This window comes from Miscanthus floridulus, chromosome 17 (assembly GCF_019320115.1).
Source record: "Miscanthus floridulus cultivar M001 chromosome 17, ASM1932011v1, whole genome shotgun sequence".
In the NCBI taxonomy this organism is placed as follows: Eukaryota; Viridiplantae; Streptophyta; class Magnoliopsida; order Poales; family Poaceae; genus Miscanthus; species Miscanthus floridulus.
Window position 1 is genome coordinate 134,900 of NC_089596.1, and position 144,179 is coordinate 279,078.

General features: G+C 42.5%; 4 protein-coding genes, 1 non-coding gene and 1 pseudogene across 6 annotated transcripts; 1 reads left to right on the forward strand and 5 right to left on the reverse strand.

Moving 5' to 3' along the window:
• Positions 1-27,336: 27,336 nt before the first annotated feature.
• Positions 27,337-28,765, reverse strand: LOC136518267 (xylan glycosyltransferase MUCI21-like; annotated as a pseudogene).
• Positions 28,766-38,900: 10,135 nt separating this feature from the next.
• Positions 38,901-49,964, reverse strand: LOC136516544 (ABC transporter G family member 48). 2 transcript variants are annotated; one of them, XM_066509960.1, is made up of 20 exons: positions 49,448-49,964; positions 49,167-49,287; positions 46,928-47,010; positions 45,191-45,275; positions 44,812-45,102; positions 44,654-44,744; positions 43,619-44,519; positions 43,348-43,508; positions 43,133-43,236; positions 42,846-43,011; positions 42,641-42,751; positions 42,324-42,430; positions 41,896-42,228; positions 41,489-41,779; positions 41,298-41,381; positions 40,964-41,097; positions 40,395-40,622; positions 40,110-40,281; positions 39,412-39,666; positions 38,901-39,316 (listed from the first exon to the last, which is right to left on the reverse strand). In XM_066509960.1, the coding sequence occupies exons 1-20, from the start codon at positions 49,837-49,839 to the stop codon at positions 39,041-39,043; spliced, it is 4,386 nt and encodes a 1,461-aa protein (XP_066366057.1). In that variant the 5' UTR covers positions 49,840-49,964; the 3' UTR covers positions 38,901-39,040. The 2 variants fall into 2 exon arrangements, with proteins under 2 accessions (XP_066366057.1, XP_066366058.1); XM_066509961.1 differs by lacking the exons at positions 49,167-49,287; positions 49,448-49,964 and adding an exon at positions 47,495-47,665.
• Positions 49,965-54,811: 4,847 nt separating this feature from the next.
• LOC136518269 (uncharacterized) lies at positions 54,812-61,921 on the forward strand. The gene is made up of 5 exons (XM_066511906.1): positions 54,812-54,871; positions 54,952-55,347; positions 55,438-55,635; positions 55,720-55,820; positions 61,381-61,921. The coding sequence occupies exons 1-5, from the start codon at positions 54,812-54,814 to the stop codon at positions 61,919-61,921; spliced, it is 1,296 nt and encodes a 431-aa protein (XP_066368003.1).
• A 1,452-nt stretch (positions 61,922-63,373) lies between these two features.
• Positions 63,374-63,493, reverse strand: LOC136519316 (U5 spliceosomal RNA). Its single transcript, XR_010774865.1, has one exon. It is a non-coding gene; the product is annotated as a U5 spliceosomal RNA (small nuclear RNA).
• Positions 63,494-72,223: 8,730 nt separating this feature from the next.
• LOC136516486 (ABC transporter G family member 48-like) lies at positions 72,224-89,013 on the reverse strand. Its single transcript, XM_066509892.1, has 14 exons — positions 88,876-89,013; positions 88,600-88,760; positions 88,385-88,488; positions 88,097-88,262; positions 87,880-88,005; positions 75,679-75,785; positions 75,251-75,583; positions 74,844-75,134; positions 74,653-74,736; positions 74,287-74,420; positions 73,718-73,945; positions 73,433-73,604; positions 72,735-72,989; positions 72,224-72,639 (listed from the first exon to the last, which is right to left on the reverse strand). Exons 3-14 carry the CDS (start codon positions 88,442-88,444, stop codon positions 72,364-72,366), a joined length of 2,232 nt encoding a protein of 743 aa, XP_066365989.1. The 5' UTR covers positions 88,445-88,488; positions 88,600-88,760; positions 88,876-89,013; the 3' UTR covers positions 72,224-72,363.
• Positions 89,014-103,316: 14,303 nt separating this feature from the next.
• On the reverse strand, positions 103,317-118,699 carry LOC136518270 (ABC transporter G family member 48-like). Its single transcript, XM_066511907.1, has 5 exons — positions 118,639-118,699; positions 104,436-104,518; positions 103,895-103,979; positions 103,516-103,806; positions 103,317-103,448 (listed from the first exon to the last, which is right to left on the reverse strand). The coding sequence occupies exons 3-5, from the start codon at positions 103,976-103,978 to the stop codon at positions 103,317-103,319; spliced, it is 507 nt and encodes a 168-aa protein (XP_066368004.1). The 5' UTR covers position 103,979; positions 104,436-104,518; positions 118,639-118,699.
• Between the last annotated feature and the right edge of the window lie 25,480 nt (positions 118,700-144,179).

Consider the following 144,179-nt stretch of genomic DNA (forward strand, 5'->3'; position numbering starts at 1 on the left):
GGGAGCTGGCGGTGGTTCAGTCGGAGGCTGGGCCCTCTAACGGGCTACCAGAAGGTGACCTGGAGTGGCCCTACCCTGAGGACCCAGCAAAGGTGCGGTTCGTCCTTCGGGATTCCTAGGAGTGTCAGCTCTGGGACATCCCTGGGGGGAAGGACTCACCACAGTGTCTGAACTCGCCAACCTGTCCATGAAGCTTGGGGACTCCTAGGAGCTAGTTAAGTCTGCCCAGTAGTTAGTCAAAGCCAACCTGCAGCTCACCATGGAGGTGAGTTCCCCATATTTGTCCTTGACCTCTGAATATTTTGTTGGTTGCCTCAGCAAGCTCATTTTTCGTCGGGTCTAAAGGAGATGTCATCCTGCAAGTCCCGCTTCCTCCAGATGGAGCACGCTCGGGTGGCCGAGCTTAAGCATTAGCTAGAGTTCGCTTGCCACGAGTCCTAGGATTGGGTGAATGAGGTGACCGTAGCATGGGTGGAGGGGTAGCGTGCAGTAGAGCGGGCGACCGCCGTCGAGCGGGGGCTTGAGGCGGCGAAGGCCCACCAGGCAGAGACCTAGGTAGGGCTATGGACATCCCTAGTGGACATCGAGGTGGCACTTTAGAAATCCTTGGAGACCCTTAAGTCAGAGCGGAGTGCCTTGGTGTCAGAGCGGAACGCCCTGGAGTTGGCGCGGAAGGCCCTAGAGTCGTAGCGAAAGGCCTGGTCGGATGTAGACCAGGAAGTGCTCATGCTTTGGGGCCAGGTGATGGGGACGGAGGAGGCGAGCGCCTGGCTGCGCGAGCAGGTGGCCCGGCAGGCAGAGGAATTCTCCACCCTTGAGAACTTCTGTGTCCATACGTACCTTTTCTATTTTTTGTCGTGTTGGTTTCTTCCTTCAGCCTATTTTAGAGCGTGTCGCCCTTCTTTCAGAGCTAGGTGGAAAGGTGAAGTCACCCATGAAGAGCGACATGCTCTTGAGGGGGAACTGGACTAGATCCACAACGTTGCCCAGCTTGTCATCTCAGAGGTCTTCAGGTCAGCGCCAAGCACTAGCGCGCCTGCCATCCAGCTGGCGGAGGTCCTAGATGTGGTTTAGGACCTTATCACAAGTGGGTTGTTCTACGAAGTTGTTGATGCAAAAGTGATCTGCAAACACAAAGGGCTAATACCCGAATCGATATCCAAAGCGTGCCAGTCGATTTGACCTGCTAATCGACAAGGATGAAGAAACGAACACTTTGGTCCTGACAACAGCGATACGCCCGGAAGCCACGGCCAAGAGGTGCTCACGCGGAACTCGAGAATCGCCGAAGATCGCACTGAAGCGATGCAGCTCGCTGAATCAATGAGAACTCGTAAAAAGAAAAATATGCAAATTGACGAAGTCACCGAAAAGTAGATGCAAATAGGAGTAAAAGTTGGTTTTGATATTGATTGATGTTGTCTATTACATTGCCCCTTACTCCATATTTATACCCTGATCTAAAGAGACACAACCAAACACAACTAGGACACCAATCCCATATCTAAGGAAACACGTGACTCTTACACGAATCATAACCTAACAAATACAGAAAAGGAAATCAACTCCTATCTATTTCCCTGTCCGCCTCAATCATGATGGAAATCTCACTGTCCTCCTTCCCATCGGCATACCCCCTATTTCATCGGCAGTAGGCTTCAAGTCTTCCTTCATCGGCATACTCCCTGCTTCATCGGCAGTAGTCTTCAAGTCTTCCCATCGGCATACTCCCTGTCTCATCGGCAGTAGTCTTTAAGTCTTCCTTTCATCGGCATCGACAACAACTCCTCCAACCTCATTGGCAACGCCTGAGTCCAAATCAACCTTTCCATCGATCATCACCAACTATCGGCAACCATTTTTACAAACTGGCTTTCATTGGCTATCAAAGTATTCAATAACTTTCCCCTTGCCGATTGGTCCACTCCGATTATTTTGACACGTGCAAAAAACGGTGTCAACACATGCCCCCCAATTTCGGAGTATAAAACCATTAATGCTCCGAAATTTACTCCAGATAACGCTTGCCTTTGCCCAATTACCGTAACTCATTCTCCAAGCCAAAACTTGATTTGTTATCAAATCCAATCAAATCTAATCTTGATCCACGCACTTCAGTAAATATCGCACAATCGCCAACCACTCTTACCTTGATTATGATTGAGATACCAAAACAATAACCTATCGGCAAGATCTTAACATGATAATGCTGCCATTTTCAGAATTAAAATATCATGTATCGATATCCCTTCCAAGTCATGATTACTTGTTATCAACTCATCTGTACAATCCCCTGATTATCGCGTGAATAGTTACCATATCCCTCTGCACCGCCTTGACCTATATGCGCGCGTCATAGAGATAAGTCCAAAATACCCTTATTCTGGGCGGCTTATAAATAGATTTCTCCGGAACCCTCATTTTCTATCTTCAGCCCCCAATCCTTGGCATTCTCTCTCTCCGGCGGCGACTCCGACGAACAACCGCGCGACCTCAACCAACAAGAACCCTTCTCCGGCGCTAACTTCAAGTTCCCGGCTCGTATCTCCACCTTCCTCAAGACAATGGCCATCAACTTCGACGTCCTCGCGGTTCGCTCTACTTCCATTACCTTTTGATCTTTTTGCAAATTTATTCAGTTGGTGATTTTTCCTTTCTTCTGTCTTCTGGATTCCATAACCTTAGGAACTGCGCAACAAATTAATTATCCCAACCGATCAGCCACACGTCCAATGCCTTGGACCAATGGGCAACCCAGATCCAACCGATCTGATCAACGCAGAGGTTAACAGAATCCCCTTTAGAGCCCAAAATTTCTCTCTGAACTTGTGGAAAGACACATTCTGATCTTGGCCCAAAACCACCAAAGGGTGGAAAGATTGGTATTTGAGGGTTAATAGATCGATGCAAGTATACTGGGCAGAACGAAAATTAGACTAATGTATCAGGCTCTCTATTGCCGATATGCAGAAAAATGAATCAATGATAATTGCAGCTGCTTATTTCTGGTCAGATACGACCAATACTTTTATGTTTGGACATGGCCCAGCTACCCCTACCCTTGCCGATGTCCACATGCTTACTGGCTTGGACATCTCAACTGCCGATGAAGGCTCCATCTATGGTAGAAAGCCTGAATATAGAGTGAATACCCGTAACATCGGCGGTTGGATAGGATATATTCAAGAATACCAGAAAACCGGGACACCTAGCCAGAGGGAACATGCCACATTCCTGAATATGTGGTTAGAAAAATTTATCTTCTGTGGTCGATCAGTAGGACCAACCAACGCCTTCCTCCCTGCAGCTGAACTTCTGGCTAATGGCGTAAGGTTTCCTCTTGGCCGATACCTTCTGAGCTCCACTTATCATCTTCTTCACCAAGTGTCTCAGAAACTTCTGCTTGGCGAACCCATCGGCAACCTGGGAGGCCCGTGGTGGTTCATCAACATGTGGCTGAATGCCCATATGCACAAACGTTTGCAATGGGACTTTTTTGCTCAACAATTCCCACGAGAAATTGCTGAAGATTATGTGCTCGGGGATGATGAATCGGCAACACGCTCACCCCTCAATTTTGGTGAAGCCATAATTGTCCTTCCTAGAACAGAAGCCAACGAAGACCAAATCGGCAGATTCTTTCAAAGCTTCTATAATGGTCTTTCTCGTGATCATAGGGCCTGGGTGCCTTATATCGACGAAGAAAACAGATTCCCCCTTCTTTTCAACTTTGCCGATGACACTCTGAATCAAGATAATGAGCTTATGATGGCTATCATCACTCCCAGGGCAATCCTAGTAAACACATTCGGCAGCGGGAAAAACACCAATATTACATATGAATTTTACAACCCATCGGCAGTATCCCGCCAATTGGCTTTTGGGCAACTGCCAATCAAACTCTGCTTTGCCGATGTGATCAAACCCAGGGAAACAATCACCTACGGAACAGACTGGAACAAGGTAGTACAACTTTCTCCTGATGCCGATACCACAGATGTCGATATATCCACCTGGACACCAATATCTTTCATCACCGAGTCATACAAGCAATGGTGGCGAGAGTGGAAAGAGCAACTGTTCGCGACTTCTGTTCACACATATCGGCACATGATCGATTCTGAATATGCCATCCCTGACGACGCGGTAAGTTCCCTTGAACTCCCTTCTGCTTTTCCTTTCATTTATCAGTAACTGATTCCCTTGTAACAGGTTAACAACCCAGCACCATCGGTGAGCAAAAGTGGGAAACCCTTCAACCTCCGGCCTGTTTCCCCAACATCGCTGATCGGCTACAACGCTCCCACCTTAACCGCTTTGACCCACCAGAAGATTCGTACTAAGACCATCACTTCTAAGTCCAAATTGGCTACATCCAGGGCTACCCCATCGGCTGCTGCTACAACCTTGGTCAAAGCCTTTAAGGTAACAACCTTGTTTATTTTCACTTATGCCGATCACAAACTATATTAACCTTAATCATCAGGGGGTAAGAGCTGCTACGGGATCATCATCGGCAATTCCGCCGATATCAAGCACCACTCCTTCAGAGGTAGCTTCTTGACTTTACATTTTATCTATTAAATATCATATCTTACACTTGTTTTGCAGCAACAATTGGGTACATCGGCAAACGTACCAGATGCCCAAGCTTCACAACCAACAAGTGTCGATGCCCCCCAGCCAATCGTTGCCGATGTCCAAGCCAAGCGCAAAGCTTCAACAGATACTGAAGCACAGCCAAAACGACAAAGGTCTATGCCGATCCCTGCATCTGCCCCAATGTCATCGGTCATCATACCTCAAGAGCCCACCACCGATGAAGTCACAGAGGATATCCCATCGGCAAGCTCAGCCGATCCACACGACATACTCCAGGTTGCTTCCTCCAGTCAAGCACAGGAAATCGCCTTGAAACAGGTAGACCGATCAACCTATCTGATTTTACAATACTCATACTTACCCCTAATTGATCTCCTTGTCTTTCTCTCAGGAACAAGATTCCCCGAACAGCCTATTTTCCTTTGCTATTGACATTTCTGACGACGATGGAGAGGAAACAAGTTCTTCCCTTGCACTGGGAACAATATCGGCAGAGACTAAATCTAAGTTGGAAACCCTCCTGAACTTGCTACAGCAAGGTACCGCCCAACTGGTAGATGACTCGGACCCCGCAAAGGCAATTTTCAAAACAATTCGCGGCCAGGTCCCTGCCGATGTTGAAGAAATACTCTTCCCAGCAGCTCACTTAGAAAGCCGTCAACTGCAATATCAACGGGCTGCTCAGCGCATTGCCGATAGAGCAGCTCAAGCTCAACTTAAAGAAGAGATGCTACAACTGAAACAAATCGCTGATGAGAAGCACAAGGGCATCGTCAACTTGCAGACTTCGGGTGCTGCACTTAAGCAGAAAATCTTGGATCTATCGGCAAGGAAGGCAGCTCTATTGGCCGAATTGAAAGAAATCGATGCAGCCTTAACTCATGCTCAACAAGAAGAAAGCCAGCTACCCAATGCCGTCAAAGCCCTTCAGCAAGAAAGAGATATCCAAGCTCGCAAAGCTTTAGCCATGAGGAAGAAACTCAAGCCTGTGGAAGGTGCTGCCGATGACGATATCAAAGAAATGGAAGAAGCTGACCAGATTCGCCTGCGTGCGATATTAGCTATCCAATCCTTGCTGAACGTGTAATCTTATTTATTGTATCGGCACTTTATAAGACATTGATACCCTTGCATAATTCTAGCCGATAGTACTGTTATCGGCACTTATACTTTTATGCATCTGTCCAGATACTAGGGTAATATTTCTTTAAATATTTTCCATTTAACGCTCTGGGAAACACAACCCCTTCGAGGGTTTCTAAAATATATGCATTACCAGGAATAGACTGACTTATCCGATATGGACCTTCCCAATTAGGAGACCACTTTCCAAACTTTGAACTTTTAGTCCCAATCGGTAAAATCAATTTCCAGACCAGATCTCCATCGGCAAACTCTTTTACTTTCACCTTCTTGTCATACCATCTAGCTACTCTTTTCTTATTTTCTTCAATACTAACTAAAGCCTTTAACCGATGACCCGCCACATCTTCCAACTCATCTTTCATAAGAGTATTATACTCATCGGCTGTCAGCTGATTTTGAGAACGTATTCGTCTAGAGCCAACCTTAATTTCCCAAGGCAACACTGCATCGTGTCCATATACTAACTGATAAGGCGTTACTTTGGTTGCACCATGGCATGACATCCGATATGACCACAAGGCTTCATTTAATACTGTATGCCACCTCCTAGGATTTTCTTCAATTTTGCGCTTAATGAGTTTGATGATCCCTTTGTTAGAAGCCTCAGCTTGACCATTAGCTTGAGCATAATATGGAGAAGAATTTAAAATTTTAATTCCCATACCTACAGCAAACTCATCAAATTCTCCTGATGTAAACATAGTACCCTGATCGGTAGTGATAGTCTGAGGAATACCAAATCGGTAAACAATATGCTCTTTCACAAAATCAATCATATTGACCAATGTCACCTTTTTTAGAGGAATTGCCTCAACCCACTTTGTGAAATAATCGGTAGCAACCAGAATAAATTTATGTCCTTTACTCGATGGCGGATAAATCTGACCAATGAGATCAATAGCCCATCCCCGGAACGGCCATGGTTTGATTATAGGATTCATAGCCGATGCAGGCGCTCTTTGAATATTACCAAACTTTTGACACCCCTGGCATCCCTTAAAATATTTAAAACAATCTTCAAGAATAGTCGGCCAATAGTACCCATTCCTTCTGATCATCCATTTCATCTTGAAAGCCGATTGATGTGCCCCACATACTCCTTCATGAATTTCACTCATCAAGTTTCTCGATTCATCATTGCTAACACATCTGAGTAAAACTCCATCTATAGTTCGATAATATAATTCATCATCGAGGAGCACATATTTGGTAGCTTGGAACCTTATACGTCTCTCAACCTTTCTACCTGGATCCTTTAAATAATCGACAATCTCTTTCCTCCAGTCATCGGTATCAACTGCCGATGTTAGCACTTCCTGAATGGTCTGATACCCTGAAGCATGCTGAGCTAGTCGATTAGCTTCCTCATTATGCAATCGAGAGATATGCTCAAGACGAAAATCTCTAAATCCTTTCAATAATTGAAAACACCTTTCATAATACGAAATCAAGGCTTCACTTCGGCATTCATAAATTCCAGCCAATTGATTTATAACTAGCATAGAGTCACCAAAAATTTCAACAACATCGGCACGTATCTCCTTCAGCAATTCTAACCCCTTTATCAAGGCTTGGTATTCAGCTTGATTATTTGTCGCTGTAGCAACAATCGGCAATGAAAACTCATACTTCTTTCCTTGAGGTGAAATTAACACAATGCCGATACCTGCTCCTTCACCACATGTGGACCCATCGAAGAAAAGTGTCCAGGGAGCAATCCCCAGAGAATCCACCGTGTTACAATGCTGAGTGACAAAATCAGCCATCACTTGCCCTTTAACTGCCTTAGTTGATTTGTAGCGTAGTTCAAATTCTGATAATGCTAAAATCCACTTGCCGATTCTACCACTTAATATCGGCATCGATAACATATACTTGACCACATCGTCTTTGCATATGACCGTACATTCGGCAGATAACAAATAATGCCTTAATTTGATACAAGAAAAGTATAAGCACAGACACAATTTCTCGATAGCCGAATACCTCGTCTCAGCATCCACTAATCTTCTGCTCAAATAATAAACAACACGCTCCTTCCCTTCAAATTCTTAAATAAGAGCTGAACCGATAACTGTATCATCAGCTGACAAATACAACCTGAAAGGCTTCCCATGTTGAGGTGGAACTAGCACTGGAGGATTTGATAAATATTTCTTAATTTCATCAAGGGCTAATTGCTGTTCAACTCCCCATACAAATTCCTGATCAGCTTTTAATTTAAGTAGTGGGCTGAAAGCCTTGATCTTACCCGACAGATTAGATATGAATCTTCTAATGAAATTAATCTTACCGATCAAAGATTGCAATTCAGTCTTATTGGCAGGAGCAATCACCTTGTTAATTGCATCAATGGACTTCCTACTGATTTCAATGCCCCGTTGATGCACCATAAAACCCAAGAATTGTCCTGCCGATACACCGAATGCACATTTATTAGGATTCATCTTCAATCCATGCCTCCTTGTGCACTCCAGTATCTTTCGCAGATCGGCTAAATGTGCTGTGATATCTCCAGACTTAATCACTACATCATCAATGTAGATCTCCACTAATGTGCCGATGTACTCATGAAAAATAAAGTTCATAGCCCTTTGATAAGTAGCACCGGCATTTTTCAAACCAAACGTCATGACTATCCACTCGAACAACCCCACATGTCCTGGACATCTGAAAGCAGTCTTGGGAATATCCTCCTCAGCCATGAATATTTGATTGTAACCTGCATTACCATCCATGAAGCTAATAATTTGATGTCCAGCCGCAGCATCAATCAACAAATCAGCAATCGGCATTGGATAACCATCCATCGGTGTGGCTTTGTTGAGATTCCTGAAATCAATACAAACACGAAGTTTCCCATTTTTCTTATAAACAGGAACCACATTAGAGATCCACTCTGCGTATCGACATTGCCGAATAAACTTTGCTTCAATTAATTTAGTTATTTCGGCCTTAATGTCAGGAAGTACATTAGGGTTACATCGGCGCGCTGGCTGCTGATGTGGCCGAAATCCAGATTTGATAGGTAACCGATGTTCAACTATCGATCGGTCTAATCCAGGCATCTCAGTATAATCCCAAGCAAAACAATCTTTATATTCTTTTAACAAATCTGTTATTCGCTGCTTACACTTGGAATTTAACTTAGCACTAATAAAAGTAGGTCTTGACCTATCACCATCACCGATATCTACTTCTACTAAATCATCTGCCGATGTGAACCCTTGACCTAATTTTCCATCATCGGCAAACCTATCCATTAAAACTCTTCTTCAGAACCGACTGCTTGGTTCGGTGGAATTTCATAATCAGCAACTCTAAGGAACTCTTTTTCCCAAGCTTCTCCTGATATGCATTTAGTTCGCTCATAAGTATCTGATTCTGCCGATGCGATGATATAAGAAGAATCACCAGGGACGACCTCAATCTTATCCCCAATCCATTGTACGAGGCATTGATGCATTGTAGAAGGAACACAACAATTAGCATGAATCCAATCCCTCCCTAGAAGCAGATTATATGCACCCTTGCCATTGATAACAAAGAACGTCGTTGGCAAGGTTTTGCTGCCGATGGTCAATTCAACGCACACTGCCCCTTTAGCCGGTGACACATTGCCTTCAAAATCTTTCAACATCATATCGGTTTTGGTCAAGTCTTGCTCTCCCCTACCAAGTTTCCGATACATCACGTAAGGCATAATATTAATCGCAGCCCCTCCATCAATAAGTACCTTAGACACAGGCTGCCCATCAACTCTGCCCTTCACAAATAAAGCTTTAAGATGCTGTCTCTCGTCATCGGTAGGTTTCTCAAAAACAGCCATCATTGGATCTAGTGTTAGCTGAGCCACTTGATCAGAGAGAACAACTTCTTCCTCATTATCAGATAGTGCCAGAAACTCCATCGGCAACATGAATACCATATTAACATCTGCCGATGGACCCTTATTTTTATGTTTTACCTGCCACTGCTGATGACCAGGCCTTTCATTGGAGGAATTTTCCTCCTGGTATAAATCCTCCTGACGCTCACGTTGCATCCTCCTTCTCTGCGTCTTTGTCAGACCCTCTGGGCACCATCGAGGAAACTTGGTTTTCCAAACCGGCTGATAACAAGTCCTAGTTAGTTCTACGCGACGTATATTAGGGTCCCTGTAGAATATCTCCTCATCGGGAACTCTTGCGTTTGCCATCTCCTCAAGCTCCTCTTGATTCCTTGGAAAATATCCAGCGCGTTTACCAAGCCTCTCATGTACACTAAGTCTGCCCCCCAGCCGATCATGCACTGATGCTCTGCCTCTGATCGGCTCGTTGATAGACAAACCCTGATTACCACGTTGAAACCTCCTTTCTGAACGATTGACTCCGTAATAACCATTACACTCAGGGCAATTTTCAACAGTTAGCAATTTAATACCTTCTTCCCAGCAATGGATGAAGAACGGACATCTCCAATGATCTTTATGTTGATTCCACTCTTCCCGACGTCTCATTTCTTGCTGTTGCCGATATCGGTCATTACGTTGACGCCAACCCTCCTGCTGCCTTCGATGAGTAATCACAATGCCAGGTCGAGGAGGTTTTTTGGAACTACTGCTTTCCCCTAGCAAACCCTTACTCTTTGCATCATCGGTAGTTATCCGATGTTGGGGGTCTACTGACGCGTTCTTCTCAGCAACCTCTGACGTCAATACCTTGGTCTTTCCTTTGGCATCCAACATATTTGCTGGAAAAGGGTGTTGATCAATTTTCATCGGCTTCTGGGTCTTGGAAGTACCAAACTTAATTCTCCCAGATTCAATAGCCGACTGTAACTGTTGCCTGAATACCTTGCACTCATTTGTACTGTGTGAAGTTGCATTGTGCCATTTGTAGTACAAAATCTTCTTCAACTCTTCTGCCGATGGGATCACGTGATTAGGTGACAGCTTAATTTGGCCCTCTTGAAGCAGAAGATCAAATATTTTATCGGCCTTGGTGATATCAAAGGTAAACTTTTCTGGCTCTTTTTGACCAAAGGGACATGATATCGGCTTTTTATTCTTAACCCACTCAGCTAAGCCGATAACTGGTTCTTCATCAGAATCAGAATCTCCTACTTCTTCAACAAATGATACCTTTTTACTCCAGTTCTTTTTAGGTTCAAAAACCCTAGTATCTTGATCAGAGATCCTTTGCACAAGATGACTGAGGCTTTCAAACTCCTAAGAAGCATATCTGTCCTTAAGATGTGGCAATAACCCCTGGAAAGCCAAATCGGCAAGCTGCCAATCATCCAACACCAGGCTGTAGCACTTATTTTTTACATCTCGTAGCCTTTGTACAAAGCTCTCTACCGATTCATCATTACGCTGTCTCAATTTTACTAAATCGGTAAGCTTCTTTTCATGGATTCCAGCAAAGAAATACTTGTGGAATTGTTTTTCTAGATCAACCCAAGTAATAATAGAATTTGGTGGCAATGAAATGAACCATGTAAATGCTGATCCAGACAAAGATGATGAAAATAACCGAACTCTTAATTCATCTCTGTTAGCTGCCTCTCCACATTGAATAATGAAGCGATTGACATGTTCCATTGTTGATGTATCATCTTGCCCAGAGAATTTAGTGAAATCCGGTACCTTGTACCGATTTGGGAGAGGAATTAAATCGTATGCAGGAGGGTATGGAGTCCGATAAGAATAAGTATTGACCTTGGGCTTTATCCCAAACTGATCCTTCATAATCTCTGCTATCTTATCGGCCCAAAAAGCATCAGCCTCCTGCTGACGAACTGGTTGAATTTCTATAGGAGGTGCCTGCTGACATCCTTCCACATATCTTTGTGGCCCACGATCTCCAGCAATCGGCATATTTGCCGCTACTTGTGGTCCATTAACCTGTTGGAAAGGATTCATCGGCTGGGCAGCCGATGCTTGATTCTGGAAACCAGCTTGCACATGACCTTGTTGAATCCCTGCAACCTGCTGATTCCGCTGAACTGTATGTTGAACAGGTAACTGTCCTGACCAATCATTATTAGAACTCATCGGCACAAAACTTACCGATGGCTGGTAATTTGCTGATATTGTTGGATAATTATAACTGGTTTGAGGCATGAACTGAACCCCAGTTTGACTCATAGCAGGGGCTTTCTGCTGCATCGGCAGTACGCTCGCCGATGGACTTGAATTGAATGTTTGAATCATAGGCATCTGGAAACCTCCTGGAGTTGGTTGTACAGAAGTAGTTGCGGCATATTGAGGCACTTGAGCCATCGGCAAAACGGCCGATGATATAGGCGCTCTTCCTGCTGCATCAAATACTTGAGGTAATCTAGGATTGAAAGCAGATGACTCTGGAGGCATGCCATATCCCCACCAATTAGTAGGAATCTGGTTATTCTGAGACACAGGGCCTGACATAGCTGATGCCGATAGATCTGTATTAAGCTGAACTCGCCCTCCTGGTAACACCTGATCTGATTGTATCGGTGTAGATTGTATATTAGGTGAACCTGCCAATACTGGAGGGGAAGTAACTTCTGTACCCACAACGGCCGAAGGAGCCGATGGAGTTTTGACAGATGCCGGCTCTGGTTGATGATAGGCAGGCCCAACGTAATGTGGTGCCACTTGTCCTTCTTTGAGAGTTCGAACCACAGCATTATGAACAGTATTGGACAGCACATTGGAATGATTAATCAAAGCATGATTTACTGCAGAATTAACCATCTCTTGAAGTTTACTAGGATTGGAGTCAAAGGTAACCTGCCGAGGTAACGGCAAATCTTGCTTCTGGATGACTTGTCCACTCTTGTTCAAGCTAAACGATCTCAGACAAAGCTGCTTGTATTCTTCTACAGCCTTTTCCATAGCCTGCCTCTGTTCTTCCTTGAGATCTTCTTCTGATACTGCGATAATGTTCCCTGGATCGATCTCGGAGTTGAACATATTGATTGATTTGTCCCACCGGGCGTGCCAAAAGATGTGTTGATGCAAAAGTGATCTGCAAACACAAAGGGCTAATACCCGAATCGATATCCAAAGCGTGCCAGTCGATTTGACCTGCTAATCGACAAGGATGAAGAAACGAACACTTTGGTCCTGACAACAGCGATACGCCCGGAAGCCACGGCCAAGAGGTGCTCACGCGGAACTCGAGAATCGCCGAAGATCGCACTGAAGCGATGCAGCTCGCCGAATCAATGAGAACTCGTAAAAAGAAAAATATGCAAATTGACGAAGTCGCCGAAAAGTAGATGCAAATAGGAGTAAAAGTTGGTTTTGATATTGATTGATGTTGTCTATTACATTGCCCCTTACTCCATATTTATACCCTGATCTAAAGAGACACAACCAAACACAACTAGGACACCAATCCCATATCTAAGGAAACACGTGACTCTTACACGAATCATAACCTAACAAATACAGAAAAGGAAATCAACTCCTATCTATTTCCCTGTCCGCCTCAATCACGATGGAAATCTCACTGTCCTCCTTCCCATCGGCATACCCCCTATTTCATCGGCAGTAGGCTTCAAGTCTTCCTTCATCGGCATACTCCCTGCTTCATCGGCAGTAGTCTTCAAGTCTTCCCATCGGCATACTCCCTGTCTCATCGGCAGTAGTCTTTAAGTCTTCCTTTCATCGGCATCGACAACAACTCCTCCAACCTCATTGGCAACGCCTGAGTCCAAATCAACCTTTCCATCGATCATCACCAACTATCGGCAACCATTTTTACAAACTGGCTTTCATTGGCTATCAAAGTATTCAATAACTTTCCCCTTGCCGATTGGTCCACTCCGATTATTTTGACACGTGCAAAAAACGGTGTCAACAGAAGTGTCGGGGGTGTTGACCTTAGTGGCGACGTACCACCAGAGCCTAGACTTCGCCAATATCTGTAGTGGGTACACTGACGGCTTGAGCACGGAGGATATCCAAATGCTCGGGGAGAGCTTGTTGCCGCACGCAAGGTTGGTGGCAGAGCAAGTCTCTGCTCAGTGAGTGATGGACGTCCACCATGAAGACATGGCTAGAAGCGTGCATTGGGATGACATTGCCTAGCCTATGGATGGCACAAAGCCTAGGTCAGAGGTGGACATTGCCCTAGCTTCGACCGAGCCGAATGTCATCCCACCGGTGAGTGAGCAGCCTGCGCCTTCGCCGGTCGCACTGACAGTAGATGCCGCCGAGCCGACCCAATAGCTTGTAAATATAAGTAGTTCAGTAAACGTAACAAGTTTAAGTTTGTGGGGAAGCCCCTGTGTAAACGTTCTTATGTACTTAATGACTACAATCGGTTTTGTTTTTGTGATGGAGTCACTCCATTCGAGGAAGCTTGTCCCTTTCGTTCCTTTGTTTTTCCTTAGCATAATTTTGTTTTTTATTCTTTCTTTCTTGTACTTGCCTATTTGTCCTATAGGCTGCAACCTTGGGAGCCCAGGGCGTGGCCTACGAGGCTCAGCTGCTCGTAACAGTAGGTGAAGGTGGGGTGCGATCGGTCAGAATGTTTTAAAGCAAAGCTACGTAAGGCAAATTAAAGGAATGAACTACCCTTTTGATCGGGTAGGAAGAAATTTCACCATATGATAGTAAACAAAATAGAGAGTTAGTAGTGCATCCTTGTGGAGCCCCTGAATGACCTGGGCTGTAAATAATGGTAAGACTGAATTTTAGGGGAAGAAAAATGACATAGTTGTTCCAAGTGTTCAGTGAGAATGTTGTCATTGTTGTCCTTCAGTCGGTAGGCGACCGATTGGATCACTTCAACTTTCAGTCGTCCGGATCCTTGCCCGCTACGCCCCCTTTCTCGGTCGCTGTTTCTTCGCCTTTTTCTTTCTTTGGTCTATCGGCCTACCGCAAAAGGCACTTGAGGAGCTGGCAGTCCTTGTAGAGGTGTTTGACAGGGTAGTTGTGGTTGATGCATGGGCTCTCCATGAGCTTGTGGAAGTGTCCTGGAGGGTCCTGTTAGGGCTGCGTGCCTGCATGATCATCCGTGGTGACCAACGTGGAGTTGGCCGATCGACGATGATCTTTTCTATTTTTTTCCCCCTCTGCATGGAGGGGCCCTCATCCTGATCCTAGCACTTGGCCTTGCCTTTGCCTTGGCCTCCGTTGGAGCACGGCGGGAGCGGCGCTTGCTGGAGGTGTTGGACAAAGGTCTGTGGTCCTAGGCCATCAAGGTTGGGACTCCAGTCGTTGCTGCGGGTGTCTTAGTTCAGCCTGAGCCACGCATATATAGGCAGTCGGTGCGGAGCGGTCATCAAGTCAAGATGAGGTGCTAATGCGGCGTCCTATGCCGCGCTCAGCGGTTGTAGCGGTGATCGGGTGGAGCAACCCTGAAAGTGCATCTAGCCCTTTAGTGGGTTTTGGATGATTGAATGACAATGTGATTAAAGGTCTAACCCATTTACTAAGTGTGGACAGGTAATAGGTTATCTCACAGTCACTTAATAAAAGCCAAAATGATGTGTTGTTGTATAAATAATCTAGTTCAAGCATAAAACAACAATGCAAATGGAATTTATGTAAAGGCTTAGTTATTATGGGATTCTCATGTACTATGTGAAAGCAAGCTCATAAGAATTAATTAATGAGACATGAGGGATTGCATATGGAATGGTCTCATATTTAAAGCTTGCTAAATTGAAATGAAAAAGATAACAATACAAATGAATGGATGATTCAACATAAGATGTGACTTGATGGCTTGAGATGGTGAAGATAGCAAGGAAAGGCTTTGAGGTACTAAGCAATGGTGAAGGACAAGCGATGGCTTGGTGGCTAAAGAACCTAGCTAGGGTGAAGAAGGAAGTATTTGCATTTAGTTGAGGTACTAATCAAGCTACGATGGTCATATTGATGTGGAGGATCAAATCTATATTGGACAAAAGTGTTTAAAGTGACTTGATGTATTTGGAGTTATTCATATTTAATGAATGGAATCAAGTCACGTGCTCAAGATGGCTATGCTAAAGTGAAAAAGATCAATATCAACATGTTGGCACCCTCACTTGATGAAGATTGGAATATACAGCCTCGGTTGAAAGAGATTAACTCAAAAGGCTTAATTTCGTTATACTTTTAAAATTGAGTTAATAGGAATGTCATACTATTAAGAGGGATGCATTATGTTGATAGATAATGTTTCATAAGTGCTCAAGACAACCCATGTGAGTTTTGAGTATTTGAGAGACAAAAGACCTAATCTATTTTTGCTGGTCTAGCATTGATACCGGATGTGTTCGGTATGTGCCTAGCCAGGATAAAATTCTTATTGTTCTTGGGTTGGTTCATCGGGAGTTCCGATGTGGGTCGAAAGTTCCGACGGTCAGGAGTTCTGGCATAGGTCGGGAGTTCTAATGTTTTGTGCTTAACTGACTTAGAGGTTCACTATACTGGTCATATCGAACGACCAGAGGCCAACGGCTAGTTTTCAAATGCCTTGAGGGTCGGGAGTTCCGATGTGAGTCAGGAGTTTTGACGGTTGGAGGTTCCGGCATGCGTCGGGAGTTCTGACACCTCGCAAACTTCAACTCAGTTATTTAGTTTTCAAATATGCTGAGGGTCGGGAGTTCTGACGTGAGTTGAGAGTTCCGACGGTTGGGAGTTCTGGCATTCATTGGGAGTTCCAACGCCTCACAACACCACTGTAACTTAGTTACCATTGTGGTAGTGTAAGTCATACCGGACATGTCCGGTATGGCAACGGCTATAAAACGACTAGTTTTTCCAAGGGGGCTATAAATACCCCCAAGCCTCCACCTTTGGAGGTTGTTGATTCTGCTGGTTTCTATACATGTTTTTTAGCCTTGCCAACTCTCCCAAACCCTCTCTTAGTGAGTGTGTGATCCAAATAGCAAAATCCATTTGTGGGTTAAGAGAGAATTTGAAAAAGAGATCAAGCCACCACTTGAGCACTTGTGCATATTGTCTATTTCGTGATTCACATTTGTTACTCTTGGACTCCTCGGTCCTAGATGGTTAGGCTTCATCGGAGAGCACCCAAGAGATTGTGGTGTGCCTCGGAAAGTTTGTAACGGTCGATTCCGCCACCTCGGAATCAATTAGTGGAAGGAGGAAAAGGAGTTGGAAAAGACTCCGGCTAGAGTGACCTTCGTGGTATCCTCTAGGGCTGACCTTCACTGGGTTGCCCACAGCCCCCTCAACAGAGAGTAGGACTCGAATGAGTCCAAACTTTGGTAAAACAAATATCGTGTCTCAATTTGCATTTCATTCAATATTTGTGTTGCTCTTGCTCTTGTACATGTTATCTGTATATATTGTCATATCTAGTAGGTACCTGCAATTTGATTTGAAGTTAGAAATCGAAAAAAGCAAGTTTAGGGTTGTTCCACTGAAACCGTGTATACCGGACACGTCCGATATTGATCACTGTGCTAGGCTGTTCTACTGAACACGTGCATACCGGACACGTTCGGTATACCTACTGGACATGTCTGGTATTTCCTGCCTATGCCAAATATATTCATTCTCTGTTCTAACTTTGTGTTGCAGGGTTGTAGCTTCTATATATATTCTTTATACCTTATATACTCTGTGGCTAACTTGTGAGGGGTGGTACTACTCTTTATTTGGAGTTTCCATTTAGGAAACTCCCTTTACTAATCGTTTCCGCATTTAAAGGTGTTAATTTTCAAAAATGCCTATTCACCCCCCTCTAGGCGGCATTCTAGGTCCTTTCAGACCCATCTATTGCGTCCCCATTCCCCTGGTGGGGAGTGAGGCCATGAGTCAGTGTTGCAACACAGAGCTCTCCGCTTGTTGAATGGCGGCGGTCTCCACTAGTGCCCAGAGGTTCCGATGGATCGCATGTTCATGAGGGTTGTTCAGCTCGGATAGGCCACATAAAAGTATTGCTGTAGCGGTGATGTTTTGATTGGCCTAAGTGAACTGTTATCGTAGTGCCTCGCCGGCGTGTGTTTGCAAGGACTCAGTTTTCACCGGTGGCTGTCTCAGAGCGTCTGCCATAGCGCACTCCCGGGACGATCGGTGGCTAGGCGCCACATCACCGATGCTGGAGCCATCACTCTCAACATTGTCATCCATGAGGTTGAGGAAATAGGTAGGAGCATAGCTCACCATCCCCACGAATTCGAACATAAGAGGGGGCAGCATTGGCATCCTTCGGAGCCCTCGGGCCTACGCGTCCATGGGAGATGCGAGACTGTAGGGGAACAGGAGCTTCGCTAAAGACAAGAGTTCCGGTCGGCTCCGTTCGGAAGGGCTGAGGGTGATAGGAGCTCCGCTATGAACTAAGTGTTCAAGCGTGTGCTTGAGGTCTGAACCTGACGGTTCTGTGGTTGTGAGCTAGTGAACTTGGTCTATCTAATGAATCTAGATTAATCGAGTTTCTTGGGAGAGAGCGCATCCCCTTTTATAGATGAAGGGGATGGCCTTACAAGTGAGAGGGAGAGAGTACGTATGCTTCTAAACCTTGTTGCCCACGCTGGTAGGTATAGGATGATGGCAGGTGCCCACAACACTGTTGGATGTCAGATGCATGTGGGAGGTTGCGTCGTCTTTGTTCGGGTATGGCAGCTGTCGGTACCTACATATACTGTTGATTACCAGAGGCATGTGAGGAGTTTCACCATGTTCACTCAGTATGATAAATGTCGGCGCTCACAACACTGTTGATACCCAGAGGCATGTGGGGGGCCTCACCATATGGGAGTTAATAGAGCCCATAATACTATAGGGAAAATGTCGGCGCCTACAACACTATTTGTGTCTAGGCAGTTGCAGAGTACTGTTCCTACAGGTGTATAGGGTATGGTCCCTGGTATCGTGGTTTGACTTATGTGCCTTGCCTTGCTTTCTCCGCCCGTTCCCTAGCCTGTTCCGAGTGGGCATCCCCGGTCGGTTGGTCCGAGTCGGCTCTGGTTGCGTTAGTCAGAGAAGAGCAGTGAGTAGGGTCTTTGCATACCCCGGTCGAAGACATGGGGTCGGAGTCGGAGGTAGTGCTTTGCCAGGCCTTTCAATTGGAGAGACCATTCGGAGGCGGCTGGAGACCGAAGTGAGCGCTCTGGTCAGAGAGGTGGGCCGGAGTCGGAAAATGGGCACTGCTCCTCCTTGGCAAGACCTTCCGGTCGGTGATTGGATCGTCCTTCTGACCTGCTGTTTAGACTCTTAGGCCCATGCATTGCACGCTGTCTGCTTGGGCCAAGCCTTTACGGGAAAGTCGGTCCACGAGGGACCCCAAGTTTATGAACCCGACACAGCTGCAAGATTTTTTTGGAAGAAGCAACGTTGGAATGAAGATCAAAACATTGTAGTCCACCTAACATAAATAGAATTATAAATTGTTTATTGTCTCTGTGTCCATACACATTAGGTTTTTGTGATTGCTTGTTTGTATGTATTTTTGTGTGTTAGTGAGAGAGCCGCGGATGGAAATATGTGTTGTTAGTTAAGTTAATCTCCACTGCCTTCCATGATTTAGTTATAGATGACTTTCCTCCAAACAATAGAAGCCCTTCTCCTATGCTGTGGACGGGACGCTCCTAGAAGGCTAGAACTGTGTTAAAATAGATCAACATTATGTCATTATTTGATGTTCATCAACTAGATGCTTGTGTAAATTAGTTTACAGTGGGAGAAGGTTCTATCCCATGCTTGCTGACAACTAGTTGTAGTGCTTTGTTCCTATTAATCACTCTTGTTCTTGAAAACCAAACAAATGAAATTGCAAGTTAATTAATTGCAATCAGCAATAATGTAAATTGCAAGTATTGAGCACCGCAATTGTAGTTTTGAGCATATGCAATATGTGGAAATTTAATTTACCTCATGAGTATACTTGATATATACATTGTTCGAAGCAAATTTGTAATAACTTTCAATGTTTATTTTGAACAACCAACCTGCAGATCAAAAGAGAAATGGATTAGCTTAGAACTTAGTAGTTCATATATTTAATGCCTCATGGTTTGTCTAAGGAGGGAGAGTAAGGGCATAAGATAGGTTGAATGGCATAGTCATTGGACCCAAATTTCTTTAAATACCTATTTAGAATCTATGTTAGTTGTTATCTCTAAAACCTAGGTAAACATCATACTGAAAACTCCTCTCACAAAGCATGTGTCATGATCGTGGGGGAAGTGACCGGATAGGATAGGAATGGGAAGTCACTGGCCGTTCGGCCGCTAGTTTCCTACCTATGGTGGCTGTGTGTGGAACAGCAGGGAGATGAGAGAACAAAGAAAGGAGATGAGAATAGGAATTGGGTTGTCATTGTCTGTTTATTCCTTGATCACCACTGCATATAAAGCAGAGTACAACTTTATTCTCTCCTAATTAAACTCTTTCCTCTCCCTAATTTAAGCCTTCCTAATTTGATCCCTTGATCCTTTCCCGCCTAATCAGCCCCTACGACAGCGCCTATAGTTATTACTAACCATAACATCTCTCCCCTCCTCTGGAAAGAGCTCGTCCTCGATCAAGGGTTTAATTTGTGCCTATGATATTTTCTATAATATCATATTGCTTCTAGATTATAATTCTATTAATTGTGATTTGTGCCGGCACACACCACTTTTTGTCCTTGTCCTTTCATAGAAAAAAATTATTTTTTTGATTTGTGGCAACACATCTCAGATATTTGTCTTTGTCCTCCTGTAGAAAAAAATGTTTTTTGTTAATTGTGATTTGTGCTAGAACACACCATAGTTATACATTGTGTTTTGTGACATGATTTTTTGTGTGCCGTTGATTTTTTGAATCTCATGGTTTATCAGATTCAGTTGTCAAAGGGGATGAAACACTCAGATTTAGTCTTTGATTAGAGTATGATGTTTTTAGAGGTTGCAGACATCCAGGTATCAGAAGAAAAACAAACACCTGAATTAGCCGTCACAAAATATTCAAGTGTTTTAGAGCTTGTTTGGATGCACATGTTCATCTTAATCCACATGTGTTGGAGTAAAATGTAGTTCAATTCCACTCCAACACATATAGATTGAAGTGGATACACATGCATCCAAATAAGGCCTTAGTGGGTTTAAACACCCGGATGACAGAATGGACAAAAAATAGTCGGGTGATGGATAGGTAGACTCTACTTAATTTATGAATCATGGTCAATTAGAGGCATAGCCCATGGGTCCAAACCCTATCTTCTGGTTGGCCACATCATAGACGACGGCGAGCGTCGTCTGCTGCATGCTCCCGAGAATGCCAATAGACGTCACGTATGTGGAACGCCGCTGTGGTCGAGGGTCATGGTGGCGCCACCGACGAAAACAAGCGCCATCGATGGTATCTACACTACCGTGTGGCCAGTGAAGTCATAACACGTGTCGAGGAAATTGCAAGCGTCGGTCCTTTACTTTCTTGTGATTTATGCTAGCACACACCATATATTTGTCACTTGTGATTTGTGCTAGCACAAACCATATATTATTGTGATTTTTGTGAACACACATCTGTCTTCTGTGCTGTCACCGTTGTCTTTCTGTAATTTAGTAAGCTACAGGTTTAGTAAACTACCTTTTTGTCCCTCATTTTCTTGTCTGATAAATACCGTTCTTCTTCTCTTCATCTGTTTTGGCAGTTGTTCAGTAAAACAACTTGATCTAGGGGTTGATTGAATTCTGTTTGTATTATTTTGTGAATCAAGCTTTGATTCTTTATAATTTATCCATGTTGTTTCCATTTATTCGATCTGATCCCAAATGAGAATATGGGAATGCTGCTTTAGTTTGTGCTGTTCAACAAGGAGGAAAGATTGCTTATGTGGTTGTTGAGCAGTTTGTCATTCTCTCTATTTACACATTCATGAGCTCCACCATACTGTATATGTATTGATATACATTTAAAGTTTAATTGCATTAAGAACACAAACTATTTGCACTATTTGAAATGTGCAATTTTCATATTTGTGTTTTGTAATTTCATCAATATAATGCATTACACTTAATTTGCATCTAAGATTCTACAAAAAGCTAATACGATCTAAAATAGTTGGGTGCTCTAATTGCAAAAGCTAGAAGCATCTAAAATAGTTGGATTGCTGATACACGCTGCTCTTATCTCATGCTATATGTTGTGTCATGCAATGCAGGAAATTAGCAGGATCTGACCACAATTACAACCCCCCAAGTGTTGGATCCGCTCCTTGTGCAAAATTAGCAACCAGGGCCACACCCTGCTGTTGGAGCAAGCACAAGCAGCAGACCATCTTAGCCATCCTAAATGTATAAGGTCTCATGATTACATATTTCATGGATCTAGGTTTTCCTGTTATTTCTCATCTAATCTGCTAATTTCTTTGTTTTTGCTTCTTCAGAGAAATTCGAATACCAGAAAAGTTGGATTCAAAAAATTGGTCTACTAACCTTGGCTGATGAGGTATGAATCAAACTTCTAGTGCTCGTTCTTTAAATTTCCTATTGTTCTTGTTTGCAATCATATTTCTACCCCTTTCGCCTGCTCCGCGTGAGCAGAGAAAAGCCTTTTCCATGCAAAGTAGATCTGTTTTCTTTGTTTTCTTCTTTCCTAAGTATATCTGATATATTCCTATCGATTTCTACTTTTGGGCTTTCATTATGGGCTTCGTAGTTGTTGGGCTCTACTATTTTACTCTCAACTGCACAGAAAAAAAAAGAAAAAAACAAAGCAGAAATCGATAGCCGCCGCCGCCGCACCCAAGGTCACCTCCCGGGCCACGCTTGTTACACCTGTGACACCAATTACTTTTGGAATTCTCCTTTGAAAAGTATGATAATTAGCACTCAAATGACTAGCTAGATGATATCGTGCTACTACAAAAACATATATCATTGTCGCCGACCGCCATTATCATTGTTGATTGCTTAGCAACTGATTGTATTATTATCAGTTCATGGCTACAACTTTCAATGATAGGTGGATCTTTAGTGTCGATTATCATTTGTAACTGGCAGTTATATCACCATCAGTTCCATGCCCAGGAGGAAACCCACCGGCGTGCGAAAAAATTCATAACTTTTTCACATGATGTCAGATAAAGACAAATTTATACCATCTATGAGATCACCGGTGCAGCAAGGCTTTTTGCTCCCGGTTGGAAAACCCCTTTAGTCCCGGTTTCCCAACCGAGAGCACCAATCCGGGACTAAAGATACCCTCCTTTAGTCCTGGCTTGATGCTTGGGACTAAAGGGGGGCCTTTAGTCCCGGTTGGAAACACCAACCGGGAGTAAAGGTGGCCTCCAGGCCTGGCCAGGGACCGCCACGGGGCAGGACCTTTAGTCCCGGTTGGAAACACCAACCGAGACTAAATGTACCACTTTTTTTTTCCTTTTTCTGGTTTCTATTTTTGGTTTCTTTTTTCATTTAATGATTAGTTTTGATATTAAAATACATTTTCGAATGCGCTGCTAATAGTAATATATATGTGTACTTCGCACACGTAAGTTTTCGTTCGAACTTTGTACATAAATAACAAACGAATATACGCGTACATGCATATATATATGATGATCATATATATACACACGTTATTTTATGTACATATAATATGTGCATACACATACATATATATATATATATATATATATATATATATTACAAAGGTTTGATATATAAATTGTTTATGTCCTTAGCAATTCACTCCTCCAGATTTGGCATCCACGTTTCTTTCGGGTCATTGTAGAACTCGCCGTTGGGGTTGATGACCTGGTCATTTAGAAATCCTGCTATAGTCTCTTGAATTGCTTTAAGTTGGTCAAGTCGTATGACTCTTTCCCTCAACCATTTAGTCTTCAATAAAAGTTAAAGAAAAAAGTATTAATATATATATATATATATATATATATGTATGTGTATTGCTCATGTAATTACTTATACAAATGAGAGCAATAAAGAAATTGTAAATATACGATCGAAATAATATAAAGGAAAAAATATTTATATACGTACTTTGAGTTGCTCTTCAGGAGTTCTCTTTGAGTACGCCATGATGAACTCGCAAACATAGTATCCACAGTAGTTGTTACCCTGCTCTTGCCTTGGAACCTACTTTTACGACAAAAAACAATTAAGGTGAATTGAAATCATCATATGGTGTTAATTGAATATAAATGTGTAGTTATAGTACTTACTTTGTGTGCGATTACACCCAGTGGCGCTTTGCAATGTTTTATTTTTTGTTCCTCAATGAACCTTTTCCAAACCCTGCTCCCAATAAAATAAAATAATAATTTAACCTTTAATAATTGTTGAGAGATCGGCGTCATTATATATATATGTTGTTATAGAGAAACTAAATTAATTACCCTTATATAATATCTATCATGTCTTGATACTCCGTTTGCGGTTTTCTCAACGAGTCTAAGATTTTCAATCTACTATTGGTCATATCGATGACCATCAATATCCAGTGATTGCTGCATATATATATATATATATATATATATATATATATATATATATATATATATATATATATATATATATATATATATATGTGTGTGTGTGTGTGTGTGTGTGTGTGTGAGAGAGAGAGAGAGAGAGAGAGAGGTAACTAGCTAGTAAGGAAATATTGATGTCCCATATATATGATAGACATTAATTACTTATAATAACACTCACTTGAAGTTGTAGGGGAAGAGTATCTCCTTCTTGTCGCGTTGGTTCACTAAGAAATTCATGAGATTTCTCTCAGGTTGAGGCTTATAATCCTTCAGGGGGTTAGGGTGTTTGTATACGACATATGGATCAACGAACCCAACATCATTATCCTTTCTCTTTCTAAGTTCTGTCATCTCATATCTACATACATAAAAATTGTGAATATATAATAAAGAAATTGTGAATATAGTAGAAAATAATCACACTTACAGACAATAGCAGCTAATGAGACTTTTGTCGAGAGAGTCCAGGTGGCATAGTTGGTGTAAATCTAGAAGCTCAACATAGATAATGTCATTGCCACGGAAGTAATGGTGGTTTCTAATTCTGACAAAAAGATAGATTTGTCCCACATCAGACGCCGACATGTACCACCCGTTTAGCAGGTACATTTGTGTACCTAGTTCACCTAATTTCTCTGGGTTGTATAGACTCTGGCCTGGTATAAATTTCTTGTAAGGATCCACTTCCGGAGCAGATGGTCCTTCATCGAGCACTTTAGCAAGGTTCAAACCAGTTTCCTCATAAAACCAAAGCAATGACTCATAGCTACCTACCTCCTCCACTAAGTTTAAGTTTGAATCATATTCGTTAGGAACGACAAGGGGGGGGATTGATTGTTGCGATTGTTGTCCGAGTTGTGCAACACCATTCCCTACTCTCTTCTTTTTTTTTGCGCCGCCTCATATGACTTGGTGAGAGAGCGGTCATAGTCCGATATCGGTTGTTTCACGACGCTCTTAAGAGAATCCTATTTTTTTTGTTCCAACTTCTTTCTTAGCTGATCTAGAGGTAGAAAGAAGTATGATGGCTCCGAGTTCTCCCTCACTCGTCGTGCCTGTTTTGCACCTTCAAAGAAATCTGTCACTTCTTTTTGTACTGCATCCTTTAATTCCTGTTCACTTTTCTTATAAGATAGTTTTTGGAGAATAACTGCATGAGTATTTGCTTTTTGCTTCTTTGCCGGCGGGTAGGGCAACGGCTTCGTTTGTGGGGCGGACCTCTTAGGGGTTGGCTTCCTTGGAGGCGGGGGAGGCGTTGGAGACTGCCTTAGAGGCAGTGCAGACTTTGGAGGCGGCAGAGGCGTTGGAGACCTCAGCGGAGGAGTTGTGGACTTCCTTGGAGGCGGCGGAGGAGTTGGAGATGGTGGGGATGCAGCAGTGCCTTCAAAGGCGTCATCATTGCCCTAAGCACTATGATGGTCGGGAGAAGCAACAACTGGACTTTGGTTGGCGGAGGCCCTACTTTATGAGTACAAAAAATAATGAGATATAAGTAAATGCTTATTATTAGTCATGCCTATAGAAAATTATCAAAAAATTGTTTTGTTAACTTTTGTCTGCACCTAATGTCTGTTGGCGGTGGAGCAGACGCCCTAGGGATAATGATGTAGCGCTTGCGCCATAGTATATATGCCTTCTCTGCTTCTCCTAGAGTCTTCTCTCCATCACCTCTAGGAATGTCAAGAGCTAGATCCTCATAACCTTTGCTCACTTTATCCACTGCGACCCTAGCGTATCCAGGTTGTATTGGTGCCTCATGGATTCTTGGTGTCTTGGTAGGGTCTGGAGGAGTAAAAACACCAACAACGACCTTGATTGTGTCATTCCCCCTTGGAACATGTAGCTCAGTTGATGTCATTGGAGTAGTGACATCATCCACGGGGAAGCGCAGCGCTGCGTCATCTTGCTTTGGTAGCTCAGTGGAAGCGTAGCTGCTTTTCAACTGACCAGGGGAGCTAATATTAACATTCATTCCTGGCTCTGATGCCTGCCTCTAGGCACTCATTGCTATCTGCACTTGCTTTCTGATTTCTTCCTGCATTCTTGCTTCCATTGCTTTTTCTTGCTCCTTTGCTTCAAGCACTATTTCCTCCAACATTGTCACCCGCGCTGCTTGCTCCTCCTTGCTTCTTTGGCGGCTTCGGTAGGTTTCCCTATCATTAGGGAAACCATGAACCCATGGAGTGTTGCGTCCTAAGCCTCTGGTTCGGCCAGTGTGTTCAGTAGTCTCGATGGCATACGTCAGCTCATCCTTCTCTCTATTGGGCTTGAACACACCAATCTCTTTAGCTTCTATAGCAAAAGCCAATCGACGTGCTGCTGTTTCGAGTTTTTGCCCATACACTGCTAGACCGGTCTGTGGGTCGAGTCTTCCCTCACGACCGAAAAACCAATTCTTCGAGCGTGGGGGCAACTTGGCTGATTCTGGTTCGATCCCCTTGGCAATAATGTCCGCTTCCATTTTTTGCCACTTCGGAATGGCAGTATCGTAGCCACCTGATTCCATGTCATGGTGGTATACCTTTTTTTGGCATTCTCTTGGTTCCTTCTCACCCGTTCCTCATCGTCTGCTGATGTCTTGTACTATACGAAATCATTCTAATAGGGCCTCTGTTTCGAGATCGGGCCTATAGCAGTATTGAAATTCGGCATTTCATTCTTCTTGATGTATGTGTTGTATAGGTGTTTCTTTCAAATCTAGAATTGTGTGGCCATCTTCTTCATAGCCCATGATCGAACTAGCTCCTTCAATTCATCATCGTTGATATCATCATAATCATCCGCTTGCAATGTGAAATGAGCAAGGATATCATTCCAGAGTAAATTCTTGTCAACATCAAAGACAAAACTAACATTAGGCTCGTTGATCTTTTTCTTCCATTCACGGATACTGATCGGAATTCTGTCCCTTACAAGGTACCCACAGTGTTCCATGAATTTCCTTTTATGTGGACCAAGTGGTTCGCCTGTCTCGATGTTGAATTCCGATAGAGTAAAATGCATCCATGGTCCTTAAATTATTACCGCCTTCCCGTCTAGGCCCTCAAACTAAAAAAAACAACTATTTGGGTCCCTGAACTATTGTCGTCATACACCAATGGTCCAAGACCTGCCACGTTCGCACACAGCATCCAAAGTGGCGGTGCCACAGTGGCAGCTCGACGACGTGGCCATGCTATCTTCTAAAAAAACCTGCCTCACCGCAGACTTCGCGCAGACAGCGAGCTCTCCTCGGGGCGATCTTGTACCCGACTTCGCGCAGACCCAGCCGCACCGCGGGCTCGCCGTAGTAGGCGCTGGCCGCCCAGTCCGTGCTCAGGGGCACCACCTGGATGAACACCTTCCCCGGCCGCATGAACAGGAAGTGCGTCATGGCGGCGCCGTGCACCCCGACCATAGCGTCACTGGCGTTCAGCTCCCGGTATATCTTGCACAGCTCCGTGGTGCGGTCGGGACAGATCACGCGCACGTCGAACCCGACGTCCGCGGCCAGCGTCGACACGTCCGCCTCGTTCTCGATCACGCGGGACTCGTCCGCGACACTATCACCAGCCTGGGCTGGTCGTCCTCGCGAGGCGCAGCGTGCCCTGGCCCCTGGACCTGGCGGCGCGCGGGGGACCACGGTGTTAGCCGGAACTCTCTCCGACGAGGTTCCTGGCTCCGGCGAACTCACTCACGAACACACGAACGCTCAGGAACACAGGAAACAAACTGCATGCATGTACATCTCGACGCTAAAAATAGAAAGCCAGAAAATGGAAAGGAGCGGACGAGCTAATCTCGCCGTCCTGCCATGCACGCCATGATCTGTTGCACGCGCCATCCCGCACGCTAATCTCGCCACGCAGGCCACGATACAGGGACGCACTCGGAGGATTACTTTCCAAGCCGAGCTCAACGCTATCTCTATCACACACGGCGCCGCGGCATTGGTGGTGCAGGCACAGCCGCTTGCGAGCCGCGCGCCGCTCCAGGAGCCTGCGGAAGTCGTCGATGCCCTTGCCCTCGGGCGTCCTCGCCAGGTCCACGGTCAGCTCGCCGTGGATGCGTAGCCCGGCGATCACCTCGGGGAAGCAGTGCACGCGGCGGTTGGCGGTGTAGTCTGACCAGTCGTGGTACTCCCGCTGGAGGTGGTTCGCTGTCACCAAGATGCGTCGCAGGTCGAGCGCCCTGGGTTGCACTTGCACCGGCTTGCCGTTCTTGACGCCGCGGCCACCGTAGTCCTTGGGCAGCCGCTGCGACACCCTGCATGCCACCTCCTGCTCCGACGCGTGCTCGACGGCCGACGCGTACGTGCTCCAGGAGCGGAAGTGGGAGGAGAGGAAGGAGGCACGCCACTGACGCCGGACCCGAGCCGCGCACCAGTGCGTGTGGAGCCCGCCCGTGGCCACGCATAGCTGACGATGGCATGACGCGCATAGCTGACGATGGCATGATGCGCTGGACGGTGAGGTGCTCGTCGAGACATGGTGATCGACTGTGACGGCGAGGTGGTCATCGCGGAAGAGGTGTTCGACCCTGTCGTCGTGGCCTCCGGCCAGTACGCCCAGCCAAGACTCCCAACCATTAGCGGTATGGACAAGTGGACGAGGAGGCAGCTGCATTCCCACTGTACTGCGTCCCGGACTCCTTTAGCGTCGTCGGCCTCGGAGAGAGTGACAAGGAGATCACGCTATGCCACCGCTGGGCTCGAGCTCGCGATTTGCCATGGCCACGTCGTCGAGCTGCCACTGTGGCACCGCCACTTTGGATGCTGTGTGCGGACGTGGCAGGTCTTGGACCATTGGTGTATGACGACAATAGTTCAGGGACTCAAATAGTCGCTTTTTTAGTTTGAGGACCTAGACGGGAAGGCGGTAATAATTTAAGGACCATGGATGCATTTTACTCATTCCGATATTATGTACCGACCCTCTAGTGGTTTCTTCGGTCCTCGAATATTTTTGCTCTTTGCCGTTGTGGTCGTCAATCTAGAGGGCTAGATATAAAAAAATAATAAATAAATATCTTTTGTACACAGAACTATATACAATATTCACATATAATATATATTTAGTATATATACCTCGCCTGTATTTTCTTGCAAAACATTTTCTTGCCCATTTTCAAGAGCTAGGTATTGACTTCTATCATCAACATCCTGCTCACCAGCATTGGCAATAATATTCATTATTTCTTCCTCCATGTTGTCTTCCGGGGCAGCCATATCTAACAAATTTAACAAAATTTAAGTCACATATATAAACAAGTCATATATATACAATAAGTCATATACAAATTTATCTAAGTCACATATATATAAACAAGTCATATATGTAAACAAGTCATATATGTACAATAAGTCATAAACAAAATAAATCTAAGTCACATATATAAACAAGTCATATAAACAAGTCATATATATAAACAATTCATATATGTAAACAATCATATATGTCAACAAGTCATATATGTAAACAAGTCATATAAACAAGTCATATATATAAACAAGTCATATATGTAAACAAGTCATATAAACGACGAATTCACCCTAGCAAGAACGACGAATTCGCCCTAGCAAGAACGACAATTCGCTCTAGCGAGAACGACAAGGCGAATTCGTCGTTCTCGCTAGAGCGAATTCGTCGTTCTCGCTAGGGCGAATTCGTCGTTCTCGCTAGAGCGAATTCGTCGTTCTCGCTAGGGCGAATTCGTCGTTCTCGCTAGGGCGAATTCGTCGTTCTCACTAGGGCGAATCGTCGTTCTCGCTAGGGTATACAACAACGGGGCGGCGTTGCTCCGCATATACAACAATGGGGCGGCGTTGCTCTGCATATACAACAATGGGGCGACGTTGCTCCGCATACAACACAGCGAGGCGGTGTTGCTCCGCATACAACACAACGAGACGGCGTTGCTCCGCATACAACACAACGAAGCGGTGTTGCTCCGCATACAACACAACGACGGCGTTGCTCCGCATACAACACAACGAGGCGTTCCTCTACATATATCACATACAAACACATATCGATGTACGTAGGGGTCGACGGTGACAATCGACGTACGTAGGGGTCGGCGGTGATGGGCGTCCGGAGGCGGTGATGACGAGGCGGCGAGGGGCGTGGCCGGTGGCCGAGGCTCCTCCTCCTCCCTTCTCCTTCCTCCTCCCTTCTCCTTCTTCCTTCTCCCTTCTCCTTCTCCTCCCTTCTCCTTCTTCCTTCTCCCTTCTCTCCTCCACCTCCCTTCTCTCCTCTACTGCCCTGCTCCTCCTCTCCTCCAATCCGGCGGTTTAGGGGGTAGGGCACCAGTCCCGTGGCGGGGACGGCTGCGGCGGAGCGGGGCCGGGGTGGGGACGGCCGCGGCGGAGCAGGGATGGGCCGGGGTGGTCGGGGGGCGGCGCGTCGACAAGCGCGTGATGTCGGGCGGTGGGGCTCCGGTGCGCGTGCGGGCGCTCGTGAGGTGCGGCGTCGGCGGTGGATCGGACGAGCGGCGGCGGTCTGTTAGGGCTTGGCTCGGCAATGGGGAGGAGGAAGAAGAGGGGCCGGGGCGGGCACACCTTTAGTCCCGGCTGGTGGTGGCGCCCGGGACTAAAGGTACTAGTGGTGGCGCCCGGGACTAAAGGTTTTTGGCGGGCAGCCGAACTGTAGTTTCGCTGCCCGCCAATTCATTAGGATTTTAATATATTTTTTTACACAAATGATAAAAGGATAGTTAATTGCACAGAAAATTAAATAAAAGACATAAAAATATTTTTTAAAAATATAGATTCTATTTTGCTTTATTGCGCACAGGAAAATTATGTGACCTAAAGTTTTAATTTTTTTTAACAAGTTTTAAAACACAATATAGTGTTTAAATTACTATTTCGATAATGCAAAAATATAGTGTTTAATTAAATTCAGAAAAACTCTTGTGTTTCGACTGGAAATTTGTTTTCACATCATTTGAACGTGACATAATCCCACCATCAAACATAAATTTGTTTTCATGTCATTTCAACGTGACATAATCCCAACATCAAATATAAATTTGTTTTCACATCATTTCAACGTGACATAATTCAACATCAAACATAAATTCACAATTATTACATAATATCTCTAATACACACTATTGAACATCAATATATATATCAAGCGGGCATAGCAATGAACTTCTTCTTGACGTATGTCCCTTGGTTATGATCGCGCCATAACCATGGAGTGTCCTCATCGTTTAGCTGGATGCTAGGGTCTTTGTTCACTGTGAAGGGTGAAATTCGGTCATCCTTTTCATAATCTTCTGACATGTCTGACTTGTCTTCGATTTCGATGATGTTTCTTTTTCTTGAAAGAACTATGTGGCGCTTTGGCTCATCATTGATTGGGTGGTTGTCGTTTTTCCCTCTCTTCGGTTTTGTAGACATGTCCTTGACATAAAACACCTGAGTCATATCCTTCGCAAGGACAAACGGTTCGCCTTTGTACCCAATATTGTTGAAGTCCACTGTTGTCATTCCATACTGGTTGTCGACTGCTACGCCGTCTCCAGTCGTCTTTACCCACTGGCACTTGAACAAAGGTACCTTAAAATGAGATGCATAGTCTAGTTCCCATATCTCCTCTATGCGGCCATAGTATGTTTGCTTGTTCCCACTAGGGTCGGTGGCATCTATGCAGACACCACTATTCTGGTTGGTGCTTCTTTTATCTTGTGCTACTGTATAAAATATATTCCCATTTATCTCATACCCTTTGTATGTGAGGATATACCACGATGGCTGCCTAGCCAACAAATATAGCTCGTCATCAATACTCTCATCACCCTGACATTCTTTTCGCAACCAGTCGCTAAAAGTTTCCATGTGCTGACGTGTAATCCATGCTTTAGACTTCCCTAAGAACTCAAATCAGAGAAGGTTCTTGTGTGTCTCGATATACGGATCTACCAAGGAGAAGTTCTGTAGAACTGTGTAGTGTGCTTTATTGAAATAATCATCACCCTTATCAATATATGTTTTCTTCCCTAGTGTCCTCTTTCCACTTAGTCTCCTCTCGTGTCGCGATTCAAGAACACCAATCGGGTTAATATCGGGAATGAAGTCAACACAGAACTCAATGACCTCCTCTGTTCCATAGCCCTTGGCGATGCTTCCTTCTAGCCAAGCATGGTTGTGAACATATTTCTTCAGGATTCCCATAAACCTCTCAAAGGAGAACATGTTGTGTAGGAACATAGGACCGAGAATAGTAATCTCCTTGACCAGATGAACTAGGAGGTGTGTCATGATATCAAAGAAGGAAGGAGGGAACACCAACTCAAAGCTGACAAGACATTGAACCACATCATTCTGTAGTTTCACTAGATCTGTTGGATCGATTGCCTTCTGAGAAATTGCATTGAGGAATGCACATAGCTTCACGGTGGCTAGACATACATTTGGCGATAGAATTCCTCTTAATGCAACTGGAAGCAATTGAGTCATGAGCACGTGGTAGTCATGGGACTTTAAGTATCCAAATTTCTTCTCTAGCACATTTATTGTACCCTTTATATTCGAGGAGAATCCAGACGGTACCTTAATGCTATCTAGGCATTCAAACAAGTTGTCCTTTTCTTCTTTGCTAAGAGTGTAGCTGGCAGGACTTAAGTACTGGCGTCCATCATCTATCTTCTCTAGATGCAGGTTGTCTCGTTCTTTCAAACACCGCAGGTCCTGTCGTTCTTCAATTGTGTCCTTAGGCTTCCCATACACGCCCATGAAGCCTAGCAGGTTCACATAAAGATTCTTCATCAGGTGCATCACGTCGATCGCGATGTGGACCTCTAGGACTTGCCAATAGGGTAGCTCCCAAAATATGGACTTCTTCTTCCATATGGGTGTGTGACCGTTGGTGTCCTTCGAAATAGGTTGGCTGCCAGGTCCCTTTCCAAATATTACTTTCACATCATTGACCATATCGAGGACGTCCTCACCAGTTCGGTTGCGAGGCTTGGTCTGGTGGTCTGCCTTATCTTTAAAATGCTTGCCTTTCTTTCTTACGGGGTGATTTGTAGGAAGAAATCGTCGATGCCCAAGGTACACGACCTTACGACACTTTTTCAAGAATATACCTTTCATGTCACCGAAACAGTGCGTGCATGCATTATATCCCTTGTTTGATTGTCCTGAAAGATTACTTAGAGCTGGCCAATCATTGATTGTTACGAACAACAATGCTCGCAGGTCAAAGTGCTCCTGCTTGTGCTCATACCACACGCGTACACCTGGCTTGTTCCACAAAAGTAGAAGTTCTTCAACTAGTGGCCTCAGGTACACATCAATGTTGTTGCCAGGTTGCTTTGGGCCTTGGATGAGCACCGGCATCGTAATAAACTTACGCTTCATGCATAACCAGGGAGGAAGGTTGTAGATACATAGAGTAACAGGCTAAGTGCTGTGACTACTGCTCTACTCCCCGAAAGGATTCATACCATCCGTACTTAAAGCAAAACTTAAGTTTCTTGCGTCACTTGTAAACTCAGGGAATTCTCTATCGATTGCTCTCCACTGGGACCTATCAATAGGGTGTCTCAACATATTGTCTACCTTATGGTCTTCTTTGTGTCATCGCAACAACTTTGCATGTTCTCTATTTCTAAAAAGACATTTCAAGCGTGGTATTATAGGAGCATACCACATAACCTTGGCAGGGATTTTCTTCTTGGGACGTTCGCCCTCAACATCACCAGGGTCATCTCGCCTGATCTTATACCACGATGCGTGACATACAGGGCCTGCATCCAACTTCTCGTACTCCGTGCCACGGTAGAGGATGCAGTCATTAGGACATGCATGTATCTTCTGGATTTCTAATCCTAAAGGGCAGACTACCTGTTTTGTTTTGTACGTAGTGCTGGACAATTCGTTATCCTTCGGAAGCATCTTCTTTTGGATTTTTAGTAACTCCACGAATCCCTTGTCAGATACACCATTCTTTGCCTTCCATTGCAGCAATTTCAATGTGGTACCTAACTTTTTCTGCCCCGCATCATAAGTTGGGTATAGCAATTTCTTATGATCCTCTAGCATGCGGTCGAACTTGATCTTCTCCTTTTCACTTTCGCATTCTCTTTGTGCGTCACGAATGGCCTGACCAAGATTGTCAACGGGCTCCTCCTCTGCCCCTACCTCTTTTTCAGCGGGCTTCTCCTCTGCCCCCACCTCTTCTTTAGCGGGCTTCTCCTTTGCCCCCACCTCTTCTTCAGCTTCCTCCATTGAAGTATCATTGAAGGCATCATATTCAGCAAAAATATCATCATCGCCCCATTGTTCTTCTTCACCTTCTTCCATTACAACTCCAGTTTCTTCGTGCTTCGTCCAACAAATATAGTTTGGCATGAAACCCGACTTGAACAAGTGTGAATGAAGAGTCTTTGAGTTAGCATATTCCATCGTATTCTTACATACGACACATGGGCAGCACATGAAACCATCGCGTTTGTTTGTCTCGGCTGCACGTAACAAAGAATGCACGCCATCCATGAACTCTTGGGAGCGACGATCAGCATTGTACATCCAATGCCGACTCATCTGCATTACATGATATAAATATCATATTAAAACCTAGAACATAATTAGTTAATTATACAACATGCATACCACCACAAAAACTATAAATTTAAGAAAGCCTTGCTACAATGTAGACAATTCCAACTACCACTAAAAACACTAAAGCTAAAATGCACTTCAGCAGCACAAGGATTTCGCGACCAATCCCAACTAAAACAGGCAGATCCCCCGTTTGTTCAACATCTTTGGGCTTCTTCTGCTAGATCACTGCCTCATTAGCCACCATATCTGCCTATTGTGCAAGATATTTTTGCACGAGTTCAACATACTCTTCCTCCCAGTAGAAGCCTGAACATCCAGTGCCATCCCACTGAAATTAAAACAGAAAATTAGAACTTTAATCACAACCATCATGAAAATAGGTATAAACTAACCATAGTCATTAAATACGATAAAATAACTCACATTGCGATCCGGACACTTGTAGAAAATGCGACCTTTGTTGGGACCCTCCTTCTTCACTCGGTACTCCATCACAATCTTTGTCTCATCACAACACTTGCCGCATGCAATGAGTGAGAGGCCTGGCCTAAGTCGCTTTGGAAACCCATGAGAGACCGAGGACCCGAAAACAGTTGTCATCTACTCTCTATACTCATTTTTTAATACACTATAAATTTCTCATTTTATAAACAAATAAAATTAAAAAACTCTAAAATTCTCTATATCTCTAAACAATGAAGTGTGCTATGCATGCTACAAATAAACGGTGAATACTAGTTTTAAATAGCTACTTTAACCTTCCTTCATGTAAATATGCAAGCTTGAAGTGATTTTAAGCTCAAATTGCTTACAGATGAAAAAAAACCACAATAAAGAACCATATATATATAGTGAACAAAATGAGACAAAACAATGGTGAAACATGAGAGTATGAAGTTGGTAACCTTTAGAACCGAAGAATCGACGGAGGAATCGAAGAAATCGATGGAGGAATCGAAGAATGGATGGAGAAAGAGCAAGAACACTGCTAAAATTTGAACTAAAGCTCTCGGACGGGCTCGGGGAGGAAGAAGACGGCCAGCAGGATTTATAGGGGGGACCTTTAGTCCCGGTTGGTGGATCCAACCGGGACTAAAGGCCACTTTCCAGTCCCGGGCCACGCCACTAACCAGGACAAGAGCTTTACTCCCGGTTGGAGCCACCAACCAGGAGTAAAGGTCGACCTTTAGTCCCGGTTGGTGGCTCCAACCGGGACTAAAGGTCCCCTGCCACAATGGCCTGGCGCAGGAGCCGTTGGGCAGGGACCTTTAGTCTCGGTTGGAGCCACCAACTGGGACTAAAGGTCTCTCTAGTCCGGGGCGCAATATTTCCCGGAACTAGAGCCTGGTTTGACCCTTGGATCAAAGGTCTGTTCTCTACTAGTGGATCTAAAACTTTATAGGTGACTAGTCTTTTATTTGAGACAGTTTAGATATCCAAACAATTAACAAAATGATCTCCGTTGGAGATAATGTCTATATTAAAGGTATAGTACTCGACGAGAACTAACACTTTGTATTTAACAAAAGATCGTTTAGTCTGTCGAACAGACAATATAAGATCCGTAAAAGAATATCAATTATAGCTGACATGGTAAGAATGCTTCAGGAAACATTGAGGTCATGAGCCTATCTATCATTGTCAGTTCAAAACGGACAGAATGGTACTACTATCACTTCTCCATCGCCGATTCAAAAAACCGTTAGTGATGATAGATTACTGTGAGTATTTTTAGTAGTGCCGGTTCCAAAAAAAAACCGTTAGTGATGATAGTACTACTATCACATGATAAGTGTTTTTAGTAGTGTTATGGTACAAAGAGATGACACCAATATTTTCTTTACGTCTAGATCCACCGCTGATGCGAGCCACAATGCTTTCGGTGTCAATGCCGTCATTTGCAACGCAAAGAGTTGAAGCACACAAGCAGAATGGAAGCCCAATTCCATTTTGATGAGCGTTCACTCATTTTTAAACGAGCGATCACTCTGGTATTGTTGTTCCATTACATGCTAGTTGTTCCAAGCTAGAGCAAGAGCTGTGGCCAAGCCGTCACGAAACATATCCATAGTGGCGGCATTGGCTTCCGAAGTAGAACCATCCGATGTAACTGCATATCGGTTATACCTTTCTGGTATTGTTGGGACAAAATGAGGATCATGATCGAAACGAGCAAAGTCCGGATCTTCACTACCATGTTCACGAATAAAATTCTGAAGGACCATACAAGCAACAACAACCATTTTTTGCTTCCACATCGGGTAGTTTGGCATCTTGTATAGAATTTACCACTTCATTTTCAAAACTCCAAAAGACCTCTCAATAACATTTCGAATAGAAGAGTGAATTCGATTGAATTTTTCCTTAGGTGTTTTGGGTTCCATACCTCGATGCCACTCCGGCATATGATATCTTTCACCTTTGTAAGGAGCTAGATATCCGGGCCGATTAGGATATCCGGCATCAACAACATAGTATTTGCCTAAACATGATCAAAACAATATAAATTAATATTTTGTATCATAAAAAAAGAGACTAAACGATTAATCATTTTTATTACCTTGTGGAGGATGTGGGAAGAATTTTTCATCCACCGAGATTGCATTGTATAGCACACTAGTGTCATGCATAGATCCCGGTTGACCGGTGGATACATATGTGAATCATATGTCAAAATCACAAACTGCTAAGACATTTTGAGTGGCTATCCCTGTTTTCCCAATATACCTCACTTGTTCATCAGGTGCAAGAGAAACTCGAATATGTGTTCCATCTAGAGCACCAATACAATCCTTAAAATGTGGGAACGCTCATCTATCATCTCTTATCCTCCTATGAACTGTAGGAAAATTGGGGTCCTTAGGTCTAATGAAATCCTTTGCCATGGCCATAAGAGAGTTAAGGACCTCATCAAATTTCCTAGACCATGTCTCACCTGAATGCTTGAACTGATTTTGAACTTTTTGACTAGACTCATTTCCGGCACATGTAAATAAAAACATGGCAAGCATCTCATAGGTACTCATATGATAGGATGGTTTCAGCCCATACCTCTCCACTAATAAACCATGGATGTCCTCGAATATTTCATCTCATAGGTACTCATATGATAGGTACTTCCCTCTTTCTCTATTTATTTTTTCCTTTTATTTTTTATTTCTACTTTTTCCTTTGTCTTTTTTATTTTTATACATTAACCTATCTATTTTACATGGTCGTTTATGTTTCATATACTAGTTGTATACATATAATATAATGTTGTGCACCATATTTTTTTTTCACTATTTTTCACTTTTCTCTTCTTCCGATCCAATTGAATCTTATGACCACAAATATGTAAAAGCTAAGTTGTGGGGATAAGCTTTCCGATCTACAATGTTACATATTTGTAAGTTATACTACATAGTTATGATCATATTAATTTGCACATCTAAGTCTTGAATATATTATACGTCCAGCTTTACATCTAAATCATTCATCAAGTTATATATCTAAGTTATACAAACAAGTTGTTATAATATAAGTTATTATTATTGACTTTGTACATATAAGTTTGTTTATCTAACTTATAAATCTACAGCCTGTTCAGCTAGCTGGGCTGGATCGTGGATTATTTACTGCTGGCTAGTTTGGCTGGTTTGGTGTGAGAGAAAAATACTGTTCCAGCTTATAATCCACGATCGTATACGATCCGCCGAGGAGGCTGCTAGCTTCTACATGCATGCCATCTATCTTATAAAAGTATATTTTATTTGACTACCATCACCCAATTGCACTGTCTGATTTCACCAAAAGAGACAAAGCAGCAGCGCGCGCTCTAGACCGCACGAAAACTGAAAGAGGGACGCGCACACCAGACCAGCCAATAAAGGAAACATGCAGGAATGAGGGGCGCGAACACTAGACCAGCCAATAAAGGATACATGCAGAAATGTTTTTTTTTTAAAAAAGGAAAGTCATGGGAGATATTGGATCGTTAGCTAGATTTGAATCCGTTCGATCGCGAGTTAGTGGGAGCAGAAGCTGACGGTGAAACGAAAACGAACCCCGACACACTACGGCTGCTCTGAGCCTCACATATGACTCATTAGTGACGGCTCACAGGACATGTCACTTTTGTTCATCATTTTTTTAATATTTTCCACGTAGTACCATTGAGGAAACAAGAGGAATATATTATATATTGCTACTTGCATATAGGCTTCCGAAAGCAGTGGTAACTCCTAAAAATCCTCGTAATGACACATTTCGACTGCACTTGTTTTGACTAGAACTAGAACTTACGGCAACTGATTACAGATTCCTACGGCCCGTAGAGGTGGAGCTAACGTTTCTGGAAGTTGAAGAACTTGATGGAATAACCGAATACGAAGAAGAATGCAATGATGTAGGCGAAATGGACGAGCACAACATAGCCGAGGAAGTCATGCTGGATGCCGAGATTATCCTTCAAGAATTGCTTCACCACCACGGGTTTCCCACCGCCACCGGGAACTGAAAGCTCACCTTCGTTCTCGCCAAACTGAGACGCAACAACACCATAGATGGTCCACGAGACAGGGTTCGCCCAATAGTACCAACTCCACCAAATTGGTATTGCCTGCAGCAGTGGCATATATAGCTCATAAGATCAGAGTCTCACTCAAATTGGAACCCAAACGCACACAGCTTAGCCTAGACGAGTAGTTTACTCACCGGTCTAACGATGAGGAATCCAGCAAAGAGGTTCCAAAGAGGTAGTGCAAACGTGATAAAAATGTTTGCGAGCAATGCGGAGGGAGTGCATGCTACCAACATCATGCCGAACAATGTGAAGTAGTTGAAGCTTGCAGTAATGAAAAACAGGAAATAGAAGAATTTATCTGCTTTCCAGTCGTATCCGATCATCGCATATATGATGACTGTGTACAGTATCCCCTGTAAGACGTTGTAGATGACCTCCACACATGTCTGCCAAAACCAAATGTCAAATAAACTCGTAAAGGGATGGATTTATTAGTGATAGCTCACAGATAAGATGCCCATATCCACATTGTTATGCGACCTATGTTATGTCATAATGAGGTAAAAGGGGCTAAAGGAAATTCCATTCCTTTTACTCTGTCAAAGTCACTAAAATTGTTCTTCATTTAGCAAGTATACCCTGCTGTTCATTACTGAACTTTATAGTCCCACTTTTTCCTTTAATCATTGTTGGCCACATTTGAATATTATGTATTAGTATAATAGTATAAAAAACTGATAGGGCTAGTATTATACTGGTTTAGTAATTAGCATTACTGTTTCCATTTGATCTAGCAGCTGCCAAATTCATCCTCTACCCAGAAGCATGGGCTCCTACACTTATTTGAAACAAGTTCAATGCATCCAAAATGATTATATTTAAAGGTTACCTGAGCAAATGCATAAGATAATGGAGAGTACATCCCTGCTGCTTTTTCACGGTAGAAAACTGCTCGCTCAATCGATACAACAGGCTGAACCGTGATGCAATTTGAAGCCCCAAGAAAGAAGGTAGCAGCGTAAGTGGCTCCAAGTAGATTATATAAATCTTGTTGTGAATCTCTGTGTATCATAAATAGAAAACCTAAATGTATTATTGCCACCATAAATGCCAACATAGAATCATTCAAACAATTTTAGTTTCAAATAAAGCGTCAAAGTAGCTAGGCCCGTACATGGTCTTTCCTTTTTGCCAAAATACTGTACCAAATACAAGGCCAAAGAGAAATGTCATCAGATAGCGCATAGCATTGTAGGGCGGATTCTTCCAATAGGAACGGTATTGCTTCCAAAAGTTTGCGATGCATTGGCCGTAAAAATTCTGTGAATATTTTGTAGGAAATGACAGGTCCTGGTAGTCTGGTGGGGGAATACTCAACTCCTTGATAAGCTCTTGATTTTTCCTGATCATAGTTATGAAGGGAGAATATTTGTCAATAATATAAAACCATATCCCCTGCATTTCACAATTTTTGTCCAATTCTATTCCTAGCACAAACCAAGGAATCATCTAATCTAGGAAGTTAGATGCCATAGGAACCAAGTTTTTTATTCCACAATGGACAAGCAATATGAAACCATGCTCCCTAAGAAAACAAACAATAATATAAATGTGGGAAGTAAAATATGACACCAGAGGCCATTTTCACTCTCTTTCAGTTATTTTTTTCCTTCTGAAAAACAAGGATTGGTAGAACAAATCAGTGATAAAGAATGGCCTTGTTAAAAAATTGAGGGTGGTTACCTATAAAGCACAGAGTTAGCATAAATTTCAGCAAAATTCATGTTCAGTCGAGCCTCAGATAGAGGAGAGCTAACTTCCAGCACCCATGTTGCAGGATTATATCCTTCTGTGATCTTTGGAACACCTGGAATCGCCTGCAGGAAAATGAGATCAACAAAAGTTAAAATGCCCACTTTTGGTACACCCTGCATGACTGCATAAAGTTCATGACTTGTTTGGTCTTTGCTGAACTGGTCATATATATATATATATATACAAGTTATGCATTCCCCTTGAGAAACATCTAAAGACTTCTCGATCCCCAAACTCAAACACGTAAGAAAAGTGATCTGACCTCAAAATATTCAACTAGTTTGTGAGAGTGGCGACCAAGTTCACCAGCATAAATAACCTGACCTCCACGTTTCAAAAGCAGAAGCTGGAAAACAAACCAGATGTGAGGATATCACATTGGTAAAAACTAAAACATTAAATGGTTTCTAGATGTGCACACACAAAGTTTTGAGGGAGGGAGAGAGAGAGGACCTCATCAAAAGACTCAAATATGTCGATGCTGGGCTGATGGATGGTGCAGACCACAGTACGCCCAGTGTTAACTGTATTTCTTACTGTACGCATGACAATTGCTGCAGCTCGAGCATCAAGACCAGAAGTTGGCTCATCCATGAAGATGATTGAAGGGTTCGCTACCAGCTCCACAGCAATTGTCAGCCTTTTTCTTTGCTCAGTTGATAATCCACTAACTCCAGGAAGACCCACAAGAGCGTCGCGCAACACATCAAGCTCTACAAGGGCCATCACTTCCTCCACAAACATCTAAGTGGTTGAAGTTTAAATAAATTGGTCAGAAACAACTGCTGCTTGGAATTTCAAATATATTTAGAACGAGGTATATTTAATTCAGTGAGAAGCTCGCTGGTCGCTTTAAGTACCTTTTTCGTACCATCATCAATGTCTGAGGAAAGACGCAGCCAGGCAGAGTAGGTGATGGATTCAAATACAGTAACATTTGGAGAATGGATATCAGTTTGTTCACAATAACCACTAACCCGGGCAAAAGTTTCTTGTTTTTTGGGGAAACCAGACAGGGTAATATCTCCTTCAATAGCTCCACTAGTTTTCCTTCCTGCCAGGACATCCATTAAAGTGGTCTTTCCAGCTCCACTCACACCAACTAATGCTGTCAGAACCCCTGGCCTAAAAGCACCACTGATATCAGAGAGCAGTTGTAAACGGCTTTCTATGAATCCTTGTTCCTTCATTTCCTGAAAAATAAGATCTGAATATCAGATATTATGATTTTAGATAGAATCTTTTTTCTAATTCATGTCTGCCTTTAAGTTTTTATATATTTACTTACTGCAGGCATGTCGACATAATAGTTTACATGGTTAAAGCAAAGTGAAAGAGGCTGGAAAGGAAAAGTGACTCGTGACTCAGCTAGTGTGTTTGTTGCTCCATTAGTGCCTGCAGAAACAGGATACAAAGATATGCACAAAACATTAATGCTTACAATATCCATGCATGGGAAACAGAAGGCATCAATACCTTGTAAGTTCAGGAAAAGTTCAACCAACAGACTAGACAAAAGAATGTTTAAGAGGATGTAGTAGTCTAATATTCATGTACAAGATACCCTAAAATAAATTGAAACATGACATCTACATGCGTTTGCACCTGGATCACTGTATACAGCTTGGGATATTTCATCTTCGCTTCTTCCTTTCAATACCATTTCATTTACATCGTCTTCACCTTCTGAAACTAAGGTATTGGAGCCACTACTAGCTGGAAGGAATGAAACATAAAAAAAAAAATATGTCCCGGCTTAAGAAAAAGTGTCCACCACAAATACAAGAAGAAAAAAAATGATAGTGCTTACGACTTAAATATGTAAGGGCCCAAAGGTAGAGCATGTTGAACAAAATAATGAATCCTATAAGGGCTCCGATGGAAAGCCAAAATCCCCATTCTCCAGTAAACAAGCCTTTGGATTTAAGAATTGCTTTGCCTACTGTTGGTGCATCAATAGTCGTGTCATTGTTTGGCTGCAGTAAAAAGGCTATCATTAATCCAAAATTAAAATCACCTTTCCAAGATTAGTATATTGAGTCCTTGTTATCTGAGCCTCAAGAAGAAAACGAGTAGGTTCATAGAAAAAAAACTTACAATAGCCCACCTACTAGCAAGGAATTCGTTGATAGATATTGCATTTTGACTATACATCATAGGTGATGCCCAGTAACCCCAGATCCACCATGGTTTGATGTCATCTGTTAACATCGTAATCAGTGGTCAAAAGGTTACTTCCATCCATATAAATGGCAGGATTTTGCTGATTTCTCGTGCCTAGAGAAATAAAAAATGAATGACAGCATACTTACTTCTACGGATGACAAATCCTCCAAAGATGAAAATAATGAGCAGCACAAACATCCCAAAAGTATTGGCCACAACCATTGTTTTCAAAATAGCACCAAGAAACCGGAATAAAGCCATTGCCATTTGGTGTGTGGCAAAGAAAGCTATAAACTGACGAAAGAACCTATTACCAAAAGAGAGATGACTCATGAAGCTACTGTAATGTCCCACAATATCAAAATGACAAAATCCGACTATGTAAATGATGAAAGTTGGTAGAAGGATTATGGATACCTTCCTGCAGCAGGTGCAAAGCCCATCACGTAGTACGTGAGAACAACCCATACTGATGATTCCACGAGCGAGACAGGAACTTTTAATATTATGTTTGCCACTCCTAAGGTCCATGCGGGGAAGAATAAGAAATCCCTATGTTTGTAGAAAACTGGAAGCTTCTTTATGGTCAATTGTAGCTCAGCAAACCCATTGAACATGATCGTTATTAAACCAAAAGTCAGAGCCCCAAAGAATTTGGTGCCATCAGCAATCTGCCCATGGGGCATCTTTGTTCTGAGGAACAAAGTCATGGACATGAGTGCAAGGATGATCAGCTGGGTGACCTTGAAAATATAGATGAAGGAGTTGCGCTTCATCAATAGCTGCTCTCTCGACATCACTGCCTTGAGTGATTCCCAGCTGGAAAGCCCATATTTTCTGGTGGTCAACGCAGCAGGATGGATTTTGGACTTTTCAAAAGGAATTTGCAACTCCTTCTGCATCTGCTGGCATGCATGGAATGACTTGAAACGTTCTGCAAAGTCTGGTACAGATACATAATGATACTGCTCCTGATCAAGGTACCAGTATTGCTGTTGGTCTTTCCTGGAAGTAACCTCTTGAAGAAAGTCTGCAACACCTTTCCTGTCAGGGCATCGGAAACCGGCAGACTCAAAGAATTCCAAGATATTCTCACGTGGCCCATGGTAGACTATGTATCCTTCTGATAGCAGGATTATGTCATCAAAAAGATTGTAGGTCTCTGGCGGTGGCTGGAGCAGAGAGATCATGACAGTTTCATTCATTACATGGACCAATTGCCTCATAAACTTTACAATCTGAAATGTGCTCGAGCTATCCAGACCAGTGGATATTTCGTCCATAAATAAAGCCCTTGCTGGTCCCGATAACATCTCCCCTGCACAAAAGGAAAAAAGAATAGACAGATCCGGCCTGAGATAATTTGCAATGAATTGGGGTTCCAACTATAAATTGATGACTCGATCACAGGTCTATGTAAGGGCGCATGGTTTGCAGGCTTTGCATGCATACCAGTTGTCACACGTTTCTTTTGCCCACCAGAAATTCCTCTGACCATCTCATCGCCAATAATAACATCAGCACAAATGTCCAGCCCAAGCACCTGAGAGAGGTTTCAATAAACTCAATAAGCACGTTTTTTCAGCCTATCAGTAAAATCAGAATCATACCTTGAGAGTGAGATCTGTTATAATATTAGTCTCCTGTCCTTGTACTGCAGTAGCTTTCATGAAAGCATCAATCTCAGGATCTGGCTTAATACCTGCATCCCGCTCCCTTCTAGCAAGTTCTGCGATCATCTCATATCTGGCACCAATGCCTAGGCATCGCCTGGAGAAATCCAGCGTCTCTCTTACAGTCATCTCGGCATTGTGGAGATCATATTGACCAACATACGCGCTAGTCCTCTCAGGATAGAACTCTGAGATTGGATGGCCACAATACGTGATGCTGCCAGAGACCTGTTTTGTGGTAGAAGGATTTAGCATGTGACATCAACGCATAAGCCAAACTGACAGAATGGCACAGGATGGCGGATTGAAGTTAAACCTTGAGATTTTTGTCAAGCTTGCCAGCGAGTGCTCGCATGAGCGTGCTCTTTCCTGAGGATGGAGGCCCAAGAAGAAGCGTCATCCTAAAAGGGAAAAAAAAATAGCTCAGTACTTGCTCTAGAGTGCAAGAAAGTGATGTATGTATAGTTATCAGATTACATGGATGCAAAGCAACAAAACTCATGGATGGGATTTTCTTCTAGGATGATTGATTGGCATGATACCCCTGACTGACACCGGGTACAAAAAAAAGCATATCTATATACCCGGAAAGTCAACCATGGAAGCTATTTTCTTAATAAGGCAAGTTATGGAGCGGTATAGGGAGAAGAAGAAGGACCTACAAATGGTTTTTATTCACTTGGAGAAGACTTATGATAAAATACCAAGGAATGTTATGTGGTGGGCTTTGGACAAACATAAAGTCCCAACGAAGTACGTCGGGCTCATTAAGGACATGTACAACAATGTTGTGACTAGAGTTCGAACAAGTGATGGAGACACGGATGACTTCCCGATTAGGATAGGACTACATCAAGGGTCAGCTTTGAGCCCTTATTTGTTTGCCTTAGTGATGGATGAGGTCACAAGGGACATACAAGGGGACATCCCTTGGTGTATGCTTTTCGCGGACGATGTAGTGCTAGTTGATGAAAGCCGAACAGGAGTGAATCAGAAACTGGAGTTATGGCGGGAGACTTTGAAGTCCAAAGGTTTTAGACTCAGTAGAACTAAAACTGAGTATATGAGATGTGACTTCGGCACTACTATTCGGGAGGAGGAAGATATTAGTTTGGAAGGTCAAGTAGTGCCTAGGAAGGATACCTTTTGATATTTAGGATCAATGCTACAAAGAGACGGGGATATTGATGAAGATGTTAGCCATAGAATCAAAGCAGGGTGGATGAAGTGGCGGCAAGCATCTAGTGTCCTATGTGACAAAAGGGTACCACAGAAGCTAAAAAACAAGTTTTATAGGACGACAATTAGACCTGCTATGTTGTATGGTGCAGAATGTTGGCCTACAAAAAGACGACATGTTCAACAGATAAGTGTCGCGGAAATGCGTATGTTGCGTTGGATTTGCGGTCATACAAGAAGGGATCGAGTTCGGAACGATGATATACGTGATAGATTAGGGGTATCATCAATTGAAGAAAAGCTTGTCCAACACCGGTTGAGATGGTTTGGACATGTCCAACGGAGACCTCCAGAGGCACCGGTGCGTAGTGGAATCCTAAGCCAGGATAGTAACGTGAAGAGAGGCAGAGGAAGACCGAAGTTGACTTGGGTAGAGGCAGTAAAAGGAGACTTGAAAGGATGGAATATACCCAAAGACTTAGTCTTAGATAGGAGTGTTTGGAAGACAGCTATTCACATGCCTGAACCTTGATTGCTTCTGCTGGGTTTCAACTCTAGTCTACCCCAACTTGTTTGGGACTTAAAGGCTTTGTTATTGTTGTTGTTGTAAAGAAGAAGAATGAGAAGATGAGAAAGATACATGACATTTCAGTCTGTATCAAATTCTTCTTTACGCCTTTTTCATAAATAAAATAACAGGATAAGAAGTGTATTAAGAAATAAAATGGTACTGCTAGCTAGACCAATCACTTTTGGTTAGCTGACGAAAGCAGATTAGTTAGGTTAGATGATCCAGGCATCCAGGGAGCAGTTGGATTGGATGGTGACGTAGCACAGCACCAACAAAAGTAATGAATGGTATGTACGGGGGTACCTGGATGGCTTGAGGATACCATTGACATTCTTAAGTATGGTGATGTTCCTCTTGTTTGAAGAACCAAACCGTCCAATGAGACCCTGCAACGCATCACATCAGCAAGTTATTACTCCCTCCGTTTCAAATTAAAAGTCGTTTTGTCTTTTTTTTTTATTCATCTATTTTGCTATGCATCTAGATATAATAATATGTCTACGTACATAGCCAAATGGATGAATAAAAAAAAAAGTCATAGTGACTTATAATTTGGAATAGAGCGAGTACATTATTACATGGGAAACTACTCTGTTAGCATATCAGTCCATCACATCAACTCATGATGTGTCGATCATAGTCATACACATCAGAAAATCATATTGATAACTGACATTGATTGGAGAACATGCTAAACTAACTGGGGTCAACATTCATTCATATCTTATATACTGGATGGAAATAAATAAAGAGGGGAAACAAAAGGAAACGGAAAGCATTTGCTGATAAGGACAGGCACCAACCGACTAAAGCCGAAACCGAAAGATGGACGGGATCTGGGAGCGGAATGGAGGATGAAATTCAAGCTACCTCGCATCCATAATCTGATTCCCCATTCGATCTACTCGCACCTCTTCATTTCTTAGCTCCTTTTTGTGAGGGATCGGGAATTTTCGGAAATAATGAGGCTGAGCCCCCGATTCCATCGGCCCCCAGCTACTGCTGTTTCTCCGCCTCTTCCTCTGGGCTCCGGCGGGCGGCGGGCGGCGGGCGGCGGCGGATGATTTTCATTTTGGATTCTACCGTTTGCCGGTTAGACAGCTACGTTTTGCGCTATCGGCCCCAGCGAATAGAAAATTGATTTTTTTTACAAGGGAACCCTTGTAATCTAAGCCCACCGTTCCAAATTATATGGCCCTGATCGTTTCGCTGAAAAGTCAGCCTAAAAAATACTGTTCGCTGATTTGTTGTGCAAGAAAAATAATTTACCATGACTGATAAGCCAGGCTTATAAGTCGTTTTGAATTTTTTGTTCATCCATTTTGCTATGAATCTAGACATATTATTATATATACACGCATAGCAAAATGATATACCAAAAAAAATCAAAGCGACTTATAATTTAGAATGGATAGAGCAACGAATAGAAATTTGGCACCCGATTTAGATTTGTATGGTATGGGTGTCCTTTCATAATTGGGTAATAAGCTAGGGGTCTGTTTGGATTGCAGGGAAAAATTTCTGTTCCTATGTTTTTCCTGTGAAATTAAACTGATTCCTCTAAAATTTTTGCGAGATTTATGTAAAATTCCTACGTTCCAAACAGGCCCTAGAATGGAAATGCTGGTTCCAAATTAAGTCATTTCACATTGTCTATCTCTCTCTCTCTCTTTTCTTTTTTGTGCTCCTACGATTTTCACATTTAGTAGTTCTTCAGTGTGTTTTTAATCTCTAGCTAGCGAGCAATATGTCGTGACAGATCGATCTAAGATACTTTTTTAGCGTCTCTTTTTTTTATATATAATTAAAAAAAGTCTTAGCCATATATTGTCGTGCGCGCGCACAAATTGCGGATCGGATCGAGAAAAGAAATGGCGCAGCAGATCGATATATAGCTACATCATCTCGTCATCTGTCTTTGACTGCTGCAGCGGAATGATACGAATAAACGAACGATTCATCAATAATCAAGCTCGTAGTCGTACGTACGTAATTAATTAATTAGCTAGGAGTACTCCGTTGAACTTGAACTATGGGCTTGTTTAGTTGGTAATTTTTTTGGCGAAATGGTACTGTAGCACTTTTGATGTTATTTGACAATTAGTGTTCAATCATAGTCTAATTAGACTTAAAAGATTCGTCTCATGAATTTCGTCTAAACTATGTAATTAGTTTTATTTTTTATTTATATTTAATGCTTCATGCATGCGTCCAAAGATTCGATGTGACGAGAAATCTTAAAATTTTTAGGAACTAAACACTACCTATATATACCGTACCGGTATGTACCTATACTATAGCTAGCATAGTAGCATAGGATGATCATCATGTACTCCGTTGAAGAACTTGAACAAGCTAGTTAAAGCATGCAAAATGCTGCACATACACATATATTAATGTAATCATGTATGAATATAATATGGATGATATTATATATTTATCATATTATTAATTCGTGTATGATGCATGGAGAGAGTAGTGAGGAAATTAAAAAGTTATAAGCATGCAGCTAGCTAGCTGGTAATAAATAATAATTACTAACCTGAAGAAAATTGGTGGCAGCGTTCCAGAGCGTGGGGAGGGCGCGACCGGCGGCGATGACGTCAGCCTCCACCGTCAGCTGCTCGTACCGAACCTCGATGGTCGGGAGCTCGATGCCAACCCTGCAATGCATGCGCGCGTATGAATATGAATATGAATATGAATACGAATACGAATATGAATACGAATACGAATACGAATATGGATATGAATGATCTAGCTTGTCAGCTTGATGGATGCAGCAGCTGAGCAGCAGCCAAGCACACGACGACGTGGACGTACATGTCGATTCGGTCCCTGAGCCGGCGCAGGAATCGCTCGCTGCCGTCCTGGAAGAGGCGCTCCAAGAGTTCACGGCCCCCGTCGCCGCCGGCCAGCTTCTGGATGTCCACGACCTCGACGCCGCCGCTCTGTTGTTGGTCCTCGAGCGCCCGCCGGAGGATGCCCTGGCGCATGCGGTCGTAGGTGGGCAGCTTCTCCATCGCGGCCCAACGCAGGTTCTCCTCGTCGTCGCGGTGCTCATGCTCCGACTGCGCTCGCCCGAAGGGGTCCTCCGTGTCCATCTGCCGGAAGGACTGCGAGATGGAGGAGCCCAAGCTCAGGCTCCGACGGCTAGACGAAGCCAGCGCCGCCGCCGCCGCCGGGTGCGGATGCTGATGATGCGACTCCGCCATCGATCGTCGTCTATGTATATATCCACCGCCACCGCGCCGGCAAGCACGACTGACGATGTCGTCGATGAACTAGCTCCTGCTAGCTAGCTAGCTAGTACTCCAATAATCCGATCCTCTATATGTGTGTGTGTGTGCGCGCGCGCGCGCAGCAGACGAATTAAGCAGCAGCTTTGCCTTTACGCTTGCTTAATGAGCTGATAGATGATGACCAACCTAATTGTTTAGCCTTCAGCTGCTACCGTACCCATGTGCTAGCTGTGTATATATAGATAGATACATAGATAGATCCATCGTCCAAATTCGTTCGGTCCTCTTTGGGTTGTTTGCCTCCATATCTATCTACAAGTACGACCGGCCGGTACCGTTGATAGTGTGTGCTACTCCTCCCTTTTATCTTTAAAAAAATATAATTCTTGTTTTCTACGGAGTCTAACGATTTTAAATTTAACTAATGTACAGAACAAACGTGGATACTAACATTTAGGACGCTGAATATATATATCATTAGATTAACCATTAAATATATTCTTGATCGTAAATATAATTGATGTGGACACTACTTTTTTACAAACTTAGTTGAGAAAAGCTGACTTTGTCCAAGTGAGGGGAGAGAGTGGTCCTCAACAATATATAATGTATTGTTGAAAATATTGTTTGCTCAAGAAAACACGCGCGCACTGACGCATGCACTAGGCAACACACACATATATATATATATATGTGTGTGTGTGAGACTGGGCGGCGGCAGCCGGCGGCTTAGCCAACTAATAGGTAATAGCAAACTGCAGATATGACAATGCAAGCAAACAAATGACAATACATACAGTGCACTACGGGAGAGCCTGGCTTTGCCGAGTGTCAGGCACTCGGCGAAGACCGACACTCGGCAAAGCTCTCTTTGCCGAGTGCCCGGCACTCGGCGAAGACCGGCGCTCGGCAAAGAGCCTCTTTGCCAAGTGCCGGGCACTCGGCAAAGGATGGCTCTCGGCAAAGAGCTGACGGGGTACTTGCCGTCAGCTTTCGCCGAGTACCCCCCGTTAGGCACTCGGCAAAGAGTCTTTGCCGAGTGCTAGAGTTGGGCACTCGGCAAAGTTTTTTTTTTGTTTTTTGCCTCCAAACTTTTTCTTCAACCCTTACACATTAAGTTGAAGTACATCCTCAAATTTGGCACATTTCTCGATCTTTTTTCTATATATCCTTAATTTATTTCATTTAATTGCATTTTTCTGAGAAATGTAAGTTTGAACTGCAGGTGCATCGAATCATGGAATTCGACGAGTGGAAAATGATATTCACGTTACTTATTATATTTTGAGGCCGTTTCCAGGAGCACGCCCGAAGTTTCAAACATCTCACACATGAAACATGGCGACAAAATTACGAGTGAAGTATTTTTTAATTGTATAAAATGCAAACGAAGTTCGAAAATCATGAAACTTGGTGACGCGTCTTTACATCACATGTGGAGGCTATGGTAAAAATTTGAGAACATTTCGCGCATGTTGTCACGTAGGATGGTTAGAAACCTAGACATCTCACGTGTGCACCACAGATGATGACTGGTGCCGAGGTTCATGCTCAGATAGATGCTCTCGTGGAGAATCAAGAAGGTGATGGCTTCGTGGGATACAACGAGGAACACATGTAGACTCATAAGTCGGGCTTGACGAGGCTCCCCTATTTTGATGACCTTCTTATGCCACATTACATTGATGTCATGCACACAGAAAAGAATGTCACCGAGGCACTCTGGGGAACAATCATAGAAACTGAAAAGTCAAAGGACAACCCTAAGGCTAGAGTGGACCTGGCAGAGTTGTGTGATAAACCACATCAAGAGATGCGTGCTCCTGGAGGCGGCAAGACATGGAAAAGGCCTAAGGCAGATTTCGTCTTGACCCCCAAACAAAGGAGGGAAGTACTCCAATGGATCTAGACGTTAATGTTCCCTGATGGGTATGCAGCGAATCTGAGGAGGGAAGTGAACTTAACTACTCTCCGAGTGAACGGGATGAAGAGTCACGACTACCACATATGGATTGAGCGGCTTCTTCCGACGATGGTTCGAGGCTTTGTCCCTGAGCACATATGGACAGTGCTGGCAGAGTTGAGCTACTTCTTCCGCCAGCTCTGTGCCAAGGAGTTCTCTCGGACCATGATTGCTGACTTGGAAAAAAGTGGCACCTGTCTTGCTTTGCAAGTTGGAGAAGATCTTTCCACCCGGCTTCTTCAATCCGATGCAGCATCTGATATTGCACCTCCCGTATGAGGCACGAATGGGGGGGCCCATGTAGGCCCGTTGGTGCTATCCAATCGAGAGATGCCTAAAGACACTTCGGAAAAAGTGTAAAAACAAAGGCAAAATTGAGGCTTCCATTGCAAGTGCATTCACTATGGAGGAGGTGTCAAACTTCACAACATTGTATTATTCTGACAACCTTCCAAGTGTGCATAATCCACCTCCTCGTTACAATGCTGACGAAAATGCCTCGAGCCTCAGCCTTTTCCGAGGACAACTTGGAAGAGCAGGTGCATCGACCAATAAGCCCCTGACAAATGTGGAGTGGCACAAAATCATGTTATATGTGCTGACCAACCTTGAAGAGGTGGACCCATATATTGCGTAAGTTCTCAACAGACTTGTTTCAATAATCCCGCACTATTCTACATCCAACCCCCTTGTTTGTCGTTACAGGGAATTCATTCATGAATACTAGCCCCATTCAAGGGAACCAACCCCGCCGGAATGTGATACCCTTCTTTCCAAGGGTGCGGGACAAGGGAGCCCCGATTTTATTTCCTGGTTCAAAACTAAGGTACCGTCCAATTTAGCCCTGATTTGTTGTTGTTCGTACGTCCGATTAATATAACGATGTATCCTGCTTGAGCTTGTAGGCCCAAACCGATGCGTCTATCAGTGCCGAGTTGAGACAGGTTGCCAATGGCTGTGACCAAAGGGTCAAGTCATCAGACGCCTACGACATGAATGGATATCGATTTCACACAGGAAGCTACGAGCGGAGGCGGCCCAATCGAAGAACCACAAATAGCGGCGGTTTTACGCCCGGCACTGATGGCGTAGACTATTATGGAAGAATTGAAGAAATATACGAACTTTCATTCCGTGGTAGCACAAATCTTTATCCTATCGTATTCAGATGCCATTGGTTTGATCCGGGAGTAACGAGGAAGACCCCTCATCTTGGTCTAGTCGAAATTCGACAGGATTCCGTCTATCCAAGAGACGATGTGTACATTGTGGCGCAATAGGCCACACAGGTTTATTATACGTCATATGCTTCCAAGACTAGACTGGATCTTAGTGGTTGGTTTGTTGTGCACAAGGTCTCGCCACACGACCGACTACCTGTCCCAAACGATGAAGATTACAACTTCAACCCAAGCACGTATGACGGAGAGTTCTATCAAGAAGATGGACTACAAGGGAGGTTTGAGATAGACTTAACCGGCGAGATAGGAATGGATGTAGACAATGTAATGGTTGATGATGATGATGATGGAGATGAAGTGCGAAATGCAAAGGACTTACAAATGCTTGAGCGATTACATGTAGGCAATGACAATGAAGACAACATTCCTCCATCGGATAGTGTTGATTATTTTGACATGGTTGATAGTGATGATGAGACTTACGATCCAGCTAATCCCGATCATGAAGATTATTTGTAATATACATGTAATACTTTGTAATTTTGTTTTGTTTTGTTTATTTTGCATCTATTTCTAATTACTTCTTTCTTCTTTTTAATTGTAGGTGACTGAACAAAAATGCTGGGCGACCAGCAGAGGAACCTGAGCTCATTCTACCATGGAGCCTTCAGTGTAGGAGCCTCCAGCGGAGGGGGCGAGGAGGAGCAGGGGATGTCTTCGACGAGGTGGAGGAGCACGAGGACCACGACCAGGAGGAACAGGAGGACCACGCCCTCGGTCCAGCAGCAGCAGCAGCAGCAGCAGCAGCAGGAGGAGGAGGAGCAGGTGCAGCAGGAGGCGGGCGAGGAGGAGGAGACGCCGGTCCAGGAGGAGGCGGACGAGGACGAGGACGAGGACGGAGGTAGGACAGGAGCTACCGCTTTCTCTAGTTCGTTAGGTGTCTACTTGCGAGGACCCTCCACCCTCCCTGACCGACCGCATACTCGTCTACGCCTAGTGATTCGCCTAGAGGGGCAAAGGTAAGTGTCTTTGCATGTTATCACTTTTACTTCATATGCTATGTTCGATATCGAAATAGAGACTAATATGTTTTCTTAATCACTTCTGCAGGGGGTGGGAGATTGTGTCGGGGAACACTGCCTCCCGCCATGTCAATGGCATCCTAGGTCTCCTGTGCAGGACCCACTTCCCTGGCATGGTCATGCATGCCGGGAACCTCGAGCCCGCCTTCACGTTTGCCCACTACGAGTCCGCCCCCACGTGGAAGCAGGCACCGTGGCTGCGCTCGTCATTCGAGAGTTCTGGGTAAGTCTTCCTCGCACTACATGGCTCAATACAACGCATTCATTGGACTCTACTTGAAATAACTAATGCATACATCGTGTCTGTATATGTAGGAGTACTTCAAACTTGACGACGGATTCGAGGGCACGGCGGAGGCAGTGGCTAAGCGAGCTTGTAGGAAACACGTCGTCGACGTCCATCATGAGGCACGACTCCAGGCCATCATAGATTACTATGGGACGAAGCTCGGACAGAAGGTCACCAAGAAGGACATCCGAGAACAAGACTTGACGCTGACCAAACCCCGGTTCCTTGAGGTAGCTAAAGAACATTAAAATTGGTTCCTTTTGAGATTAAGTACGAATCACTTGTTTTTCTAATATGTCAACTACTTGATGACGTGTAGGTGATTCCTTGGTGATGCAACGGGTGCCCCATGGCTTGGGCGATGGTGGACAGGTGGTTAAGTGCAGAGTGGGCTGCTCAGCATGCGGCTGCACAGCAGCGACGTTTGTTCATGCCAGGTGTATCACACCATCAAGGCAACCGCAACCTCTCCGGATACGCCCGAGCATGGGTACATGGTCATGTTTCTATTCTTCTTGCTTTCATTGAACTCGGCAAAGAATTCTAATCATCTTGTTTTCGTTCTTGCAGTCGGCGGCACATCAAGGCCAAGAGTGCTCCAACTTCGCCGCATTTGCCATGGCACACAAGGGCAAGGCGTCGTTCGATGTCTCCTTCAACCCGGACGACCCGGCCGAGGTGTACACAAACTCGAGCGCCTATGAGAAAATCATGGAGTACACGGCGGCGGCAAGGTCAATCCATGGTCCGGAGTACGATCCACGGACCGACAACATTGATGCAAACATTGTCATGAGGATTGGACAAGGCAAGAAGCATGGCCACTACTGGATTGGCGACAGCGTGATCGACACGGTCTCTACTCCCACTCTCTCCCAGATCCGAGCACAGAGCACGATCGCCTCCTCACTCCCGGCGATACGCTCACGGCCGGGCACTGCACAACACCGGGTCGACACACTCCAGGTTATTCATGTTTTACTCGTCGTACATTGATCTTTACACAACTCTATTTCCTTTGCATTATTGTAACATTAGCTTTGCAACAATTTGTAGGCCCAGGTGGAAGAAGCAAACAGGAGGGCCCAGGAGCTGGAGCTGGGGTTGGCGACCGAGCGGGCCGCGCGGGAGGCCGACAAACTCGCCCAGGAGAAAAGGTTGGCAGACATTATTGCCTGGATGCAAACTACGACGGGTGCTGCTATGCCTCCTGGGTTAATGGGTCCACCTCAGCCTCCTCACTCCGCTACTCCAGTGAGTAATGTCAGACATGCAAGGAATTGCTACAATCGCTATTCAACTAATCTTGTCTCATGCAATCTCTTCTCCTGTGTGCAGCCTCAGTCGGCGGGTTCGAACAACCCAGCTCAGGGCACTCTGAACGAGCAGATGTTTCCTTCCCCGTCATCAGCAGGATGGCCACATCAAGGGCCGCTTCAGTGAGTAGCGCTTGTAGTTTCATGTCTTGTTCTCTTCGCAATGGATTTCTGTCTGAGACAATGTTATTGTCATGCATGTGTGTATTGTGACATGTGGTGATGGATTTGAACTACTTATTGAATGATGTGGAATCCTGTCGAATAATAGATGGAATTACTGTGACATATGGTGAACGGATGTGATTCATGCGGTATGTGTGATGGATTGTGACATATAAGGTGCTGGATGTGGTATATATGTGATGGATGTGATATATATGTCATATGTTGTGTTTGCAGTGATCGAAAGCAAAAAATAAAAAAAACAAAAATTTTTGATCACTTTACCGAGTGTAACACTCGGCAAAGAGCCTTTGCCGAGTGCCTTTTGCCTTGGCACTCGGCAAAGCTGCCAAAAAAATGCACTACCAGGTCTCTTTGCCGAGTGCCAGTACCCTGGCACTCGGCAAAGCTGTGTACACTACCATGTGTTTTACAGCTTTGCCGAGTGCCAGGGCTCTGGCACTCGGCAAAGAATTTTCCAAAAAAAATATTTTTTTTCTTTGCTGAGTGCCGTCTCAGCTAGGCACTCGGCAAAGATTTTTTTTAAAAAAACATTTTTTTTTGCCGAGTACCGGGTCAGGAAGGCACTCGGCAAAGGATTTTTCAAAAAAAAAATATTTTTTTCTTTGCCGAGTGCCGGGTCAGGAAGGCACTCGGCAAAGGATTTTTTTTAAAAAAAAAGAAAAAGCTTTGCCGAGTGCCTTCCTGACCCGGCACTCGGCAAAGACGCCGTCAACGGTTGACGGCCAATTTTCTTTGTCGAGTGCCATCCTGGCACTCGGCAAAACCTTTGCCGAGTGCCCGACAAACGGCACTCGGCAAAAAACCCTTCGCCAGATGCGGCTTTGCCGTTTGCTCTTTGCCGAATGTGGCACTCGGCAAATCCTTTGTCGAGTGCCCCAGGCACTCAGCAAAGAGCACGTCTCCAGTGGTGTCTTAATAATAATGTGGCGGATCGATCAATCAAATACATATATATTGCTGGGTCTGGGTCGTCGTCGTCTTTCATTGCAGCTGAAGCTGAATTGACTTGTCTTAATTAACTAGCTGCTTGTTGCTTTTGGAATTCTCCTTTGAAAAGTATGATAATTAGCACTCAAATGACTAGCTAATGATATCGCACTACTACAAAAACATATATCATTGTCGCCGACCGCCATTATCATTGTTGATTGCTTAGCAACTGATTGTATTATTATCAGTTCATAGCTACAACTTTCAATGATAGGTGGATCTTTAGTGTCGATTATCATTTGTAACCGGCAGTTATATCACCATCGGTTCCATGCCCAGGAGGAAACCCACCGGCGTGCGAAAAAATTCATAACTTTTTCACATGATGGCAGATAAAAACAAATTTATATCATCTATGAGATCTAAAACTTTATAGGTGACTAGTCTTTTATTTGAGACAGTTTAGATATCCAAACAATTAACAAAATGATCTCCGTTGGAGATAATGTCTATATTAAAGGTATAGTACTCGACAAGAACTAACACTTTGTATTTAACAAAAGATTGTTTAGTCTGTCGAACAGACAATATAAGATCCGTAAAAGAATATCAATTATAGCTGACATGGTAAGAATGCTTCAGGAAACCTTGAGGTCATGAGCCTATTTATCATTGTCAGTTCAAAACGGACAGAATGGTACTACTATCACTTGTCCATCGCCGATTAAAAAAACCGTTAGTGATGATAGATTACTGTGAGTGTTTTTAGTAGTGCCGGTTCCAAAAAAAAAAAACCGTTAGTGATGATAGTACTACTATCACTTGATAAGTGTTTTTAGTAGTGTTATGGTATAAAGAGACGATGACACCAATATTTTCTTTCCGTCTAGATCCACCGCTGATGCGAGCCACAATGCTTTCGGTGTCAATGCCGTCATTTGCAACGCAAAGAGTTGAAGCACACAAGCAGAATGGAAGCCCCAATTCCATTTTGATGAGCGTTCACTCATTTTTAAACGAGCGATCACTCTGCCACGGGCGCTCTCCGTCCCAACATGTGCGGAGTTCGACCCACGCCGTCCGTTTTCGACATGTGCTCTCCAGGTACTTCCCTCTTTCTCTATTTATTTTTTCCTTTTATTTTTTATTTCTACTTTTTCCTTTGTCTTTTTTATTTTTATACATTAACCTATCTATTTTACATGGTCGTTTATGTTTCATATACTAGTTGTATACATATAATATAATGTTGTGCACCATATTTTTTTTTTCACTATTTTTCACTTTTCTCTTCTTCAGATCTAATTGAATCTTATGACCACAAATCTATAAAAGCTAAGTTGTGGGGATAAGCTTTCCGATCTACAATGTTACATATTTGTAAGTTATACTACATAGTTATGATCATATTAATTTGCACATCTAAGTCTTGAATATATTATACATCCAGCTTTACATCTAAATCATTCATCAAGTTATATATCTAAGTTATACAAACAAGTTGTTATAATATAAGTTATTATTATTGACTTTGTACATATAAGTTTGTTTATCTAACTTATAAATCTACAGCCTGTTCAGCTAGCTGGGCTGGATCGTGGATTATTTACTGCTGACTAGTTTGGCTGGTTTGGTGTGAGAGAAAAATACTATTCCAGCTTATAATCCACGATCGTATACGACCCGCCCAAGAGGCTGCTAGCTTCTACATGCATGCCATCTATCTTATAAAAGTATATTTTATTTGACTACCATCACCCAATTGCACTGTCTGATTTCACCAAAAGAGACAAAGCAGCAGCGCGCGCTCTAGACCGCACGAAAACTGAAAGAGGGACGCGCACACCAGACCAGCCAATAAAGGAAACATGCAGGAATGAGGGGCGCGAACACTAGACCAGCCAATAAAGGATACATGCAGAAATGATTTTTTTTTAAAAAAGGAAAGTCATGGGAGATATTGGATCGTTAGCTAGATTTGAATCCGTTCGATCGCGAGTCAAGGCCTGTTTGGCAGAGATTCACCACTGTAAAATGTGAATCTGAATCTGGGATTCACCGTGGATCAGCTCCACCGTAAATCTGAGATCCACCGTGTATGTACCAGGGAACTGTTTGGCAAAACAACAGATCCAAATTCACGAAAATGAGGTTTTGGTGGGAATAGCCTGTTTTGCCCTTAGGTTGTAACATGAGACATGTGGCTCACGTCTTATGACTATATTCATTCAAAAAAGGTATATTTTTAAAACACAAATGCAATATGACACACCAAATAGATAATTAATTAACTAATGTCAACAATATTTCGATTGTCCATACATAAAAATAACTAAAGATTAACTAAATATTACGATTGTTCATGACAACTTCTGAACATTAGATAGTCTTCCATTACATGCTAGTTGTTCCAAGCTAGAGCAAGAGCCGTGGCCAAGCCGTCACGAAACATATCCATAGTGGCGGCATTGGCTTCCGAAGTAGAACCATCCGATGTAACTGCATATCGGTTATACCTTTCTGGTATTGTTGGGACAAAATGAGGATCATGATCGAAACGAGCAAAGTCCGGATCTTCACTACCATGTTCACGAATAAAATTCTGAAGGACCATACAAGCAACAACAACCATTTTTTGCTTCCACATTGGGTAGTTTGGCATCTTGTATAGAATTTACCACTTCATTTTCAAAACTCCAAAAGACCTCTCAATAACATTTCGAATAGAAGAGTGAATTCGATTGAATTTTTCCTTAGGTGTTTTGGGTTCCATACCTCGATGCCACTCCGGCATATGATATCTTTCACCTTTGTAAGGAGCTAGATATCCGGGCCGATTAGGATATCCGGCATCAACAACATAGTATTTGCCTAAACATGATCAAAACAATATAAATTAATATTTTGTATCATAAAAAAAGAGACTAAACGATTAATCATTTTTATTACCTTGTGGAGGATGTGGGAAGAATTTTTCATTCACCGAGATTGCATTGTATAGCACACTAGTGTCATGCATAGATCCCGGTTGACCGGTGGATACATATGTGAATCATATGTCAAAATCACAAACTGCTAAGACATTTTGAGTGGCTATCCCTGTTTTCCCAATATACCTCACTTGTTCATCAGGTGCAAGAGAAACTCGAATATGTGTTCCATCTAGAGCACCAATACAATCCTTAAAATGTGGGAACGCTCGTCTATCATCTCTTATCCTCCTATGAACTGTGGGAAAATTGGGGTCCTTAGGTCTAATGAAATCCTTTGCCATGGCCATAAGAGAGTTAAGGACCTCATCAAATTTCCTAGACCATGTCTCACCTGAATGCTTGAACTGATTTTGAACTTTTTGACTAGACTCATTTCCGGCACATGTAAATAAAAACATGGCAAGCATCTCATAGGTACTCATAGGATAGGATGGTTTCAGCCCATACCTCTCCACTAATAAACCATGGATGTCCTCGAATATTTCATCTCATACACTACCGGAGACTGTGTAGTTACCGAGTGCCCAGAAAATTACCGAGTGTCAAAAGTCGGGACACTCGGAAAACATTTATTACCGAGTGCCAACACTCGGAAAACATAAACACCCGGTAGTAGACCTCTTTACCGAGTCCGAACACTCGGTAACCTCAAACACTCGGTAGAACTACAATTTTACCGAAGGGGCGCACTCGGTAAAAAGAGACACTCGGTATTGAGCTGCCACGTCTCCTAGTATACCAACCGTGCGCCAAACGGCGTCACGGCATGACATGTTTGCCGAGTGTAGAAGTATTTGCACTCGGTAATAATAAAGTTTTACCGAGTGTAAGTTCACAACACTCGGTAAACACTATCTTTTACCGAGTGTACTGGCGCAACACTCGGTAAAATTCAACCAAATTTCTTGTTTTTCCCTTCATTCTTTTTCCTCTATCCACATATGATATTTAGTACTCCATTCCAAAATATGGTGTTTATTTCGATTTATTTACTATATTTCACAAAATTTTCATTCTTTATGATAATTAGATACATATCGTGTAAATTTAATTGTAATAATGAAAATCGAACTCGATAAATCACGAGATTGGAAGAATTAACATTGAAGCATACATCTATATTATAGAAAAATTTTCATAACGTTTCGGAAGTATTTTTACATTCGTCGCTGCCGAACCGGTACATCTCCCAAAGAGACACTAAACATTCACAATGACGAATAGGATTTCTATTAAGAGTGAAATTCAACATTATGATTTGAACTTGGAATTTTTTAGATAGTAAATAGATGACATGAAATAGTTCGTGTGAAAGTTTGGTGAATTTTAGGATTAAATTGGCATTTTTTCTTTTTTGTTTTGCATGAAATAATGGATACAGTTACCGAGTGTGACCTGAAACACTCGGTAAAGGTTCCACGGCCCACTTCTACCGGCTGCCATGCTTCTGTTTACCGAGTGCCGTAGATCTGGGCACTCGGTAAACATGTACCAGGCCCACATGTCACTGGGCTGCGGTGCTTCTGTTTACCGAGTGCCGTAGATCTGGGCACTCGGTAAACATGTACCAGGCCGCCAGACTCTGACTCGCCTCGCCCTCCACCCGAGACTCCGACTCGCCCTCCACCCGTGACTCGCCCTCCACCCGAGACTCCGACTCGCCTCACGCGCCGCCGCCGTCCACCCGCGACTCGCCTTGCCATCTCCCACCTGGCCCTCCACCCGCGACTCGCCTCACGCGCCGCCGCCGTCCACCCGCAACTCGCCTCACGCGCCGCCGCCGTCAACCCGCGACTCGCCTTGCCATCTCCCACCTGGCCCTCCACCCGCGACTCGCCTCACGCGCCGCCGCCGTCCACCCGCAACTCGCCTCACGCGCCGTCCCGTGACTCGCCTCACGCCTCGCCTCCAGCTTCATCCACGGACGTCGCCCGCCCACCCGCCCGCCGTCAGCCGGACGCCTGGCCGCCCCCGCGTCATCCGCAGGCCGGGAAGAAGGCCGTCCGCCCCAGCGATCATCAGGTCAGTTCAGTTCCAAGACTCCATCTTCTACCTCCTGTCATTGCCAGCAGCCCACGAGGCCGCAGCCGCGCCGGGCAGCATCCACGCTAGCGGCAGGCTGGGGCTGGGGCACGCAAGCCTGCGATGGACAGAGGAGATGAGAGCGCGAGGTAGAGCCCGTTACGGATAGTTCCACTCGCTAATTGATCTTCAAACGATTTACAGTTCATGATCTGCCCTTTATTTTCTATGATGATTCCATTCTCGGTTGTCTCCGTGTTAATGTCTATATTTGAATTAACTTTAACCAAGTGTTACATATACAAATGGAAAAAAAGAGGGGCAGAAATTCATTTCATGCTTGCATTTTGTTAGCAGGGAAAAGAAGGGCAGATCAGCGGGGTGCTGCAAGAAGCTTACACACCGTTGACGGGGCAGCAGTAGGTGCTCGGTGACGACGGTGCCACCGCGAACGAGCGGGCCAGCTAGGAGCGGTGGGTGCCGCAGATGCTTTAGGCGGCAGACATTGCTCCTCCTGTCTGGTGAGCTTCACTGGGAAGAGAGTGGTGTTCCTCATCAAGCAGCTCAAGTCCGGCATACTCGTGTCTGGTGAGCATTGCTCCTCCTCGTGGGGCGTTTTAATTTATGTCCTATATACACTTCCATGGTTTGTATCTTTTTAATGAAATAGAGCTGAGAGTGCCAAATATGTCACGGTATGGCTAACAGATATGATTTCATATATGGATCGTGTAACTTCTGAGAGATTGGGCTTGTTTCAGCTGACCTTGCACTCAGTTTGTGATCAAATATGATTTCAGTTTCAGCAGAAATCTGCACTTTCAATACCATACATACATTAGGGCTTTAATAGTATGAGTGACAATTTTGCATATCAACAAAAATTTCGCAATGCCATAATGTTTTGGACTTCTCACTGTCTGTTCGGTTCGTTCTGTGTGAACTGTGAGAGGTATGATTATGAAGAACTTAGGATGGCTGTAAACAGTTTCATCTGTAGGACTGTAACCCAAAAATTTATATTGTGTTAGAATTCAATTTATGTTACCATTGTTGTGTAGTTGGGGTTTGGCAGGTTTGATCTAGGGGCAGCGTAAGTGCATAGAGTGTGAAATGATGTGGTCAATTCTGAAATAACTGCATGAAGTGGGGGAGTCTGTTGAGAGGACTTTTGAGGCGTTGAGCTTTAGGAAAGGGAGGAGACCACAAAACTAGTTTTATAAACCAGAAAAACAACTGAAATATGGTTTGGTTCACATGATCACTTCCTTCTTGCCAAATGCACATTGTTCAGCGTAGGGTATAATCATATATTAAAATCAAGAAAAAATAACTCACAAAAACTTCCATGAATTGCACAATAGGAGATATACTCTTATTTTTTCTTTCAGAAATATGTAAATTTTGTTTGAGCTTCAGATCATAAATGTTGTATTAATGAATTAGCTACAATCTAAAAATAGATTAGATGTACCCCACAAAACTAGTATTGAATTGTTGGGCTCCTCAAGAACAACCCAACTTTGCATTGAATTGTTGGGCTCCTCCTCACAGAGAGGAAGAACCCTCCAAAAATAGGCGTATGCTGCTTGGTGCAGCGGGCACACGCTATTCTTTAGTAAAAGGCGAAAGAATAGTTCGCTCTGTGCCCACTGGGCACGGCCAGCTTTGCTGATCTAAATTTCATGAGTGAAGGCAAGGAGGGCACGGCCAGCTTGTCATCGGTGATTTGTTTGTGGTAGTGTCATGCCATGTGACCTATAGTGCTGCGATAGAACCTAGCGCCCCTTTGTGTGCTAGCCACATGGTTGTGCTGCTAGGCGCGCGCTGGTGCTCGGGTATATGGTTGAGACACGCTACAAAACCTGCTGATGCTCTACCTCAATCTTCGATAAATCTTGCTAGTGATGGTTGTGGCTACAAAAAAATTGGTTCCATGTATTCCTCCATCTACAAGTGACATAGCGGCCTTTCAACCTTAGGTAAAATCTCATCATCCAATCTAGCAAACATCTTCTATGTGAATCGACCAAGAACATGAATGTCTCTTTATCATCTCATATGGTTTTTCTCTAGCACTACTACTCTATTGCTCTAAACTGCAATATCGTCTATATGTTAGGATGGATGACCGTCAGTGGATGTACACGGGCTATCAGAAGAGGGGTCAATACACAAATGAATGGATTGAGAAGGCCAATGATTTCATGACGAAGGCATTTGCAAACGGACGGCGACATGCCTGGTGTCCCTGTAGGAAGTGTAAGAACAAGGCAATGAAAACATATGAGGAGATGAGTAAAGATCTTGTCAACAATGGATTTGTAGAGAACTATACCCGGTGGACCATGCATGGTGAACACCATCGTGCGAGAGAAGAGGTCGTGAGACAACGGATCGAGGAGTTTGATTCTGAAGCCGGGGTGGCAGAAATGTTAAATGACCATGACATGGCTTTCGATGAAGGAAGTGCAGAGCAGGAGCCAGAGCAAACTGCAAAGGCGTTTTACGCCATGTTGGATGCGGCACAACAACCCCTTCACGGGCGCACCAATGTTTCTAAACTGGATGCCATTGCACGTCTAATGGCTGTGAAGTCCCAGTTTAGCTGGAGTAGAGAATCCTTCGATCAACTGTTGACAGTAGTTGGCACCCTACTTCCGGATGATCACGTTCTGCCAAAGAACACATATGAGTCAAATAAAATCCTTCGTGCACTCAAGATGTCGTACGAGCAGATACATGCTTGTCCGAACGGATGCATCTTATTCAGGGGAGAACATGCTGACGATAAGTACTGTCCGAAGTGTAAGGCATCTAGGTACATTGAGTTAGAATCTGGTGATGGTCGGAAGACGCAAACAAAAGTCGGCGCAAAGATCCTGAGGTACCTTCCTTTCATACCGAGGATCCAACGGCTTTTCATGAGCGAGGAATCCGCAAAACAGATGACGTGGCACAAAACTGGACGCCGATACACTGACAAGATGATACATCCGTCCGATGGTGAATCATGGAAAAGCTTCGATCGGAAGCATACCGACAAAGCTGATGAGGCTCGTAATGTACGCATTGCACTGGCAACTGATGGGTTCAATCCTTATGGAATGGGTTCTTCACCATACACATGTTGGCCCGTATTCGTCATCCCTCTCAACCTCCCACCTGGCGTCGCCTTTCAACGGCAAAATATTTTCTTGTCACTTATAATTCCAGGACACCCGGGGGCTAATATGAGTGTGTACATGGAGCCTTTGATAGACGATTTGGTCCGTGCATGGGACGAAGGGGTAGTGACATACGACCGATTCACAAAGACAAACTTCAGAATGCATATTTGGTACCATTATTCCATGCATGACTTCCTAGCTTATGGGTTATTTTGTGGCTGGTGTGTTCACACGAAGATGCCATGCCCGATATGCAAGTCAGCTGTGGAGTTCTTTCGGTTGGAGAAGGGGGGCAAGTTTTCTTCGTTTGACAAACATCGACAATTCCTCCCTCTTGACCACCCATTCAGGAGAGACAAGAAGAACTTTCGAAAAGGTGTCACAGTGGAAGACTCTGCACCGGAAATGATGACAGGTGCCCAGGTTCTTGAGGTGTTAGATGGTCTTGTGGTCGACAATGAAAAGGGGGGCTTCGTGGGATATGGAAAAGAGCATGCCTGGACACACAAGTCGTGCTTGTGGAAGCTTCCTTACTTTAAGGACCTCCTTCTTCCACATAACATTGATGTAATGCACACTGAAAAGAATTTCGCCGAGGTGGTCCTTCACACAATCATGGACTGGGAAAAGTCAAAGGACAATGTCAAGGCTAGATTGGATCAAGCAACGCTGTGCGATAGACCAAAGCTAAACATGTTGCCTCCCTTACGCGGGAAGTCATGGAAGAAGCCTAAGGCCGACTTCGTCCTAACGAGGGCCCAAAAGAAAGAAGTTCTTCAATGGTTCCAATCGTTGATGTTCCCTGACGGGTATGCAGCGAATTGGAGGAGGGGTGTGAACTTAAGTACCATGCGAATCACAGGGCTGAAGAGTCATGATTACCACATATGGATTGAGCGCCTTCTTCCGGTGATGGTTTGTGGCTATTTCCCTAATCACATCTGGCGAGTGATGGCAGAGTTGAGCATGTTCTTCCGCAAGCTATGTGCTAAGGAGATATCTCGGACCGAGATTGAAGAAATGGAAAGAATGGCCCCGGTGTTGCTCTGCAAGTTGGAGAAGATCTTTCCCCCCGGCTTCTTCAATCCGATGCAACATTTGCTCTTGCACCTACCATATGAGGCAAAAATGGGGGGCCCTGTGCATGCCCGTTGGTGCTATCCAATTGAGCGATGCCTAAAGGTTCTTAGAACAAAATGCAAAAATAAATGCAAAATTGAAGCTTCCTGTGCAGAGGCATCCATTGTGGAGGAGGTGTCATACTTCACAACAAGATACTATGCCGACAACCTTCCTAACGTGCATAATCCACCCCCTCGTTACAATGCTGCCGACAATCAGTCGACCCTCAGCCTTTTCCGAGGGCAACTCGGAAGTGCAAGTGAACCTACCTTGAAGATGTTGAGCCTAGAAGAGTGGCGCTCTATCCAGCTGTATGTGTTGCGGAACCTTGAAGAGGTTGGCCCGTACATTGCGTAAGTTTTACACAAACTTGTTTCTTTTCTTGTCAGTATTTCGCATGCACCCATCCAACCCTCTTGTTAACGGCCGTTACAGCAAATTTGTTCTCCTCTACCATCGTCCATCACGGAGGGAACCCACCGAAGCGGAAGTTGAAACCCTTCTAAGACATGGCGCGGGAGAACGAAATCCCACTTTTATTTGTTGGTTCAAGGAGGAGGTAGTGTTCAATTTCATTTGTTGTTTGTACTTAACTCTCAACTTGACAAATATATAACGAATCATCCTACTTGAACTAGCAGGCCAAAACTGACGTGTCTATGAGTGCCAAGTTGAGGCAAGTTGCCAATGGATTTGAATTTAGGGTCAAGTCATTCTCTGTGTACGATGTCAATGGATATCGCTTTCACACAACTCGGCATGAGCAGCGTCGGCCGAATCGAAGAACCACAAATACCGGTGTTTTCACGCCAGGCACAGATGGGTTGGACTACTATGGAATAATTGAAGAAATATACAAACTCAAGTTTCCTGGTTGTGTACCTCTTCATCCTATCATATTCAAATGCCATTGGTTTGATCCCAAAGAAGTGATAAAGACCCCTGAGCTTGGGTTAGTCGAAGTTCTAAAGTCATCCGTCTTGTTAGGAGACGACGTGTACATTGTGGCCCAACAGGCCACGCAAGTTTATTATCTCTCATACCCGTGCCAAACCAAAGACCGTCTTAAGGCGTATGATGTTGTGTACAAGGTATCGCCGCATGGTAAAGTACCCGTCCCAAACGATGATGATTATAACATCGATGCAAACACATATGACGGAGAGTTCTTTCAAGAAGAAGGATTAGAAGGGAGTTTTGAGATTGTCTTAGATGTAGATCTCGCAATGGAAGTAGACAATGATACGATCATTGTTGACGGGGATGATGGAGAGGAGGTTCACAACGCGAAGGACTTGTTATTACTTGAGCAACACCATTCAGGCAGTGTCGCTAGTGATGAGACTTTGAGAGACGATCATAATTACGTCGACAATAGCGATGATGAGATTTTTGGCCCACCTATCGATGATCTTGATGATTATTTCTAGTACATGTAAGATCTGTAGTACTTATGGCAATTTTATACATGTATGATACATTTACTTATTTTGCATCTCTTTTATACATGTATGATATATTTACTTATTTTGCATCTCTTTTATACATGTATGATACATTTACTTATTTTGCATCTCTTTTATACATGTATGATACATTTACTTTTGTATATGCGTACTGATAGTTTATTCCTTTTGTTGCAGGTGATTGATGGTGGGCGGTGGAATCAGGAAGCTTAGGTCGGTTATGACCTTACTGGCTGGTGGCGAGGGGTCCAGCCAGGGTGGAGGAGGAGGGCATGCACAGACTGAGGGTGGAGGGCGTGCCCAGGGAGGAGGAGGAGGACGACGACGAGGGCGTGCCTAGGGAGGTGGAGCCCAGGATGGAGGAGGAGGACGGCGACGATGAGGGCGTCGAGAGCCGACACCTCCTCCACAGGACGACGACCACGAGTTCGTAGCGGCCACGGAGGAGGATGAGGAGGAGGAGGAGACTAGGGAGGAGATAGCGGAGGCGGTGGAGGAGGCACGGAGGGAGGATGCTTCCGAGCGGGTTGAGCGCGAGGAGGATGCCGACTTGGTGGCAGAGGAAAATGGGGTGCCTATGATTTGGATGCGAGGGTCGTCGCGCCTCCCAGACTTACCCATACAGAGACGGCCAGTGATTCGACCATCCGGAACTAAGTAAGTAATTTTTGCATGTTAACACTAATTCACAGGTTTTTAAGTTATAACAGAAACTAATATTCAATCTCAATAACTTTGTGCAGGGATTGGGAAATGGTGATCCCAGGGAGTCACTCTCGTCGAGTAAACGGGATCCTGGGTCTTCTGTGCAGGGCAAACTACCCCGGGATGGTGAGGATCGATGGTGTTGTGCAGCCCGCCATGAAGTGGTCCCACTGGCACGCCGCCAGCGATCAGACTGATCGAGCTGGCAGGTGTTATAACAGCAAGGCCGACCAGGTGATGAAAGAGCTGTGGGTACGTGTTCATCGCACTATGCTGATAATAACATCACATTAATTGTATATTACTGACTGTATTTGCTTGTAGGATTACTACACCTTGGCGGAGGGAGTACGTAGGGAGGACACGGATGACGTGGTGAACAGAGTCTGTGTTCACCGAGTGCAGGACCTCTTCTACGAGACAAAGCTCCTGTGCAGAAGAATTTACCATGCCCGCAGAGGAAACAGAGTCACCAGAGCGCAGGCAGTGCACCTGCCCCTAACTAAGGAGCAATACTTGACGGTAAACATGAGATTACATCGTCTGTGATTAATTGCACTGAAATTGATTTATGATTTGTCATGTGCTCGTGTACGTGCAGGTGCCTCCTGCTTGGTGTGCGGGGATGGACAACTGCTGGGAGGCCATTGTGGACACGTGGTTGAGTGAGGAGTACGAGCAATATCACGCCGTACGCTCACGTTGCCGTGCGATGATGCAGGGTTCCTCGCACAAACAAGGGCCCACTACCCTTAAGGAATATGCAGCCAGATATGTACGCGGATTTCATTTCGTTGTTGCTACGCTAACTTATGAATGCATAATATCTTATTGTTGTGCTTCTTCCTGCAGACGCGGTTCCACCCCGGCCAGGAGTGCGCCTCGTTCAAGGCATATGCCTTGGCACACAAGGGCAAGGCAAAGGACCCCGACCTCGTCTACAACCTGGAGGACCCGCCCGAGGCATACAGTAACCTGAGCGTGCACAGTCGCCTCAGCGAGTACACGGCAATGGCGAGAGAGATCCATGGGCCAGAATTTGATCCGAGCACCGCTGACCTCGAGGGTGACATCGTCATGAGGTTGGGACCAGGTAAGCCACACGGGAGGTACTATATGGGCAACAGCACCATAGACACGGCCAACACTCAGACACTCGCCCAGATTAGAGCCCGGAGCACGAGTTCGAGCCCGGCCATACGCCCACGCTCACAGCCCCAGGTGGTAGCACTCCAGGTTAGTTCTGTTGCATTCGTTGTCCATTCATTTTCTACCCGTTCTTTATTTGCATTCTAACTATGTGATAAATAATTGTAGGCCCAGATTGAAGCCCTGCAGGAGTCACAGCAGGCCTCACAGAGCCAGTTTCAGGCCCTCCAGCTATCGCACCAGGCCGAGTTGGCACAGGAGAGGGCGCGAGTGCAGGCCCAGCTTGAGGCCTTCCAGCAGTCGCAGAAGGCCTGGTACGAGTACATGGCCAGCTTTTCTCAGAGCATGGGCCAGCCTCCACCGCCTCCGCCGCCGCCGATGATACCGTTGGTGCCTCCACCTCCACGCGACGGCACTCCTGTGAGTCACTCTTCATCTTGAAAGGCTTTTTCAGTTCAGATTGTGCTACAGTCAACACTATCATGTTAGAACCTAGAAGAGAGTAGGATACATACATGTATAAGTTAGATTATTAGTAATATTGTTCAGACCTTGAAAGGCATCATGTTAGGTTCTACATGAGTACATAGGTGTTTGCCCAATTCATGTTCAGTCTACTCGACCATGTGTGACGATATCTTGCACATAGAGGAGACCTAAACAGCAACTAACTTGATATGTGTTATCTATTATATGCCTATATATTGATGTCACTGTTAACTGGTCTTTCGAAGGAATATTTGAATTTGGCATACTACCTTATGATTAATTGACAAATATGTTTATTTTCTTTTGCTCCCTCATTCCAGGGACCTTCTACAGCTGGATCGAACAACGATCAAGACTTGGACTTGTCTCCATTTCTCGGTAGGGCTCCGACCATGTGACAGGACCATGTTTCACTTGTTTGTATGTTGAACTTAGAAGTGGGTTGAACTTTGTGGACTTTGGACATGTTGATGGTGTTTGTGGACTTTGCATTGTGCTTGTGACATTTGTTGTAGCTATATGTTGGTTATAATGAGTGGATGTGACATTTGTGGACATATATGTGATATATATTGTCTATCTGTTGGTAACTGTGATATTCTGTTATAATTGTTGTTAATTGTGGCTGGATATGCACTGAAACAAACAAAAAAAATACTGTGGACAAGTTTTACCGAGTGTTACACTCGGTAATGGTCATGTTTACCGAGTGTTACACTCGGTAAAATAGAGAACAGAACCAAATTGGTTCTGATTCTGTTAATTTTGCCGAGTGGTGCCATTTTTTACCGAGTGCCACGACCCCACTCGGATATATGTGCCATTTTTTACCGAGTGGAACACTCGGTTAACGAGTTACATGTTTACCGAGTGTTACTGGTACACTCGGTAAACTATATTAGGGAAAAATATTTGCGGAATTGTTTTAATCATGAAAATGGTTATCTGTTTACCGAGTGCTATGTCTAACACTCGGTAAACGACGCCGTTAACGGCGAGCTTGGGGACTGACGACCGTCACGTCGTAGTTGTTTACCGAGTGCCGGCGTAGCACTCGGTAAGATTTATTCTCCGAGTGCCCCGTTAGTTGACACTCGGTAAACTAACTTTACCGAGTCGTTGTTACCGAGTCATGTTTACCGAGTGTTTCTCCATATTTGCCGAGTGTTTATCACACTCGGTAATTAATCAGTATCCCGTAGTGATAGGTACTCATATGATAGGTACTTCCCTCTTTCTCTATTTATTTTTTCCTTTTATTTTTTATTTCTACTTTTTCCTTTGTCTTTTTTATTTTTATACATTAACCTATCTATTTTACATGGTCGTTTATGTTTCATATACTAGTTGTATACATATAATATAATGTTGTGCACCATATTTTTTTTACTATTTTTCACTTTTCTCTTCTTCTGATCTAATTGAATCTTATGACCACAAATCTGTAAAAGCTAAGTTGTGGGGATAAGCTTTCCGATCTACAATGTTACATATTTGTAAGTTATACTACGTAGTTATGATCATATTAATTTGCACATCTAAGTCTTGAATATATTATACGTCCAGCTTTACATCTAAATCACTCATCAAGTTATATATCTAAGTTATACAAACAAGTTGTTATAATATAAGTTATTATTATTGACTTTGTACATATAAGTTTGTTTATCTAACTTATAAATCTACAGCCTGTTCAGCTAGCTGGGCTGGATCGTGGATTATTTACTGCTGGCTAGTTTGGCTGGTTTGGTGTGAGAGAAAAATATTATTCCAGCTTATAATCCACGATCGTATACGACCCGTCGAAGAGGCTGCTAGCTTCTACATGCATGCCATCTATCTTATAAAAGTATATTTTATTTGACTACCATCACCCAATTGCACTGTTTGATTTCACCAAAAGAGACAAAGCAGCAGCGCGCGCTCTAGACCGCACGAAAACTGAAAGAGGGACGCGCACACCAGACCAGCCAATAAAGGAAACATGCAGGAATGAGGGGCGCGAACACTAGACCAGCCAATAAAGGATACATGCAGAAATGTTTTTTTTAAAAAAAGGAAAGTCATGGGAGATATTGGATCGTTAGCTAGATTTGAATCCGTTCGATCGCGAGTTAGTGGGAGCAGAAGCTGACGGTGAAACGAAAACGAACCCCGACACACTACGGCTGCTCTGAGCCTCACATATGACTCATTAGTGACGGCTCACAGGACATGTCACTTTTGTTCATCATTTTTTTAATATTTTCCACGTAGTACCATTGAGGAAACAAGAGGAATATATTATATATTGCTACTTGCATATAGGCTTCCGAAAGCAGTGGTAACTCCTAAAAATCCTCGTAATGACACATTTCGACTGCACTTGTTTTGACTAGAACTAGAACTTACGGCAACTGATTACAGATTCCTACGGCCCGTAGAGGTGGAGCTAACGTTTCTGGAAGTTGAAGAACTTGATGGAATAACCGAATACGAAGAAGAATGCAATGATGTAGGCGAAATGGACGAGCACAACATAGCCGAGGAAGTCATGCTGGATGCCGAGATTATCCTTCAAGAACTGCTTCACCACCACGGGTTTCCCACCGCCACCGGGAACTGAAAGCTCACCTTCGTTCTCGCCAAACTGAGACGCAACAACACCATAGATGGTCCACGAGACAGGGTTCGCCCAGTAGTACCAACTCCACCAAATTGGTATTGCCTGCAGCAGTGGCATATATAGCTCATAAGATCAGAGTCTCACTCAAATTGGAACCCAAACGCACACAGCTTAGCCTAGACGAGTAGTTTGCTCACCGGTCTAACGATGAGGAATCCAGCAAAGAGGTTCCAAAGAGGTAGTGCAAACGTGATAAAAATGTTTGCGAGCAATGCGGAGGGAGTGCATGCTACCAACATCATGCCGAACAATGTGAAGTAGTTGAAGCTTGCAGTAATGAAAAACAGGAAATAGAAGAATTTATCTGCTTTCCAGTCGTATCCGATCATCGCATATATGATGACTGTGTACAGTATCCCCTGTAAGACGTTGTAGATGACCTCCACACATGTCTGCCAAAACCAAATGTCAAATAAACTCGTAAAGGGATGGATTTATTAGTGATAGCTCACAGATAAGATGCCCATATCCACATTGTTATGCGACCTATGTTATGTCATAATGAGGTAAAAGGGGCTAAAGGAAATTCCATTCCTTTTACTCTGTCAAAGTCACTAAAATTGTTCTTCATTTAGCAAGTATACCCTGCTGTTCATTACTGAACTTTATAGTCCCACTTTTTCCTTTAATCATTGTTGGCCACATTTGAATATTATGTATTAGTATAATAGTATAAAAAACTGATAGGGCTAGTATTATACTGGTTTAGTAATTAGCATTACTGTTTCCATTTGATCTAGCAGCTGCCAAATTCATCCTCTACCCAGAAGCATGGGCTCCTACACTTATTTGAAACAAGTTCAATGCATCCAAAATGATTATATTTAAAGGTTACCTGAGCAAATGCATAAGATAATGGAGAGTACATCCCTGCTGCTTTTTCACGGTAGAAAACTGCTCGCTCAATCGATACAACAGGCTGAACCGTGATGCAATTTGAAGCCCCAAGAAAGAAGGTAGCAGCGTAAGTGGCTCCAAGTAGATTATATAAATCTTGTTGTGAATCTCTGTGTATCATAAATAGAAAACCTAAATGTATTATTGCCACCATAAATGCCAACATAGAATCATTCAAACAATTTTAGTTTCAAATAAAGCGTCAAAGTAGCTAGGCCCGTACATGGTCTTTCCTTTTTGCCAAAATACTGTACCAAATACAAGGCCAAAGAGAAATGTCATCAGATAGCGCATAGCATTGTAGGGCGGATTCTTCCAATAGGAACGGTATTGCTTCCAAAAGTTTGCGATGCATTGGCCGTAAAAATTCTGTGAATATTTTGTAGGAAATGACAGGTCCTGGTAGTCTGGTGGGGGAATACTCAACTCCTTGATAAGCTCTTGATTTTTCCTGATCATAGTTATGAAGGGAGAATATTTGTCAATAATATAAAACCATATCCCCTGCATTTCACAATTTTTGTCCAATTCTATTCCTAGCACAAACCAAGGAATCATCTAATCTAGGAAGTTAGATGCCATAGGAACCAAGTTTTTTATTCCACAATGGACAAGCAATATGAAACCATGCTCCCTAAGAAAACAAACAATAATATAAACGTGGGAAGTAAAATATGACACCAGAGGCCATTTTCACTCTCTTTCAGTTATTTTTTTCCTTCTGAAAAACAAGGATTGGTAGAACAAATCAGTGATAAAGAATGGCCTTGTTAAAAAATTGAGGGTGGTTACCTATAAAGCACAGAGTTAGCATAAATTTCAGCAAAATTCATGTTCAGTCGAGCCTCAGATAGAGGAGAGCTAACTTCCAGCACCCATGTTGCAGGATTATATCCTTCTGTGATCTTTGGAACACCTGGAATCGCCTGCAGGAAAATGAGATCAACAAAAGTTAAAATGCCCACTTTTGGTACACCCTGCATGACTGCATAAAGTTCATGACTTGTTTGGTCTTTGCTGAATATATATATATATATATATATATATTCAGCAAAGATATATATATATATATCTGTGAGCAAGTTATGCATTCCCCTTGAGAAACATCTAAAGACTTCTCGATCCCCAAACTCAAACACGTAAGAAAAGTGATCTGACCTCAAAATATTCAACTAGTTTGTGAGAGTGGCGACCAAGTTCACCAGCATAAATAACCTGACCTCCACGTTTCAAAAGCAGAAGCTGGAAAACAAACCAGTTGTGAGGATATCACATTGGTAAAAACTAAAACATTAAATGGTTTCTAGATGTGCACACACAAAGTTTTGAGGGAGGGAGAGAGAGAGGACCTCATCAAAAGACTCAAATATGTCGATGCTGGGCTGATGGATGGTGCAGACCACAGTACGCCCAGTGTTAACTGTATTTCTTACTGTACGCATGACAATTGCTGCAGCTCGAGCATCAAGACCAGAAGTTGGCTCATCCATGAAGATGATTGAAGGGTTCGCTACCAGCTCCACAGCAATTGTCAGCCTTTTTCTTTGCTCAGTTGATAATCCACTAACTCCAGGAAGACCCACAAGAGCGTCGCGCAACACATCAAGCTCTACAAGGGCCATCACTTCCTCCACAAACATCTAAGTGATTGAAGTTTAAATAAATCGGTCAGAAACAACTGCTGCTTGGAATTTCAAATATATTTAGAACGAGGTATATTTAATTCAGTGAGAAGCTCGCTGGTCGCTTTAAGTACCTTTTTCGTACCATCATCAATGTCTGAGGAAAGACGCAGCCAGGCAGAGTAGGTGATGGATTCAAATATAGTAACATTTGGAGAATGGATATCAGTTTGTTCACAATAACCACTAACCCGGGCAAAAGTTTCTTGTTTTTTGGGGAAACCAGACAGGGTAATATCTCCTTCAATAGCTCCGCTAGTTTTCCTTCCTGCCAGGACATCCATTAAAGTGGTCTTTCCAGCTCCACTCACACCAACTAATGCTGTCAGAACCCCTGGCCTAAAAGCACCACTGATATCAGAGAGCAGTTGTAAACGGCTTTCTGTGAATCCTTGTTCCTTCATTTCCTGAAAAATAAGATCTGAATATCAGATATTATGATTTTAGATAGAATCTTTTTTCTAATTCATGTCTGCCTTTAAGTTTTTATATATTTACTTACTGCAGGCATGTCGACATAATAGTTTACATGGTTAAAGCAAAGTGAAAGAGGCTGGAAAGGAAAAGTGACTCGTGACTCAGCTAGTGTGTTTGTTGCTCCATTAGTGCCTGCAGAAACAGGATACAAAGATATGCACAAAACATTAATGCTTACAATATCCATGCATGGGAAACAGAAGGCATCAATACTTGTAAGTTCAGGAAAAGTTCAACCAACAGACTAGACAAAAGAATGTTTAAGACACTAGTAGAGAAACGGCTTTTGATCCACTTCAAAATTTGGCTTTAGTCCCGGTATTTTTCGCGCCCGGGACTAGAGAGACCTTTAGTCCTGGTTTGTAGCTCCAACCAGAACTAAAGGTCTCTGCCCAACGGCTACTGCGGTAGGCTTTTGCTGCAGGGGACCTTTAGTCCCGGTTGGAACTACCAACCGGGACTAAAGGTTAACTTTTACTCCCGGTTGGTCCCTGCAACCGGGAGTAAAAGTCTACTCCCGGCTGGAGGCTCCATCCGAAACTAGAATGGATCATTTAGTCTCGGTTGGTGTCTCTAATCGGGACTAAAGGTCTCCTCTTATATACCCCTTCTTCCTCCCCGAGCCCGAGCCACTTCGAGCTCAGTGTTCTTGCTTCATCGCCGGCCTCTCTTCTTCCTCATCGCCGGTAATCACAAGATTTCTTTGATTCCTCCATCGATTCTTCGGTTCTAAAGGTTACCAACTTTATACTCTCATGTTTCATTAGTAGCATATCTCATTTTGTGGACTAGATATATGTGGTTTTTATGGTGGATTTTTTTTATTTGTAAGCCATTTAAGCTCAAAATCACTTTAAAGTTTGCATATTTGGATGAAGGTTAAAGTAGTTATTCCAAACTAGTATTCAGCTTTCATTTCTAGCTTGCATAGCACACTTCATGGTTTAGAGATATAGAGAATTTTAGAGTTTTTTTTAATTTTATTTATTTATAAAATGAGAAAATTATATTATATTAAAAATGAGTATAGAGAGTAGATGGCAACTGCTTCTGGATCCTCGGCCTCTCATCGGGTTCCAAAGCGACTAAGGCCGGACCTCCCTCTCATTGCATACGACAAGTGTGAGGAGAAGATTGTGATGGAGTACCGGGTGTGGAAAGAGTGTCCCAACAAGGGCCGTATCTTCTACAAGTGTCCGGATCGTAATGTGAGTTATTTTTGTCGCATTTGATGATTATGGTTAATTTATACTTATTTTCATGATGATTGTGATTAAAGTTCTAATTTTTTGTTTTAATTTTAGTGGGATGGCACTGGATGTTTAGGCTAGTACTGGGAGAAAGAGTATGTTGAACACGTGCAAAACTCTCTTGCACAGGTGGCTACGGCGGCTGATGAGGCAGTGATCCTACGGAAGAAGCCCATAGATGTTGAACAAACGCATGGTCTGTCTGTTTTAGTTGGGATTGGTCACGAAATCCTTATGCTGCTGATGTGTATTTTAGCTTTAGTCTTTTTAGTGGTAGTTGGGATTGTCTACATTATAGCGAGACTTTCATAAATTAATACCTTGTGTGGTGGCATGCATGTCGTATAATTAACTAATTATGTTCTAGGTTTTAATATGGTATGTATGTCATGTAATGCAGATGAGCCGACATTGGATGTATAATGCTGATCGCCGCTCCCAAGAGTTCATTAAGAGCATGCATTCTTTCTTACGTGTGGCCGAGGCAAACAAACACGATGGTTTCATGTGCTGCCCATGTGCCATATGTAAGAATTTAAAGGAATATGCTAGCTCAAGGAGTCTTTATTCATACTTGTTGAAGTCGGGTTTTATGCTAAACTATATTTGTTAGACGAAGCACGGAAAAACCGGGGTTGTAATGGAAGAAGGTGAAGAAGAACAATGGGACGATAATAACATTATTGTTGAATATGGTGCCTTCAATGATACTGAAATGAGGGAAGCTGAAGAAGAGGTAGGGGCAGAAGATGAGCCCGTTGATGATCTTGGTCAGGCCATTCGTGACGCACAAAGAGAATGCAAAAGTAAAAAGGAGAAGATAAAGTTCGAGCGCATGCTAGAGGATCATAAGAAATTGCTATACCCAACTTGTGATGCGGGGCAGAAAAAATTGGGTACCACACTGGAATTGCTGCAATGGAAGGCAAAGAATGGAGTATCTGACAAGGGATTTGGGGAGTTACTGAAAATCCAAAAGAAGATGCTTCCGAAGGATAACGAATTGCCCGCCACTATGTACGAAGCAAAACAGGTAGTCGCCCTTTGGGATTAGAAATCCAAAAGATACATGCATGTCCTAATGGCTATATCCTCTACCGTGGTGAGGAGTACGAGAAGTTAGATAAATACCCGGTATGTCATGCATCGCGGTATAAGATCAGGCGAGATGACCCTGGTGATGTTGAGGGCGAACGTCCCACGAAGAAAATCCCTATCAAGATTATGTGGTATGCTCCTATAATACCACGCTTGAAACATTTGTTCAGAAACAAAGACCATGCAAAGTTGTTGCGATGGCACAAAGAAGACCGTAAGGTAGACAATATGTTGAGACACCCTGCTGATGGGTCCCAGTGGAGAGCAATCGATAGAGAATTCTTAGAGTTTGCAAATGACGCAAAAAACTTAAGGTTTGCTTTAAGTACGGATGGTATGAATCCTTTCAGGGAGCAGAGCAGTAGTCATAGCACTTAGCCTGTTACTCTATGTATCTACAACCTTCCTCCTTGGTTATGCATGAAGCCTAAGTTTATTATGATGCCAGTGCTCATCTAGGGCCCAAGGCAACCTGGCAACAACATCGATGTGTACCTGAGGCCACTAGTTGAAGAACTTCTACTTTTGTGGAACAGACTAGGTGTATGTGTGTGGGATGAGCATAAACAGGAGCACTTTGACCTACGAGCATTGTTGTTCGTAACAATCAATCATTGGCCTGCTCTAAGTAATCTTTTAGGACAATCAAACAAGGGATATAATACATGCACGCACTGTTTTGATGACATTAAAGGTATATTCTTGAAAAAATGTCAAAAGATCGTGTACCTTGGCCATCGTCGATTTCTTCCTATGAATCACCCCCTAAAAAAGAAAGGCAAGCATTTTAAAGGTAAGGCAGACCCCTAGACCAAGCCGGGCAACCAAACTAGTGAGGATATACTCAATATGGTCAAGGATGTGAAAGTAGTATTTGGAAAGGCACATGGCAGCGAACCTGTTCCGAACGACGTCGACGGTCATGCACCCATGTGGAAGAAGAAGTCCATATTTTGGGAGCTACCCTATTGGCAAGTCTTAGAGGTCCGTAGCGCGATCGACGTGATGCACTTGACGAAGAATCTTTGTGTGAACCTGCTAGGCTTCATGGGTGTGTATGGGAAGCCTATGGGCACACTTGAAGCATGACAGGACCTATGGTGTTTGAAAGAACGAGACAACCTGCATCTAGAGAAGACAGATGATGGATGCTATTACTTAAGTCCTGCCAGCTACACTCTTAGCAAAGAAGAGAAGGAAAGCATGTTTGAATGCCTAGCAAGCATCAAGGTACCATCTGGATTCTCCTTGAATATAAAGGGTATAATAAATGTGTCAGAGAAGAAATTTCTAAACTTAAAGTCCCATGACTGCCATATGCTCATGACGTAATTGCTTCTAGTTGCATTAAGAGGAATTCTACCTCCAAATGTACGTCTAGCCACCGTGAAGCTATGTGCATTCCTCAATGCAATTTCTCAAAAGACAATTGATCTAATGGATCTAGCTAAACTATAGAATGATATGGTTCAATGTCTTGTCAGCTTTGAGTTGGTGTTCCCTCCTTCCTTCTTTAATATCATGACACACCTCCTAGTTCACCTGGTCAAGGAGGTTAGCATTCTCGGTCCTATGTTCCTGCACAATATGTTCCCCTTGAGAGGTTCATGGGAGTCCTAAAGAAATATGCTCACAACTATGCTCGGCTAGAAGGAAGCATCGCCAAGGGCTATGGAACAGAGGAGGTCATTGAGTTTTGTGTTGACTTTATTCCCGACCTTGACCCGATTGGTGTTCCTAAATCGCAATACGAGGGGAGACTAAGTGGAAAAGGGACACTAGAGAAGGAAACATATATTGGTACGTAGGACAATCATTTTAATAAAGCACACTACACAGTTCTGCAAAACTCTTCCTTGGTGGATCCGTATATCGAGACACATAAAGAGTTGCTTCGATTCGAGTTTTTAGGGAAGTCTGAAGCTTGGATTATGTGTCAGCATATGAAAACTTTTAGCGACTGGTTGCGAAAAGAATGTTAGGGTGATGAGAGTATTGATGAGCAATTGTATTTGTTGGCTAGGCAGCCATCGTGGCATATCCTCACATACAAAGGGTACAAGATAAATGGGAATATATTTTACACAGTAGCCCAAGATAAAAGGAGCACCAACCAAAACAGTGATGTCCGCATTGATGCCACCGACCTTAATGGAAATAAGCAAACATATTATGGCTGCATAGAGGAGATATGGGAACTAAACTGTGCACCTACTTTTAAAGTACCTTTGTTCAAGTGCCAATGGATAAAGGCGACTAGAGGCGGGGTAGCAGTCGACAACCAGTATGGAATGACAACCGTGGACCTCAATAATATTAGGTACAAAGACAAACCATTCGTCCTTGCCAAGGATGTGAATTAGGTGTTCTATGTCAAGGACATGTCTACAAAACCGAAGAGAGGGAAAAACAACAACGACCCAATCAATGAGCCAAAGCACCACATAGTTCTTTTAGGGAAAAGAATCATCATTGGAATTGAAGACAAGTCAGACATATCAGAAGATTATGAAAAGGATGACCGAATTCCACCCTTCACAGTGAACAAAGACCCAAGCATCCAGCTAAATGATGAGGACACTCCATAGTTACGGCGTGATCATAACCAAGGGATATACGTTAAGAAGAAGTTCACTACTGTGCTCGCTTGATATATATAGTGATGTTTAATAGTGTGTATTAGAGGTATTATGTAATAATTGTGAATTCAGAGATGTTTATTAGGTGTTTCCCTTTTTTTCTATGTTCAGATTAAATTTGTGTTTGATGGTGGGATTTCCATGTCGCACAAAGCAAAAAAGCAAAAGCAATGCATCTAATGTGAAAAAATTAGTAAAAAAATTGTTTTAGTCCTAGCTTGATATGGTGATGTATTAGACCTATTATGTAATAATTGTGACTTCATATTTTTTTGTCGTGTTTTCATATTTTCTACGGTTTAAATGAATTTTCAACGTTAATAAGATGTGAAAACTAATTTCCTGTCGAAAAGCAATAGTTTTAATGATTTTAATTAAGTTGTACATTTTTGCATGGTGAAAATTATGATTATTATTTACACTATATTAAATATTTATACGGTAAAACAAAAGAGTTTAGGTTACAGATTTTTTATGTACAATAATGCAAAACCAGGTCTAGGAATTCTTTTTGTAATTTTTTTGCTAATATTTTATTTACTAGGCAATTATCAACTCTCTGCATATTTATATAAAAGAAATATATAAAAAAGGAAAAACTTCTACAAACCGACGGGAAGCCAAACTGCTAGTCACCTTTACTCCTGGGTTGATCAACCACCCGGGACTAAAGATGGGATGTGTTTTCACGGCCTGCCAAAATTCCCTTTACTCCCGTGCTATGGCTGCACCCGGGACTAAAGGTCAGACTTTTAGTCCCGGTTCTAACCATCACCCGGAACTAAAGAACCGTTAGTCCTGGGCTGTGGCTTAACCTAACCATCACCCAGAACTAAAGGACCTTTAGTCCTGGGCTGTGGCTTCACTTGGGACTAAAGGTCCCCCTATATAGCGCCTCCTCTCTTTCCCCCTCCATCATCTCTTGTTCTTTGCTGAGAGCCACCACGCTGCCACTGCTCCTTATCGCCTCCAGCACCACCTCCACACACGCGCACCTCTCTCGCCATCTCCGTCGGTGGCCCGACTCACGCCTCTCCTGTCCGAGCACGACGTGCAGATCCAAATCCGCCATCGTCGTCCTCACCCTCACCTAGATCTAATCTGGAACTGCCTCCGTCGTCGTCGTCGTCGTCCACGCGCGCGCCTACCTCCGGCACTGCCTCGTCACGCGCACGCTTCGTCCCCAGCCCGCACGAGCATGCCTCCTCTCTCTGGCTAGCCTCTCATCCCTCGTCCTCATCGCCGTGCACTCATCCTCGTCGTTGAGAGATCACCTCCGGCCAGCACCGCGCCTCGAGCTCGTCCTTCGTCCCCGACGGCTGGCTCTATGCGCACGCGCGCCTCATCCTGGCCGACTCCACACGCTCATCATGCTCCACGCTCATCGTCCTCGATCTCCTCACCGTGCTTGTGCTCGTGGTCGTCTTGCCATCGTGCTTGCAATTAGTAGAGTCTGAAACTGCTAGTCCTACTTGCTTGTTGCTTGTTGCCTTGTAGGAATGATTTAGTATCAAAAAGAAAAAAAATCATCTCCTTTATTTACAGGTTATTATCCATTTACCGTGTTTGTGTGCAGATATATCTAGGGTGGAGAGTATTTTCAAGATGTTTGTATTAACTCAATGTATTTTTCTTCAAATATCAACCAAAAGTCCATTCATTTCTTTAAAAAACAGCTAGTTTTAATAATGGTTCAGATGAACGCAAATTTATTCAAACCACTCATCTTGGTTGCAAATATATAAAAAAATCTAGACTTGCTAACTTAAGCATGGTACATAATTGTGCTCGTCGTGCTAACTTAAGTACATATATATCAACACTTGAGTTAATTTATTAGGATACTAAAAGTAACTATATATTGTAGTAACTTGAGCATGGTACATAATTGTGCTCACCGTGCTATATGTGAGCAACAGTGTGTATAGAAAATGTAGTAGTTTACTTAAATAATATATATATATAGAAAAAATGTTGAGTGGATGAATTGTAGAAAAAATGTAGTAGTGTACTACAATATATAGTTGCAGAAATATATTAGAATCTTCGTCACAATTGAAAAGATTGTTTTTATTAGTGCTATGAATTTTTTGGTATATATATCTGAATTTTGATATATTAACATTAATGTTGATATATATCCTAATATCCTAAGCTCCGCTCCAAACCCTAACCTAGCCGAGCTCCGCTCTAAACCTTAACAAAGGCGTAAATAATAACCTTAAATTCTATAGTTATATATATTTGATTCTTCATAATTAGGGTGACATGAATTTTGATATATTTATATAAACCAATTTAGATCAGGATATATATAACCTAATATTCTGAACTCGCTCCTAATCCTAACCCGGCCGAGCTCCACTCCGAACTCTTATATATACCTAATCAAGTTCCGCGCATGCAAACCCTAACCAGAGCTCGGCTTAAATAATAACCCTAAATTCTATAATTATTTAAGTTTAATCCCCTAGCTCTATCCATTAAATAGCATATGCATGACTAGTGTATGGATTTCTAGAAAATAAGAAATCAAAGTTAAGCTTTGGAGACTTGAATTTTGAGTGTAGTTATTTAATTAAATTTAAGCACATGACTTGATTCATTTTATAGTTATATGGTTTTTATTTTTTATAGATATATCTAGTGGTGTAAAACCTAAATGGCTGCCCCGAGAGACAACATGGATGAAGAAATGATAGATATTATCAGCACCGGTACTCAATTTGCCGATGATGAACAGCAGGATGTAGATGACGGAGTCAATACTTGGCTCTTGAAAATAATCAAAAAAATATTGTGCAAGAAAATACTAGCGAGTTATATATATTTATATATATATTTGAATATTATATATATATATTTGAATATCTATCATCTATTATGTGTACACATGATATTTATTTATTCTTTTTTTATACATAGCCCCCTAGATCAACGACCACAACGGCGAAAAGCAAAAATATTCGAGCCCCAAAAAAGCCATTGGAGGGGTGCTACATAATATCAAAATTCAATATCGAGACAGGCGAACCACTTGGTCCACATGCAAGGAAATTCATGCAACATTGTGGATGCCTTGTAAGGGACAGACTTCCGATTAGTGCCCGTGAATGGAAGCAAAAGATCAACGAGCCTCATGTTAGTTTTGTCTCTGATCTTGATAAGAATTTAATTTGAGATGATATCCTTCAATATTTCACGTTGCAAGCGGATGATTATGATGATATCAACGATGATGAATTGAAGGAGCTAGTTCGAAAGTGGGCTATGAAGAAGATGGACACACAATTCCAGATTTGGAAGAAATCCCTATGTATGAAATTCGTCAAGAAGAACCTAACACCCAATTTCAATACTAGTGGCCCGCTCGTGAAGTTGAGGCCCTACTAGAATAATTTTGTACAATACAAGATATCAGAAGAGAGCAAGGAGCGGGTGAGAAGGAACCAACAGAATGCCCGACAGAAGGTATACCACCATGGCATGGGATTAGGTGGCTACGCGACTGCCATTCTCAAGTGGGAAAAAATAGAAGCGGACATTCTTGCTAAGGGTATCACACTAGAATCACTCAATTGGCCCAAACGCACGAAGAATTGGTTTTTCGCTCATGGGGGAAGACTAGATCTAGAGACCGGGAAGCTGGTTCATGGCCCAAAACTCGAAAGAGCACATAAAGATTTTCTTATGCTTTATAAGCTAAAGCTATTGGTGCGTTCAGGCCTAATAGAGAGAAGGATGAACTGTCATATGTCATCGGGACTACTGAACACAGTGGCCGAACAAGAGGTTTAGGACGAAACATTTCTTGGGAGCATGGTTTCCCTAACGATAGAGATACCTACAGAAGCCGGCAGAGAAGGAAGGATTAGAAAGCAGCGTGGATCAGCAGGTTGGAGGAATATGTTCGTGAGTCACGGGAGGCGTTGCTTCAAGCACAGGAGCGCGAAAAAAACATGCAAGCTAGAATGCAGGATGAAATCATAAAGCAAGTGCAAATAGCAATGAGTGCCTAAAGGCAGGCATCAGATCCAGGAATCAACATTAATATTAGCCCCCCTGATCAGTGGAAAATAGCTGCGCTTCCATGGAGTTGCCAAATTAAGATGACACAATGCTATGTTTCCCCGTGGATGACATCACTGCACCATTTATATCATGTGAGCTATATATTCCAAAAAGGAATGCCACAATCATGGTGGCTCTTGGTGTTTTTTCTCCTCTAGATCCTACCAAGACACTAAGAATCTATGGGGCAATAATACCACCTGGATATGTTAGTGTCTCAGTGGATAAAGTTAACAAAGGTTTTAGTGATCTGGCTCTTGACATTCCAGAAGGTGATGGCGAGAAGACTTTAGGAGAAGCAGAGAAGACATTCATACTATGGCGCAAGCGCTACATCATTATTCCTAGGGTCTCTAGTCCACCGCCGCTTCCTCAACTGCCAGACAATAGGTGCGGACAAAAGTGAATGAAACAATTTTTTCACTAATTTTCTATTGACATGCATGATTAATAATAGCAATTTCTTATACCTAATTATTTTTTTTGTACTCACACAGCAGGGCCTCTGCCAACCTAAGTCCAATTATTTAATCTCTAGATTATCATAGTGCTCCAGGTAATTAGGTGGCAACGCCGCCACCGCCGCCACCTCCAAGGAGGTCTCCAACGCCTCCAAGGAGGTCTTCAACGGCTGCCTCGCCTCCCTTGATGACCAAGAAGCAGCCAACTCCTAAGAGGTCCGCCCCGCAAATGAAGTCATTAGCCCACCAGGCGGTAAAGAAGAAAGCCTCCTCTAATCTAGTTATTCCTCAAAAATAGTCTTACAAAAAAAGTGAAAAGGAATTAAATGCTGCAGTACAAAAAGATGTGAACAGTTTCTTCAAAAAAGTAAGAAAGAAACGAGAAGCGAGGGAGAACCCGGAGAAACCATACTTCTACCTACCTTCAGATCTTCTAAGAAAGAAGGTGGACCAGAAAAAGCGGGAATCTCAAAAGACCCTACCAAAATCGGACTATGATCGCTCTCTCACCAAGTCATTTGAGGTGGCGCAGAAAAAGACTAGAGTAGGGAAAGGTGTTGCACAACTCGAACAACAATCACAACAATCAGTCTCCCCTCTTGTCATTCATAATGAATATGGTTCAAACTTAGACTTACTAGACATTGATTTTGAGGACCTGGCTCGGTTTTACGAGGATACCGGTTTAGACCTTGCCTAAGTGCTCGCTGAAGGACCATCTGCTCCGAAAGTGGATCTTTAAAAGAAATTTGAACATGGAAAGAGTCTATACAACCCTAAGGCCTTAGGTGAACTGAATGTACCTGCTAAACAAGTGGTACATGGCGGCATGTGAATGGGGAGAGAACTTTATTTCTGTCAGAGTTAGAAACCAATATTACTTCCGTGGCGATGACGTTATATATGTCGAGTTTTTAGAATTACACCAACTATGCCACCTGGACTCTCTCGACAAAAGTCTCATTAGCTGCTATTGTCTGTAAGTGTGATTATTTTCTACTATTAAAGTATATATATAAAGCTACATGTATATATAAATTATATATCCTCACACTATATTTTTATATATGCAGATATGAGATGACAGAACTTAGAAAGAGAAAGGATAATGATGTTGGTTTTGTTGATCCAAATATCGTATTCAAACACCCTAATCCCCTGCCTCAATGAAAAGCTGAACTCAAGAAAAATCTCATGAGGTTCTTAGTGAACCAACAAAATAAGGACATACTCTTCCCCTATAACTTTAAGTGAGTGTTAAATATTTAATATCGATCATATGAACATTTGTTTAATTATTTGCTTACTAGCTAAGCTATCTCCCATATATATGTTGACCCTAGTTAATGTCGATCATATTTATGTATAAAAACATATGCAGCAATCACTGGATATTGATGGTCATCGATATGACCAATAGTCGGTTGAGCATCTTAGACTCGTTAAGAAAAGAGCAAACAGAGTACCAAGACATGATAGATATTATCTAAGGGTAATTTGGTCTCTCTAGCAACTATATATACCCCGATCTCTTAACTACAACAATTATTAAAGGCCAAATTAATTTTTTATTTTATTGGGCGCAGTGTTTGAAAAAGTTTCATTGAGGAACACCACATGAAACATTGCAAAGCGCCACTAGATGTAATCGCACACAAAGTAAGTACTAGCTACATTTATATATATATATATATATATATATATATATATAATTCAATTAATTAACACCATACATGCTTTCAATTCACCAGATCTTTTTCTCGTAAAAGTGGGTTCTGAGGCAAGAACAGGGGAACAACTACTGTGGATACTATATTTGCGAGTTCATCATAGCATATGCAAAAAGAACTCCTGAAGAGATCCTCAACGTACGTTATATAAATATATTCATATATTCACAATTTCTTTTATTGCTCATATATATAAGTAATCACGTGACTAGTATATATATATATATATATTAATACTTTTTCTTTAACTTTTATTGAAGACTCTATGGTTGAAGGAAAAAGTCATACGACGTGACCAACTGAAAGCAATTCAAGAGACCATAGTAGGATTTCTTAATGACCAGATCTTAAATCCCGTCGGCGAGTTCTACAATGACGTGAACGAAACATGGAAGCCAAACCAGATGGAGTGAATTTATTATCCCAAGGATATGATAGAATATACAATGCAAGCTTTATTTGTAATATATATACACATATTATATGTACATAAAATAACGTACAATATATGTATATGCATGTAATATATACGTTAGTTTCATACTTTAGTTTGTACCAAATGTTCGAACATTATAAGTGTGTAGAATACGTATATTATTAGCAGCGTAGAATGCGTATTCGAAAACCAAAACGAATCATCAATTGAAAATAGAAACAAAAAAAGAAAAAAAAACATTTAGTTCCGGTTGGTAATACCAACCGGGACTAAAGGGCCGGCCCACGTGGCCAGGCCGAGAGTCCTCTTTAGTCCCGGTTGATATTACCAACCGACCTTTAGTCCCGGGCGAGAAACCGGGACTAAAGGAGGGGCCCTTTAGCCCCACATTCGTGCTCTCGGTTGAAAAATCGGGACTGAAGGGGTTTCCCAACCGGGAGTACAATTCGTTTCTATACTAGTGAGAGGATGTAGTAGTCTAATATGCATGTACAAGATACCCTAAAATAAATTGAAACATGACATCTACATGCGTTTGCACCTGGATCACTGTATACAGCTTGGGATATTTCATCTTCGCTTCTTGCATCTTTGCTTCTTCCTTTCAATACCATTTCATTTACATCGTCTTCACCATCTGAAACTAAGGTATTGGAGCCACTACTAGCTGGAAGGAATGAAACATATAAAAAATAAGTCCCGGCTTAAGAAAAAGTGTCCACCACAAATACAAGAAGAAAAAAAATGATAGTGCTTACAACTTAAATATGTAAGGGCCCAAAGGTAGAGCATGTTGAACAAAATAATGAATCCTATAAGGGCTCCGATGGAAAACCAAAAACCCCATTCTCCAGTAAACAAGCCTTTGGATTTAAGAATTGCTTTGCCTACTGTTGGTGCATCAATAGTCGTGTCATTGTTTGGCTTCAGTAAAAAGGCTATCATTAATCCAAAATTAAAATCACCTTTCCAAGATTAGTATATTGAGTCCTTGTTATCTGAGCCTCAAGAAGAAAACGAGTAGGTTCATAGAAAAAAAAACTTACAATAGCCCACCTACTAGCAAGGAATTCGTTGATAGATATTGCATTTTGACTATACATCATAGGTGATGCTCAGTAACCCCAGATCCACCATGGTTTGATGTCATCTGTTAACATCATAATCAGTGGTCAAAAGGTTACTTCCATCCATATAAATGACAGGATTTTGCTGATTTCTCGTGCCTAGAGAAATAAAAAATGAATGACAGCATACTTACTTCTACGGATGACAAATCCTCCAAAGATGAAAATAATGAGCAGCACAAACATCCCAAAAGTATTGGCCACAACCATTGTTTTCAAAATAGCACCAAGAAACCGGAATAAAGCCATTGCCATTTGGTGTGTGGCAAAGAAAGCTATAAACTGACGAAAGAACCTATTACCAAAAGAGAGATGAGCTGACTCATGAAGCTACTGTAATGTCCCACAATATCAAAATGACAAAATCCGACTATGTAAATGATGAAAGTTGGTAGAAGGATTATGCATACCTTCCTGCAGCAGGTGCAAAGCCCATCACGTAGTACGTGAGAACAACCCATACTGATGATTCCACGAGCGAGACAGGAACTTTTAATATTATGTTTGCCACTCCTAAGGTCCATGCGGGGAAGAATAAGAAATCCCTATGTTTGTAGAAAACTGGAAGATTCTTTATGGTCAATTGTAGCTCAGCAAACCCATTGAACATGATCGTTATTAAACCAAAAGTCAGAGCCCCAAAGAATTTGGTGCCATCAGCAATCTGCCCATGGGGCATCTTTGTTCCGAGGAACACAGTCATGGACATGCACTACTGGATTCAGGTTCTTTGCCAAGTGCCTGAGGCACTCGGCAAAGACCAAATTGCACTCGGCAAAGCCTTTGCCGAGTACGGCACTCGATAAAGAACACACGGCAAAAAATTGATCGGCAAAATCCTCTTTGCCGAGTGTTTTTTATCGGGCACTCGGCAAAGGCTTTGCCGAGAGCCCCGGGGGCACTCGGCAAAGAAAAGCGACCGTCACGACGTCGGCCCCGTTGACGGTCGCTTTGCCGAGTGCTAACCCTGCAGGCACTCGGCAAAGATTTTTTTATTTTTTTTAAAAAAAAATTCTTTGCCGAGTGCCCTCTATCCGGCCCTTGGTAAAAATATTTTATTTTTTTTCTAAAAATTATTTGCTGAGTGTCCCCTGGCCGACGCTCGGCAAAGTTTGAATTTTTTTTTAAAAAAATTCTTTGCCGAGTGCACTCTGGTCGGCACTCGGCAACGTTTGATTTTTTTTAAAAAAAAAATTTCTTTGCCGAGTACAATGGTCATGGCACTCGTCAAAGCTGGAAAAATGGTTTTTCGAGCACCCATTTTCCAGCTTTGCCGAGTGATGTGACAATGGCACTCGGCAACGGGGTCCTTTGCCGAGTGCAACACTCGGCAAAGTAACCAAAAACGGTAATTTTTAATTTTTTTTTACATTCCATCATGACAAATAAATTCATACAAACATATATCACATATATATCTCATCCATCACATATATATATCTCATCCATCCTCACATCCATTCGCACGTATCACATTCATCACAATATATATCACATATATAATAATAAGTGCTCAAATTCATCCAAATAAATCCACAAGTCCATCACTGTTTACACCTGAATTTGGAAGAAGGGTCTCAGAAGCTCGGGAGCTCCTAAGATCATGACAGCAGGGGATCAGTTGCGTGCAAATCGAAACCAGCTGATTCGGATGCAACGCTAGAATCGGCTTTCTTCAGATTGCGCCAGCAGATAATGACGGAGACTGATTGGCGCTGAGATGAGACATGCTGGACTCTACAAAAAGAAAAAGATTAGAGTCCAAGTTATCTTAAATTAGAAATATTTTCATTATGCCAAAGATTGTATTGAGTCATACTCGAGTAGGATTCGTTTTTAGACTCTGGATATAAATATCAAACCCTGGCTATTGTAAAGGACATCAACCAATCAAATACAAGTCAATTACTTTTTTCGACTCCGGCCACCCCTTAGAAGTAGGAGTAGAGTAGATCTCAGCAAGTTCTTCAGTAAGTATGGCTGTATCGATCTGGTCGACCTCCACTGCTTGTCTGTAAGTACCATCATGGTTTATACCTCTGTTCGTATGACTGCATCGATCTGGTCGACCCCCACTGCGATTCTGGTATAGGCTAGTTATCGACTCTTATCTAATTCAAGTATAGCCTGTGTGATTCTACCTCACACCCCACTGCTTGAATTAGATCAAGGTCAAGTTATCGGCTCTACCTTAGTATGGTAGTATTTGGTAGATTCATTAAGTTACCGATATTGCTTATTGCTTTTATTGTTTATCTAATTACAGCAATACCACTCTGCCCGATTGAGATTGATCTAGATCGGCCTTATATCTTGTTTAACTCATCATTTGCTAATCTAAAAATGATCTAATCTACAACTTAAACAATGAGTTATATTTTTATCGACTGTTTTGCGTCAATCTTAATCGTGCATAGCGTGCGGTTAAGGCATGTTCGATCTTGAGTAGATCTATTAGTTGATGAAAACCATTCCATGGCCCGTCATCACGGCCTGTGGAATTTTGACTCTCACCCCACTATTGGCACCATGGAGTGGGGATCGTTGGTTGGTAGACCCGTTCCTGAGGAGGCGTGACCTTAACTGTACGCTATGCCTGAATCAGCTGTTTAGCCGATATCGAATGCTTTCACGAACTGTTCACATTACGAGATCATTGAAGTAGAGATAAGTTGAAAGATATGTTAGTTCCATGATCTTGTTATTGTATTACGGCCTGCATGATTCTGCCTCATGCCCCACTGATATTAGTAATGAGTTAGGGTCATCGAGTCTATTGTTATTTCTATGGCCTGCATGATTCTGCCTCATGCCCCACTGGTTATGGCGATAGATTGAGATCTAACATGTTCATTAGATTTATCGTTATTAAATGGTTAAGTGGTGTTGAATTATTTCTTTATTTAAAAGGAGTTCGGTTACTTGTAATCATTGGCTCAGTACAAACCGATCATCATTGATATCTTATTGCTATTGAATAATATTTGCTTAAATAATATTTATCCTGAGTGATAACCGATTCTTCTTATACAACCCAATAAGCTTTAATCGATTCATTCTTGTGAATATGCTGGGATCGACTATTTAGTCGATCTCCTCTCATATCGGCTCTCAGAGCCGCACATTCGGACTATCTGGCAACACCAGCACGTTCCACCCTTAATTACTGATGAGCTTTCTCTCCTTGTCAATTGTAGGGTCAAATTGACTGGCACGTCTTAGGAGGATTGCGAAGATTGACCACCCTTGCGCTGAAGCTAGGCAGATCTGCTCCATCGAGCGGACCCTTCTGGCTTGCTGCGTGTGTCCTTGGCACAGAGACAAAAATTCTATGTCAACACATGTTTCTGGCATGCCCGGTGGGACACCACAATCGTCATGGTGGTTCACAACAATGACAGCATCCTTATGGTACATTATGAAGACCTGCCTGATGAAGATAAGGATACCAACAACAAAGCTATAGATGAATTTCAGAAGAAGTGTTTATTATCCTACACCAAAACACGTAATAGCACAATTATTTAGAAATTTCTACTACCAAGAGTTCTACTACATGGGCAGACAGATATGATCGAAGCTAAAGACAGGCGTTTCTTTACGGAAGCTATAGACAAGTCTGTTCGTGATGCCATATCAAGCCACAATAAAGCTTTCATTGACGTATTTCACAACGCCATGAAAGAGGCGATTCATGGAATTCCAGTTGGTCAGGTTGGATTGACTTATTATAATATTCTAGATCCGTCGACTCAAGGGACTAATCAAGTTGGTACCAGCCATCAAGAAGCGCACCAGCTGGTAATGGTGACATTCAAACACTTCAAGGTTCATCTGAACAAACTTTGGGTACTGCTACAAATCAGATACAGTACAATTCTGGACCGTCAGTACAACATGTGCAGCAGTCGGTGGGGCAAAGTTAAAACTAGATGATCAATTTTGGCACATCAGGACACATACCATCATCGGCTCAGAAGATAGCACCATCAATTCAAAGGATCCATAGAGATATAGATCCTTATGTCTATAATCAGATACTTCAAGCAGCAAGCCAGCAAAGGACCCAATAGATTGAGATACCACAAGGCTATCACTATGACACAGATTATAACACCCTCCACATGATATCAAATCCAAGATATCAAGGCACGCGGGATTTCAATCCACAAATGGGTCAGCAAGTACTGAGAAATCCAAATCCACAGGCTGACGAGTTGCTGCTCAAGGTGACCGAGATGATGAAGAATCAGTTCAGTCTGAAGCTAAAGGGGCTGACCTTTTTATACAAACGTCCATATCCATAATAGTATGATTTGGTCACTCTTCCTACAAATTATAGGCTCCCAGAATTCGCCAAATTCACTAGTCAAGACGGTACAAGCATCATAGAACATGTCAGTCGGTATCTCACACAATTGGGCGAAGCATCAGTTAAGGATGCCCATCGAGTTTGTTTCTTCTTCTTGTCCCTGTTAGGGCCAGCCTTCACTTGGTTTTCGTTACTACCAGTCAACTCCATTGCCAATTGGGCTAACCTAGAGAAGAAGTTTCATACATATTTTTACACTGGGACTGAAAAAAGAAGATAACAGATTTAACAACCATGAGGTAGAGGACTAATAAATCGGGCACTGAGTTTCTTCAGAGATTTCGAGAGACTACGAATTTGTGCTTCTCATTAAGCTTGGTCGATGATCAGCTAGTATCTTTAGCTGTCTAAGGAATGCTGCCAATGTGGAAATAAAAGCTGCTAGGACAAGAATTTGACAACTTGAGTCAATTGGCTCAACAAGTAGCAGCGCTCAATAGCCAACTCTAGAGTATACGCAGAGATACCCAATTCCAGAAGAGTACCATAGTAGCCAAAGCTTATGATCCATACTCAATTGATGATGGCTATGAAGATAAAGAAGAAGAGGTTGCCGCAGCTGAATGGAATTGGGGCAAGAAGACAGTAATGGTACCAAATCCTTGGGGAAGAGGAATCGAGGAGAGCTATGACTTTGATGTCACAAAATTGAACAGGCTCTTTGATTTCTTACTTGAGAAGGGCTAGATCAAATTGTTGGACAATCATATTATGTTACCCCCTGAACAGTTGAAGAATAAGAAGTTCTGCAAGTTTCATAATGCTACTTCTCATTCCACCAATGAATGCAGAATTTTTCGGCAGCATATACAGAGAACTATTTAGCAAGGGAGGCTCAAGTTTGATACGCCTCAGAAAATGAAAGTTGATGATAATCCTTTCCTAGGAGATCAAAATATGATTGATGTTGGGCTATTCAAAGGAAAAACTAAGGTTCTAACATCGGCTAAATCAAGAGAAGCTAGAACAGTTGATCCCAAGATGCAAATATCGGCTGATGAATGCAGAGAGATTAGATGATGTCGTGATGAGTAGAAGAGCCAATATGAGCAAGGGGAAACATCGAAGAGTGGAGCGACAAAGCCGTAAGTTACATCTTGGATCCTGTTGAATAAGTGGCAGCGGTAGAAGGAAAAGGATTATCAGCGATGGTTAGAGGATCAAGAATACCAACGTCAACTAGAAGAAGAAAGGTATGAAAGGAGGCAAGCCGAATTGCACTGGAATTATCCTTTCTTCAGATACTGCTGGAACGAAGATTTGAAATTGCCTACCAGACATGATTGTCCAGAATGCAGCAATTAGTATTGGGGATTTAGGCAATCTCAAATCAACTGTCAGTCTATCCATGTCTAGGATTCACATCATCATAATAACATGGATCGGTGCTCAAAAATAAAAGTATTCATGATCGGCTAGGAAAAAGAGTTGTTGACCAAGACTGGGCTGATCATGAAGAAGGAAGCAACAAGAAAGAATACATTTGGCAGGAAGGCCAATGGTGCCCTGAAGGACTAACAAGAAGCCAAAAGAGAAGGGTGCAGCGCCTAAGGAATAAAGAAATGGAACAGGCTCAGGCATCCAGTAAAACTCAAGTATGGCGTGCCAAACAAATAGCCGATAGAAAGCAACCATCGGCTAATATTCAAATGGCCTTTTTGTTGCCATTAGAATTCAAAATCAATGGCGAAAGCCAATAGCCGATCCAAGCAGCTGGCTTTGAAAATTTGTTTAATGGATAATCCAATAGATGGTACAGATGGTAAACTGGGACGTGGCTTCACGTCGGCCAACAAATTGGAGCAAGTGGACATTGGTTCTGGAGACAGGCCTAGGCCGACGTACGTAAGTGCTAAATTGGATCCAGAGTATAAGCAAGAATTAATTGATTTACTAAAAGAATTTAAAGACTGCTTTGCTTGGGAATACTACAAGATGCCTGGTTTAGATCAGTCAATTGTTGAACATCGGTTGCCAATCAAACCTGGATATTGACCCTTTAAGCAAGCTCTAAGGAGATTCAATCCAAACGTGCTTGATGATATTAAAAAGGAGACTGAAAGGCTACTAGAGGCAAAGTTTATCCGACCATGCCAATATGCAGAATGGATATCGAATGTTGTCCCTGTATACAAGAAGAATGGAAAACTAAGGGTTTGCACTGACTTCAGGGATCTAAATAAAGCCACACCCATGGATGGTTATCCGATGCTGATAGCCGATATGTTAGTAGATGCAGTAGCTTGGCACAAGGTTATTAGCTTCATGGACGGCAACACAGGGTATAACAAAATTTTCATGGCTAAGGAGGACATAGCGAAGACTGCTTTCAGGTGCCCTGGCGTAATCGGCTTGTTTGAGTGGGTTGTGATGACCTTCGGTCTAAAGAATGCTGGTGCCACCTATCAAAGGGCAATGAATTATATCTTTCATAAGTTGATCGGTAGGATTGTTGAGATCTACATTGATGATGTGATGGTAAAATCAGAAGGATATGAAGAGCATCTGGCTGATTTGTGGGAGACTCTGGAATGCACGAGAAAACCTGGTCTGAAGATAAATCCTAATAAGTGTGCTTTTGGAGTATCAGCTAGACAGTTCCTGGGTTTTATGGTCCATGAGAGAGGAATTGAAGTTGGTCAGAAGAGCATAAAAGCAATTGATGATGTAGTACCCCTGACTACTAAGATAGAGTTGCAATCTTTGCTTGGCAAAATTAATTTCATCAAAAGGTTTATTTTGAATTTGTCAAAAAGGGTTCTGCCATTTTCTCCCTTGTTGAAATTAAAAAATGATCAAGAATTTAGATGGGGTGACATGCAACAAATGGTGTTTGAGGAGATAAAAGAATATATGAAGCGTCCACCCATGCTGGTCTCTCCTCAGCAAGGTAAGCCTTTTAGGTTGTACATATCGGCCGATGACAAAACAATTGGATCGGCCCTGATACAAGAATTTGAAGGAAAAGAGCAAGTGGTTTTCTATCTAAGTAGGAGGCTTTTAGATCCAAAAACAAGATATTCTCCCATCGAAAAGTTATGCTTATGCTTACACTTCTCTTGCACCAAATTACGGCAATACTTATTATCGGCCGAGTGCACGGTTGTTTCCAAGGCTGATGTGATCAAGCACATGTTGTCGATGCCGATACTAAATGGGAGAGTAGGAAAATGGATTCTCGTGTTATCAGAGTTTGACTTAAGGTATGAATCGGCTAAAGTGGTTAAAGGGCAGGTAATAGCTGATTTCGTCACCTAATATCATAAGCCAAGCATGAATCATGTAGACCCGGTGCCCTAGACGTTATTCTTCGATGGGTCATCATGTAAACAAGGTGGTGACATTGGTATTGTTATTATTTTGCCTTGGGGGGCAAATTTTGAGTTTGCTTTTCCAACCGAACCAGTGGTTACCAACAATCAAGCAAAATATGAGGCTATTCTCAAAGGGATTCAACTTCTTCATGAGGTAAAGACCGAAGCAATTGAAATATTTGGAGACTCATAGTTAATTATTAATCAGTTGATTGGCCTATATGAGTGCAAAGAGGATACTCTAAGGAGATATTATGACGAGTGCCAAAGGTTGCTCAGGGAATTTCCTCATGTCTCATTTCAACACATTCCAAGGGCGCAGAATTAGGAAGCTAACCATTTGGCTCAAAGTGCCTCAGGGTATCGAGTGATTCAAGAAATCCTGAGTAATGAAGCCTCGGATAATGATTGGAGAATTGAGATAGTCGACTACCTTAGAAATCTATCATAGAAAGTTACCAGAAAGCTAAGGTATAAATTGACTAAGTATGTTTTACTGAATGATCAGCTGTATTACAAAACAATCGACGGGGCATTACTCAAATGCCTGAATGAAGAAGAAGCCAAGGTTTTGATGGGCGAAGTGCATGAAGGGATATGTGGGGCTCATCAATCGGCTTATAAGATGAAATGGATTATTCACAGAACTGGATATTTCTGGCCAACAATACTAGAAGACTGTTTTGAATACTACAAAGGATGCCAAGACTGTCAACGTTTTGGTAATATCCAGAAATTACCTGCGTCGGCCATGAACCCAATAATCAAGCCATGGCCGTTTCGAGGCTGGGGAATTGATTTGATTGGCCAGATCTTTTCACCCTCAAGCAAGGGGCATAAGTTCATATTGGTGGCAATAGACTACTTCACTAAATAGGTTGAGGCAGTTCCCCTGAAAGCGGTAACTTCAAAAAATATGGTTGATTTTGTCAAGGAGCATATCGTGTATCATTTTGGGATTCCTCAAACCATCACTACCGATCAAGGGACCATGTTCACATCAGAGGAATTTAGAGATTTTGCTGCCAGTATGGGGATCAAGCTGCTAAATTCATCTCCTTACTATGCTTAGGCTAATGGCCAGCAGAGGCGTCCAATCAAATTATGATTAAGCTGATCAAGAACAAAATTGAGGAACAACCAAGGAAGTGGCATTCGACGCTTAATGAGGCATTATGGGCATACAGGATGGCCTGTCATGGATCAGTTAAAACATCACCTTACGAACTTGTGTATGGCCATAACATAGTTCTTCCTTGGGAAATTTAGACTGGATCAAGGCGTGTTATGTTACAGAACGATTTGACAGCCGAAGTCTACAAAAATCTTATGATGGATGGCTTAGAAGACTTAAGTTGCCTTCGGCTGTGCGCTCTCAAAAATATTAAAGCCAATAAACTGAGAGTCACAAAATATTATAATAAAAAGGTCAAGAATAAGCAATTTTTTGAAGGAGATTTGGTCTGGAAAGTAAAATTGCCGATTGTGTCAAAGGACAGCAAGTTCGGTAAATGGTCATCCAATTGGGAAGGGCCTTATCAGATCAAACGTTGTGCTCCTGGTAATGCGTATATTCTAGAGACACTAGGAGGAGAAGAAGAGTTCGGCCAAGCAATCAATGGGAAATATCTGAAGAAATATTATCCCAGCGTTTGGATTAATAGTTAAAAAGCCGATTTGTTCGGTTGACAGCTCTAATAGCCGATGTCAGAAAGGTATCGTCTTTATTGTAAAAATGAACCCAAAAGAACAAAAGTCGGTACAATGCGTATCGCCTATAGAGGGAAAGGCCACCCGCTTAACAGACACCTAACTAGTTTCTCGGTGACTAGGAATTGCGAGAAAGAAGCCTGTGGCTCTCCCAGTGGGTGTTTGATGAAGCAAATAAGGGGAAAGTGTCCACACATTTTAGTCCTTGCAAACACTAGAACAGCTTTGCGAGCATGGAGAGAAGACTCAGGTGATATCACAAGACTTCTTCTAGCCACAATAGCTAATTCTCTTGCTCGACAAGGTGCTAGAATGAGCGACACAATCACCCTATACACAAGAATTCTTCTAACCACTCAAGATCTTCATAGCAAAGAGATGAACCATGGAGGGTCCGGTGAAGTCAAAGCTCGAGAGGGCAAGAAGAAGAGAAGCAAAGTTGAATAGTTGAGTTGCTCTCACCGGGGTCGGATGGGCATTTTATAGCTAGCCTGGGAAGATGAATCCAAGTGCCCGTGAAACAGTGATGCTCTTGTAAGAAGTTTTGAGGCATAGGCTCATGAATGGATGCAAGCGGTGACAAATAGTGGGCCCCAGATCAAGGTTCTTTACCCGTGGCTGTGGACCAATCAGGGATGCAGACATAATAATTTTGGAATAAAATTACTTTTATCCTAAAATTGGGGGGCATGTGTTTACACCAAAATTTGGAAGAAAGATCTCAGAAGCTCAGGAGCTCCCAAGATCATGACAGCAGGGGATCAGTTGCGTGTAGATCGAAACTAGATGATTCAGATGCAACGCTAGAATCGACTTTCTTTAGATAGCGCCAGCAGATAACGACGGAGGCTATGATCGACGCTGAGACGAGACATGCTGGACTCTACAAAAAGGGAAAGATTAGAGTCCAAGTTATCTTAAATTAGGAATATTTTTATTATGCCAAAGATTGTATTGAGTCGTACTCGAGTAGGGTTTGTTTTTAGACTCCGGGTATAAATACCAAACCCCGGCTATTATAAAGGACATCAACCAATCAAATACAAGTTAATTACTTTTTTCGGCTCCGGCCACCCCTTAGGAGTAGGAGTAGAGTAGATCTCGACGAGTTCTTCAGCAAGTATGGCTGCATCAATTCGATCGACCTCCACTGCTTGTCTGTAAGTATCGTCATGATTTATACCTCTGTTCGTATGGCTGCATCGATCCGGTCAACCCCCACTGCGACTCTGGTATAGGCTAGTTATCGACTCTTGTCTAATTCAAGTATGGCATGTGTGATTCTGCCTCACACCCCACTGCTTGAATTAGATCAAGGTCAAGTTATCGGCTCTACCTTAGTATGGCAGTATTTGGTAGATTCATCAAGTTATTGATATTGCTTATTGCTTTCATTATTTATCTAATTACAGCAATATCACTCTGCCCGATCGAGATTGATCTGGATCGGCCTTATATCTTGTTTAACTCATCATTTGCTAATCTAAAAATGATCTAATCTACATCTTAAACAATGAGTTATGTTTTTATCGGCTGTTTTGCGTCAATCTTAATCGTGCATAGCGTGCGGTTAAGGCATGTTCGATCTTGAGTAGATCTATTAGTTGATGAAAACCGTTCCATGGCCCATCATCATGGCCTGTGGGATTCTGCCTCTCACCCCACTGTTGGCACCGTGGAGTGGGGATTGTTGGTTGGTAGACCCGTTCCTAAGGAGGCATGACTTTAACTGTGCGCTATGCCTGAATCGGCTGTTTAGCCGATATCGAATGCTTTCACGAACTATTCACATAACGAGATCATTGAAGTAGAGATAAGTTAAAAGATATGTTAGTCCCATGATCTTGTTATTGTATTATGGCCTTCATGATTCTACCTCATGCCCCACTAATATTAGTAATGAGTTAGGGTCGTCGAGTCTATTGTTGTTTCTATGGCCTGCATAATTCTGCCTCATGCCCCACTGGTCATGGTGATAGATTGAGATCTAACATGTTCATTAGATTTATCTTTATTAAATGGTTAAGTGGTGTTGAATTGTTTCTTTATTTAAAAGAAGTTCGGTTACTTGTAATCATTGGCTCAGTACAAACCGATCATCATTGATATCTTATTGCCATTGATTAATATTTGCTTAAATAACATTTATCCTGAATGATAACTGATTCTTCTTATACAACCCAATGAGCTTTAATTGATTCATTCTTATGAATATGTTGGGATCGACTATTTAGTCGATCTCCTCTCATATCGGCTCTCAGAGCCGCACATTCAGGACTGTCTGGCAACATCAGCACGTTCCACCCTTAATTACTGATAAGCTTTCTCTCCTTGTCAATTGCAGGGTCAAATTGACTGGCACGTCTTGGGAGGATTGCGTAGGATCGACCACCCTTGCGCTGAAGCTAGGCAGATCTGCTCCATCGAGCGGACCCTTTAGGCTTGCTGCGTGTGTCCTCGGCACAAAGACGAAAATTCTGTGTCGATAATCACAAGTCCATCAAAGTCCACAAGTGTATCACAAGTATATCACAAGTCCATCATCAAGTGAACAACATAGTATTACATGTATTAGAAATAATCTTCATGATTGAGATTAGCTAGATCATAGGTCTCGTCATCACTATCAACATTGTCCAACTCATCAACACTATCCGAAGGAGGAATGTTGTCTTCATTGTCATTGCCTAAACGTAATCGCTCAAGCATTTGAATGTCCTTCAGATTTCGCACCTTGTCTCCAGCGTCCTCGTCATCATCCCTTTCATTGTCTACTTCCATTCCTATCTCTTGGGTTAAGTCTATGTCAAACCTTCCTTGTAGCCCCTCTTCTTGATAGAACTCTCCATCATATGTGTTTGGGTTGAAGTTGTAATCTTCATCATTTGGGATAGGTAGTTTACTGTGTGGCGATACCTTGTGCACAATAGACCAACCCTTAAGATGCTCGGCGTCTTTGCACGTGTATGACGTATAATAAACATGGACGACCTGTTGAGCCACAATGTAGACATCTTTTCCTGGATAGATGGAATCCTATCGAATCTCGACTAGCCCAAGCTTAGGGGTCTGTCTCGTTACTCCAGGATGAAACCAGTGGCATTTGAATATGACAGGAGTAAGAGGTTTGGAACCATAGAATGATAGTTCGTAGATTTCTTCAATTCTTTCATAATAGTCGAGTCCATCAGTGCCAGGCGTAACAACTCCGCTATTTGTGGTTTTTCGATTGGGCCGACTCTGCTTGTAGCTTGCTGTGTGAAAACGATATCCATTCACATCATAACCGATAAATGACTTGACCCTAATGGCACAGCCATTTGCAACCTATCTCAGCTCATCACTTATAGGCGTATCAGTTTGGGCTTTCTGTTTGAACCAACAAATGAAATCGGGGCTCTCTGGTCCCACACCCTGTGAAAGAAGGGTATCATTTTCTTGTGGGGTAGGTTGGCTTGATCCATGCCAGGATTGACGAAGAAATTCCCAGTACCAATGACAAACAAGGGGGTTAGACGAAGAAACAAGGACATACGGCGAAATGAAACAAGTTCGTTCAGAACTTACCCAATGAACGGTTGCACCTCGACAAGGTTGGTCAACACATATAGCATGATACTACGCCACTCTTCATTTTTCAATTGCTTAGTGGTCGATGCACTTGCGCTTCCGAGTTGCTCTTGGAAAAGGCTGAGGTTCGATTCATTTTCGCCAGCATTATAACGAGGGGGTGGATTATAAACGCTAGGAAGGTTCTCAGTGTAGTATTTCTCTGTGAAGTTCGACACCTTCTCTAGAATGTATGCCTCTGCAATGGAAGCCTCAATTTTTCTATATTTTTTGCGAAGAGTCTTTAGACATCTCTCGATTGGATAGCACCAATGGTCCTGCACGGGCCCCCCCATCCGTGCCTCATATGGGAGGTGCACAATCAAATGTTGCATCGGCAAGAAGCAGTCGGGTCGAAAGATCTTCTCCAACTTACAGAGCAACATGTGTGCCGCTTTTTCCAAGTCATCAATGATGGTCCGAGAGAGCTCCTTGGCACAAAGCTGGCGGAATAAGTAGCTCAACTCTGCAAGCACTTGCCAGACATGCTCTAGGACATAGCCTCGAACCATCACCGAAAGAAGCCGCTCAATCTATATATGGTAGTCATGACTCTTCATCCCGTTGACTCGCAGAGTGCCTAAGTTCACTCCCCTCTTTAGATTCGCTGCATACCCATCAGGGAACATTAGCGTCTGGATCCATTCAAGTACTTCCCTCCTTTGGTCCTTTTTTAAAACGAAATCGGCCTTAGGCCTTCTCCAGGTCTTGCCACGACTAGGAGGTTGCATCTCTTGATTTGGTCTATCGCACAACGTTGCCAGGTCCACTCTAGCCTTAGGGTTATCCTTAGACTTTTCAGTGTCCATGAGTGTTGCCCAAAGTGCCTTGGCGACATTTTTTCAGTGTGCATTACATCAATGTTATGTGGCAGAAGAAGGTCATCGAAATAGGGGAGCCTCGTCATGCCCGAGATATGAGTCCACATATGTTGCTCACCATATCCCACAAAACCACCTTCTTCATTAGCCACGAGAGCATCTATCTGAGCATGAACCTCGACACCAGTCATCATCCGCAGTGCAGGGTTTGTCACTTTGACACCTTTTGTAAAGTTCTTGATGTCTTGTCTGAATGGATGGTCAAGAGGTAGGAATTGACGATGTCCGTCGAACGACGAATACTTGCCACCCTTCTGCAACCAAATGAACCTCACACCTTCCTTGTATATTGGGCATGAAAACTTCTCGTGAACACAACAGGCGCAGAATATCCCATACACCAGGAAGTCATGCATGGAGTAGTGGTACCAAACGTGCATTTTGAGGTTGTCTTTGTAGCTCGATCGTATATCCATACCCCTTCATCCTAAGCACGGACCAATTCATCAAACACGGGCTCCATGAACACACCCATATTACTCCTTGGGTGTCCAGGAATTATCAACGACAAGAATACGTTATATCATTGAAAGGAGACACCGGGGGAGAAATTAAGGGGGATAACAAAGACGGGCCAACATACGATATGTGGAGGCTATGTTGAGATGTTCTGGTTTGTAAGTATCGTACATGACAACGTGCACGAAATCTTCTGAAATTTTTATCATAGCCTCCACATACGATATCACGACATCTCAACAAGTTTTATGATTTTTGGACTTCGTTTGCTTTTTATAGAATTTAAAAACACTTCGCACGCAAGTTCGCGGTCATGTTTCGTGAACAAGATGTGCGAAATTTCGGGTCCATTCCTGGATACGGCCTCACACTACACTCAGTAACATAACTATCATTTTTTGAATCATTAAATTCCATTATTCGTACCACGTGCAGTTCAAATTTGCAATGAGATAATTTGCAATGAATTGGGGTTCCAACTATAAATTGATGACTCCATCACAGGTCTATGTAAGGGCGCATGGTTTGCAGGCTTTGCATTGCATACCAGTTGTCACACGTTTCTTTTGCCCACCAGAAATTCCTCTGATCATCTCATCGCCAATAATAACATCAGCACAAATGTCCAGCCCAAGCACCTGAGAGAGGTTTCAATAAACTCAATAAGCACGTTTTTTCAGCCTATCAGTAAAATCAGAATCATACCTTGAGAGTGAGATCTGTTATAATATTAGTCTCCTGTCCTTGTACTACAGTAGCTTTCATGAAAGCATCAATCTCAGGATCTGGCTTAATGCCTGCATCCCGCTCCCTTCTAGCAAGTTCTGCGATCATCTCATATCTGGCACCAATGCCTAGGCATCGCCTGGAGAAATCCAGCGTCTCTCTTACAGTCATCTCGGCATTGTGGAGATCATATTGACCAACATACGCGCTAGTCCTCTCAGGATAGAACTCTGAGATTGGATGGCCACAATACGTGATGCTGCCAGAGACCTGTTTTGCGGTAGAAGGATTTAGCATGTGACATCAACGCATAAGCCAAACTGACAGAAGGGCACAGGATGGCGGATTGAAGTTAAACCTTGAGATTTTTGTCAAGCTTGCCAGCGAGTGCTCGCATGAGCGTGCTCTTTCCTGAGGATGGAGGCCCAAGAAGAAGCGTCATCCTAAAAGGAAAAAAAAAATAGCTCAGTACTTGCTCTAGAGTGCAAGAAAGTGATGTATGTAGTTATCAGATTACATGGATGCAAACCAACAAAACTCATGGATGGGATTTTCTTCTAGGATGATTGATTGGCATGATACCCCTGACTGACACCGGGTACACAAAAAAGCATATCTATATATTCCTTTAATAAAGAAGAAGAATGAGAAGATGAGAAAGATACATGACATTTCAGTCTGTATCAAATTCTTCTTTACGCCTTTTTCATAAATAAAATAACAGGATAAGAAGTGTATTAAGAAATAAAATGGTACTGCTAGCTAGACCAATCACTTTTGGTTAGCTGACGAAAGCAGATTAGTTTGGTTAGAAGATCCAGGCATCGAGGGAGCAGTTGGATTGGATGGTGACGTAGCACAGCACCAACAAAAGTAATGAATGGTATGTACGGGGGTACCTGGATGGCTTGAGGATACCATTGACATTCTTAAGTATGGTGATGTTCCTCTTGTTTGAAGAACCAAACCGTCCAATGAGACCCTGCAACGCATCACATCAGCAAGTTATTACTCCCTCCGTTTCAAATTAAAAGTCGTTTTGCCTTTTTTTTTATTCATCTATTTTGCTATGCATCTAGATATAATAATATGTCTACGTACATAGCCAAATGGATGAATAAAAAAAAAGTCATAGTGACTTATAATTTGGAATAGAGCGAGTACATTATTACATGGGAAACTACTCTGTTAGCATATCAGTCCACATCAACTCATGATGTGTCGATCATAGTCATACACATCAGAAAATCATATTGATAACTGACATTGATTGGAGAACATGCTAAACTAACTGGGGTCAACATTCATTCATATCTTATATACTGGATGGAAATAAATAAAGAGGGGAAACAAAAGGAAACGGAAAGCATTTGCTGATAAGGACAGGCACCAACCGACTAAAGCCGAAACCGAAAGATGGACGGGATCTGGGAGCGGAATGGAGGATGAAATTCAAGCTACCTCGCATCCATAATCTGATTCCCCATTCGATCTACTCGCATCTCTTCATTTCTTAGCTCCTTTTTGTGAGGGATCGGGAATTTTCGGAAATAATGAGGCTGAGCCCCCGATTCCATCGGCCCCCAGCTACTGCTGTTTCTCCGCCTCTTCCTCTGGGCTCCGGCGGGCGGCGGGCGGCGGCGGATGATTTTCATTTTGGATTCTACCGTTTGCCGGTTAGACAGCTACGTTTTGCGCTATCGGTCCCAGCGAATAGAAAATTGATTTTTTTTTTTACAAGGGAACCCTTGTAATCTAAGCCCACCGTTCCAAATTATATGGCCCTGATCGTTTCGTTGAAAAGTCAGGCTAAAAAATACTGTTCGCTGATTTGTTGTGCAAGAAAAATAATTTACCAGGACTGATAAGCCAGGCTTATAAGTCGTTTTGAATTTTTTGTTCATCCATTTTGCTATGAATCTAGACATATTATTATATATACATGCATAGCAAAATGATATATCAAAAAAATCAAAGCGACTTATAATTTAGAATGGATGGAGTAACGAATAGAAATCTGGCACCCGATTTAGATTTGTATGGTATGGGTGTCCTTTCATAATTGGGTAATAAGCTAGGGGTCTGTTTGGATTGTGGGGAAAAATTTCTGTTCCTACGTTTTTTCTGTGAAATTAAACTGATTCCTCTAAAATTCTTGCGAGATTCATATAAAATTCATGCGTTCCAAACAAGCCCTACAATGAAAATGCTGGTTTCAAATTAAGCCATTTCACATTGTCTATCTCTCTCTCTTTTCTTTTTGGTGCTCCTACGATTTTCACATTTAGTAGTTCTTCAGTGTGTTTTTAATCTCTAGCTAGCGAGCAATATGTCGTGACAGATCGATCTAAGATACTTTTTTAGCGTCTCTTTTTTTATATATAATTAAAAAAAGAGTCTTAGCCATATATTGTCGTGCGCGCAAGCGTCTCTTTTTTATATATAATTAAAAAAAGTCTTAGCCATATATTGTGTGCGCGCACAAATTGCGGATCGGATCGAGAAAAGAAATGGCGCAGCAGATCGATATATAGCTAATCATCTCGTCATCTGTCTTTGAGTGCTACAGCGGAATGATACGAATAAACGAACGATTCTTCAATAATCGAGCCACTCGTACAGAAACAGGCTTTATTTTCGGTTGGGAAACCCCTTCAATACCGGTTTTCCAACCGGGAGCACGAATCTGAGATTAAAGAGCTCCTCCTTTAGTCCCGGTTTCTCGCCCGGGACTAAAGGTATTTCCGCTTGGTAAGACCAATCGGGACTAAAGAGGCCTCCCGATCTGGCCACGTAGGACGGTCCTTTAATCCCGGTTGGTATTACCAATCGGGACAAAAGGTTTTTTTTTTCTTTTTTTGTTTCTATTTTTAATTGATGATTCGTTTTGGTTTTCGAATACGCATTCTGCTAGTAATATACATATTCTACACGTTTATAATGTTCGAACATTTTGTACAAACTAAAGTATAAAACTAACGTATATATTACATGCATATACATATATTGTACGTTATTTTATGTACATATAATATGTATATATATATATATATATATATTACAAATAAAGCTTGCGTTGTATATTCTATTATATTCTTGGGATAACAAATTCACTCCATTTGGTTTGGCTTTCATATTTCGTTGACATCATTGTAGAACTCGCCGGCGGGGTTGAGGACCTGGTCATTAAGAAATCCTGCTATGGTCTCTTGAATTGCTTTCAGTTGGTCACATCGTATGACTTTTTTCTTCAACTATAGAGTATTCAATAAAAGTTAAAGAAAAAATATTAATATATATACGTGTTGGTCTTGATTACTTATATATATGAGCAACAAAAGAAATTGTGAATATATAAATATATTTATATAACGTATTTTGAGAATCTTTTCAGGAGTTCTTTTTACGTATGCTATGATGAACTCGCAAATATAGTATCACTGTAGTTGTTCCCCTGTTCTTGCCTCAGAACCCACTTTTACGAGAAAAAAGATCCGGTGAATTGAAAGCATGCATGGTGTATATATATATATATATATAGCTAGTACTTACTTTGTGTGCGATTACATTCAGTGGCGCTTTGCAATGTTTCATGTGGTGTTTCTCAATGAAACTTTTCCAAACACTGCATCCAATAAAATAAAAAATTAATTTGGCTTTTAATAATTGTTGCAGTTAAGAGATTGGGGTATATATAGTTGCTAGAGAGACCAAATTACCCTTGGATAATATCTATCATGTCTTGGTACTCTGTTTGTTCTTTTCTTAACGAGTCAAAGATGCTCAACCGACTATTGGCCATATCGATGACCATCAATATCCAGTGATTGCTGCATATATTTTTATACATAAATATGATCGACATTAACTAGAGTCAACATATATATATATATATATATATATATATATATATATATATATATATATATATATATATGGGAGATAGCTTAGCTAGTAAGCAAATAATTGAACAAATGTTCATATGATCGATATTAATTATTTAACACTCACTTGAAGTTGTAGGAGAAGAGTATGTCTTTGTTTTGTTGGTTCACTAAGAACCTTATGAGATTTTTCTCGAGTTCAGCTTTCCATTGAGACGGGAGGTTAGGGTGTTTGAATACGACATTTGGATCAACGAAACCAACATTATTATCATTTCTCTTTCTGAGTTCTGTCATCTCATATCTGCATATATAAAAATATAGTATGAGGATATATAATTTATATATATACATGTAGCTTTATATATATACACTTTAATAGTAGAAAACAATCACACTTACAGATAATAGCAGCTAATGAGACTTTTATCGAGAGAGTCCAGGTAGCATAGTTGGTGTAATTCTACAAACTCTACATATATAACGTCATCGCCATGAAAGTAATGTTGGTTTCTAACTCTGACAGGAACAAAGGCCTCTCCCCGTTCACATGCTGCCATGTACCACTTATTTAGCAGGTACATTTGCGTATCCAGTTCATCTAAGGCCCTAGGGTTGTATAGACTCTTTCCATATTCAAATTTCTTCCAAGGATCCACTTTCGGAGCAGATGGTCCTTCAGCGAGCACTTGGGTAAGGTCCAAATCAGTTTCCTCGTAAAACCGAGCCAGCTCCTCAAAATCGACGTCTAAATCTAAGTTCGAACCATATTCATTACGAATGACAAGAGGGGGAACTGATTGTTGCGATTGTTGTCCGAGTTGTGCAACACCTTTCTCTGGTCTAGTCTTTTTCTGCGCCGTCTCAAATGACTTGGTGAGAGAACGGTCGTAGTCCGATTTTAGCAGGGTCTTTTGAGATTCCCGCCTTTTCTGGTCCACCTTCTTTTTTAGAAGATCTGGAGGTAGGTAGAAGTACAATTTCTCTGGGTTCTCCCTTGCTTCTCGTTGCTTTTTCACTTTTTTAAAGAAACTGTCCACATATTTTTGTACTGCAGTATTTAATTCCTTTTCACTTTTCTCGTAAGACAATTTTTTGGGAATAACTGGATTAGATGAGGCTTTCTTCTTTGCCGGCTAGTGGGCTAACGACTTCGTTTGCATGGTGGACCTCTTAGGAGCTGGCTTCTTCTTAGTCATCAAGGGAGGCGGGGAAGTCATTGGAGACCTCCTTGGAGGCGTTGGAGACCTCTTTGGAGGTGGCGGCGGTGGCGGCGTTGCCATCTAATTGTCCAGAGCACTATGATGATCTGAAGATTGAATAATTGAACTTAGGTTGATAGAGACCCTACTGTGTGAGTACAAAAAAGAATAATTAGGTATAACAAATTGTTATTTTTAATCATGCATGTCAATAGAAAATTAGTGAAAAAAATTTCGTTCACTTTTGTCCGCACCTATTGTCTGGCAATTGAGGAAGCGGTGGTGGACTAGAGACCCCGAGAATAATGATGTAGCGCTTGCGCCATAGTATGAATGTCTTCTCTGCTTCTCCTAGGGAAACCATGCTCCCAAGAAATGTTCTTTCCTAAACCTCTCTTTCGGCCACTATGTTAGCAGTCCTGATGGCATACGTCAGTTCATCCTTCTCTCTATTGGGCCTGAACGCGCCAATAGCTTTAGCTTATAGAGCATAAGAAAATCTTTGTGTTGCTCTTTCGAGTTTTGGGCCACGAACTAGCTTCCCGGTCTCTAGGTCCAGTCTTCACCCATGAGCAAAAAACCAATTCTTCGTGCGTTTGGATCAATTAAGTGATTCTGGTGTGATACCCTTGGCAAGAATGTCCGCTTCTATTTTTCTCACTTGGGAATGGCAGTCGCATAGCCACTAGATCCCATGCCATGGTGGTATACCTTCTGTCGGGCATTCTCTTAGTTCCTTCTCACCCGTTCCTCACCCTCTTCCGATGTCTTGTACTGTATAAAATTATTTCAGTAGGGCCTCAACTTCATGAGCGGGCCCCTAGTATTGAAATTGGGCGTTAAATTCTTCTTGACGTATTTCGTTTACAGGGATTTCTTCCAAGTCTAGAATTATGTGGCCATCTTCTTCATAGCCCACTTTCGAACTAGCTCCTTTAATTCATCATCGTTGATATCATCATAATCATCCGCTTGCAACGTGAAATGTTGAAGGATATCATCCTAAATTAAATTCTTATCAAGATCAGAGACAAAACTAACATGAGGCTCGTTGATCTTTTGCTTCCATTCATGGGCACTGATCGGAAGTCTGTCCCTTATAAAGTACTCACAGTGTTGCATGAATTTCCTTGCATATGGACCAAGTGGTTCGCCTGTCTTGATATTGAATTCCGATATTATGTAGCGCCCCTCCAATGGCTTTTTTGGGCCTCGAATAATTTTGCTTTTCGCCATTGTGGTCTTCGATATAGAGGGCTACGTATAAAAAAAGAATAAATAAATATCATGTGTATACATAATAGATGATAGATATTCAAATATATATATATACTATATTCATATATATATAAAAATATATATACCTCGCTAGTATTTTCTTGCATAAGATTTTCTTGGTTATCTTCAAGAGCCAGGTATTGACTCCCGTCATCTACATCCTGCTGGTCACCATCGGCAAATTGAGTGTCGGTGTTGATAGTATTCATCATTTCTTCATCCATGTTGTCTCTCGGGGCAGCCATCTAGCTTTTACTCTACTAGATATATCTATAAAAAATAAAACATGTTTCAATAAATAACCATCCGTACTAGTTGACCTTGCTTACGTGATCATCTCGGCGAGCATTTCTCCACCGAACGGCACCGTACTTGGCCAAGGAAGAGCTTTAATTCTATGAGGAAGGGAACACGGTCTTCCACGACCGTTGCCGCTCTCCCTCGTAGAATCAAAGCTCCTCCTTGACGTCCGTTACCGCTTGGCAGAGAACATGCTAGCCGAGATGAACACGGTCCGCAAGTTCAACTAGTACGGATTTTCTATAATTTTCTAACTATTATCTAAGTTTTTTATTTTATGGAAAAATTAATTCTAAAAAATAAAAGGCATGATTTTTAAGTATTTCATTTCATGGAAAAAATAATTCTAAGTGACCTGATCGATATCGGCGAGCTCGTAGGCGTTTAGATTGCCGAGGATAGTAACATTTGTAGATGACATTTGTAGGTCTGAAGTTATCAAATATCCATCAAATTATAGCTCAAAAACATGTTTCAATAAATAACCATCCATACTAGTTGACCTTACTTACGTGATAATCTCGGCGAGCATTTCTCCACCGGACGGCACTATACTTGGTCAAGGAAGAGCTCCGATTCTACGAGGAAGGGAACACGGTCTTCCACGACTGTTGCCGCTCTCCCTCGTAGAATCAAAGCTCCTCCTTGACCAAGTACAGTGCCGTCTGGTGGAGTAATGCTCGCCGAGATTATCACGTAAGTAAGGTCAACTAGTATGGATGGTTATTTATTGAAACATGTTTTTGAGCTATAATTTGATGGATATTTGATAACTTCAGACCTACAAATGTCATCTACAAATGTTACTATCCTCGGCAATCTAAACGCCCACGAGCTCGCCGATATCGATCAGGTCACTTAGAATTATTTTTTCCATGAAATGAAATACTTAGAAATCATGCCTTTTATTTTTTAGAATTAATTTTTCCATAAAATAAAAAACTTAGATAAAGAGAACATGCTAGCCGAGATGAACACGGCCCGCAAGTTCAACTAGTATGGATTTTCTACAATTTTCTAACTGCTTTCTAAGTTTTTCATTTTATGGAAAAATTAATTCTAAAAAATAAAAGGCGTGATTTCTAAGTATTTCATTTCATGGAAAAATAATTCTAAGCGACCTGCTCGATATCGGCGAGCTCGCGGGCGTTTAGGTTACCGAGGATAGTAACATTTGTAGATGACATTTGTAGGTCTAAAGTTATCAAATATCCATCAAATTATAGCTCAAAAACATGTTTCAATAAATAACCATCCGTACTAGTTGACCTTGCTTACATGATCATCTCGGTGAGCATTTATCCACCGGACGGCACCGTACTTGGCCAAGGAAGAGCTCCGATTCTACAAGGAAGGGAAGACGGTCTTCCACGACCGTTGTCGCTCTCCCTTGTAGAATCAAAGCTCCTCCTTGACGTCCGTTACCGCTCGGCAGAGAACATGCTCGCCGAGATGAACACGGTCCGCAAGTTCAACTAGTATGGATTTTCTAAAATTTTCTAACGATTTTCTAAGTTTTTTATTTCATGGAAAACTAATTATAAGATCACGTAAGCCGCCGCTTTGTCGATCCAATCCGACGGGGTTTCACAAGCACTGAGCATCGTTTAGGTTGCCTTGTTTGACGGTTCATTCATGATCGATTCACGCTACTGATAGGCACATACAAGAGATCAAAAAATAGCATAATCATGTCCATTATTTTGGTTGACGTAACATGACATAAATGTAACATGACACAAATGCTACTGACAGGCACATACAAGAGAAAATAGCATAATCTTTCCTTGGTTTCCAAAACATGTCAGCAGCCAAAACTTATGAACAAACAACATCTTTCCTTAGTTTCCATTTGTACCTAGCTGTAGTGAGGCAGCGCGGGGAAGGCTCGGGCGCGCTCCGGTTGTCCAGCAAAGAAAAAAAGATTGACACTTAGTAAACAGACAGAATTACATGGGCTTAATTTCTTGTCACTTCCTAAGGTATGTAAAATCTCAACATGAACTCTATATCCTTTATGTTTTGAGGGGATGTATGCTGATTTTTTTCAAAACCTTACTGTCAGGACATTGTATCACGGATTATAGCAGTCATAACACTGAAGAAAGCTGTCTAAATGAGTTCAGTATGTAGCACATCGAGAAAAGCCTGGATTTACCATCCTAATCTTGACTTTGATATTTTCTCCATATCTGGGACAACATGGAAATAATAACTATAGCTTCCCACGTCATCTTTTTAACAACCAGAATTCATCTCACCGGTGAGGCAGCGTGCGCGGGGAAGGCTCGGGCGAGCTCCAGTTCAGCAGCGTGGGGAAGGCTCGGCCGCACTCCGGTGAGGCAGCGCGAGGAAGGCTTGGCGCGCTCCGGTGAGCACGAGCGAGGTGGGGGCCGGGGACGAGGATGGCGCGTGCTCCAGCGAGGACGAGCCAGGCGCACTGGCCGGCCAGAGAAGAAGCACGCGTGTGCATGGGGCCAGTGACAGCGTGTGCGCGTGATGAGGCAAGGCTAGGGTGGTCGCCTAGGAGCGGCAGTGCTACTGGATCGATCTGGTGGAGAAGATGAGGCGACGGCATGGCGGAGACAGAGAGAAAGAGAACTAGGGCGTGGTTTATAAAGGGAGACCTTTAGTCCCGGTTGGAGCTACCAACCGGGACTAAAGATTCTTTAGTCTTGGGCTATGGTTAGAACCGGGATTAAATGTCTGAGCTTTAGTCCTGGGTGTAGCCACGACCCGAGAGTAAAGGGCATTTGGGTAGGCCGCGAAAACTGCAGCTCCACCTTTAGTCCCAGGTGGTTGATCCACCCGAGAGTAAAGGGGGAGCTGCAGTTTTCGCGCCCTACCAAAATGCCCTTTACTCTTGGGTTGTGGCTACACCCAGGACTAAAGCTCCACCTTTAGTCCTGGGTGGTTGATCCACTCAGGAGTAAAGGGGGAGTTGCAGTTGGCTTTCTCTAATTTCTATAAGTTTTTCTTTTTTTTATATATTTCTTTTATATAAGTATGTAGAGAGTTATTAATTGCCTAATAAATAAAATATTATCCAAAAAATTATAAAAAAATTCTTAGACTTGATTTTGCATTATTATACACAACAAAAATTTGTAAACTAAACCATTTTGTTTTACTGTATAAATATTTGACATAGTGTAAATAATAATTACAATTTGCACCATGCAAAAATATACTACTTAATTAAAATCATTAAAACTATTGCTTTTCGATAGGAAATTAGTTTTCACATCTTATTAACGTTCATCATTTGGTTTTTCATCACACATTCTTCATGGAAAATCCACCGTCTAGCAGAAAATTCATTTAAACTGTAGAAAATATAAAAACATGATAAAAAAATCTGAAGTCATAATTATTACATAATAGGTCTAATACATCACTATATATATCAAGCGGGCACAGTAGTAAACTTCTTCTTAACATATATCCCTTGGTTATGATCGCGTCGTAACCATGGAGTGTCCTTATCATTTAGCTGGATGCTTGGGTCTTTGTTCACTATGAAGGGTGGAATTCTGTCATCCTTTTCATAATCTTCTGATATGTCTGACTTGTCTTCAATTCCGACAATGTTTCTTTTCCATGAAAGAACTATGTGGCGCTTTGGCTCATTGATTGGGTCGTTGTTGTTTTTCCCTCTCTTCGGTTTTGTAAACATGTCCTTGACATAGAACACCTGATTTACATCATTGGCAAGGACGAACAGTTCATCTTTGTACCCAATATTGTTGAGGTCCATGGTTGTCATTCCATACTGGTTGTCGACTACTACCCCGCCTCCAGTCGCCTTTACCCATTGGCACTTGAACAAAGGTACCTTAAAAGTAGGTGCATAGTTTAGTTCCCATATCTCCTCTATGCGGCCATAATATATTTGCTTATTTCCATTAGGGTCGGTGGCATCTATGCGGACACCACTGTTTTGGTTGGTGCTCCTTTTATCTTGGGCTAGCGTGTAAAATGTATTCCCATTTATCTCGTACCCTTTGTATGTGAGGATATGCCACGATGGCTGCCTATCCAACAAATAAAGTTGCTCATCAATACTCTCATCACCCTAACATTCTTTTCGCAACTAGTCGCTGAAAGTTTCCATGTGCTGACGCGTAATCCAAGCTTCAGACTTTCCTGGAAACTCGGATCGGAGCAACTCTTTATGTGTCTTGATATACGGATCCACCAAAGAGGAGTTTTGCAGAAATGTGTAGTATGCTTTATTAAAATAATTGTCCTACATACCAATATATGGTTTCTTCCCTAGTGTCCCCTTTCCACTTAGTCTCCCCTCGTGTCGCGATTCAGAAACACCAATCGAGTCAAGGTCAGGAATAAAGTCAACACAAAACTCAATGACCTCCTTTGTTCCATAGCCCTTGGCGATGCTTCCTTCTGGTCGAGCATGGTTGTGAACATATTTCTTTAGGACTCCCATGAACCTCTCAAAGGGGAACATGTTGTGCAGGAACATAGGATCGAGAATGCTAATCTCCTTGACCAGGTAAACTAGAAGGTGTGTCATGATATTAAAGAAGGAAGGAGGGAACACCAACTCAAAGCTGACAAGACATTGAACCACATCATTCTGTAGTTTAGCTAGATCCATTGGATCAATTGCCTTCTGAGAAATTGCGTTGAAGAATGCACATAGCTTCACAATGGCTAGACGTATATTTGGTGGTAGAATTCCTCTTAATGAAACGGGAAACAATTGTGTCATGAGCATGTGGTAGTCATAGGACTTTAAGTTTAGGAATTTCTTCTCTAGCACATTTATTATACCCTTTATATTCGAGGAGAATCCAGATGATACCTTGATGCTTGCTAGGCATTCAAATATGCTTTCCTTCTCTTCTTTCCTAAGAGTGTAGCTGGCAGGACTTAAGTAATGGTGTCCATTATCTGTCTTCTCTAGATGCAGGTTGTCTTATTCTTTCAAACACTGCAGGTCCTGTCGTGCTTCAAGTGTGTCCTTAGGCTTCCCATACACACCCATGAAGTCTAGCAGGTTCACATAAAGATTCTTCGTCAGGTGCATCACGTTGATCGTGCTATGGACCTCTAGGACTTGCCAATAGGGTAGCTCCTAAAATATGGACTTCTTCTTCCACATAGGTGCATGACCGTCGGCGTCATTCGGAACAAGTTCACTGCCATATGCCTTTCCAAATACTACTTTCACATCCTTGACCATATTAAGTACATCCTCACTAGTTTGGTTGCCCGGCTTGGTCTGGTGGTCTATCTTATCTTTAAAATGCCTGCCTTTCTTTCTTAGGGGGTGATTCGCAAGAAGAAATCGACAATGGCCAAGGTACATGACCTTTTGACATTTTTTCAAGAATATACCTTTAATGTCATCGAAACAGTGCATGCATGCATTATATCCCTTGTTTGATTGTCCTGAAAGATTACTTAGAGTAGGCCAATAATTGATTGTTACAAACAACAATGCTCATAGGTCAAAGTGCTCCTGTTTGTGCTCATCCCACACACATACACCTGGTCTATTCCACAAAAGTTGAAGTTCTTCAACTAGTGGCCTCAGGTACACATCGATGTCGTTGCCAGGTTGCCTTGGGCCTTGGATGAGCACTAGCATCATAATAAACTTACGCTTCATGCATAACCCGGGAGGAAGGTTGTAGATACATAGAGTAACAGGCCAAGTGCTATGACTACTGCTCTGCTCCCCGAAAAGATTCATACCATTCATACTTAAAGCAAGCCTTAAGTTTCTTGCGTCATTTGCAAACTCCGGGAATTCTCTATCGATTGCTCTCCACTGGGACCCATCAGCAGGGTGTCTCAACATATTATCTACCTTATGGTCTTTTTTGTGCCATCGCAACAACTTTGCATGGTCATTATTTTTGAACAGACGTTTCAAGCGTGGTATTATAGGAGCATACCACATAATCTTGGCAGGGATTTTCTTTGTGGGACGTTCGCCCTCAACATCACCAGGGTCATCTCGCCTGATCTTATACCGCGATGCATGACATACCGGGCTTGCATCTAACTTCTCGTACTCCTCGCCACGGTAAAGGATACAGTCATTAGGACATGCATGTATCTTCTAGATTTCTAATCCCAAAGGGCAGACTACCTATTTTGCTTCATACGGAGTGGCGGGCAATTTGTTATCCTTCGTAAGCATCTTTTTTTGGATTTTCAGTAACTCCCCAAATCCCTTGTTAGATATACCATTCTTTACCTTCTATTGCAGCAATTCCAATGTGGTACCCAACTTTTTCTGCCCCGCATCACAAGTTGGGTATAGCAATTTCTTGTGATCCTCTAGCATGCGCTCGAACTTGATCTTCTCCTTTTCACTTTCGCATTTTCTTTGTGTGTCACGAATGGACTGACCAAGATCATCAGTGGGCTCATCTTCTGCTCCTACCTCTTCTTCAGCTTCTCTCATTGCAGTATCATTGAAGGCCCCATATACAGCAATAATGTCATCATCGTCCCATTGTTCTTCTTCACCTTCTTCCATTACAACCCTGGTTTCTCCGTGCTTCGTCCAACAAATATAGTTTGGCATGAAACCCGACTTCAACAAGTGTGAATGAAGACTCCTTGAGCTAGCATATTCCTTCAAATTCTTACATATGGCACATGGGCAACACATGAAACCATCGTGTTTGTTTGCCTCGGCCACACGTAAGAAAGAATGCACGTCCTCAATGAACTCTTGGGAGCGACGATCAGCATTATACATCCAATGCCGGCTGATCTGCATTACATGACATATATACCATATTAAAACCTAGAACATAATTAGTTAATTATACGACATGCATGCCACCACACCTACCATTAAAAAAACTAAAGCTAAAATACACATCAGCAGCATAAGGATTTCGCGACCAATCCCAACTAAAACAGACAGATCATGCGTTTGTTCAACATCTATGGGCTTCTTCCATAGGATCACTGCCTCATCAGCCGTCGTAGCCACCTGTGCAAGAGAGTTTTGCACGTGTTCAACATACTCTTCCTCCCAGTACTAGCCTGAACATCCAGTGCCATCCCACTGAAATTAAAATAAAAAATTAGAACTTTAATCACAATCATCATGAAAATAAGTATAAATTAACCATAATCATCAAATGCGACAAAATAACTCACATTGCGATCCGAACACTTGTAGAAGATACGGCCCTTGTTGGGACACTCCTTCCTCACCTGGTACTCCATCACAATCTTCTCCTCACACTTGCCGCATGCAATGAGAGGGAGATCCGGTCTTAGTCGCTTTGTAACCTGATGAGAGGCTGAGGACCCAAAAGTAGTTGACATCTACTCTCTATATTCATTTTTAATATAATATAAATTTCTCATTTTATAAAGAAATAAAATAAAAAAACTCTAAAATTCTCTATATCTCTAAAGCATGAAGTGTGTTATGCATGCTAGAAATGAAAGCTCAATACTAGTTTTGAATAACTACTTTAACCTTTCTTCATCCAAATATGCAAACTTTAAAGTGATTTTGAGCTTAAATGGCTTACAAATAAAAAAAATCTACCATAAAAGAACCACATATATCTAGTCCATAAAATGAAATAAGCTACTGATGAAACATGAGAGTATAAAGTTGGTAACCTTTAGAACCGAAGAATCGATGGAGGAATGAAAGAAATCTTATGATCACCGATGATGAGGAAGAAGAGAGGCCGGCGATGAAGCAAGAACACTGAGCTCGAAGTGGCTCGGGCTCAGGGAGGAACAAGGGCTATATAGGAGGGGACCTTTAGTCCCGGTTGTAGATAGAAACCGGGATTAAAGGTCCCTTTCTAGTCCCGGACGGATCCTCCAGCCGGGAGTAGACTTTTACTCCCGGTTGAAGAGACAAACCAGGAGTAAAAGTGAATCTTTAGTCCCGGTTGGTAGCTCCAACCGAGATTAAAGGTCCCCTCCAGCAAAAGCCTGATGCAGTAGTCGTTGGGCTGGGACCTTTAGTCCCGGTTAAAGCTACCAACTAGGACTAAAGGTTTCTCTTGTCTCGGGCACAAAAAAAATACCAGAACTACAGCCAAATTTCGAAGTGAATCAAAGATCGTTTCTCTACTAGTGAGCTCGTAGTCGTACGTACGTAATTAATTAATTAGCTAGGAGTACTCCGTTGAACTTGAACTATATATACCGTACCGGTTTGTACCTATACTATAGCTAGCATAGTAGAATAGGATGATCATCATGTACTCCGTTGAAGAACTTGAACAAGCTAGTTAAAGCATGCAAAATGCTGCACATACACATATATTCATGTAATCATGTATGAATATAATATGGATGATATTATATATTTATCATATTATTAATTCGTGTATGATGCATGGAGAGAGTAGTGAGCAAATTAAAAAGTTATAAGCATGCAGCTAGCTAGCTGGTAATAAATAATAATTACTAACCTGGAGAAAATTGGTGGCAGCGTTCCAGAGCGTGGGAGGGCGCGACCGGCGGCGATGACGTCAGCCTCCACCGTCAGCTGCTCGTACCGAACCTCGATGGTCAGGAGCTCGATGCCAACCCTGCAATGCATGCGCGCGTATGAATACGAATACGAATACGAATGATCTAGCTTGTCAGCTTGATGGATGCAGCAGCCAAGCACACGACGACGTGGACGTACATGTCGATTCGGTCCCTGACCCGGCGCAGGAATCGCTTGCTGCCGTCCTGGAAGAGGCGCTCCAAGAGTTCACGGCCCCCGTCGCCGCCGGCCAGCTTCTGGATGTCCACGACCTCGACGCCGCCGCTCTGTTGTTGGTCCTCGAGCGCCCGCCGGAGGATGCCCTGGCGCATGCGGTCGTAGGTGGGCAGCTTCTCCATCGCGGCCCAACGCAGGTTCTCCTCGTCGTCGCGGTGCTCATGCTCCGACTGCGCTCGCCCGAAGGGGTCCTCCGTGTCCATCTGCCGGAAGGACTGCGAGATGGAGGAGCCCAAGCTCAGGCTCCGACGGCTAGACGAAGCCAGCGCCGCCGCCGCTGCCGGGTGCGGATGCTGATGATGCGACTCCGCCATCGATCGTCGTCTATGTATATATCCACCGCCACCGCGCCGGCAAGCACGACCGACGATGTCGTCGATGAACTAGCTCCTGGTAGCTAGCTAGCTAGTACTCCAATAATCCGATCCTCTATATGTGTGTGTGTGCGCGCGCGCGCGCGCGCAGCAGACGAATTAAGCAGCAGCTTTGCCTTTACGCTTGCTTAATGAGCAGATAGATGATGACCAACCTACAAGTACGACCGGCCGGTACCGTTGATAGTGTGTGCTACTCCTCCCTTTTATCTTTAAAAAAATATAATTCTTGTTTTCTACGGAGTCTATCGATTTTAAATTTAACTAATGTACAGAACAAACGTGGATACTAACATTTAGGATGCTGAATGTACACTACCGCACTAAGTGGCTTTGACGAGTGCCAGAGCACTCGGCAAAACCTAATTTACACTCGGTAAAGGCTTTGTCGAGTGCTGTATTCGGCGAAGGCCACTCGGCAAAAAAATAGGCCGGCAAAGGCGTCTTTGTCGAGTGTCTTTTGTCGAGCACTCGGCAAAGCCGGCAAAGTTGGAACTGAAAAAAAAACCCGAAAAAAATGAGAATTTTTTTTAATCGGTGAAGGCCCCCACCGGCCAGCGCCCGCCCATCTCCGGTATTTTTACGCGTAAAATTCACGGCTACAAGGCCTCGCGCGTCCCCTCCTCTAACCACTGCATCACATTGCCACCTATGTCTAGATTCCATTTTGGTTTCCCACGTATTATACTAAACCGAGTGTAAATTGCTTGTTTGAGGCCCTAAACGAATTCAAATAAAAAAGTTGTAAACTACAAAGTTTCATAACTTTTCGAGATCTACACTTTTAGTTTAGGAAGTTTTACCATCCGATGTCGTTTACAAAATTTTGAAATTCAAACGCAGTTTTGCATGACAAGATGATTTCAAATCAAAAAGTTGCCAACTACAATGTTTCATAACTTTTCGAGATCTATAGAGTTTATTTTTGTTGTTTTTTCATTCGAGGTCGTTTGAAAAGTTCGAATTTTAAAATTTTGAAATTTAAACACAGTTTTGCATAACAAGATGATTTCAAATCAAAAAGTTGCCAATTACAAAGTTTCATAATTTTTTGAGATCTACAAAGTTTATTTTGGTTGTTTGGTCATTTGTTCATCTGACATGGTCGTTCTAACATTGTTCACAAATCTTATATATCTCTCTTGTAGTTTCCTAAACTACAAGAGAGATATGTTAGATTTGTGAATAAATTTACTTTCACTTTGTCATATGAAGAAAAGACCAAAACAAACATTGTACATCTTGATGAGTTATACAACTTTGTAGTTGAAAACTTTTTCATTTGAATTAATTTACTACTTTAAAATGTGCTCTGAAATTTTCTTTGCCTAGTGTCAAAAAAAACACTCGGCAAAGAGCTTCTTTGCCGAGTGTCAAAAAAAACACTCGGCAAAGAGCTTCTTTGTCGAGTGTTTTTTTTTCCGCACTCGGCAAAGAAGCTCTTTATCGAGTGCCCGAAAAAAAGCACTCTGTAATCCACTTGGCATTCGGCGAAGAGCCGATCTCCGGTAGTTATATATATCATTAGATTAACCATTAAATATATTCTTGATCGTAAATATAATTGATGTGGACACTACTTTTTTACAAACTTAGTTGAGAAAAGCTGACTTTGTTCAAGTGAGGGGAGAGAGTGGTCCTCAACAATATATAATGTATTGTTGAAAATATTGTTTGCTCAAGAAAACACGCGCGCACTGACGCATGCACTAGGCAACACATACACACACACACACACACACATATATATATATATATATATATATATATATATATATATATATATATATATATATATATATATATATATATATATATAACTACTACTCTGTAGCTGGCTATAAAATAACTTATTCTGTAGCCACTTTTAGTTACGATAATTACTATATTAATTTACGAGATTATAGTAACTCCTTACTAAATGGTTTACTATAACGTTATGGTAAATATTCCCATGTGTTATAGTAACCCAACTATCGTAAATATGTATTGACATTATCATAAATTAGTATATAAAATTATCGTAAATAGAGGTGGCTACAGAATAACTTATTTTGTAGCTGGCTACTGAATATACTCTCCATATATATATATATATATATATATATATATATATATATATATATGGTGATATTTACCATAATGTTATAGTAAACCACTTAGTAAAGAGTTACTATAATATCGTAAATTGATATAGTAATTATTGTAATTCAAAATTGTTATAGAATAAGTTATTCTATAGCCAGCTGCAGAGTATGAGTTTTATATATATATATATATATATATATATATATATATAATCCTTGGGAATGAAGCAGTAGAGTTGTTAGAGATGATACTCAGCTCCTATATGTGTCAACAACTATATAGGAAATTATATATATATATATATATATATATATATATATATATATATATATATATATATATATATATATATAATCGGATTGCTGTGCGGGAGCGCGTGCGATGCATATGCATATATATATATATATATATATATATATATATATATATATATATATATATATATATATATATATATATATAATAAATAAATAATATAACATAGCCGGATGATAGCTGGCAGGCCATAGGGCGGAGGAGGACTCAGCTGAAATATTGACCGTGGAAGACATGAGCCAATATGAATCAAACAACCAAGAATGAAAACAGTAACACACAACTAGGGATGAAAACGGATCGGATACGAACGGATATCACTTATATTATATTTGTTTTCATATTTCTGTTCGGATTCGGATTCGGACACGGATAGCGTTCGGATACATATACGAATACGGATTGACTCGGTTACGGATACGAATAATGAGTATCGAATACGGTATGAATCGGATTCGGAGAAGGTCGGATACAAATATCTATTCGGATATTGAGTAAAAGCAGCATATATATATATATATATCATACGTGCGCAAACCATTACACCACTCTATGAGTCCATAATCCATCTAGATTAAGTCGAAAGACTAAAGAGTAAAGCAACAAGTAAGATAAAGATACTCATACATCAAACATCATACAAGCACCAATCTTCGCGGCATGAGTAGAAATAGCCAAACTCATGGCTTCATGGGTCTCATGGAGTCATGGTCATGGATTCAAGATCTACAATCCTTATATAGGCCATTTTTTCATTTGAGAAAGTTTAAACAAAATGTAGTTCAAATTTCACAAGTGTATGACAGTTTTAGAAAGTCTGTACGAGATTCAAGAATTTGTGACTAGTGTTTGATAAAACTTTCTCAAATGGGAAAATGAGCTATGTAACAATTGTAGATCTTGCTGAGATGATCAAACTTGGTATTCAGAGTTTTTTCATCTGAAGTCATTTAGTGTCTCATTTGAGCAAGTTTGACCAAGTCAAATTTGGTCAAATGAAAAAACAACACTTTGACTCTAGTATTATGAACTCTAAATGACTTCAAATTGAAAAGTTTTGAATACCAAGTTTGTTCAACTCATCAAGATCTACAATTCTTGTTTTGGTCAACTTTCCATTGGAGATAGTTTGGATGGTTCAAATTTGTGATTTTTAAATTTTGATGCTTACAAACTAGTTTTCGGAACCCTAGATTGTCTCAAATTTAAAAGTTTTGAATACCAAGTTTGTTCAGCTCATCAAGATCTACAATCCTTATATAGGCTATTTTTTCATTTGAGAAAGTTTGAACAAAATATAGTTCAAAATTTACTAGTGTGTGACATAGTTTCAGAAAGTCTATATGAGATTCAAGAATTTGTGACTAGTGTTTGATAAAACTTTCTCAAATGGGAAAATGAGCTATGTAACAATTGTATATCTTACTGAGATGATCAAACTTGGTATTTAGAGTTTTTTCATCTGAGATCATTTAGTGTCTCATTTGAGCAAGTTTGACCAAGTCAAATTTGGTCAAATGAAAAAATAACACTTTGACTCTAGTATTATGAACTCTAAATGACTTCAAATTGGAAAGTTTTGAACACCAAGTTTGTTCAACTCATCAAGATATACAATTGTTGTTTTGGTCAACTTTCCATTTGAGATAGTTTGGATGGTTCAAATTTATGATTTTTAAATTTCGACGCCTATAAATTAGTTTTCCATTTGAGAAAGTTTGGACGGTTTAAATTTTGAAGCACTAAATGATTTCAAACGAAAAAGTTATAAACAACAAAGTTTCATAACTTTTTGAGATCTACAATTTTTATTTTGATCATTTCTCCATCCAAGGTCGTTTGAATAATATCCGGATAATATCCGTTTTTAAATATCCGGATATATCCGATACTTAACCGGATTATCCGATATCCGCCGGATATCGATGATATTACATCCGAATTTGATATCCGCCTAAGATATCCGTATCCGAAAAAATTACGGATATCCGAGTAACTATCTAGATAAGTGTTCATATTTGTTCGGTCGAACGTACGGTCGAATAAATATCCGTACCGTTTTCATCCATACACACAACACACCGATATATATATATATATATATATATATATATATATATAGGGAGAGGCTATTCAGTAGCCGGCTACAAAATAAGTTATTCTGTAGCCACCTCTATTTACCATAATTTTATATACTAATTTACCATAATGTCAATACATATTTACAATAGTTGGGTTACTATAACACATGGGAATATTTACCATAACGTTATAGTAAACCACTTAGTAAGGAGTTACTGTAAATCTCGTAAATTAACATAGTAATTATCGTAACTCAAAGTGGCTACAGAATAAGTTATTCTATGGCCAACTACAGAATAGTAGTTATATATATATATATATATATATATATATCGGTGTGTGTGTGTGTCAGACTGGGCGGCGGCAGCCGGCGGCTTAGCCAACTAATAGGTAATAGCAAACTGCAGATATGACAATGCAAGCAAACAAATGACAATACATACAGTGTCTTAATAATAATGTGGCGGATCGATCAATCAAATACATATATATTGCTGGGTCTGGGTCGTCGTCGTCTTTCATTGCAGCTGAAGCTGAATTGACTTGTCTTAATTAACTAGCTGCTTGTTGCTTCGATCAGTACACAATGCAAGCAACAAGAAGTATATATGTGACTATGTCGTCGTTCATGGATCTAGATGCATATATGCCTACGTACTCCATGATGATTTCCTCGATCCATGCGTATTCATTCATGTGAGAAAATTCAATCGTTCATGGATCAAGATGCATATATGCCTACGTACTCCATGATGATTTCCTTCTCTGCTGTTGATGAAGACTAGTCTTCGTCCTAGCCGCGAATCCGTGGCCAACCCGTTCTTTTGCATGCATGGTCAGCGAGTTAATTACGGTCCACGGGGGAAAAAAATATTGTATATATGCATGTGTCATGTGTGACGGCACCGAATTGAAGGACTGCTGCACGGGGCTGACGTGCATCACGGATCAAACTATTGATTGATGCCATAGCTAGTAGAGAGATCAACTACTATTCCTCTTATTATTACATGATCTTTTTTTTTCTTGAAATGCTTGAACTTATAACCAGAAGAGCTGCATTTTTTTCACATGGAGAGAGGACCTAGTTTATAGGTAAATTTTGCTCTAGAACACTAAATAAGGGTCGAATAATTTGACAGTTCACACTACGTATGAACTATTATAAACTCCTTACCGCTGTAAATCATCGCAACATTTATCTTATTAATTATAACTTCTCCGATTAGGGGAGAGAACGTGGAGGGAATGTCGTTCTTGCCCTCATCTTCTTCCTCTCGATCGCCGACCGCATGAAGCATCAAGCATCTCTCTCTCTCTCTCTCGGTGTTGCCTTGGTCATCCCTGCTGCAGTGAATTTTTTTTAATTTTAACACTTTTTGGAAACTAATTTTAAATCTAACACGGTTGGGTTTTTTTTTAAACTAACACTTTTGGTCACGCCTATTGCCCTAGCGCGGCCAAATGCCTGTGCCGCGCCATGCATGGTGGTGCGGCAGAGGGCTGACATGGCGGCGACCGGAATCGCTGACCAATGACGTGGCAGGGTCTGCCAAGCCATCGACCTTGGCGCGGCAGTGCCGCGCCTTGATCCGTGGCGCGGCAGAGCCGAATAAAGCCAGTGCCCTAGACAAAAAAGACAGGGGTTCACAGAGTGACCGGACGCTGATGGCACAGTGACCGGACGCTGGGGTCCTGAGTCCGGTCAGTAGCAGCAGTGAGCACGCGTCTCGGTCTTGTGACCGGACGTTGGCGCGAAGAGTGACCGGACGCTGGCAGGGTGCGTCCGGTCAGTGCTGACGTACGCTGACGTGAGGCGCATAGAGAAAACATTGAGTGACCGGACGCCGGGTGAGTCCGGTCGAGCATGACCGGACGCGTCTGGTCGTGAAATTTCACGTTTGGAACCTTACTGGAAATGACCGGACGCTATGGTCCTACGTCCGGTCACTTTCTAACTGATGCGTCCGGTCATCACTTGACCATTGAGATCGGACGAGTATAGCATTCAAGGCTAGCTCATCATCATCCAAGAACAAGGGCAAGTTCAAGAAAGAATCAAGTGATGATGATTGTAACACCCTGGTGTTATGCCAGCATTTAGGCACTGCAAATCATGCATATCATGCATCATCAAGCATCCTAATCATACATGCATAATCATGTAAATAACAACTGAAACACTGCTTCGAAACATACGAAACATGTTCATGAAACGTAAATGTTGCATACACTTGTTTAGAGTGGTTTTGCCCTGATTATGCTTGCTAGGTTAGTAGAACTTGTTTGGTTATGATTGTGAATCATCTAGAATTGTTTAGCACAATTTTTGGAGCAAGGTTTGTATTTAAATTATTGCCAAATTTTGCTTTTAAAAATAATTCTCCAAAATTAGGGTTTTGAGTTAAAATTGACTTTAATTTTATAATTCAAAATCTATCAAGAATTTGGCTTTGGTCATAAAATCAAAGTTGTAGATATTGAAAAATGGAACAAATTTCAGTTTTACACCAATTTGTGAAAATGCATTTAAATGGCTCAAAAATGGGAATTTAATTCTGTATATTTGAGAAATAAAAAGAAAAATTCTTCATTTTCGCTTAACAGGCCGCCGCTCCGCTTCCCAGCCCACGGTCGAAGCTGGCCCAGCAAGCCTCCCACCACGCCGCGTGCCTCGCCTTGGCCCAGCCCAGCCCAGTGCCGCGCCTGGCCTGCCTCCGCGCTCGCCCGCTCGCTGACACGCCGCGCCGCGTCCCAACCACGGTAGAGCACGCCCGCTGCGTGGCGGCCATGCGCCATCAACGCCGCCGCGCGTCACAGCCGGCCTACGTCTGCTCCCACACGCCCGCCTACACCTGCCGACCGCGCTGCGCCCCTCTCCACTCCATCCTGCCCGCTCTCTCGCTCTCCCGTGCTCGCTTCTCCTCCCGCGCGCAGCGAGCTTGCCACCGAGCGCCACCGCACCTGCCGGGCAAATTCGCCGCCCCTCCTCCACCACGGCCAGCAATCGAGCGCTAGTAGCTCCGCCTCGCTCTCCGGCACTTGGTGCTCGTGATTGTGCCGTCTTTTAAGCCTAGGTAGCGTGTTCTCGCTACTCGCCGACGCTGGCCATGGCGCCGCCGTGCTCGGCCACCGTAGAACTCCCCCTTCCTCCCCTTCTCCACCCCGCCTAGCTACCTACCCGCATTCACCAGCTCCTCGCGAACCGTATGCGCTCGCTCATTTGCCCTGGCACAGCCGGTAATGGCCGCCGGCCCTGTTGGCCGAGCCGCGCCGCCGCGACGTCTCGGCGCCGACATGGCTTTCGCCTCGGCCGAGCTAGGCCAAGAGGCCATGGGCCGAAGCCCCTGCCAGTCCGCCGCTCTTTCCCTTCGCTCGGGTCGCGCAGGCCAAGTGTGGCCGTGGGCCGGCTGATTCCCACGGGCCGGCCCAGTAGCAATAGGATGTTTATTTTTAGTTTTTCTTTATTATTTGAAAAGAGAAATGATTTGGAAAATATTTGGATACTCAAATTTGCTCCAAATCTGTTGAAATAAATTTTGCTAGGTTACTTATCACCAGATCTACTTGGGAAAATTATTGCATGTCATTTTTGAGATACTTTTTCGTAGAACTTTATTTAATCATGGATATTGCTGATAACTTGAAAAATATGTAGAAAAAAACCTATAGGCTTCAGAAAAATATGATTCCAAGTTTGTTGATCTTCTTATGTAATGTACTTCCTAGGAAAAATATGTGTCATACATGTGCTGAAGAAAAATTTTGAGGTGTAGTTCAAGTGCCTTTAATGGCTAATTTTTGTTATTTTAGCTAGAGAGCAAACTTTGTATAAAACATGCATGTGATAATTTTTGTACAGTGATTGTATGCTATGAAGGTCATAGGAAAAATGCTAACTCTATTGTTTGATACTTTTCACAGTACAAAGTATTTTCATGTTCATAATCATGCCATAGCTTGTTATTTTTGTGTAGGCTAATCCCCCCATTCAAATACCATGAAAATCTGATGGTAGACTACTTAGGATAGTACTGTGCTATGGTAATTTTCTAAGATTTTTCTAAGCAATAAAAATAGATGTTACTATTCAAACCTATTATTAATTAGGGTTTAATCAAGTGTTGCTGAATGTGTGATTAAGAAATTAGTAAAACTTTGGTGTATCTTTGAAGCATTGAATAAGATGTGTTGATTTAGCATATTAGTAGTAGAAGAGAATGCAGTAGATGACATGTGCTTGTAGTATATGTTCTTGGATGATGTTGACTACCTTGCATTCAAACATATCCATTGTATTCATCTCATTCGATGCACCAATTGCATAGGCGCTTACGCACATTGCATCATATAGGATCGCAAACCGAGAACCCAGTCGTCATACCCAAGGAGCCCGAGGAGCAGCTCGAGGTGCAGCCACAGGAAGTACTTGAAGCCGACGAGGAGGACGTTGAGGAACTTCCAGAGTGCCCCGATCACCGCCCAAGCTCCTTCGAGAGAGGCAAGCCCCAGAGCATTTTCTCCCGGTTTGCAATTTTTAATTAAATACTTTACTTTAATTGATGCATTACGTTCAGGAGTTGTTTGCAACCGTTGCTACATTATACCTTGTCTACCTTTATTATACTATATCCTTGTTACCCTGGTATCCGCAGTCGAGTCAATGCTTAGCTAGCTTAGACCGGTAGAAGTCGGGTGATTTCCTGTCACCTGCGAGCTATAGGTGGTTACCTGGATCTGCTTAGATGACTATGAAGTCATGGTATAACTAAGTGTTAAATGAAGTTGAGACCGGACGGATACTTATAGAGTTTTGGACTGTAGTGCTTTTCATCTGTGTCGATTAAGGACCGACCGTTGTTGGGCCTCGAGTCATGTTGAACGCATGCCTTACATTTAGCTGGCTAGATAAAGTACCTTCCGACCGTGAAGCTGGGAGATTATTCGAGCTGAGTAGATTGCCCGTAGCGCACTGTGCCGGAGTAGGTGTGGTAGGACACGGGGGCGAGATGATAAGACCAAAGTGCAGTCGGTCGGCCCCCGGGTACATGTGGTTCCTAGCAAACTTGAGATTCTTGGATAGTTGACTCGGTGATCAATATCTCACTTTAGCAGGTGAGTGAGGTTTGTATAAGAAATAAATCATCAGCTGGTTAGGAATGGATTCGAATTGCCACTTGTTATTGTATGAGTGCCACTTGTTTGAGTGGTAATGTATGGATCAATTGCTTCTATGCCTTGGTAAGTGTGAGTTGTGAGAGCATGATCGGATACACCGCCGATCTAGGGTGAATGCTTATATGATGCTGGAGTAATTACATGTTCTACGCATGTTTTACAAAGGTATCTCATGTGTGGGTATTCTGTCTATTGAGGCGATGCCGTCAATAGGACGATGGTTCGGGTAGTTACTACCGTTGTACACGTATCTAGGGATTCGTGTAGAGCGTGTAGATAAAAATTTACTACTTCTATGCATTCATTGGGAATTGGGCTGAAATGAATCTTCTGCAGGTACATAACAACGCTATCGTGTAGAACGTATTAGCTACGTATTTGAGAGATCGTTTGTATGCCACCGAATTCGTCGTTAGAAATTATTCATTTCATAAGTTTGTGAGAACGTACGGCATGTACATACATCATATTACTTGTGCATTTCATTCATGTCATGCATTCCTCCCCTTATAAATTGATTATCTCATTTTGATAAAAGTTGTATCACCTAAAATATGTTTCCCCGGGGTAATAAAAGAACTTTTGCTATAGATGGCCCGCACGAAGCAGACCGCCTGTAAGTCCACTGGAGGAAGAGCACCTTGACATCCGTTGGCCCTAAGGGAGCACCACACCATGGACACCTTCTTGAGCAAGTTTGGCATGCCGACCTTGCTTTGGAGAGTGCTTCATGATGTGGGGTACCTAGAGGGTCAAGAACCGGTGTACTCTTGGAATGAGAGCCAGTTAGCAGAGGATGGACTTGCAGTGGTAGAGATCATGGTCCCTGCTCTCGGTGATGCTCTAGATTGGGATGGTTGGCACTTGGAGTTTGAGGGTCGCACTCCCACTGAGGGTGCAGAGGGAGCAGCCTTTCGTGTCATCAGGGATATTATGAGCAGATTTCCCAGTGAGCTTGCAGTAGCTCTAGCTGGCACTTTTCCTAGGGATGATCCTCGTGATGCCATTTGGGTTCAGCCTTAGGGAAGCGCCTTGGTCAGAGGTCCAGCTAAGGGACAGGCTAGCGACAACCATTCTATGAGTGCTATGTTTGCCGCCATCAGAGCGTATGAGGGTCTTGAGAGTACCTACTAGACTTTGACTGGCTTGCATGGTCAGGATAAGCTCAAGGGGAGAAAGCAGAAGAAGAGACAGGCACATGCTATAGCTAGTTTGCAGGAGCAGTTGGCTGATATGAACTTACAGCGAGACCAGGCAGTTGAGAGAGGTGATAGAGCTATGCAGCGGGTGCATACATTGACTCAAGCCAACAACAATGTAGACCGCATGATTGGACAGTTGGTTCAGGAAAGGAATGAAGCCTGGGACGAGAGGGACCTTCTGCTGCAGAGGGTCGATGAGCTAGAGGAATACAACGACAACCTGCACGAGGAGTTTCACGTGCTCTACAATGGGGTTGGCCCATATGCTCCACCAGACACGGCTGGCATGGACATCAACGACGATAATGAGGACGAGCCTGTAGTTTCATCTAGGGGCGATGGTGACATCTCCAATCCCGATGATGGCCCCAAGGAGTAGGCTAGTTGCCTTGCGCTAGTATCTAGGTCCTGTCACGATGACCTTTCTTTTGTTGGCATGTAACCTAATGTGTTATGCTTCGAACTTATGAGACTTGGCATGTGGTTGGAACTTGATTAGGAATGCGATATCTGAACACATAAAAGTCCAGTGTATGTATGCTGGCAATTTGGTTGTATGGACGCGATGTTTACTGTTGAAGTAATTTGATTAAGTGATGTTTTAATTGGGATGCGATTGTTGTGCCTCTATTTTATTGTATGAATTTATCCTCTCCAGTAAATTCAGTATGGCATAATTTTTCCTTCACTCGCAATTATTATAGCTTCACTTAATCATTACTTGTTGCTAAAATATGCAGATGACAAACACTCGCCGAACCACATATGAGGCCGCTGAGACCGGTGCTAACGGTGCGGGGACCGGTGGTGGTGGTGGAAACCATGGCAACAACAATGAACCTCCCCATGAACCGCATTTGCCACCTCCTCCCCCGTTTACCCCTGAGATGTTCCTCGCACAGTTGCTCGGGAGTCAGCGCAACGCGAAACAATCCCAGAAGAACATGGAGGATTTTCTGCGTACCATTGCCAACAATGTTCAACGTGGTAATAATCAGGGTGGTGGCCTTGGGGTGAACCAATATAGCAGCTTCAAAGATTTTATGGACACCAGGCCACCAGTATTCAAGGAAGTAACAGAGCCACTCGATGATGAGGAATGGATCAAAACTATGGAAGATAAATTCTGTGTGTTGAGGATGACTGAGGTGTTGAAAACAGAGTATGCTGTACTTCAGTTGCAAGGACCAACGGGAATGTGGTGGAAGCACCATCGCACCACCTTCCCTCCAAATGCTCAGATTTCATGGAGAGAGTTTGCTGAGGCCTTCCGTGGAGTTTATATTCCACCCGGGCTGACCAAGATGAAGTTGGGAGAGTTCTTGGCGTTAAATCAGGGCACCAAGACCGTGACGCAATATCTGCATGCCTTCAACAACTTGTGTCGTTATGCTCTCAACATGGTTAACATAGATGCTAAGAGAATAGCCAGTTTCAAGAGGGGACTCAATCCAAAAATGATGAAGCATGTTGGTACCAACAACCGCGTCAGATTTAATGACTTCATCAGCGACTGTCTAAAGCAGGAGAAGAATAACAACGCCAGCACCACAGCTAAGACACACAAGAGAGCCCTCGAAGGTGGTCTGTCCCAAGCTAGAGCACCTACGGGAGGTCATCCTCCATATCACCCATCGGCACCTGGCGCGAGGTTCAGGCCACCTCAGTAGAGAAGTCAGAATTTCTGTGGACCCCAGAAGCCTTACAAGATGGCAGTACAACCCAACAAGGCAGCCACAACTGGGGTACAAGGCAGTTCCAAGGGAGCTGTGGGATCTGCTGGGATAGTGAGGGGACCCTACTATAACTGTGATCAACCCAGCCACTTCTCGAGATTTTGTCCGTATCCACCCAAGAAGAAGCAGCAGACTTATAATGCTAGGGTGCATAGTACGACTGTGGATGAATTCCTAAGGGAGAGCCCGTCACTGCTGGTAAGTTTCCTATCAACGAAAACCCTATAGTTGTTCTATTTGATTCTGGATCATCACATTCTTTTATGAGTCAAGCATTTACACAGAAACATGAACAACTATGCACAGAATTGGGTTATGGTTACCGTATAAGTTCAGCAGGGGCTGATGTTTTGACCAACCGGATGGTTCGAGGGGCAACCCTTGAATTAGGTAGCAGGAAGTTCCGAGTGAACTTGATAGTTATGCCTGGACTAGTTTTGGATGTCATTATAGGGATGAATTGGATGAAGGATTGGGGAGCAGTCATAGATACTGGAAGTCGAGTACTTGCCCTTAAGGATCCCTTTGGTGAGGGTACTTTCCAAGTACCATTGCCTCGAAGAACAGACCTTATAAGTGTTACATGTGCTATGGTAGTCATTCCTATTCATCAGATTCTGGTAGTGTGTGAGTTTCTAGATGTATTCCCGGATGAGCTACCTGGTCTTCCGTCGGATAGGGAGATTGAGTTTGGAATTGAGTTAATCCCTAAAACAGCTCTAATTTCAAGGAGACCCTATCGGATGCCTCCAGATGAACTAGCTGAGCTGAAGAAGCAATTAGAAGATTTATCAAAAAAGGGGTTTATTCGGCCAAACAAATCTGAATGGGGATGTCCCGCCTTGTTTGTGAAGAAGAAGAAAGAGGGCACGTTGAGAATGTGCGTAGATTACAGGCCACTCAATGCTGTAACCATCAAGAATAAATATCCCTTGCCACATATTGATGTTCTGTTTGACCGGTTAGCCAAGGCCAAGGTGTTCTCAAAAATAGATTTGAGATCCGGTTATCATTAGATCAAGATTAGGCCACAAGATATACCGAAAACTGTATTTTCCACCAGATATGGGTTGTATGAGTATCTTGTCATGTCCTTTGGCTTGATAAATGCTCCTACATACTTTATGTTTTTGATGAATACAGTTTTCATGCCAGAATTGGATAAGTTTGTGGTGGTGTTCATCGATGACATTCTGGTGTACTCCGAGAACGAGAAGGATCATGAAGAGCATCTGAGAATTGTCTTGACCAGACTTAGGGATCATCAACTGTATGCTAAGTTTAGCAAATGCGAATTCTGGTTGAAGAAAGTTCCTTTCCTTGGTCACATTCTATCAGAAAATGGAGTTTCAGTCGATCCAAGTAAGGTGCAAGAGGTTATGAATTGGAAAGCACCGACCACAGTTCCTGAGATTAGAAGTTTCTTAGGACTAGCCGGTTATTACCGTCGCTTTATACCAGACTTCTCAAAGATTGCCAAACTGATGACAAGTTTGCTACAGAAGGATCACAAGTTTGTGTGGACAGAGGAGTGTGAAGCAGCTTTCCACACTTTGCGGAAACTATTGACCACTGCTCCTGTTCTAGCACAACCAGATATCGAGAAACCATTTGATGTGTTTTGCAACGCATCGAAGACTGGATTGGGCTGTGTTCTTATGCAAGAAAGGAGAGTCATTGCCTATGCCTCACGTCAATTGAGGAAGCATGAGGTCAACTATCCAACACATGGTCTTGAACTTGCTGCAGTTGTGCATGCCCTAAAAATTTGGAGACATTATCTACTTGGTAATGTGTGCAACATTTTCACAGATCACAAGAGTCTTAAGTACATCTTTACCCAACTAGAGCTGAACATGAGATAGCGCAGATGGTTGGAATTGATCAAGGATTACAACTTGAATGTGCAATATCATCCTGGAAAAGCCAATGTAGTGGTAGATGCTTTGAGCAGAAAGTCACATTACTTGAATGTGTAGCCATTACTTGAAGATGGGTTCGATCTGATGCATCCTGCTGTGTTACATAATATTCAGATTAGTTGCTCTTTGAAGAGTAAGATAATAGAAGACCAGAAAACCGACAAGGGAATATTCCACATCAAAGAGAAAATAAAAGAAAAGTCATCTTAGCACTTTAAAGTAGATGAATAGGGCGTGATGTGGTTTGACGACCATCTTGTGGTTCCCAAGGATTGAGAGCTTAGGAATAAACTCATGGATGAAGCTCACCTTTCTAAGCTATCTATCCATCCCGGAAGTAGTAAGATGTATTAAGTACTAAGGTCTCGTTATTGGTGGACCAAAATGAAGAAGGAAATTACAGCATATGTTGCCAGATGTGACACATGTTGTAGAGTGAAAGCTATTCATATGAAACCTGCTGGCATGTTGCAACCCTTGTCAGTCCCTAGTTGGAAGTGGGACGATATCAGTATGGATTTTATCTCGAGTTTGCCCACTACTCAAAAAGGACATGATTCGATTTGGGTGATTGTGGATCGTCTTACTAAGACTGCTCATTTCCTACCTATCAAGACAACTTATCGACCACCTCAATATGCCGAGAAGTATATCGCAGAAATTGTGAGGTTGCATGGTATACCAAAGACCATAGTATCTGATAGAGGGCCCTAGTTCACGGCTCACTTTTGGGAACATTTACACAAAGGCTTAGGAACTAGTTTGATTCGTAGTACCGCTTATCATCCTCAGACAGATGGTCAGACTGAATGAGTGAATGTTGTTTTGGAGGATATGTTAAGAGCCTACGTATTGTCTTCTAAGGGATCATGGGAGTCATGGTTACCATTAGCTGAGTTTTCTTATAATAATAGTTATCAAGAAAGCATCAAGATGGCTCCCTTCGAAGCTTTATATGGTAGAAAATGTAGAACACCATTGAATTGGGTCGAGCCTAGAGATAGAAGGTATTATGGCATTGACTTTGTAGAAGAAGCCGAGAAGAAAGTTCATATTATTCAGCAGAATATGAAGGCGGCCCAATCACGACAAAAAAGTTATGCAGACAGAAGAAGGAGACCCCTTGTGTTTGAAGTTGGTGACTATGTTTATCTAAAGGTCACGCCAATGAAGAAGAAAAGGTTCGAAGTCCGAAGAAAGCTTGCCGCGAGATTCGTAGGACCATACAAGATCCTGGAATGAAGAGGTCCGGTAGCCTACAAGTTAGAGCTAGAGCAAGTTTGTATTTTGCTATTTGTCATACTAATCAAATTGCTCTAGTTGATTTGTAGGTTTTTAAATAGGCTATTCACCCCCTCTAGCCATATTAGGACCTTTCAAGTGGTATCAGAGCCGTGGTCACTGTTTGATTGAAGGCTTAACAACCTCGGTGTCAAATTATGGCTCAAGTTGTGTTCAACCATGTGGGGGGCAAACCACCATTCTTTGATGGTGCATGCTATGATTATTGGAAGAGAAAGACGAGGATGTATCTTGGTTCAATCAATGATCAAGTATGGGAGGTGACCGAGAATGACTATGCTATCATTGATCTAGATGACCCCACCAACCAAGATAAGACCAACAAGCAATGCAATACAATGGCTCTCAACACCATATACAATGCCATTGATTCCAAGGTGTTTGAGCAAATCAAGGATTGTGAAAGAGTAAATGAGGTGTGGAGGAGATTGGAGAAAACATATGAGGGCACACCAACGGTGAAGAGTGCTAAGTTGTACATTCTCAAGGATAAGTTGACAAGCTTCAAGATGAAGAAAGATGAGAGCATTCCGGAAATGTTCCATCGGTTGCAAGTGATTGTAAATGACTTGAAGGCCTTGGGAGAGAAGATCAAGGATGATGATGTCTCTCATCGGTTTTTATTGTGCTTACCTCCTAGATTTGAGATGTTGAGATTGCTTATCATAAGAGGAGGATTAAAGGAGATTACCCCTAACCAAGTACTAGGTGATGTCATGACCCAAAAGACATACCATGTGGAAAGGGAGGGGGATGACAAGGATGCCAAAAAGGAAGAAGAAGAAGAAGAAGAAGAAAAGAAGAAGAAGAGAATAGCATTCAAGGCTAGCTCATCATCATCCAAGAACAAGGGCAAGTTCAAGAAAGAATCAAGTGATGATGATTGTAACACCCCGGTGTTATGCCAGCATTTTGGCACTGCAAATCATGCATATCATGCATCATCAAGCATCCTAATCATACATGCATAATCATATAAATAACAACTGAAACACTGCTTCGAAACATACGAAACATGTTCGTGAAACATAAATGTTGCATACACTTGTTTAGAGTGGTTTTGCCCTGATTATGCTTGCTAGGTTAGTAGAACTTGTTTGGTTATGATTGTGAATCATCTAGATTTGTTTAGCACAATTTTTGGAGCAAGGTTTGTATTTAAATTATTGCCAAATTTTGCTTTTAAAAATAATTCTCTAAAATTAGGGTTTTGAGTTAAAATTGACTTTAATTTTATAATTCAAAATCTATCAAGAATTTGGCTTTGGTCATAAAATCAAAGTTGTAGATATTGAAAAATGGAACAAATTTCAGTTTTACACCAATTTGTGAAAATGCTTTTAAATGGCTCAAAAATAGGAATTTAATTCTGTATATTTGAGAAATAAAAAGAAAATTTCTTCATTTTCGCTTAACAGGCCGCCGCTCCGCTTCCCGACCCACGGCCGAAGCCGGCCCAACAAGCCTCCCACTGCGCCACGCACCTCGCCTTAGCCCAGCCCAGCCCAGTGCCACGCCTGGCCTACCTCCGCGCTCGCCCGCTCGCTGACGCACCGCGCCGCGTCCCGACCACGGCAGAGCACGCCCGCCGCGTAGCGGCCTTGCACCGTCGACGCCGCCGCGTGTCATAGCCGGCCTGCGTCCGCTCCCACGCACATGCCTACACCTGCCGACCATGCTGCACCCCTCTCCATTCCGTCCCACCCGCTCTCTCGCTCTCCCGTGCTCGCTTCTCCTCCTGCGCGTAGCGAGCTTGCCACCGAGCGCCACCGCACCCGCTGGGCAAATTCGCCGCCCCCCTCCACCATGGCCAGCAATCGAGCGCCAACAGCTCCGCCTCGCTCTCCGACACTTGGTGCTCGCGATTGTGCCATCTTTTGAGCCCAGGTAGCGTGTTCTCGCGACTCGCCGACGTCGGCCATGGCGCCGCCATGCTCGGCCGCCGTGGAACTCCCCCTTCCTCCCCTTCTCCACCCTGCCTAGCTACCTGCCCACATTCGCCAGCTCCTCATGAACTGCATGCGCTCGCTCGTTTGCCTTGGCACGGCCGATAATGGCCGCCGGCCCCGTTGGCCGAGCCGCGCCGCCGCGATGTCTCGGCGCCAGCATGGCTTTCACCTCGGCCGAGCTGGGCCAAGAGGCCATGGGCTGAAGCCCCTGCCAGGCCGCCGCTCTTTCCCTTCGCTCGGGCCACACAGGCCAAGTGTGGCCGTGGGCCGGCTGATTCCCACAGGCCGGCCCAGTAGCAATAGGATGTTTATTTTCAGTTTTTCTTTATTATTTGAAAAGAGAAATGATTTGGAAAATATTTGGATACTCAAATTTGCTCCAAATCTGTTGAAATAAATTTTGCTAGGTTCCTTATCACTAGATCTACTTGGGAAAATTATTGCATATCATTTTTGAGATACTTTTCCATAGAACTTTATTTAATCATGGATATTGCTAATAACTTAAAAAATATGTAGAAAAAAACCTATAGGCTTCAGAAAAATATGATTCCAAGTTTGTTGATCTTCTTATGTAATGTACCTCCTAGGAAAAATATGTGTCATGCATGTGCTGAAGAAAAATTTTGAGGTGTAGTTCAATTGCCTTTATTGGCTGATTTTTGTTATTTTAGCTAGAGAGCAAACTTTGTATAAAACATGCATGTGATAATTTTTGTACAGTGATTGTATGCTATGAAGGTCATAGGAAAAATGCTAACTCTGTTGTTTGACACTTTTCACGGTACAAAGTATTTTCATGTTCATAATCATGCCATAGCTTGTTATTTTTGTGTAGGCTAATCCCCCCATTCAAATACCATGAAAATCTGATGGTAGACTACTTAGGGTAGTACTGTGCTATGGTAATTTTCTAAGATTTTTCTAAGCAATAAAAATAGATGTTACTATTCAAACATATTATTAATTAGGGTTTAATCAAGTGTTGCTGAATGTGTGATTAAGAAATTAGTAAAGCTTTGGTGTATCTTTGAAGCATTGAATAAGATGTGTTGATTTAGCATATTAGTAGTAGAAGAGAATGCAGTAGATGACATGTGCTTGTAGTATATGTTCTTGGATGATGTTGACTACCTTGCATTCAAACATATCCATTGCATTCATCTCATTCGATGCACCGATTGCATAGGCGCTTATGCACATTGCATCATACAGGATTGCAAACCAAGAACCTAGTCGTCATACCCGAGGAGCCCGAGGAGCAGCTCGAGGTGCAGCCGTAGGAAGTGCTCGAAGCCGACGAGGAGGACGTTGAGGAACTTCCAGAGTGCCCCGATCACCGCCCGAGCTCCTTCAAGAGAGGCAAGCCCCGGAGCATTTTCTCCCGGTTTGCAATTTTTAATTAAATACTTTACTTTAATTGATGCATTATGTTCAGGAGTTGTTTGCAACCGTTGCTGCATTATACCTTGTCTACCTTTGTTATACTATATCCTTGTTACCCTAGTATCCACAGTCGAGTCAATGCTTAGCTGGCTTAGACTGATAGAAGTCAGGTGATTTCCTGTCACCTATGAGCTATAGGTGGTTACCTGGATCTGCTTGGATGACTATGAAGTCATGGTATAACTAAGTGTTAAATGAAGTTGAGACCGGACGGAGACTTACAGAGTTTTGGACTGTAGTGCTTTCTGTCTATGTCGATTAAGGACCGACCGTTGTTGGGCCTCGAGTCATGTTGAACGCATGCCTTACATTTAGCTAGTTGGATAAAGTACCTTCCGACCGCGAAGCTAGGAGATTATTCGGGCCGAGTAGATTGCCCGTAGTGCACTGTGCCGGAGCAGGTGTGGTAGGACACGGGGGCGAGATGATAAGACCAATGTGCAGTCAGTCGGCCCCCGGGTATATGTGGTTCCTAGCAAACTCAAGATTCCTAGATAGTTGACTCGGTGATCAATATCTCACTTTAGTAGGTGAGTGAGGTTTGTGTAAGGAATAAATCACCAGCTGGTTAGGAATGGATTCGAATCGCCATCGCTCTTGGATAGTGAGCACTTGACTTGAGTGACTTCATTGTAGTAATGTTGATGGAACACTTGGATAGTTATAATGAATATGACATTATGAAAGTTGTTTAATGATCATTGGTTATCATTATCTGCTTAATCACATGTTTGCTCTAGTATAGGTGCGAATCTAGTCGATAGGTTATAATTAATTAACTTGGCAATAATGTTTTTAGAAAGGTTCTTGGAATGCTAAAAATGCTTTCTTTGCAAATGAGTCAACTACCCTACTATAAAGCCTTCATAATCCTTGGTGTCACTTATTTTCGGTTATGTCGGGTAAGTCTAGCTGAGTACCTTCTCGTACTCAGGGTTTTATTCCTACTTGTTGCAGATGGGCAGATGTATTATGGCTACTGTATTAACTGCCTTTATCCTATGATGGGTGATGCTTAGGACCATAGGCATGGTCATTCCTTACGTCTCGTCTGATGCTTTAGTTGGAGATGATCATTCACTGGCACTATATTTGAACTCCGTGTGAGTGTGTGTGGTTTGAACAAATGGCTTCCGCTACTTTTATTCGAATTTGTTTTGTAATAACTATGTTTAAACTCTAATGTATCTGAGATGCAAACTTTTATGTAATATGTGATGGGGACCGCTAAACTTATTACGATCTTGGCTAGAATGGAAGTTGGTTTGAAATCCTTCGTGATTTCACAGACTACCAGGTTATACGGGCTTAAGTTTGCTAAATCGGCTGCTCTGGCGGATGATTTTCTTACTTAATTTTGTATAATTGGTCGGTTCTGTTACAATGATGATCTTAGTAATATTGATGATGAAGCTATGGCCCTCTTTGTATGCACAATGGGAAAATTCATGAAGAAGAAGGGCTATGGTGCAAGAAAGAGAAGAGATCACACCAAAAGCAAAAAATATGTGAGAAGATGCTACAATTGCAAGAGTCCTGATCATGTTGTAGCAAATTATCTCTACAATAGTGACAATGATAAGGATGAGAAAAAGAAGCACAAGAAGGATAAGAAAGAAAAGAAGGAGAAGAGAATGACCTTCCAAAAGAAGAAGAAGGGTGGAGGCTATGTGGTCACTTGGGATAGTGATGGCTCTTTGGATAGTGATGACTCTAATGATGATGGCAAGAAATATATTAAGAAAGCACTAGCAAGCATCGCCATCAACAACAAGCCCTCCATCTTCGACACTCCTTCAACATGCCTCATGGCAAAACCTACCAAGGTAAAATATGATGTGAGTGATGATGATGAATGTGAAAGTGATGCTTATAGGAGTGATGACGATGATGAGGAGTACTCCAAAGAGGAGCTCATGGACATGTGTGAGCAATTGCATACTTGCTTTGGGATGAAGAGAAAGGAGTGTAAGGAATTGAACAAGAAAGTCAAATTTCTTGAGCAATCCCTTGATGAGCTCAATGCCACTCATGAGAGGCTAATGAAGCCCATGAGAAGCTTGGCAAAGCTCACTCTAAGCTTGAGAAAGCTCACTCCTCTCTCATCGAGCTAGTCAAAGAGGAAGCCAAAAAGGAGCAAGTGATTGTATCATGTGATGTGGGATTAACATATGATCTTATTGATGAATCTTTTTATAAGCCTATTATAGTTGCTCCCACTAACACTTCTTGTAGCACTACTACTTCTACTTCACCTTTGAGTGATGATCTCACTTGTGATGCCTCATTAATGGTGGAAAATAAGACCCTCAAGAAGGAGGTGAATAAGCTCACTCGTGCCTTAGGCAATGCCTATGGTGGAGATGTCCGCTTGCTAAAGTGCTTAGGTAGCCAAAGGTTTTCTCTTAACAAAGAGGGATTAGGCTATACCCCCAAGAAAGACAAGGCAGCCTTTGTCACTCCCAAAGTTAACTTTGTGAAGGGCAATGGTCAGTTTTGCAATAGATGCAAGCAAGTTGGGCATGTAGAGCAATATTGCAAGATTAACAAGAACAAGCTACCTATTATATTCTCAATTAAATTTGATTCTTGTTACATGCTTGTTAAGGGTGCCAATGGTGTGAAGGCTAAGTTCATTGGTACACCAATTATGGGCCTAAAGAAGAAGGCCATTTGGGTACCAAAGACCTTGGTAACTAACCTTCAAGGACCCAAGCAAGTTTGGGTACCTAAAAGAATTGATCTTCTTTTGTAGGTCAATTATAAAACCGGAGGAAGGCATTGGGTGGTTGATAGTGGGTGCACATGACACATGACTGGTGATCCAAGAATGTTCAATTCAATCAATGAAAACAAGAGCAATGGGATTGATAGTATCACATTTGGTGACAATGGCAAAGGTAAGGTTAAAGGGCTTGGTAAGATTGCAATATCCAATGACTTGAGCATTTCCAATATGCTACTAGTAGAGAGCTTGAACTACAACCTTTTGTCAGTAGCTTAATTGTGTGATCTTTGTTTCAAGTGCATATTTGGTGTGGATGATGTAGAGATTATAAGTGTAGATGGCTCTAACTTGATATTCAAAGGATTTAGATATGAAAATCTATACTTGGTTGATTTCAATGCTATAGAAGCTCAATTGACAACATGTTTGATCACTAAGTCTAGCATGGGTTGGTTATGGCATAGAAGGCTTGGTCATGTTAAAATGAAACAATTGAACAAGTTAATTAAGCATGACTTAGTTAGAGGTTTGAAAGATGTCACATTTGAGAAGGATAAGCTATGTAGTGCATGTCAAGCCAGAAAATAAGTTGGTAACACACATCCTAAGAAGAGCATGATGAGCACATCTAAGGTATTTGAGTTGATGTGCATGGACTTGTTTGGACCAACCACATACACAAGCATTGGTGGAAACAAATATGGATTTGTGATTATGGATGATTTCACTAGATACACATGGGTATTCTTTCTTGTTGACAAGAGTGATGTGTTTACAACATTCAAATCATTTGTCAAGGACATTCACAATGAGTTTGAAACAACCATCAAGAAAGTTAGAAGTGACAATGGTAATGAATTCAAGAACACTAGAATTGATGAGTTGTGCGATGAATTTGGAATTAGACATCAATTCTTGGCCAAGTACACTCCTCAATCAAATGGCTTAGTTGAAAGAAAGAATAGAACTTTGATTAACATGGCAAGATCAATGTTGAGTGAGTACAATATGAGTCATTCATTTTGGGTGAAAGCAATCAACACGGCTTGCTATTATAGCAATCGACTCTATTGTCACCCCATAATGGAGAGGACACCTTATGAGCTTTTGAATGGAAGAAAGCCCAACATAGCATACTTTTGGGTTTTTGATTATAAATGCTACATATTGAAGAAAGGCACTAGATTAAGCAAGTTTGAAAAGAAATGTGATGAAGGTTTCTTGCTTGGTTACTCCACTACTAGCAAGGCTTATAGAGTTTGAAATTTGGCTAGTGGTACTCTTGAGGAGGTTCATGATGTGTAGTTTGATGAAACAAATGGTTCCCAAGAGGAAGATGGGAATCTAGATGATGTAAGAGGCACTCAATTGGGCAATGCAATGAAGAACATGGACATTGGTGATATAAGGCCTAGAGAGGTGATTGATGTTGAAGATGATAAGAATCAAGTGCTCTCTAACTCAAATGTGTAAGCTAGTGGTTCTCATGATCAAGTTCAAGCAAGAACTAGTGACGACAAAGTGCAAGATCAACAACAAGTGGCTAGTTCATCATCTCAACCAAGTGATCTATCAAATGCAAGAAATCAAGTGCAAGTGCTTCAACCAACCAATGTTGCAAGAGATCATCCCTTGGACACTATCATTGGTGATATTTCAAGAGGTGTGCAAACTAGATCAAGATTGGCTTCATTTTGTGAGTATTTCTCATTTGTGTCATCCATTGAACCTAAAAAGATAGATAAAGGTTTGAAGGATGTTGATTGGGTCAATGCTATGCATGAAGAGCTAAACAACTTCACAAGAAACTAAGTATGGGAGTTAGTTGAGAGGCCTAAGGATCATAATGTGATTGGAACCAAGTGGATCTTTCGGAATAAGCAAGATCAAGATGGAATAATAATAAGGAACAAAGCAAGATTAGTGGCTTAAGGTTACACTCAAGTTGAAGGTCTTGACTTTGGAGAAACATATGCCCCGGTTGCAAGATTGGAAGCAATTAGGATCTTGTTAGCCTATGCTTGTGCCCACAACATCAGTTGTACCAAATGGATGTGAAGAGTGCATTTCTCAATGGGTACATCAATGAGCTTATGTATGTTGAGCAACCTCTCGGTTTTGAAGATGAGAAGAAACCCAACCATGTTTACAAGTTGAGAAATGCTTTGTATGGATTAAAACAAGCAGCTAGAGCATGGTATGAGAGATTGAGAGATTTCCTACTCTCTAAGGGATTCAAGATGGGAAAGGTTGACACCACCCTCTTCACCAAGAAGCTTGGAAATGACTTGTTTGTAATGCAAATCTATGTTGATGATATCATATTTGGGTCAACAAATCAAGATTTTTGTGAGGAGTTTAGCAAGATAATGGCAAGTGAGTTTGAGATGTCCATGATTGGAGAGCTTAGTTACTTCCTTAGTCTTCAAATCAAGCAAATGAAGAATGACACATTTGTGAGTCAAGGCAAGTATATCAAGGACATGCTAAAGAAGTTTGGAATGGATGATGCTAAAGCTATTAGTACACCAATGGGGACAAGTGGAAGCTTGGATAGTGATACGAGTGGCAACATGGTGGATCAAAAGATGTATCGATCTATGATTGGAAGCCTACTCTATGTGACCGCATCAAGGCCGAATGTGATGTTTAGTGTATGCATGTGTGCTAGATTCTAAGCCTCACCAAGAGAAAGTCATTTGAAAGCAACAAAGAGAATATTGAGGTACTTGAAGCATACACAAAATGTTGGATTATGATATCCCAAACGAGCAAGATTTGAGTTGATTGGATATTCAGACTCTGATTATGTGGGATGCAAAGTTGAGAGAAAGAGCACATCGGGCACATGTCAACTATTGGAAAGATCACTTGTGTCTTGGTCATCAAAGAAACAAAATAGTGTAGCACTTTCAACCGC

Bases quoted from the DNA above. Each gene is read 5' to 3' on its own strand.
- LOC136518269 (XM_066511906.1), top strand. From the start codon at position 54,812: ATGCCAGGTGTATCACACCATCAAGGCAACCGCAACCTCTCCGGATAC. The intron at 55,348-55,437 runs GTTATTCATGTT...AACAATTTGTAG, and splicing joins ACCGGGTCGACACACTCCAG to GCCCAGGTGGAAGAAGCAAA. The intron at 55,821-61,380 runs GTGAGTAGCGCT...AACATGTACCAG, and splicing joins CCACATCAAGGGCCGCTTCA to GCCGCCAGACTCTGACTCGC.
- LOC136516544 (XM_066509960.1), bottom strand. From the start codon at position 49,839: ATGGCGGAGTCGCATCATCAGCATCCGCACCCGGCGGCGGCGGCGGCG. The intron at 44,745-44,811 runs GTATGATTCTGA...AACCTCTCTCAG, and splicing joins TAACAGATCTCACTCTCAAG to GTGCTTGGGCTGGACATTTG. The intron at 44,520-44,653 runs GTATGCATGCAA...CCTTTTGTGCAG, and splicing joins AAAGAAACGTGTGACAACTG to GGGAGATGTTATCGGGACCA.
- LOC136516486 (XM_066509892.1), bottom strand. From the start codon at position 88,444: ATGATGTATAGTCAAAATGCAATATCTATCAACGAATTCCTTGCTAGT. The intron at 75,135-75,250 runs GTACTTAAAGCG...TCAATCACTTAG, and splicing joins TTGATGATGGTACGAAAAAG to ATGTTTGTGGAGGAAGTGAT. The intron at 74,421-74,652 runs GTCAGATCACTT...ATTTTCCTGCAG, and splicing joins AACTAGTTGAATATTTTGAG to GCGATTCCAGGTGTTCCAAA.
- LOC136518270 (XM_066511907.1), bottom strand. From the start codon at position 103,978: ATGACGCTTCTTCTTGGGCCTCCATCCTCAGGAAAGAGCACGCTCATG. The intron at 103,807-103,894 runs GTTTAACTTCAA...ACCGCAAAACAG, and splicing joins AGCTTGACAAAAATCTCAAG to GTCTCTGGCAGCATCACGTA. The intron at 103,449-103,515 runs GTATGATTCTGA...AACCTCTCTCAG, and splicing joins TAACAGATCTCACTCTCAAG to GTGCTTGGGCTGGACATTTG.